The sequence below is a fragment of the Podarcis muralis genome, chromosome 5, assembly GCF_964188315.1.
Source record: "Podarcis muralis chromosome 5, rPodMur119.hap1.1, whole genome shotgun sequence".
In the NCBI taxonomy this organism is placed as follows: domain Eukaryota; kingdom Metazoa; phylum Chordata; class Lepidosauria; order Squamata; family Lacertidae; genus Podarcis; species Podarcis muralis.
In genome coordinates, this window is record NC_135659.1 from 98,804,576 (window position 1) to 98,924,472 (window position 119,897).

At 49.2% G+C, this 119,897-nt stretch overlaps 2 protein-coding genes and 1 long non-coding RNA gene across 4 annotated transcripts; 2 read left to right on the top strand and 1 right to left on the bottom strand.

Moving 5' to 3' along the window:
- Positions 1-17,202: 17,202 nt before the first annotated feature.
- Positions 17,203-19,906, bottom strand: LOC144327698 (uncharacterized). The gene is made up of 2 exons (XR_013392778.1): positions 18,801-19,906; positions 17,203-18,146 (listed from the first exon to the last, which is right to left on the bottom strand). It is a non-coding gene; the product is annotated as an uncharacterized LOC144327698 (long non-coding RNA).
- An 8,156-nt stretch (positions 19,907-28,062) lies between these two features.
- Positions 28,063-82,312, top strand: XKR7 (XK related 7). The gene is made up of 3 exons (XM_028735592.2): positions 28,063-28,845; positions 71,682-71,881; positions 74,056-82,312. The coding sequence occupies exons 1-3, from the start codon at positions 28,148-28,150 to the stop codon at positions 75,015-75,017; spliced, it is 1,860 nt and encodes a 619-aa protein (XP_028591425.2). The 5' UTR covers positions 28,063-28,147; the 3' UTR covers positions 75,018-82,312.
- A 3,563-nt stretch (positions 82,313-85,875) lies between these two features.
- Positions 85,876-107,416, top strand: CCM2L (CCM2 like scaffold protein). Of its 2 annotated transcripts, XM_077929458.1 has the most exons (11): positions 85,876-86,232; positions 87,975-88,141; positions 95,476-95,643; positions 96,390-96,473; positions 97,738-97,921; positions 101,169-101,677; positions 102,852-102,987; positions 104,579-104,642; positions 105,639-105,786; positions 106,537-106,675; positions 106,930-107,416. In XM_077929458.1, the coding sequence occupies exons 2-11, from the start codon at positions 88,112-88,114 to the stop codon at positions 107,241-107,243; spliced, it is 1,776 nt and encodes a 591-aa protein (XP_077785584.1). In that variant the 5' UTR covers positions 85,876-86,232; positions 87,975-88,111; the 3' UTR covers positions 107,244-107,416. The 2 variants fall into 2 exon arrangements, with proteins under 2 accessions (XP_077785584.1, XP_028591426.2); XM_028735593.2 differs by lacking the exon at positions 85,876-86,232 and having other exon boundaries at positions 87,597-88,141.
- The last annotated feature ends 12,481 nt before the right edge of the window (positions 107,417-119,897 follow it).

Consider the following 119,897-nt stretch of genomic DNA (forward strand, 5'->3'; position numbering starts at 1 on the left):
TGTTTTGCAAACAGCTCTGGCCATTTGACTGACGGGCGAAGTATTAATCTCTTAAACAAAGAACCACAGTAAATGCTTCTAAAATACACTGCTTTTATAAGTACGTTTTGCAGTTTAATCTTGAACAGACCCAAGAACAGGCCTTTGGACACTTTGGAGCATTTTATCATCCCCGCTGAAATCTTTGCACCTTGCCCATACTGAAATTTGAAATGGCACCTTGACTTAAGAAGTCATATTTCAAATCTGGTGGGGAAAATGCACATCACCACATGGCTGAAAGCTGTGGGAAACTAGCTCTGGATGAAATGGCAGTGGCCACACCAAGCATTAAAAAGCCGACACCCTTTAACTGGCTGGCAAGTCACACCCAAAATACGTAAAGCGATGTTGAGCACTGAAATGGCAGCATAACTTAATTGAAACTCGGAGGGGAAATGACAGAGAGGAAGAGCAGAGAGTGGAAATGGAAAGAGTTTGGAAATAAATGGCTATATGCCCTATGGTGTCCCCATGCACCGTCCAGCCCAATAAATAAATCAGGAGTAGAAATCCGGGGGAGATTGGAAGGGGGTTGGACTAGATGATCCTTGGGGTCCCTCCCACAGCTCTATAATTCTATGAGTCCATCCCCAGGAGACTGTTGAGTGAAGCCGTTAACAGCCGTTCTCCAGCTCTATAAGAAGAGCACGGCTGAATCAGACCAAAAGTCCATCCAGCTGAGCTACTTGTTTGCTGAAAATAAACAGCTGTTCCTCACTCTTTGCACCCCACCCCAAGCAAGCGGTGTTCAGAGATGCGCTGCTTCTGAACACTGAGGTTCCATTCCGCTGCGACTTATTGACAGATCTGTCCCATATGAGTATGTCTAACTAACCCCGCTTTAAAGCCGCCGCCGCCACATGTCGTGGTAGCAATTTCAGCTGTGTAACGCGAGAAACCATTTGTTGCAGGTCCACCTTTGGCAATGCAGTCCCACGGACATCTACTGTACTTAGACCTAAGTCCCGCTGCATCAAGTTAAGCGTGCGAAAGGTTGGCACCTGAAAGTTGTCCCTTTTGCACACACGCACGGATCCACACGCCTCTAAATAATGCATGCTTTGTCATACTCGATTCCCACTGCTTCGTTGCCACCACCTCCTGGGTGATGCACTCTCATGCTTGCTCTCTCTCTCGCTCTCGCTCTCGCTCTCTCTCTTTGTAACAATCCACCCATGTCAAACAGATGGGCTCATTACAAGAGAAGGGGGTTGCCTCCTTGCGTTCTGGCTTAGCAGTACATCGCTGAGAGACCACTGGAGAGAGCGGTGCAGCCAATGAGATCAGATTTCATTCTCTGGCCCAAGCACAGACTGCTCTTGCCTCTGCCGGCAGCCAAGGGAAAGTGGGATCTGTCTGCGAGAACAAAGGCAGGATTCTGCCAGCGACGTGTCACCCTTAGTAAAAGAAAAGGCTTGAGAACGGCTGCCGTAAAAGTAGAGCATTTGTTAGTGTTGGCCTTCTGCAGACAAGCAGCACCTGCCGCCCGCGCAGAATCTATTCTGAGGAAAGCAAGACAAGGTTCTCTGTCATTCAGGAACCAGGCTTCAGCATTCAGGGTCAAACTTCTCCCAGAGTGCCTGGAAACTAGCAGCAGGTACCTGGAAGACCAGAAATACACCTGGCCCCCAAAGGCTTCCCATCCCCACCTGCCCACCTCCCTCCCACGACAAACATAATAGCCCTGGGGCTAAGGACTCCCCACGGCAGCCTCAGATCTTCCAGCAGCAGCACCAAAATTTCCCCCAAGCCCTTGGTGCCGCTTGTGAAAACGAATTCTGTCCTAAAGAGACTTTTACCTGGACCCTTCCCCAACTCATGCTGGTTTTAGGATTACTTCACGACTAACCTGGCTACTCCCCTATAAGTACATGTTTTTGTGTGTGCCACCAATGAACCATGAATGCAACCCACGCATATTTGCTGTTGCTGGACTTGCACAAGCAGACTGGCTGGGGCTCACCGCTGATTGTCCACTACCCGGCAAACTCAGTTTGTTGCAACGCACTGTGTGAAGCATCCCTTCTTTACACACACACACCCCTTAGCTCGCGCTTTGCAGAGAGATGATGACAAATTGCTGCTTGTTTGTATTCAGCCGGCATGGACAATCCGCCAGTGGCCAGCCCTGTTGCTGTGCAGCTGTGCTCCCGCTAGGAATAGCAACCTAATCTTCCCTGACAGTTTGGCCACACCTGATCCTGCCACGACTCAGCTGGGCTGTCCTCCCAGATAGACGTCTGCCTGCAAGCCAGTTTTGCAGTCTTGACACACGGACTGACATTTGGAGCTAGGAAATTGGATCTGACCAAAGGGGTGTGTGTGTGTGTTTGTGGTGTTAGTGGACTCTTACATTGGAAATCCAGTGGGCTGGCAGCATGGGTTAAGAGAACTCATTTGGGGAGATGGTAAAGGAGAGGGCTCTCCACCGACGGTTCAAATCCCTTGTTCGAACATGTTTCTCCTGTGATGTCTTTGGCTTAACTCATGAAGTTAAGTTCACTGCAAGAAGTTACAGGGAACCAGGCAGAGGGCCTTCTTGGTGGTGGCGCCCTCCCTATGGAACGCCCTCCTAACAGATGTCAAGGAGATAAAGAACTACGCAACTTTTAGAAGACATCTGAAGGCAGCCCTCTATCAGTCAGGAGGTTTTTAATGTTTGATGTTCTGTTGTGTTTTTATATGTGTTGGAAGCCACCCAGAGTGCTTGGGACAACCCAGCCAGATGGGCAGGGTGTTGTTGTTGCTGTTCTTATGAGTCCTCCACACCCAGCGACGTTATTATTATCACAATTACCATCTTTCCGCCAAGGAACTCAAGGTGACGTGGCACACATGGTTCTCTTCCCTCTTTATTTTATCCTCTGAAATATACTCGGAGTCGAGAGTGGATTTCATACTCTTTATTCAGCTCATAGTGGTGAGGAGGAATGGAAGTTCCCCCAGAATGTCTGCTTTATATACATTATCTATACAATGGGCCCCACGTGATTGGCTAATTCCGGGATTCACCTGTAGGCCAATCAGGTTGCAGATTCACTTCCACCTGGAGCTGGATTGGGTGGCTCCTGTGGACCAATCAGACTGCTGCATTCTGGATACTATTGTTCTAGGACCAATCAGACTGTTGCATTCTGAATCCTATTTTAGGGCCAATCAGACTGCTGCATTCTGAATCCTATTCAACTCAGTACATAACATCCTCACAACAGCCTGTGAGGTAGGCTGGGCTGAGAGTGAACGACTGGCCCAAGATCACTCACTGAGCTTCATAGCTGAATGTGAACCCTGGTGTCCCAGGTCACAGTTCAACACTTAAAGCACTACATCACACTAGCTCCCTGCCAGGTGCCGGCCATGGACACAAGGTGACTTTCAAAGGGATTTGGCAAATTCATGGAGGAGAAGTCTATCAATGGCTTCAGGTCACAATGGTCATATACCGTCTCCAGGAAACAGAGGCAGGAGAGGACAATCGCCCTCATGGCCTGCTTCTGAGCTTCCCAGAGGCATCTTGGGAGTGGCTTTGGGCCACCGGGTGACGCACTAGAAAGTCTTTTGGTCTGACCCAGCAGAGCTCCTCTCACATGGTCACCATTAGCTCAGAGGGCTTTTAAGAAAGCGTTGCTAAAACAGGCGCATGGAGGTCTTTGCAATGGCTCTTTGCTGCAATAGCAAGAAGCGGAATGGATAGCACATCTTTGATTGCCCCCAAGTTGCACTGATGGCCAAGCCAACAGCAGCTCTATCCATTTTGCTGCTGCTTAAGAGTTTCCTGAGGGCAGCTGGCTGGCCTCCGTCAGAAACAGCGTAGACTCGATGGCTCCTTGGCCTGCCATCTTTCTCCTTTTCTCTTTAAAAATTGGCTGGGACAGGAGGCACGGGTGACAGAAGGGCAGGGGAATGGACGGTGACTCACGTCTCCTCTCTGCAGCCTTGGAAGTGTCGGAGGCAAAGCCGGTTGTCTCGGGTGTGCGATAAAAGGCTAATTTTTCACATCATGAGCTCGTTGCCATACAAGGGGGTGGCGTGAAGCCTTTGTTGCACGCTCACTTGGGATTTGAGAGAGGCACGCGATCTATAGAGCCTTCATGTCACTCCCTCGTGTGATGATCTTCTTGCCGTTCAGTGGGGCTCACACACCTCAAAGGGGTCTCCATGACTCCTCAGACAGGACGGGTGCTAATTTGTACATTAACTAACAGGAGGGGCTGTTTAAGCTCCAGCCTCCCAGCTGCTGCCCTGCTCAGTCCCATCAGCCTTTCTGTGGCTACTGGAGCTCAGGCCCTCATGCATTTTTAACAGAAAACACAATTAGATCATGATCGACAGGCGCTCACAAGTGCCGTATTAATGGCCAAGGAGGCTATTACACACTTCCTTTGTCCGGGACCGTAATATACTGGGCTAGTTAGCCTGTGATGCATTAGGGCTGTTCCCCTGGCCCTCGGGCTCACACTCCCAGCTTCTTCCCTTCCTGCCGGCATTTTTGGAGAGGCCTGACGGTGACAAATTGCTTCTTGTTTCCATTCATCCCTCATTGACAGCCTGCCAATGGTAAATCTGGCTGTTCTGCTGATGTTTCAAGGACTGGCTTGGCGCTGGCATTTTATCACTGCTGGAAGCGCCCTCCTCTCTCTCTCTCTCTCTCTCTCTCTCTCTCTCTCTCTCACACACACACACACACACACACACACACTTTGCTAGCTGCAGTTCGCAGCAAAGGGCTGGCGTACTTTTCCACTGGGCTGCCGAGAAGTCGTTTCGCAGAACCTGGGAAACCAGCATCAAGGGGACGGTATGCACAGATGGTTAGCCATGCAGACGGCTGCCCCAAACTGGTGGCGTGAGCTTCCAGAGGCAAAAGCCCTTAATGCTACAGTCAATGCGTAAAAGGAAGGGTGGTGTTGAATCTCTGCTGCAGTGCCTGGTGTCCAGTTCAAATCCCCCTGCCCGCTTCAGGAATGGGCATAGCTCAGTGATGAGAGCATCTACCTTGCAACCAGAAGGTCTCAGGTTTGATCTCCACTATAGTCCCATGGACTGCAAGAAGATCAAACGCATCCATTCTTAAGGAAATTAGCCCTGAGTGCTCCCTGGAAGGACAGATCCTGAAGCTGAGGCTCCAAGACTTTGGCCACCTCATGACAAGAGAAGACTCCCTGGAAAAGACCCTGATGTTGGGAAAGATGGAGGGCGCAAGGAGAAGGGGACGACAGAGGACGAGATGGTTGGACCATGTTCTCGAAGCTACCAGCATGAGTTTGACCAAACTGTGGGAGGCAGTGGAAGACAGGAGGGCCTGGCGTGCTCTGGTCCAGGGGGTCTCAAAGAGGCGGACACGACTAAACGACTAAACAACAACATAGCATCTCCCAAGTAGGGTTTAGAGAGATTCCTGCCTGAAATCCTGGAGAGCCGTTGCTTCCAGTCAGTGTAGGCAGTACTGAACAAGATGGAACAATGGTCTGACTAATCATAAGGCAGCTTCTTCAGTGTTCCTGTGTGCACAGCATAGGAGTGGCCGCTGAGACCATATAACACCGGTCCTGAAACACCTACACTGGCTCCCACTACGATTCTGAGCACAATTCAAAGTGTTGGTGCTGACCTTTAAATCCCTAAACGGCCTCAAAGGCCCAGTATCCCTGAATCCTATTCAACACCAGGTCCAGTACCGAGGGCCTTCTGGTGTAGGGTTACCGGATGTCCCCGGTTTCTGGGGACAGTCCCCAGATTTGCAAATCTGTCCCCAGACAAATTCCGTCCCCGTAATGTCCCCAGATTTGCAAATCTGTCCCTGGGAAACGTGGCAGGGGCAGCCTCAGCAGCCTGGAGCCAGCCTGGTAGTACAGTTGGCTCTGGCTGGCTTCAGGAGCGGCTCGCTGCCATGGCGCCCGCCATGTTTCCTCTCCGGAAGTCCCCATATGATGTGTCTTGTGTGCAACACATCATATGGGGACTTCCGGAGAGGAAAAATGGCGGACACCATGGCAGCAGGCAGCGAGCAGCTCCTGAAGCCAGCCAGAGCCAACTGCGCTACCAGGCTGGCTCCAGGCTGCTGACTGCCACTGCCAAAGGGGAACCGGGGACATCCGGCAGTACAGATCTCCTGCCCCCTTTGTTTTGACTGATTGGGGGAGGCTTGGGAGTTGCGGGTGGGCAGTACGCTGTTGCCCAGTTTTTTAAAAAAACTCTGTGCATTTATGTTTCACAGGGTGCGAAAGAAGGGCTTTGCACGTTTATACAATATGCATGTGTGCTTTGGCCCAGGGTCTTTTGCATCACCATCTCCACTACTGACTCCCTGTTGCTACTCAGCTTCAAAAAAAACTGTGCCCAGATTCAATGAAAAAAATCTGGTAACCATATTCTGGTGGTTTCCTCGCTATGAGAAGTGAGGTTACAGGGAACCAGGCAGAGGGCCTTCTCGGTGGTGGAACACCCTCCCATCAGATGTCAAGGAAATAAACAACTATCTGACTTTTTAGAAGACATCTGAAGTTTTTAATCTTTGATGCTGTATTGTGTTTTTAATATTCGGTTGGAAGCTTCCCAGAGTGGCTGGGGAAACCCAGCCAGATGGGGGGCAGGGTATAAATAATTTACTACTACTACTACTACTACTATTATTATTATTATTATTATTATTATTGTCAAGTGAAGTCATGTGCAAGAATGGAGGTGTCTCATTTGGAATAGGAACCCTCGATCGCCTCACTGATGCTACTCAGTCCTGCGATAATGTCGCCAGAGGAGATATGGGGACAGCCCCAGCTCTGACCCTAATCCTGCCGAGATTCACCCTTCAGCCCCCTGAATGATTTGGCAATTGGCCTCCCTGCACCACCAGGGAGCCATCAGATCGTGCTCTGTGTAACCAGGCCTGGCTCTCTCCCTCCCGCCCTGGATCCCCCTGAGCCATTCGTCCCCCTTCATCTCCCTTTTTAGCAGCTGTTGACTGCCATGCAATTTGTCAGAGGCAATTTAGCATTCCAGAAGTGCCTCGTGAGCCTTTCCCCCCACCCTTCATAAAGCTGCTACGGAGCAGTCATTATTATCCCCTTCCCCTGCCATTCCAGCCCTGCTTCTCCTGATTAAAATCATACCGTTCCACGTCACCCACAGATTTCCGAGGGTCAAGTGGGGACCAGAGGGGAAGGGGGAGGGAGAAGCAGCTGCATTTCAAGAAGGCTCCGTCCAGTCCTCTGTCATCAGCAGCGGAGGTAATGGGAAATAATTTTGGTCCGAAAAAAGGAAGTCTCAGCCATCAGTCTCTCCCCAGCTGCCGCTTGGCAAAGGCTGTTTGAAATCCTGAACCCTTCAAAATGGGAGACTTTCCAAGCAGTGGTGACATGGCATGAGAAAGTCGGGCTTTCGGTATTTTGGTCCCTTTAATGGACAATTCATTATTATCTATAGTATAAGGCATGCTCTGACAATCCATTATTTCAGATATAAGCTTAAGACTTAAAAATAAAACAAAACCCAAAGCCTCTTCTAGAAAGAACATTTTAATGGTTGTCTGTTGACCATTTCATAGTGTTTACCTGGCATTTTAACTCTATTTGCTTTGGCATATAATTTCTACCTTGTGCTTCGTTTTTTTGTGAACGGCTCGGCACTGTGGGCTAAACCACAGACCCTAGGACTTGCCGATCAGAAGGTCGGCGGTTCAAATCCCCGCGACGGGGTGAGCTCCCATTGCTCGGTCCCTGCTCCTGCCAACCTAGCAGTTCAAAAGCACATCAAAGTGCAAGTAGATAAAGAGGTACCACTCTGGCAGGAAAGTAAACTGTGTTTCCCTGAGCTGCTCTGGTTCGCCAGAAGCAGCTTAGTCATGCTGGCGACATGAACCAGAAGCTGTACGCCGGCTCCCTCAGCCAATAAAGCGAGATGAGCGCCGCAACCCCAGAGTCGGCCACGACTGGAGCTAATGGTCAGGGGTCCCTTTACCTTTACCTGGTATACAGAATGGTCTGTACATTTCATAAGACAAATAAAATAGAGGACCCGATGAAGCTCAACATCCCCCTTGAATACCTGGGGGAAGCATCCTCATTTTAGATGAACCAAGATTCCCCCCTGTTCCCTCTCTTAATTTCAGGGAACAACCTTTCATCATGACCCAATAAAATGGCATATACTCAGATGGTTCTGCGGTGCTCATGTGAGATCTCGCATGGCTATCTGGGTTCCTGCAAGATCTCACATGAGCATCCCAGAGGCTGGGTAACTCATCGTGCTTGGGTTCAACTTGCACAATTTCAACCAGCCTGCCTTCAACCGTGTATGGTTGAAATTTCGCAAGCTAAACATGCGTAAGATGTGATCGTCAGGGACGCGGACTTATAAAAAATATTGGGGGGGCCCGGGAAGGCTCATGAATAATAAATAAGCTCATGAATATGCAAATAAAGTGGCGCCGCCTCCTCGTGAGCGAATAGGGGAGAGCGTGCTGCGCCTATTAATCAGCTCCAAAGGAAATTGGGTGGAGCTTTTGCTCGGGAGGGAGGGCAGGAGGCATGCAGCCCGCCCCTCCCTGTGCATTTTGGGCTGGGGGAGGGGCGGCGATGGCGCTCTGCTGGAGGGGCGCCGGAGATTATTGGGGGGGCGGAGCCCCCCCAAACGAATTTTTGAGGGGGCTCGGGCCCCCTCAAGCCCCATGGAGTCGGCGCCTATGGTGATCGTATTGTACAGAATCATTTCCATTCCTTTCTGAGCAAGTAGTTCACCTGGTGTGCACCCATAGAACTCTAGGGTGCAGATTTTCCAGTTCATAGAGTGGATATTTCAACCTGAAAAGCTTTGGGCTCTGTTTGTGGGATGTCCAAGGCAAAGAGAAGAAGAAGAAGAAGAAGAAGAAGAAGAAGAAGAAGAAGAAGAAGAAGAAGAAGAGAAGAGTTTGGATTTGATATCCCGCCTTTCACTCCCCTTCAGGAGTCTCAAAGCGGCTCACATTCTCCTTTCCCTTCCTCCCCCACAACAAACACTCTGTGAGGTGAGTGGGGCTGAGAGACTTCAAAGAAGTGTGACTGGCCTAAGGTCACCCAGCAGCTGCATGTGGAGGAGCGGAGACGCGAACCCGGTTCCCCAGATTACGAGACTACCGCTCTTAACCACTACACCACACCAAGAGGCAATATGATGGACACCACTGTCTAGTTGGCTTTTAGAAACATAGGATTGTAGGGTTGAAAGGGACACAGAGGGTAATCTAGTCCAACACCTTCAGTGCTGGGTCCTTAATTTGAGAGGGCAAGTGAGCAAGAAGCAAAACACAGATGGGGAGGACAAGGAGAGATCAATTCTGGGAAGAAGGTGAGGCTCAAACAGGACTGTAAGGAACAAAGGACTAAAGTTTGGTTTGGAGGGACATGCATTTACTACTACCTAGGCCAAAGGGGTCAAACATTTCCCCGTGCACATTTCCCTTTATTTTATTTTAATAAAGTTTGAAAAGATATACAAAAGATAATACAAAAGTTAATATCCAATATCTTTTTAGGACATTAAAGATAAAATAATCTAGTTCTGGGCACCACAGTTCAAGAAGGACACTGACAAACTGGAACGTGTCCAGAGGAGGGCAACCAAAATGGTCAAAGGCCTGGAAACGATGCCTTATGAGGAACGGCTAAGGGAGCTGGGCATGTTTAGCCTGGAGAAGAGGAGGTTAAGGGGTGATATGATAGCCATGTTCAAATATATAAAAGGATGTCATATAGAGGAGGGAGAAAGGTTGTTTTCTGCTGCTCCAGAGAAGCGGACACGGAGCAAGGGATCCAAACTACAAGAAAGAAGATTCCACCTAAACATTAGGAAGAACTTCCTGACAGTAAGAGCTGTTCGACAGTGGAATTTGCTGCCAAGGAGTGTGGTGGAGTCTCCTTCTTTGGAGGGCTTTAAGCAGAGGCTTGACAACCATATGTCAGGAGTGCTCTGATGGTGTTTCCTGCTTGGCAGGGGGTTGGACTCGATGGCCCTTGTGGTCTCTTCCAACTCTATGATTCTAAATAAAAACCCAAACCAAAAAGAGGAAAAGAAAAAGAAAAAGAGAACATTTCTTTTTCTTTTTGTATAATCTCAGACCACCACCACCACTGTAACTTTTCCCATAAGGCTCCATGAGGTCTAGGAACTTACTTTGTTCAGAATAATCGCTGAGAGCCTGGAGAGGAGTTCCATTTCCCAGAACAAAGGCTGTTCACGTGTAGTGGTATCGTGCAATCACAAAAGATCGACGGGGCATGAATCATAAAACTGCCCACTGCCACGTTCACGTCTGATCTGGGCCAAGCCAAAAGGTCAAGGAGCCCTTCTGTTTCAACAAACCATCCTCTCGAAGGAAAGGCACAGGCCTCTCCTGCTAAATGAAGTTGTCTTCATCTATAAGGAAGAGAAGGTGCAGCACACAAGGATTCTCGAAGGCAGGTCCTTAACCACCAACCTGAAGAAAGCTTTTATCACTCATCCTGAGTGTCTCTAAGCATCAGCTGAAAAACTTATCATTCCTTCCTCTGGAGGAAATGGAAAAGGGAGACAAAGACTCTCTTTAGCTTTGCCAAAAGCCATCATTCTTCTACATTAAGGAGGCTGCAGTAGTCCTGAAGTTATGATCCTGGGGCAAACGCCATCTGAATTATAGGCAGAGCTGTGTGCATCAATAAACATTCTGAAGTGCGAGGAAAGGAAGGGAGCAAGGATATTCTGCAGCCTCAATGTGTGGGGGTTTTTTTGAATTTGCATAGCTTATTCTTCTATTTTGCATAATTTATTTGGCCTTGGGAAGGGGCAGAGAGCTCTGCGTGACCCTGAAGCTGCACATGCATCCCAGCCACTAGAAATCTCCTCCTCCTACCTCTTTGATCTCTGAGAAAAGAAAGTATTGGCCACTCACTTTCAAGCTCACCTTCATATCCATAAGGACTAGATACTTGAAAGTCATTTTAAAATCTTTTTGTAAACCACTTTGGGAGGCTGTGTACCTGAAAGGCACTACAAATCCCAAGAAGAAAACCAAAAGCTTAGAATTCCAGGCTTTTGCACCGGGCAGTCTTGAGGATCCCAATCCTACCTAGACTTCTCCTTAATTTCCTCCCAGCAATAAGAACTTTTTTAAAAATCTGGACTTTGCAAGACTCCTTCTGCCGTTTTCTAATTCCATCACAGTGGATTCACTGCCAGGCTTAGGCTACCCTTGTTCCTGAAAATACCTATCCATTATCCTTAACACGGGATGACAGCCAGCCAGGATATGTCCCCATTGCCCATCAAATAGCACAAGGCAACAGGTACTCCCAAAGCAGCAACAATACAGTAGTTTTGTTTGGATATAATCTCTTCTGAAAGATTACCTCTAAATTGGAAGATTATGGGTCATAATCACATAAGGCTATTTGTTCTAGTTAGCTAGAGATGCCACACTGACAAGCAACAGGATGTGCCAGCGAGACGGTGCTGCAAATGAGTGCTGTGCCCTGCAATTCCCAATGCTTAGGTTGCCCAAGGAATAGGCACACCAAGAATTCGCGGAGATTTCTTTCCCCATTTTCGTTGAGCAGTTCAGCACTCGGCAACCTGATCCAAAACATCCTTCATTGTTTGCTGGGGGTGAGAGCCTGATTTCTGGACCAGCTCGAAAGCAACATTTCACCCGTGGGACTGTGTAGTCAGTCCAGTGAATGAAGCCCTGGGCTTAGAAAAATTGAGTCCAAAACTAGCCTTCCTCATTAAGTGCTCATGCAAAGCATTGCAAACAAAGCTGAGTGTTCTCTGCACCAAGCCCTCCTCCTAATTCCGCACAAAGGGATGCTAATTCTGCAGTTTGAATAAATTATGCAGATGTGCACTGTCCTTTGCACAGTGCAGTCTGCTTCCGCTGGCTATTAAAGAGGAGCGAGGAGCTGCAGGAATCAATTCAGAGGGGGCAGTCAGTCTGCCTCTCCCCCCTCTGGCCTCCCAGATTTTACCAGGCTTTGTCCATATTTTCAAACTTCCAATTCAGATTGGAAGTGGAGATTCTTTGGTAGCTAGTGTTCTGATCCATATTTGGCGGAAGAGAATGAGAAAATTCCCACGGAATATGGTGGTTCTGAGTGGCATTCTTCGTAGGGTTCTCCCCTCACCCCCTTGTAAATACAGAAATGACAAAACATGTTCCAAAGAGCACATGCTGGGAGAGCAGGGAAGGGTCATGCAGAAGGGCAAGCCATGTTTGTGTATGTGTGTTGCCTTCATTCCCTGCTTGTAAGCTTTCCTGGAGCATTTGGGCAGCCAGTGCAAGAGACAAAATGCTAGTCCTTGTAGCTGTTTACTATGCCCTCAGAGAGACTGCGATCTACATCAATTGGTCATGGAACAGTTTTTCTCCCTCTCTCGCAACAATAGAGCTCATGGGCATCTAACATGGGAGCCCAGTACGTTTCCGAGCACAATTCAAGGTGTTGACCTTTAGAGCCCTAAACGGCCTCAGCCCAGTAGACCTGAAGGAGCGTTTCCACCCCCATCGTTCTACCCACACACTGAGGTCCAGCGCCGAGGGCCTTCTGGTGGTTCCCTCACTGCGAGAAGCAAAGCTACAGGGAACCAGGCAGAGGGCCTTCTCGGTAGTGGCACCCGCCCTGTGGAACGCCCTCCCATCAGATGTCAAAGAGAACAGCAACTACCAGACTTTTAGAAGACATCTGAAGGCAGCCCTGTTTAGGGAAGCTTTTAATGTTTGATGGATTACTGTATTTTAATATTCAGTTGGAAGCCACCCAGAGTGGCTGGAGAAACCCAGCCAGATGGGCGGGGTATAAATAAATTATTATTATTATTATTATTATTATTATTATTATTATTATTATTATTATTACTATTACTATTACTATTACTATTATTATTATATGTCTGGATTGCTTTGAATGGGAAAACTTTGATTTGGTTTTAAATCTTAAAACGTTGATGGTTTTATTGTGTATATTTGATGCTTTAACTATATATGTGTGCAAACCTCCCTGGGATATATCGCCTTGAAGGGAAGTTTGGAAATCATAGGAGACGACCGTTTTGTAAGGGTGAGTTGGACCCCTAAAGCTCTGGGAGGAGGATGTTGTAGTCCTTGAGTCTAAGTCCCTATGAAATAAAAGCATCCAGTGCTCTAAACTCTCTTCCCCCATCACCCCACAATTCTGTTGCATTGCTATTTTGACTGCCTGAGATAAAAGGGTCAGAGAGGGCCTGGTAAAATTGTTTTCTCAGGACACCATGTCCTGGCTTCATTAGGCCTGTCAGCAGATTCAAGATTGCAAAAACGGAATAAGTGCGTCCTCAGAGTTCAGCAACGCAGTTGGAAATGTGGTCCAGAGCTGACCACCTCTCCCCTCCGAGGGAGGAAGCAATGAACCAGTGAAGGCCCTGGAAAAAGATGGGATGACTCACAGCCGGCCTCAGACTGACTGTGCCCCACTTGAAAGTTCCTCTCATCTCCGTCAATGACACAATCAAGGAGATCTAGCAGGAAGGGACCACTCTTCTGAACGAGGCCGGGAAAGTGCCAACAGAAGTTCATTGGGGAGGACCAATCACGAAATGTTAAGAGAGAGTCTGTAGTGGAGCAGTGGTTAGAGTGTCGTACCAGTCAGACAAGCAGGATTCCAGCAGAACTGGCAGTGCAATGGGGACCAGACACTTGAGTTTGCGTAAACTTACCATCTCTCAATTGGGACGCGGGTGGCACTGTGGATTAAACCACAGAGCCTAGGACTTGCCGATCAGAAGGTCGGCGGTTCGAATCCCCGCGATGGGGTGAGCTCCCGTTGTTCAGTCCCTGCTCCTGCCAACCTAGCAGTTTGAAAGCACGTCCAAGTGCAAGTAGATAAATAGGTACCGCTCCGGCGGGAAGGTAATCGGCATTTCCGTGCGCTGCTCTGGTTCGCCAGAAGTGGCTTAGTCCTGCTGGCCACATGACCCGGAAGCTGTACGCCGGCTCCTTCGGCCAATAAAGCGAGGTGAGCACCGCAACCGCAGAGTCGTCCACAACTGGACCTAATGGTCAGGGGTCCCTTTACCTTTACTATAATCACTCAACATTTAGGACCTGGGAGACCAGGGTTCAGATCCCCACTCAGCCGTGAAACTCACGGGGTGACCTTGGGCCAGTGCAGTTGACTGGCTTCCTGCGGAGCATCCACAAGCTTCCACGTTCATGCCTTGCGCCACGCTCCCAGGCAGTCTGCTAAAGCTCCCAGCCCTTCCCTGATAACTTGCAACTTCATTGTTTCTCATCTGGGCCTTTTACTGATGAGGGTGAGTCAGCTTCCTAGGATGGGGTTACTGTGTTATTGGTGGTTTAAATATTTCAGCAGATGCATTGGGAAGTCATGAATAGGAAATGAGGGTCCTTATTCAAAACCAGCTCGGTGCTGCCACAGTTCATTGACGGCTGCAGGTCCAGAGGCCAAAGGAAATGCAACACACCCTCCCCATTCCTCAATAATCCCTTTCAGCATTGCAGGAGATGTTGGGGTGGGTAGGGGCTGCAGCTGTCAGATCGCATGCAAGCAGTGATGATGGGAATTGTAGTCCAAAGCATCTGGAGGGCACCAGGTTGGGGAAGGCAGCGTGGCCACTGCTTCTCCTCTGCAAAACAGCCATGGGAAGGTGCTTCTGGAAAACAGTGGATCTATTCCAACATGCTCCAAGATTAAGCCAAGACGTGGAAAACATAGGCAGTGGCTCAGCCTTGCTGCAGATTAAGCCCTGAACCCATCACCGAAGACAAACCATTATCTCTCCATTGCTGCCTTTCATGTGGGGACCTACCTCACAGGGCTGTTGCATGGATTGCTGAGATATTGTACATCAATCACTTTGCAAATGGCACCAAATGCGTTCTAAGGATTATTATAGAATCAGAGTTGGAAGGGACTCCGAGGGTCATCTAGTCCAACCCCCTGCAATTCAGGAATCTCATCTAAAGCATCCATGACAGATAACCATCCAACCTCTGCTTAAAAACCTCCAAGGGAGGAGAGTCCACAACCTCCCGAGGGAGACCGTTCCGCAGTCAAACAGTTCTTGCCATCAGAAAGTTTTTCCGTATGTTTAGTTGGAATCTTCTTTCTTGTAACTTGAAGCCATTGGTTTGAGTCCCACCCTCCAGAGAAGGAGAAAACAAGCTTGCTCCATCCTCCATGCGACAGTCCTTAAGATATTTGAAGAGGGCTATAATGTCCAGGCTAAATATGCCTAGCTTCTTCAACTGTTCCTCATAAGACTTAGTTTCCAGACCCTTGATCATCTTGGTCACCCTCCTCTGTACAACTTCCAGCTTGTCAACATCCTTCTTAAACTATGGTGCCCAAAATTGGACACGGTATTCCAGGTGTGGTCTGACACTGCACACACACCTAATACACACCACGCTGTGGGTTAAACCACAGAGTCTAGGTCTTGGGCCTTGAAGGTTGGTGGTTCAAATCCCCAAGAAAGGGTGAGCTCCCGTTGCTCGGTCCCAGCTCCTGCCACCCTAGCAGTTCGAAAGCACGTCAAAGTGCAAGTAGATAAATAGGTACCACTCCAGCAGGAAGGTAAACGGCATTTCCGTGTGCTGCTCTGGTTTGCCAGAAGTCGCTTAGTCATGCTGGCCACATGACCCGGAAGCAGTACGCCGGCTCCCTTGGCCAGTAAAGCAAGATGAGCGCCGCAACCCCAGAGTCTTCTGTGACTGGACCTAATGGTCAGGGGTCCCTTTACCTTTAATACAGTGGTACCTCGGGATGCGAACGGGATCCGTTCCGGAGCCCTGTTCACATCCTGAACATAGCGTAAGACATGTCTGCACCTGCACGGGTCGCGGGTCACATTTCGCCGCTTCCGTGCATGCGCATGACATCATTTTGGCCGTCTGTGCATGCATGAGCAGCGAAACCCGGAAGCAACGCACTCCATTACTTCCGGGTCGCCACGGAGAGCAACCCGAACGCGCTCAACCTGAAGCATATTTATCCAGAGGTATGACTGTACACAACAACTCATAAAAATTGGAGACTGCTTGTGGTTGTGGAGGAAGAAGTGGCACTCTTCTCATGCTTAGTGGCGCTCTTACCTTTATATTATCAGGTAACCCTTCTTAGCAAGCCCTGCAACCACCTAGCAAGCAAGCAAGGAATACCCACCTCTCCAGGTGGTTTGAGAAGGAAATTGCTTGCCAAATGATGGATGTGGAGCAGGATGAATGCTAGAGAGGCCTCAGAGGACCTCAAATGAAGGTTGTCAACTCCATTCCTTTAACAAGTTTTATCCAGCCTCCAGGAATCCTCAGAAAACAGCCACAACTCAGTGGCAGAGCATCTTCTTTGCATCTGAAGGTCCCAGGTTCAGAGAGACCTCTGCCTGAAACCAATGGCTTAACTCATAGGCGGCTCCTTATAATACCTGGGACCAGGTGGTCCTAGTCAAAGGACTTCTTGCCCTTGTCTCTACCAGGATGAATCACAGACTTACAGGGAGGGTTTTTGCATCCTGCAGAGTGCTTGCCATGGACTTCCACTGCCATCAGACTCATCTGCTTCCTTCGGTCTTTCTCTGCTTCGAAACTTCTGCCTCTCCATAGGTTTCCAAGGAGCTCCGCTGAGCCGACTGGCCAAATGTATTTGAAGGGTGAACTTGAAAGCACCCATTAATCAGTGGCTGTGCCTTCTTGCCAAGACCCACTGAGATAATTGAGTATTAATTGGTGGCAAGACTTTGCCCAGGAAGCTTCTCACTAAGAGCCTGGGGCCTTCAGCACACAAGATGCAGTTTCCACCGCTGAGCTGAGAGACCTCCACTTTGGGCAGCAAAGCGACTTGTGTCAGCTCGGCTTGCCATTCCTTCTCATACCCTACGTCTGTTTTCTTCTTTAAATGGATTGTGTGGCGGGTTAATCATGGGGGAAGCTCTTACACAGAGAGGGCTGCCTTCTCATCCCTTCAGGCCTTGGAGTCAGTGTGAAAAAAAGCACCCACCACTCTGTAAGATGCCATGGTCGCTTCTAGGAAGAGCGGTTTACCAAATATTCCAGCTGATTTGTTTGCAGAAGTTTGCAAGGAGGTGATAGAGGTGGCTGTTTACTGGATGTTTGTTCTGACTTGTTAATGGGGAGGATAATAATAATAATAATAATAATAATAATAATAATAATAATAATAATTTTTATTTATATCCCGCCCTCCCCAGCCGAAGCCGGGCTCAGGGTGGCTAACAACAATAAAATAGTACAACATTCTAAAATCATTTCATTATAAAATTAATTCAACTCAAATTGATGGCAACCATTAGGCTAAAGTTCTGTGAAGATTGCCAAAGGAGGGAGTCAGGCTGCGCCCTGACCAAAGGCCTGGTGGAACAGCTCTGTCTTGCAGGCCCTGCGGAAAGAAGTCAAATCCTGCAGAGCCCTAGTCTCTTGTGACAGAGCATTCCACCAGATTGGAGCCACAGCCGAAAAAGCCCTGGCTCTAGTTGAGGCCAGCCTAACCTCTCTGTGGCCTGGGACCTTCAGGATGTTTTTATTTGAAGACCGTAAGTTTCTCTGTGGGACATACCAGGAGAGGCGGTCCCGTAGGTACGAGGGTTCTAGGCCGTATAGGGCTTTAAAGGTGTTGTGCCAAGCAATTGTCAGCGCACACTTCCCAATCCGTTTCCCCCCTCACTTTCCTTCTTGCAAGAAGTCTGATTTTTCTTTCCTTACTTTGTATCTTTATATACTGCTTAATATTAAGGCAATTGCTGAGCAGTTTACAAAATAACAAATATCACAGAGAGAGAGAGGCAGCATATAAAACAACATAACAGTAAAATCCTCCCACCTGCACAACAAAGCAAAAATATAGCAGCACAATTTTGAAGTGGGTTCATTTCCCCTGAGTGCCAACACCACTTTAACTGCCCGATCTGAATGTGCTTGTATGCAGCTGAATCTCACCTGCGAAACCGTGACAGCCTGAAAGTGGCCAAGCACAGCCTTCGCCAACTTGCATGTTTCAGGCTGCCTCTCCCATCAGCCCCAAAGCCGGCATGCTTGGCTGGTGAACGCTGTCTGAGAGCATTTGCAACTGCAGGAACCTTCTTTCTGCCCACTTGGGAAGAAAGGGAACAGAATTGCCACACTTTGTACAGAAAGAGCAGCCAAGACACACAAGCCTGCCTTAAACTGAGTCAAACCAGGGTTTCATATCCCCTGGCAGTGTCTACTCCAACTAGTGGCAGTTCCCAAAGGGCCTCTATTATTACTATTATTATTATTATTATTATTATTACTACTACTACTACTACTACTACTACTACACTTATTAAATTTGTAGATCACAGTGCAGTTCACAGCATAAAAATACAAAACGAGGACACAAAAGACATGACAAAAAACAAACCTGTAACCTTCTCCAACAAACATATTTTATTAGTAGTAGTAGTAGTAGTAGTAATAATAATAATAATAATAATAATAATAAATTATATCCCGCCATCCCCAGCCAAAGCCGGGCTCAGGGCGGCTAACAACAGTAAAATAATACAGCATTCTAAAACCAATTCATTATAAAATCAGTTCAATAGTATTATTATTATTATTATTATTATTATTATTATTATTATTATTATTATTTCTCAAGCCTCTCTGCTGCTCCCTGAAATTCTTGAACTAATATGACTGCAGATGAAATCTGGGTCCTTCTAGATAATGTACAAAGCACGCGCTCCAAAGCAAAAGTCTTCTGCAAAAGTCTTCTGCACACCTCCTCCTGTGACATTCCATGTGCTCTTTTAGCACATAGGTGTTCAGAGTCAGGGGTGGGGAATCTTTGTATAGCTGCAGCTCATCTCTTCTCCCTTTTCTTATGGCGGCAGCTAGCTCTTTCTTCTCCCAGAAGTCTCTTTGCTCCCTGATCCTCTACCAGCTCCTGGCACCAGCTTCCAAGCTTGGCGCTGCTGCCCGGGCTGAACATTGGCCAAGAGAGCAACTCATCATGAGTCAGACAAGCACGCCTGCCTGCGAGCGCCTGATCTGACCGTTTCTGACAAAGTGCACCACCGGCGTCAGTGAAGCATTTCCATGAAAGGAAAACAACAAACAGGCAGGCAGGCAAACCCCAAAGTGCTAAATATAGACTTTGAAGCTGGCTCTGACCTGGCTGTCCCCTCACCTATGACTCCCACTGTGCACTGAGCAAATCATAGAACTGTAGAGTTGGAAGGGACCCCGAGGGTCATCTAGTCCAACCCCCTGCAATGCAGGAATCTCAGCTAAAGTATCCCTGACAGATGGCCATCCAACCTCTGCTTGAAAACCTCCAAGGAAGGAGAGCCCACAACCTCCCAAAGGAGGCAGTTCCACTGTCAAACAGCTCTTACTGTCAGAAACTTTTCCCTGGTGTTTAGTCGGAATCTCCTTTCTCGTAACTTGAAGTCATGGGTTCGAGTCCTACCTTCCGTGGGGTCTAGGAGGAACAGAGGGGCCGTGTGCCATGGACAGCAAGTGCGGAGGGCAACAAGCAAAAGAGCTTTGGAGGTGGAAGAACTGTGTGAGAAGGAGAGAGAACCAAGAGAGGGAAAGAAGACAAAGAGGTATAGGGCAGAGAGGGCTCTCTCTCTCTCTCTCTCTCTCTCTCTCTCTCTCTCTCTCTCTGTGTGTGTGTGTGTGTGTGCATGCCTGCATGCCTGCAATTCACACATTGATCACCAGTAAGCATAATACTGGGACGCGGGTGGCGCTGTGGGTAAAAGCCTCAGCGCCTAGGGCTTGCCGATCGAAAGGTCGGCGGTTCGAATCCCCGCGGCGGGGTGCGCTCCCATCGTTCGGTCCCAGCGCCTGCCAACCTAGCAGTTCGAAAGCACCCCCGGGTGCAAGTAGATAAATAGGGACCGCTTACTGGCGGGAAGGTAAACAGCGTTTCCATGTGCTGTGCTGGCTCGCCAGATGCAGCTTTGTCATGCTGGCCACGTGACCCGGAAGTGTCTTTGGACAGCGCTGGCCCCCGGCCTCTTGAGTGAGATGGGCGCACAACCCCAGAGTCTGTCAAGACTGGCCCGTACGGGCAGGGGTACCTTTACCTTTACCTTTAAGCATAATACAGTGGTACCTCGGGTTAAGAACTTAATTCGTTCCGGAGGTCTGTTCTTAACCTGAAACTGTTCTTAACCTGAAGGACCACTTTAGCTAATGGGGCCTCCTGCTGCTGCCATGCTGCCGAAGCCCAATTCCTGTTCTCATCCTGAAGCAAAGTTCTTAACCCGAGGTACTATTTCTGGGTTAGCGGAGTCTGTAACCTGAAGCGTCTGTAACCCGAGGTACCACTGTACTGGATTGCAGCTCTCAAGTTCTTCATCATTTCTTAGTTCAAACTGTTCCACGCCCCTTTTCTGAGGTTTCAGCGCCAGCGCTGGTCAATAAGCAACCAATCACGTGGAATATGGAAGGAACATTTCGGACTGAAGCCCTGGGGCAGATGACACAGTAGGGGACCAGTTAAAAAGCAGATTGCACGATGGGTGTTTAACTACGTTTATTAGGCATGTGGGGGTGGGGTTATTATTGTGATCCCGTTATTTATTTTGTGTTTTTATGCTGCAAACAGTCCTATTATCTTTGGCTGAAGGGCAGTATATAAAGGTCATACAACTATAATGGCAGTACCATTTAATGTGCGCTTAGGTCTCTGAGCCACGAGAGATTTCAGGGGCTCCTGCAAATACCTTTTGAATGAAGTCACGGAAGACTTAAAGCATTCTGTGATATATTTATTTATACATATCCATTGGTTGCACATAGGTGGAAATTCGCGGCATTAATGGCACATCAGATTTCTAAGAGGGCCCTTGGGTAGCGGTGTACACAACCTAACACCACAATCCATAGCTATCCAGTCATTATTATTTATTTTTTAGAAAAAGCTGGCTTTTGGTGTGCTTCCCAAAAACCTAGCATTGATCCAAACTGAGGGAAAGAATGACCTAGCTGCGTTTTAAGCCTCAGCGCAGATCCACCCCCAAAAGTCCTGGGAATTGTAATTCCCACCTCACAGTACTATAATTCCCAAGCGCCTTAACAAGATACAGCTGCTGGGATTCTCTGGGAGAAGTTATGTCCTTTAAATGTGTGTTGGCCCAAAAATGGAAGCAAGAAGAATTACCGACGATTGAAGAATGGAGAATGAAGTTAATGGACAATGCAGAACTAGATAAACTAACAGGAAGGATTCGAAACCGTCGGGACCAGAAATTCACGGAAGACTGGAGTGAATTTACGGACTACTTGGAAAGTATTTGTGAAGATCAGACATTTGTAGGTTTGCAAGAACTTTTGTGAGGAGTATTATTAGAAGTATTGCAAAAATGGAGAAGGGGAAGGATGATTTGTTAAGAGATGTAAAGGCAATATAAAGTTAAGAAATACATAAGAAGTGGTTAAAACGGTGGATCATCAGAGGTGCTGATGGAAGTCTAAAAAGATTGTATAAGTGATAAGTTTTGTGGTACATTTTATAATTTATATGTTAAAATCAATAAAAAAATAAAAAAATAAAAAAAAATGTGCGTTGGGTGTGCCTTAAATGTCTGGGGTGGATCTGCTGCCATTCTGCACATTGCAGAGAAGGTCAGCCCCCTTCCCCAAAGGCCCTGGCCAGGGACTGACCACAAGTGGCTCCAGTCTTCAGTCTTCTCTAGCCTCATCTTGGCTGAATGTAAACAGGGTCTGTGTTGTGTACTGAGTTGAATAGGATCCAAACTGCAGCAGTCTGATTGGTCCTAGAACAATAGGATTCAGAATGCAGCAGTCTGATTGGTCCTAGAACAAAGCAGCAGTATGATTGGTTGGCAGGAACTACCCAATCATGCTCCAGATAGAAGTGAATCCACAACCTGATTGGCTTACAGTAGAATTCCGGAATTAGCCAATCATGTGCAGCCCATTGTGTAAATAATGTATATAAAGCAGATACTTTGAGGAGACTTTCATTCATTCCTTCTCACCACTATGAGCTGAATAAAGAGCATGAAATCACTTTGCGACTCTGAGTATATTTCAGTCTGGCTGGAAATTATTGCCCCAGTTGCTGCCAGGACAGGGGTGGGAGCATCCCCCCCCCCTTATCACTGTCTAAACTGTCAAACAAACAGTGAACAATATACAGAGCAGCTGGAAGCGTGGGAGGAAGGCTAAACTAAGTAGATAAGTATTTAGGAATTTGGGAGAGAAGTCAGCAGAGGCTGGGTGTGGAGGAGGGAGGGAGAAAGTACACTTAAGAGAACATCAACGAGGTGGAAAAACATTATTTGGAACATGTGTTCCTTGGGTTGAGTCTGGGACAAGAAGAAATAGAACTTTTAGTGTCATTGGCCTGGTCCTGTGGAACTCTCTGTCACTAGAGAAACCGGACTGCAATATGTTGGGATACTGTCGGGGAGACGGGGGCATCAGGCAGGCCCCCAGCTGGCTCCGGACGATCACCGGTCTCCCGTGGAACAGCATCAGTCAGTCAGCGATATGAGCCTCAGATACGATTAGAAACCCATGCACACTAATTAGCAGAGTGAATAAATCTCCACAGTGAAAGTGGCAGACAGAGGCAGATGTAAGCATTATGTAAAGGTAAAGTAAAGGTAAAGGTACCCCTGCCCATACGGGCCAGTCTTGACAGACTCCGGGGTTGTGCGCTCATCTCACTCAAGAGGCCGGGGGCCAGCGCTGTCCGGAGACACTTCCGGGTCACGTGGCCAGTGTGACAAAGCTGCTCTGGCGAGCCAGAGCCGCACACGGAAACGCCGTTTACCTTCCCGCTATAAAGCGGTCCCTATTTATCTACTTGCACCCGGGGGTGCTTTCGAACTGCTAGGTTGGCAGGCGCTGGGACCGAGCAGCGGGAGTGCACCCCGCCACGGAGATTCGAACCGCCGACCTTCCGATCGGCAAGCCCTAGGCGCTGAGGCTTTTACCCACAGCACCACCCGCGTCCCCTAAGCATTATGTACAAGCGTTTTATTCAGCATAGCTCAGGAACAAAGGAAAACATGTCTGCTTGCCTTCGTGTCCTGCAAAACAGCAGTAACACAAAAGCTATCGGTATATACAAAGAGAAGTTCCCAGCGAGAGCTGGAAGTAAACAGGCATGTGACACACAATAGTCATGCCTGTAGCCTTTTAAGGTGGAAAGGAACTATATCCTAACACAATATCCAAAAGGACCACCTCTCTCCATGTGAACCTACCTGGACCATCATCTGAGGCCTTTCTTCATGTGCCTCCTCCACGCGAGGTCCAGAGGGAGCAACACAAGAATGGGCCTTTTCTGCAGTGGCTCCCCATTTGTGTGATGCGCCCCCCAGGGAGGATCACCTGTCACCTTCATTACACACTTTTGGGCACCAGGGGAAAATGTTCTTCTTCTGCCAGGCCTTTGGCTGATAAACACCCAATACACTTTAAAATGTGGCGTGGGTGGGGGGTTATTAGTTTGTTTTTTCTTCCTGTTTTCATTACATATTTTGTGTTCTTACCTGTGCATCTCTTCCTTGCTGCCAGACCACCACCCCTTTTGGTAGCCCCAGAAAGACCTGACCCGGCCCAGAGTGACCAGGGGCTGCCTCAGCTTGACCCAGCTACATCCCAGGCTGACCCAAATTCATCCAGATGGATTCTGGTACACAACGCTACTGCAAACCTTGAGGTTTCCCTCTCACTTTATGCTCTGGGGTGCCGATTTGGCTTCACAAACATCAGCACTCACAGCCTGAACATCAGATATAGAGTGGATGCTGCAAGCTAGCAGGTCGAGCAGCTGGGGCAAGCTAGTCAGATGGGCAGGGTAAAGGTAAAGGACCCCTGACAGTTAAGTCCAGTCGTGGGTGACTCTGGGGTTGCAGCGCTCATCTCGCATTACTGGCCGAGGGAGCCGACTTTTGTCTGCAGACAGTTTTTCTGGGTCATGTGGCCAGAATGACTAAGCCGCTTCTGGTGAAACCAGAGGAGCACACAGTAACGCCGTTTACCTTCCCACTGGAGCGGTACCTATTTATCTACTTGCACTTTGATGTGCTTTCGAACTGCTAGAAGAAGAAGAACAAGAAGAAGAGTTTGGATTTGATATCCCGCTTTATCACGACCCAAAGGAGTCTCAAAGCGGCTAACATTCTCCTTTCCCTTCCTCCCCCACAACAAACACTCTGTGAGGTGTGTGGGGCTGAGAGACTTCAGAGAAATGTGACTAGCCCAAGGTCACCCAGCAGCTGCATGTGGAGGAGCGGAGACGCGAACCCAGTTCACCAGATTACGAGACTACCGCTCTTAACCACTACACCACACTGGTAGGAGCTGGGACCAAACAACAGGAGCTCACCCCATCGCAGGGATTTGAACCGCTGACCTTCCAATCGGCAAGCCCTAGGCTCAGTGGTTTAGACCACAGCGTACAAGTAATGAATTATTATTATTAGGAAGTTAGAAGTCTGTGGGGTGGGGGTGTGGAACGGAGATGTCTTATCCAGCCTACTCTCTTTGTACCCATAACAGATCTTGGCAGGCAGGAATGAGCAGGGGGAGGGGGAGTTGTTGTTTTTTGCAGCATGGAATAAAAGCATGATCACCAGCAAATGCCTGCACATTGGACGTAAGTGTTCATCGAGGGACCATAACTCCATGGCAGAGCACATGCTCTGAATACAGAAGCGCAGTCTCTGGCAGCAGGTGGTGTGCATAGCCACCACCAGTCACAGCAGACAATAGTGGCCTGGTTGGACCAATAGTCTGACCCGATGTGAAGTACCTGCAATGCCCAGTGGGAAACTCAAGCCATCCTACTTCCCCACCCATCCCTTCAAGGGTTTTAACCATGCTCAGCTCTGCATTACTCTGTAGTCTCATGTAATAATATAAGAAAATGCAAAGAGGCTGCTGGATCAGGCCAGCGGCTCATCTCGTCCACCAGATGCCTGTGCAAAGCCCGCAAGCAGGATCTGAGCGCAAGAGCAGCTCTCCCCACCTGTGGTTTCCAACCACAGGTATTCAGAAGCATCGCTGCTTCCAGTTGTGCAGGCAGGGCCTAGCCATCATGGCTAGAAGTCATCACCAGCCCTCCCAAGCATGAATTTGTCTAATTTTAAGCCATCTCGGTCAGTGGCTGCCTCTGCCTCTTGTGGGAGTGAGTGGACATAGTTTAGCTGTGTGTCCGCTTTTCGAAATATACAGAAATGAGGGTGAGGTTGAAAAACACATCCTCCCTGCTCTGTTGACTTGCTCTGCTGTAAGTGCAACACAAAGGCTAGCTGGGTGGAAAGGGTCCTTGATAAGCGATGCCCCATGGCTGTCAGGGGCTAGTTAACCATGAGGGGCACAGTCCATGCTCTTGCGCAACGCCTGTTCCTTTCAGTGGGGCGTGAAGGGCCGTAGCATGCAGAAGGTCCCAGGTTCAAACCCTGAAGGCATCTCCAGGTACAGCTGGGGCAGACTCCAGAAAGCCTCTGCCAGTCTGTGTAGACAGTACTGAGGCAGATGGACCGATGATCTGACTCGCTATTAGGCAGCTTCCGATGTTCCTTGAGTAGGAGAACCCCACCCCATCAGGGATGGTGTCCTGAGAATTGCCTAGAGCCCCAGAACACCTGGTTAGGCTAGAAGAGCCTCTTTTCCTTGGCCTTAGCAATGTGCTGATCCAGGCCAAATATTTGTGAGCATTCACAACACCTGCGGCGCCATTCATGCGCTGCAGCTGTGGCACAATCTCGAAACTGCGAGTTGCTGGTGCCATTCCACAGCCCGCTCTCCCATCCTGCTGAAGAAGACACGACATCCTGCAGATCCAGCTTTTGCTTGAGAGCGAGAATGACAGACAGTTAATCAAATGCCCAATCTCATTCAAGCTGCTTCCCTTTAGCCCTTATCTCTCCTGTTCGGAGGCTTCAAGGCTTGCCCTTTTGCTAGGTTTTCTTCCTCTGGTTAGCAGAGAAAAAGCGTCTTTTTCTCCCTGCTTACGCTTAATTTCTTTTACATCCTGCAGGAAACTTGTAGAACCTATTGCCTATTGCATCCTTTCAGTTTCGGCTCAGGGGATCTGGGCAGCCTCTGGAGAGGACTAAAGATTACTGGAAAATTATTTTCCCATCATTTCTGCAAACCCCCTGGAGAATCCCCTTTGAAACCACTTCACGGTCCCTGAGAAGCAGGAGTGACATGACGAGGGAGGCCCCATTTGGGTTAGGGGGTCACACAGGCCTGCAATGATGACAAAGAAGAAAACAAAGGCAGAGGAGGAAAGTAAAAGAAGGCAATATTCTGTTCTCCTTTTATTTGATTTCTTGCTCTGCACTTTCCTAAGGCTCGGAGTGGGTTACAAAACGGCAGCATAACAAAGGCTGAAAATGCATCTTGTGTGTGTTTTAAAACACATCATCTTTATTAAGACACTGGGAGGACTGATCATCTGTCTCCTTGGTGTGCCAGAATTATTAAGGCTGCAATCCCATGCACACTTAACCTGGGAGTAAATTCTACTGAATACAATGGGATTTATTTCTGTGCAGAGAACACCCTGTAAGGGGCATATGTACGAGTTTGAAATCTGGCATTTGGCGGGCACATAAGGCAAGGCAGTCTAATTGCTAGTATTGTTTTTTTCAAAGGACATTTATGTATCTGTCGCTTGAAAAAGAAGGCGCATGATATGTTCCCACAAATGTTTAAAGGCCTTTCACACTAGCTAGGCAGCTGAAACACTGGAGGATTGGGTGGGACGGGATTCAGGCATAAGAACCTAAGAGGAGCTCTGCGGGATCAAGTCAATGGCCCATCTAGACCAGTATCCTGATCTCACAGTGGCCAACTAGATGTCTCTTTTGGGAAACCCACAAATAGGACTGGGGCACCAGAGCATTCTCCTCTCCTGCGATTGGGCACTCAGTAGCCTTAGAGGACAGCCATCATGAACTGTAGCCAGTTGGCTATCATCCCTGGACCAGTCCGTTCACTTTTAAGGCAACATGGAGGCAGGGTGGAAGTGGCTTGAGAAGATCTGTAGTCACCAATCAACAAAAGTACCTGACAGTAGCCAGGACAGGGAGGTCTCCTCAGAAAGATCATGCAAGTCGCAGGAACCCTAGACTGGAGGAAGTCCCATCTCCCACCGCCAAGCATTCTCTATAACATTGGCAAGAACTAACCTAACTACCTAACTACCCCCCTGTGTGTTGTAGCGCAATCATTGGGGTTGGCATTGATGACTCCAGACACCCTGCCGGCTCCCCAGGTTAAATGGCTAAATCCCCAATAACTGTTTTACCTCCGAGGAAAAACCCTCCCGGCTGATGCGATTTGCACAGCGCCGAGCACACGTGTGGCCAGGGCTACAGCAATCTGAACTGAACGGTCAAGGCAGCGGCAGGAGCCCCACCCAGGAGACTCTTAGCCTTTGTCAAGCCCCCCAACCTCCACACCTGCACGGGGAGATAGACCCCCCTTCCTTCAAATGATAGAAGAGTCCCCGAACCGGCATGAGGTGGGAGAGGCAGCCAGCAGAATCCTCCCAGCATCATGCATGCTCTAGATTGGGGGAGAGCCGTTGCCTCCCACCTTTGAAGAGGGGAGCAGGGGGTCCCCGGCAGGATTAGGCGAGGGGAGCAGGGAGGCGTGGCAGGCCGGCGGTGGGGAAGAGGAGGGAGAGCAGGGGCCGGTCTGGGACTCCTGCAAGGCGGAGAGGGAGAGGGTGGAGAGGGCGCCGCCCGAAGCAGCTCCGGAGGGAGCGCGTGTATGAGCCGTTAGAGGAATGAATGGGGGGCGGAGGGAGGCGGCTCTCGTGCTCCTCCAGACGCCCCCCTCTCCTGATCTAGGGAGGTGATCGAGAGAGGAGGGAGAGGGAGAAAGAGGGCGCTGCCTGCCTTCCTTCCTTCCTCCTTCCCTCCCTCCCTCCCTCCTTCCCTCCCCCACCTCCTCTCCTCCATCACCTCCTCCCCTTCCTCCCCCCACCCCAATCTGGCCACTCTCCTCCCTCTTTCCTCCCTCCCTCTCTCTCTCTCTCTCTCCATCCCTCTCTCCCTCTCTCCCTCCATCCGGAAGTCTCCGTCTCTCCCTCCTTTCTCCCTCCGCCTCTCCTCCAACATGGCCGCGAAGTCGGATGGAGGAGCGGCAGGCGCCGCCGCCGCCGCCTCCGCCTCGTCGTCGCTCGTGCGCCGGGAGGGATCCGGCGGCGGCGGCGGTGGAGGGAGCGGCGGCGGCGGAGGCAGCGGCGGCGGCGGCGGGAGCTGCAGCTCGAGCTTGGCCCGGGGGTCCCGTCGAGGAGGGCCGCCGCCCCCTCCGCTGCCCAACCCGGGCAGCCCCGCCGCCTCGGGCTCGGCCGCCGCCGCCGCCCCGCCGTCGCTGCTGCTGCCGGGCCGCGAGTACAGCCTGCTGGACTGCTGCTGGGTGCTGGGCGCCCTGCTCGTCTTCTTCTCGGACGGCGCCAGCGACCTGTGGCTGGCCGCGCACTACTACCTGCGCGGCGAGTACTCCTTCTTCGGGCTCACGCTGCTCTTCGTGCTGCTGCCCTCGCTGGTCGTGCAGCTGCTCAGCTTCAGGTGGTTCGTCTACGACTTCTCCGCGCCCAGCCGAGCCTCGCCGGGGCCGCCCGCCGCCGCCTTCAGCACCAAGGACAGCGCCAGCACCAAGGACAGCGCCCGGGCCGGCCTCCAGCCGCCGCCGCCGCCGCCCCAGCCGCCTTCTCCGCGGGCTTCCTCCGGCGGCGGCGGCGGCTGCTGCCGCCTCTGCGTCTGGATCCTCCAGTCCCTCATCCACCTCCTGCAACTCGGCCAGGTCTGGAGGTGAGCCCGGGGAGCTGCGAGGGGCTGCGAGCACAAAAGGCAGGCCGAGCGGTGGGCTCCCTGCATGTGCGCACCGGGGGAGCGGGGCGGGGCGGAGGCAGATCGGGCTGGGGTGGGTGGGAAGCCCTCCGGCTTATTTCCCCGGGCGCTACTCCCCACCAGGGGAAGTTTTAGGGTGGTGGGGGACCGCGCCTCGTGAACCTCGGGGAGCAGAGGAGACGCGGCCGGCCTGAAGGGGGGCGGGGGCTCCGAGCCAGAGGGAGGGGGGAACCGTCCCCGTGGCAGGAGGGAAAGAGAGCAGCCATGCAGCCCTCTGGCACGCCGGCAGTTCCTGGGCAAGCCGGCCGCCGCCTCCCTGCCTCTTTTCCCCTGCCCTGCCCAGCAGCACTCCCACCTCCTTCCCCTCTCCCCAAAAGAGCCTGATTCAGACCAGGGAACCTCGGTGCTCCGTCTGCCCATTCTCTTGTTCAAACCAGGTGGTAGGAACTGAGCCTTGTGCTTTCTTTAAGCTACGCTCCCTAAAAGGTGGGCTAGAAATCTAATGCATAATTCACTTTATTCTGCCAGGCCTCCCAGCTCTAATTTGTAGCCTGAGGCTTTAAGGGCTCCTGGACATAGAGAGACTTATCAGCCCTTTAGCCCTGCAAGGCAACAAATCTGAGGCATTTGCTGAACCATCTGGCTCCGAGCAGGGGCAGGGAGGTTAGCAGCACCTGGCTGGTCCCTATTATGTGCCTGAGGGACAAATCCCACTTCCAAGACCAGCTTCAAGGATGCTTAAAGGGGACTTGGCGCCCTCTTTCTCTTCAGGGCCAAGTCTTGGCTTGGTACCGGAGAGCAGCATCGATTTTGTTAAACGAATTCTCACCAATGGGGAAAGGAAGGCGACAGTGGAGTCACTCTGATTTGGTGCTCTGTGTGGAGATGTTTTAAGTGCTGTACTAAATATGATTTATCTAAGGTACTGCAATGTGTGGTGGGGAGGGGGAGGGGAGAGAGAAGGAGAGAGAAGGATTGCCATGACATAACTGGGTGTCTCTGCTGTTAAACTGTACCCGTGCATCTCATTGACCAGAGGGAACGGGACCCATGAAATGAAAGGTTGGAGGGCAAGACAATCACGGGTTCTTTCAAGGGGAGAAGGTGTCAGAAATAGAATTAGATTCTTCACCCCAGGAGACACGCGCGGGAGGGGGTGAGGAGAAGGTTAGAAGGTTATAGTGCATCCCAGTCATACTTCACCCTCATGACAGCCCTGTTAGGCAGGCATGGCAGAGGGAGGGAGGGGGCCAATGCAGCGTCCACCGTCCCATTCTGCTCCCCAGAGAAACATGAGAAGCGCTGCCTCCTCCTTTACTCCACGCCTCCGACTTTCTAAGAATCCACCAGAGTGTGCTGAGCTGTCCTGTTCATAACACGGTCCCCAACCCCTGGACGTTTGGAGGGCACTAGACTGAGGAAGGCTGATCCGAGACGTTGTTTGCTTCCTTTTGCTGGCACTGGTGGTGGTGGTGGGGGGGGAGTGGCATGCCTAACCCCCCCCCCCCCACACACACACACAACTGAGGCTAGCAGATCATTGCTACATGGGAGCTGCTCTCAGACAACCACAGCCTGGATTGTCACAGTGCCTGTGATTCCATTGAAATGAAAGGCCCTCTCCAGTTGGAGACGAGGGCAGAAGCTGTGCGCGTGTTTTCCAGCCAGAGCTCTCCTCTTCACCCTCCCACCCGTCCCGCCCTCCTCTTCTTCCCTGCGTTTTATCCACAGCCCCCCGCCGCCCCACTCCCCGAGACCACCTTCAAAGGATCTGAGGCCGGGGAGGAGCCAAGTAGGCCCCTGGGAGCCGGCTTGAGAGGGAGAGCGCAGATGGAGTAGGTGCGCTGAATGCCTCTCCAGCAACCACCTCCACTCCAGGGCTCTTAGATGATCATTTCCTGGCAGGTCTATTTCCTCAGGCCAGACTATTGAGCTGACCTTTCGCTCCCCCCACCCTCCCGCCCACTCCAGACAGCTCTCCTTTTCCTGAGCCTCAGAGCTCCCTCCCTCCACTCGGCACAACCGGTCTGTAATGGATCTTCCTGCAAGGGAAGTTGGAGCTGAGCTGGAGACAATGGTGAATTTCTGAAAGAGCCTGCTTAGCTATTCATCGATCGCTGCAAATTGGAGCTGCAGAAGGGAGTTCTCGCCCTTACGATCCAGTGTAAGGTGAGGTCTCGTCTGGCTCCCAGGGATGCCATGTGGTGGGTGTTTTCCCCGCTCCTGCTGCCCGTGGCCTTGCTCAGGAGAAGGGAGGAACGCAGAGCGCACATCCTTCATACGGTACAGAGCTCTGCCTCCTTGGCCGCTCCTCTCCCCATTCAAAAGAAGGCGAGCCACGTCCCCTCCCATTCATGATTCCAGCCCATTCTCATCGCAGCTGTTGACACGGGGAATTGACAAGGGAAAGCGGCAGAATGTGCTCTTCATGGAGAAATGCAGCCTCAGTGGATTTCATCGGTTTGCAACATCGCGCCAGTCTGAATTTTCCCTGACACTGGGGATTGCCACGTGTGGAGCTTGCAAAAGGCTCTGGCAGATTTCCTTTTGTGCAGCTCGCCATTGAAAGCTTTTTGTGGTTTTGCTCTGTGCTGCTTGGACGTTGAGGGGCCCCCCCACCCCACCCCCCACCATTATTCAGCTGCTGTAAGGACGGGCTCATGTTGTTGCAGATTCATGAAGTACAGCTTGTCGGTTATGAATGGAGGAAATTGCTGACTGCTAGCTGAAGAAAATTACTGGGGGGGGGAAAGCATGATGATTCAGTTTGGGCATGGAGATGTAGCTGGGCCTTGACTTGAGCTGCAGGACTTAACCCTGAGACCCCAAAGCATTTGTGATGCATTTGAGTGAGTTGCAATGAAGGTTGCTACAAGTGGTTCTAGCACAGAGAACTAGATATTTATTGAGAGGGGGCTGAAATCTCCCGAATTTCTTCTCTCTTGTGACTTAGTGGGTTCAATCTGCATACAGTGTACTGGCTTCAGAAAATCGTGTTGGTGCCCTTAGTCCCAGCTACTTCACACAGCCTGGCCTTGACCCCCTAATCTGTTTCACTGCCACACCTGTGGTGCAGGATGAGACCCCCTCGAAAGAATCAATGGCAGCCCAGTTGGCTTCCATACATGGAATAGGGAGTGGGAGGAATCTGGTCCTTTGCTTCAAGCAACAAAATGCCTTGGGCTGGTCCTGTGTGTGCCCTGGTGCAGGATCCAATCAGACCACTGCTTTGGCATGGGAGTGCTGGTCAGAAAATAAACAGAACGGTGTGTACCCTGACCATCTGCAGGGCACAGCATGTGATATTGGACACTGGATTCAGCTTCCTATCTCCACTGTATGTCCAAAATATCTTAGTGGCCGCAGAGCTATGCTAGAAAGTGGGCAAGCAATACCCACCGAAACTTCAAAAGCCAGAGGAGTGGCTGGATGAGACTCCCGTTTGCGGGGGGCAGAACTTCAGTGCCTTTCTACATCCCTTGACCCTTCCTACAAACTATCAAAGCTGGTTTGAATTGGGCCAAAGACAATAAACTGGACAAATCTGCCCACTATGTGCAGGTTGCATAATTCAGCTTGTCTTGGATTGCCCAGGCACAGGGCAATGTATTGTTTGTGTGGGTGACCCCCAGCCCTGAAAATAAGCAAGCAGGCATGGATTGGGTTTTAAGCCACTTGGGTCGATTATGTGGCATATTTACAATGCAGTCAAACCAAGAATGCATGCTTGCTAGATAGGCACATGGTAGCTGAAGCTCAGGGACCTGTAAATTTCTGAGAGACTCCTACTGTGTCCTGTTAGGGGGAAGGCATAGCCATACATATACTGTAGTCTCATCCCCTGGCCAGGCTGCTTCCTCTTTGCTCTTTGACCCCATTCCAGCAATCTGCATGTGCTCAGACACCCTCTTAAACTAGACTAAAGTATGTCTTTGTAACTGGATTACCATTTTAAGCCTGCCTGAACAAAGCTGCTGTTCTTTGTTACTCTTCAACAAGTATTTTGAGAGAGTAAATGTTATTTTTACCTGTCTGTGTGATTATTGTTTTAATGGGGGGGGGATACCAGGAGAATCCCTTCTGCTTTATAGCATCCTGGGTTACTTAAACTAAAATGCTAAAATTAGCCTATCAAAGCTTCCCTTTTAAACTGCAAAGGGATGGGACTCAGCTGAACTCAGGGTGAGGAAGGAAGGATAATATCAAATAAATATATCCTCTCCTAGCATCTATACACATCTCTACAAATAAACCCGCTGAACTGCTGGATTATAAACAGGCATGGCAATTGGTACGAAGTTCCCCTATTCTGTTCTCCAGCCTTGCCCTCTCTCCTCCCTGATCTGCTCCACCAGGCAGGGCATTAAGCCAATTAAAGCTGTCCCTCTCGGAGAGGCCCTCCTGGCCAGTGATGCTCTTGAGCTGTGTATCAGTCTCTTCCTAATCTTGGGATTTGTGGCACTTGCTCCACTGACCAGTTAAATGCGGTTTGCTAAACCCATTAGCGAGGCTGGATTTGGTGCAGGAAGTAGACAGTTGTTTCTAAGAAGTGATGAATTATTGCTAGATGAACTGTGCCCGGGAAGAGGAGAATGGGAGCCTGGGCTTCCTCACGACCCCTCCCCCTCCCCTTGCATCTCATAAGCTCCTTTATAGCACCGTTCTGGAGACGGCGCCTGTTGTGCGCAGCAGATATTAGGGCTGGTGCCACAGTTCTGTGACGAAAGGCATCCCTTGCACACCAGAGGTCCCAGGTTCAATAGCTGGCATCTGATCATAGGATCTTTGGCTTGCAAGGCTGTTGCCTGCCAGCATGCGTCGTGCTTGGCTCGATGGACCCATGCTTTGACTTGGTAGGAGGTGGCTTTGCTCAAACTCTCCCCAATTTCATCTCTGCAATTGCATGTGTGTGTGTGTGCACCTGTGTGCAAGGCCTGGCATCTTGCCCCTGAGCATAATTTTGCACCAAAACATTTTCCCTTCTTCAAAAAATCACAGAATCTGTTTCCATGCAAAACCAGCTATAGTGCTTGTGGTTTACTAGGTTGCTGAGAGGGTGCATTTGTGAGGAGCCTGCAATTCTGAAATGTATTTTCTTAGAGGCTAATGTTGAGCCTCCCTGGGCCAAGTCACGCCTTGCACAATTCCTCCGTGCAGTCATTGTAGACCAGTGGTTCCCAAAGTGGCCAGTGGTGCCCCCTGGTGGGAAGTGGAATTACCTAGCGGGGTGCTAAGAGAGAAAGGAGCAGCTGAGGGGTTCTGGAGGTGCAAATGACTATCAGAGTTTGAGAAGCTGGCATCACTGGATCAAGTTCATAAATTACAAGGAATTAACTAAACTAGTTTCAACTGGATTTTGAATAAATGTGCAATTAATTGTCACGCTTTGGAATATTATTGCGTTGTTATTTTCCTTAGCGGATCGTGAAAACTGATGTTCTGAATAATGCTTTTTATAGGGTAGGCGACCAAGGGGACAGTTGCCCCTTTACACTGGTGTAAAGACGATACTGAGCTAGAGGGGCTGACTCAATTCAAGACAGTTCCCTATGTTCCCGTATAGCTTGATTCATGTGTGACCTTCTGTGCAGACTGATCACTGAACAGGCAGGTTTTCTGTCCATGGTACCGCCTTGGAACAAAAAGTGATGTTGAACCATTGTCACATGCAATGATCCTCATAGAAGCTGCATGGAAATTCCTACAGGAAAGTGCCTTTGATGAAAGGAGGTGGTCTGCCTGCCTTGCCTTGCGTTCAGAAGCCTCTGTAGCACCAATGTGATGTACTTGTGAAGATATAATTAACCACCTTAACATGATGAGCCCGTCAGCATCTGTCTTGGGCTGATAAGATTTCCAAGGTGGGGAGATCCCTTGTGCCTTGTTACAAGAGGTCAAAGCCCTGTTCTCATCATGTACATTGTAGAACTGTCAAGAGGGAAACAAAGATCCTTCAGGCATAGTCGGATGTTGGGGGACAATTTTTGCACAGGTTTTCAGGTGCTTTTCACCTATCATGTATCCCCAGTACACACACACCCCGCCGCCAATACTCAGTTGCTCAGGGAACTAGAAGGTTTGCAATCCAACTTCTGTGAGGGAAGCAAACATTGTCATCCTAGCTGGAATTAGATCTCACACTGGGGTTGGCCATGGGGTGGGAATAGGTTAATGTTACAGAACCCCAGCTGCCACCCCTTGGAAAATCACACACACACAGAGAGAGAGAGAGATAGAGCGCAATTTGAATTAGAAAAAGGGTCCCATTTAGAGGAATAGGGGTTTTCTTTGTAAGCCAAATTGCTGTGCAAGGGTGATTTGAAGGGGAAACTGCAGCATGCAAGGAGCACTATCCTTCTCTAGGTGTCACCAGCCCCCAAACTACATGCTCCTGCAGCAATTAGGCTGGAGGGGGGAAGCTCCCATTTGCATGAATGGGAGCTAAGCCTAATTGCTGTGTGTGAGCAGGGCTAAAGAGGGGAGGCCCCGCCAGAACTAGACGCATCATGGTCCCTTCATTGCCACTCCAAATTTAAATAGATGGGGGGAGAAAATTTTCCCTGGGGGAGCTTTCTTGCCAACATAAAATAAAGCAGAGAACTACAATTTTGGATATCTTATTAAACAGTGAAGGTGCCTGAATGATGACAATAGGCAGGGAGTTCCAGAGTACAGTTGTACCTCGGGTTAAGTACTTACTTCATTCTGGAGGTCCGTTCTTAACCTGAAATTGTTCTTAACCTGAAGCACCACTTTGGCTAATGGGGCCTCCTGCTGCTACCGCGCCGCCGGAGCACAATTTCTGTTCTCATCCTGAAGCAAAGTTCTTAACCTGAAGCACTATTTCTGGGTTAGCGGAGTCTGTAACCTGAAGTGTATGTAACCTGAGGTACCACTGTATAGGTGCTGCCCCACTAAAAGATCCAGTTTTTTACAAATGCAGAATAGCTGTTATGTGGCAGTATTGACTCTGGATTCGGATTAGTGCTATTGCTCTGAAATTTTGTGGGTTGTGTGTATTGACCTTTTTGATTGTGACCGCGAGTTTAGATTGCATATGTATCATTTTAGAATGACACCTATCTTGTAAGGGCACTGCTAGGCAGCAGAGCGTACCTTGAAATAATACAAAAAGGAGAGTAGATCCAGGTTGCAGCCGTACGGGAGTCTCTATCCAGTTCAAGAGCTCTTGAAACTTTGCGGGCCCAGCTGGAACAAATGGGCCACAAGCAAGAATCCACTATGGGCCATACGAAGCAACCACAGAGGACCCCTGGGATGCCAAAGCGCCTTGTGGCAGCAGCCCTGAGCAAATCTGAAGGGTTTGTCAATCTGTGTGCAGTTGCACAGATCAAGCGTCTCTGAATTGTTTTCCCCAGACATGCATTTCATGGTGGGAACAAGCACCCCGTGTCCACATACATGAGAGATCCGTGTGAGAGTTCATAAGGGTTGCTTTGAGCTGTGGCCCTTGGTTGTCAAAGACTTGGAAACTTAATGGGGGCTTGCAGGCTGCAGTCCTGTGCACACTTCCTAGGGGGTGAGGCCCAATGAGATCAATAAACCTGCCTGGGACTGTGCTGTAGGAAGAGCTTCCACAAAATAAATAAATGAGTATTTTGCACAGCTTGCTACCTTTCCCTTCCAGTCCTTATCTGCTTTTTCATGCTATCCTTTGTGCGTGCACGCATGCACACACACACACACACACACACACACACACACACACACCCTCTCCTTCTCCTTCCTTCCTTCCTTCCTTCCTTCCTTCCTTCCTTCCTTCCTTCCTTCCTAGTTTACATTTCTGCAAAACCCAAACAGTAGATCTTGCAAATAATGATGCACATTTATGCAGCAAAGGATGGCTGCACAGCTAATTGTGACTTCACATGGCTACTAAGAGTGTATTAACTTATGGTCTGTGTGTGTGGTTTGGGAGCTGCACGGTCAGGGAAAAACCAATGCTGTCCAGGGTTGTAAAGACTGCGGAGAGAAGAATTAGGTGCACTCTTCCCACCTTGGATCAAATCTATGCTTCCAGGTGCCATAAGAAAGCTGCAGAGATAGCGCAGGATAGTGTACACCCCGGAAATGATCTCTTTCAGCTTCTGCCTTCTGGAAGAAGGTCCAGGGTTATAAAGACTAGGACTAGCTGCCTGAGAAACAGTTTCTATCCAAATGCGATTTTGGTTTTAAACGCAGTGTAAGGAGTCTGTATGGGAGTACAGTGGTACCTTGGGTTAAGTACTTAATTTGTTCCGGATGTCCGTTCTTAACCTGAAACTGTTCTTAACCTGAAGCACCGCTTTAGCTTAATGGGGCCTCCTGCTGCTGCCACGCCGCCAGAGCACGATTTCTATTCTCATCCTGAAGCAAAGTTCTTAACCCGAGGTACTATTTCTGGGTTAGCAGAGTCTGTTACCTGAAGCAAATGTAACCTGAAGCATATGTAACCCGAGGCACTACTGTATATTGTATTGAAAAATGGGGTATCAGGGTTTTTAGGGGGCTAACCAGGCTGGGATAGCTGGGATAGCAGGCTTGTTGGGTTTTGAATGTCTTATGTAGATTTTTCAATTTCGTTGTTCTGTGTGGGACAATGACAATAAAGATTATTGTATCGTAAGATAAAATCATGGAATTGTAGAGTTGGAAGGGATCAAACCTGCAACCTTGGTGTCATCAGCCCCACACTCTAGCCTACTGAGCTATCCAGGCTGATAGCCAAAATGGCTACCATCTCCCTCCACAGCTGGAGGCAAAATACCACTGAATACCAATTGCAAGGGAGGAGAGAGGCTGCTGCAGTGCCCAGGTCTTGCTTGTGGGATCCCCATTGGGGCCTCACGTTGGTCCTTGTGAGAATAAGACGCTGGACTAGATGGGTCCTTGGGTCTGATGCAGTAGGATCTTCTTGTGCTCTTCTGTCCATAAGGTGCCAAGATGCAACAGAGGACAGGACTCCCCACAGTTGTTCTGTACAGAAGAGGAAATTTCATTGAGTGTGGCTTACAATGAAAGTTGCACCTGCTGAGAGTCCCTCTTCTGCTCAGCTGTTAAAGGTCCAGACGTCCTGTTGTCTTCTGCATGCGTGGCAACTCTTTGGTGTTCAGGGTCTGATTGTAGTGGTGCAGGAGCTAAACTTCTGCCAGTGCTTTGAGCACCTGCTGTGCCTCTGCCTCCCACCTGGGTAGGGCAAGAGTAGAACTGAGTAGAACTCATTCTATATAGCAGGTGAGAGTGAGCAGAACAGTTGTGGAATGAGGCATCAGCTGAATAAGTACACTACTACCTGGGGTTATTTTAAAAGGCAACAAGGAACTTCAGGTGAGGATCTGGCAAACCTAAGCACCTTTACTTTCCAACAACTTTGTACCCAAGGCAGCCAATTTTGTGCACCACAAAAGGCAGCAAATTGTGAGTTATTTAAAGTATAATAATAATTTTAATAATAATAATAATAATAATAATAATAATAATAATAATAATAATAATAATAATTTATTATTTGTACCCCCCCCCATCTGGCTGAGTTTCCCCAGCCACTCTGGGCGGTTTCCAACAAAGATTAAAAATACAGTGGTACCTCTGGATGTGAACGGGATCCGTTCCAGAGCCCCGTTCGCATCCTGAGTAGAACGTAACATGTGACTGTGCATCTGTGCATGCGCGGGTCGTTTTTTGCCGCTTCCGCACATGCGTGTGACATCATTTTGAACGTCTGCGCATGCGCGAGCGTTGAAACCCGGAAGTAACGTGTTCCGTTACTTCCAGGTCGCCGCGGAGAGTAACCTGAAAACGCTCAACCTGAAGCCTATTTAACCCGAGGTATGACTGTACATTAAAATGTCACACATTGTGTTATTGTTGGGTGAGGACAATTTGGGTTTTCTATCTCATCTCCCAAAGGGCGCCATATGCAAATCGTCCAAATTTCTATCTCCTACTGCAGGCTTCCTCAACCTCGGCCCTCCAGATGTTTTTGGCCTACAACTCCCATGATCCCTAGCTAGCAGGACCAGTGGTCAGGGATGATGGGAATTGTAGTCTCAAAACATCTGGAGGGCCGAGACTGAGGAAGCCTGTCCCACTCAGTTCACAGTTTCTCAAGTGAGAGGTGTTGGGACTTAGACCTGTTCGCAGATCAGACCTTGCATTTCCACAGGCCCTGTGCCTTTAAGAAGGTGTGCAGCAGACAGAAATTCAACAGGTGCAATCTAGCTTCCTGCACCCCCTCCAAATTGGGAAAGGCTTGACCTGTTGAATTTCTGCCTGATGTGCAGTTGTTAAAGGCATAGGACAGGAAACCCGCTAGGTGGGGGAATGGTGGCAACCTCAGTCATGCCATGGAAGCATTTATCTCTAACCCCATGACATTTGGCAGACTGGTTGTGATCACAGGGTGGTAAGGGAAAAGCTCTCTGCACATGCACTGATAATGCCCTGTGCCTGCTCCTTTACACTGCAAAAAAGAGGGCAAATTGCAGGGCACGTGTGAAAGAGGGCAAAGCTCTTGCATCCTTAACAGCTGTGCAGAAGAGGGTGTTTCAGAAGGCATGGGTTGGCATACAAGCTATTTGGCAGAGAGGTAGCATAGAAATAAACTACGACCTAATGATATGCATCCTGGTGATATCCTGGCTCAAATTAAGCTCTGCCACTGCTGCCATCTGAAAGGAAGTGCCACTTCCTTGCTTTTGCATGGAAATCGTACTGCTAGCCTGTTATTATGCTTGCCCTGAGTTTCCCACAAGGTGAGAAGTTGGAGGCTGCCCAAACACAGCGCTTGTGTGGGTTTGTTTTCTTTTTCCAGATCACTGGAAGCTCGTGGTGTTTTGTAATATTTTATTAGCAAGCGTTATATGCAGGCAAAGGTGAAGTTGCAGCTTCATTCGCCAACAGATAGCTGACTTCATTGTTGCACATCAGATCTCCAGAGCGAGACACAACCCTATATCTCCCAATCCTCTCTTTCTCCCCCAAACTACTGCTGCCTGTCTCCTTTCGTCTCCTTTTCAGCTGTATCACAGACTGAGGTCACTTCAGAACTAACTGTTTATTGAACATTCATCCTGACTTGTTGCACAAAGTTTGCAGGGAGGTTGTACAATGCCTGCTGTTGACTGATAATTCATTTTGATTGGGTTGCAAAGAGGTTATGTACACACCCTCACATCAATTGCTGTCTCATATTTGCATTGCATTTCCCCTTTGCTTACAGCAAAATCCCCCCCCCCCTTTTTTTTTAGGGAGGGAGGCAGGCTTGAGGCACAAGAGTGCCAGATCCGCTGTGTAACTTGAATTTGCCATTATGCAATTGAATCCATCTGCAAAAGAGTGGGAATCTGGAAGCAGTCTACAGATTACATCATTCTTAGCTGGGATGAGGGGAAGAAGACTGCATAAGACCCTTTAGGGCCTCCAGGGATTTCCTAGCCATTTAGAAAGCACCCACTCCCCGTTTAAAGCTCGCAGTCTCCCTAACAAAAGATGCTCTGCAACTTTGCCACCATCTAGTAAGGAAGTTTCAGCAATGCCTCTGGCCCCATTAACCCTCTCCTGTACAATGGCCCCTATCTCCAACACAATACACTGGTTTGAAAGCCTGAAAATTATAGTATTTGGAAGGCAGATCTGTATGGTGCACAGGAAAATATATAGATTTGGAGCAACTAAAATGTTTAAAAATGCATTTGCTAGGTGGGTAGTAAGGAGATCCTTACCCTCTAACCATACGTGCCGAATGGCTACAGTGCCTATTTTCTCACAGGGTGCTGGAGTGAACTGAATTTGTTCCGAAAAATGGGACTCACCTGCCAAGCGTTGCTGTTTGATCTCAGATACGTATCATTCTGTATTGAGCTGATATACTGAAAAGTGTAGTATTTGGGAATCATGGAATTATAGTTGGAAGGGACCCCGAGGGTCATCGAGTCCAACCCCCTACACTGCAAGGCAGACCGTTTCACTGTTGAACAGCTCTTACTGTCAGAAAGTTTTTCCTGATGTTTAGTTGGAAGTGAGAGATTGCAGTATATGAAGCTTAACTGACTTCCTCTCAGGCTGCCATTTTCATTGTGTATTGAGAATGATTTGTGTACATGATGGTTTCAGGACAGAATAGGTTTGACCCTGCTTTCAATACAGTCATACGTTCGAAGTCGAACGGAATCTGTTCCAGAAGTCTGTTAGACTTCCAAAAAGTTCAGAAAACAAAGCACAGAACCTACGTCGGACGTTCGGGTTGCAAAAGAACGTTCGAAAACCAGGACACTCACTTCCGGGTTTCGATTGTTCAGGAGCCAAATTGTTTGGGAGTCAAGGCGTTTGAGGTCCAAGGTACAGCTGTAATGTTTCGCTCCTGCAGAGGTTTTAGGGAGGGCATAGTACTTCATTTCCACATAGCTCACGTCCCACAACTTCCTGCTTGTAACTTTTCCTACCACAAATATTCTGGGTTTTGCTTCTTGCACTATAACAGAGGTGGATTTGTTGTTGTTGTTTAGTTGTTTAGTCATGTCCTATTCTTCGTGACCCCATGGACCAGAGCATGCCAGGCACTCCTGTTTTCCACTGCCTCCTGCAGTTTGGTCAGACTCATGCTGGTAGCTTCGAGAACACTGTCCAACCATCTCACAATCTTTCCCAACATCAGGGTCTTTTCCAGGGGGTCTTCTCTTCTCATGAGGTGGCCAAAGTATTGGAGCCTCAACTTCAGGATCTGTCCTTCCAGTGAGCACTCAGGGCTGATTTCCTTCAGAATGGATAGGCTTGATCTTCTTGCAGTCCATGGGACTCTCAAGAGTCTCCTCCAGCACCAGAATTCAAAAGAATCAATTCTTCGGCGATCAGCCTTCTTTATGGTCCAGCTCTCACTTCCATACATCACTACTGGGAAAACCATAGCTTTAACTATATGGACCTTTGTCGGCAAGGTGATGTCTCTGCTTTTTAAGATGCTGTCTAGGTTTGCCATCGCCTTTCTCCCAAGGAGCAGCCATCTTTTAATTTCGTGGCTGCTGTCACCATCTGCAGTGATCATGGAGCCCAAGAAAGTAAAATCTCTCACTGCCTCCATTTCTTCCCCTTCTATTTGCCAGGAGGTGATGGGCCCAGTGGCCATGATCTTCGTTTTTTTGATGTTGAGCTTCAGACCATATTTTGCACTCTCCTCTTTCACCCTCATTAAAAGGTTCTTTAGGTGGATTTAGGGCAGCGCAACTGTTTCCCCTGCACTAGGTGCCAAGCTAAGTGGGAGACACCCTAGGGTGCTGCATCTATGACACAGCATGAGCGGAACAGAAGATAAGAAGCAGGGGCATGCCAGATTTTGGCTCCGTGCAGGACAACTGCTGAAATTTGAAAAACCAAAGTCTGCCCCTGCACCATAGCACAAGGCAATAGCAAACCATAGCAAATGGCAATAATGAGGTAACATTGGGGAAGCGTTGCAGAACAATTGCCAAATTGGAATGTTGTGTAGACGGTCCAGTACAAATCCACCACTATTATTGTGTGCAGAATGTCGTTTTGCAGAATACACCCACAAAAAAATGAGCAACCGCTTGTGAGCTGAGGATTTATTTGCTTTTCACAAGCTTGGCAAACTTAACATCTCTGTATTCTGCTCTAACGTATCTGGAACGCAGAAGTGAAATGTTACGGGATAATGCACATGGCTGTCTAAAGTGTGTGTGTGTGTGTGTGTGTGTGTGTGTGGCTAAGACCGTGAAGTCCAGGGCCCATAATTACCCAGCTGCACCATGGCTGGCTGAGGCTGATGAGAAATGTCGTCTGAAGCATGTGAAGGGCACCAGGTTGGGGGAGGCTGTTTTAACATCTGCACATTATGCTTCCACATGATGGGCTCACCCACATTTCTTCTTGTCCTGGTCCTAAGAAGCATGAGTCTGAGCGGTTTTCCACTTCCCCTGTGTTTTCTAGGCACGGGTCCAAGCTGTTTTCTGTTTGCCTCACTGCCTCCCCAGGGAAAACCTGCTCTTTACTGCTGAATCGGAGCAAACATCAGTCCGTGGAAAACCCGATAGACATTGGCTCCGATCCAGCGGTAAAGATCAGGTTTTCCTCGGGGAAAGCAGTGGGACTGGCAGAAGTCAAGATGAGCCCTAAGAACTGTAATACAAGCTGCCGCTCGTCTCCGGTCAGAGACGGGCAGTAATTTTGGTTTTGTCATCGTGCCAGGGAATAACCGTCAACCAGCTCAGCAGTGGGACTTCCGAGAATGATTAGAGGTTATAGTGGACAGCAAACTGAAACTGAGTCAACAGTGTGGCTTCAAAGAAGGGGTGAGACAACCTCGGGGAGAGGGCTGGGAGTCTGTTAACTCTTCCTAGCCATGACAGCTAAATTGAACCTGTATGGTCAGAGACAATGTAGCTCTCTCTGTGTAGCGGATGCTGGAGAGAAGCAAGAGATTCACATTCATCACATTCAGGCTTTCTTGAGAGATTCCTGAGGAATCTGGTTGGCTGACCTTGGAAAGAGAAGGGTGGACTAGATGGGCCTTTGATCTGTTCCATCAGGACCCTCCTCCTGCCATTGTTTTCACATTCGAATAATGGGAAAGGGCAACCAAGCACAAAGTATAATGCCTGCAGGTTCCGTAGAGTGCTTGCCCACTCACTCCTTGCTTGGACACCTCCAAACAACTTGTCTTCCTGATTTGTTTGCAGGGAGATTAGACATTGCCGGCTATTCAATTAGCACTCACTCTGATTTGTTTGCAGAGAGCCTGCATGGCACTTGCATCCAAGTAAGGGCTATCTTGTACTTCCCCGTCTCTTTCCTAATTGCAAAAAGGCTGATCCTTTGAGGAAGTAGGCGTGTTGCGCAAACTATAAATTGTGGAGCCTCAACTTGCTGGCATGTGACTGATTCCCACCCTGAAGTCTGCAAGTGTGCCTCTTGGCTGTTGACACTTGCTCCCACAAGATATAAAGGTCCCCTGACCATTAGGTCCAGTCGTGGCCGACTCTGGGGTTGCGGCGCTCATCTTGCTTTATTGGCCGAGGGAGCTGGCGTACAGCTTCCGGGTCATGTGGCCAGCATGACTAAGCTGCTTCTGGCAAACCAGAGCAGCGCACGGAAATGCCATTTACCTTCCCGCCGGAGTGGTACCTATTTATCTACTTGCACTTTGACGTGCTTTCAAACTGCTAGGTGGGCAGGAGCAGGGACCGAGCAACAGGAGCTCACCCCGTCACAGGGATTCGAACCGCCGACCTTCTGATCGGCAAGTCCTAGGCTCTGTGGTTTAAACCACAGCACCACCCGCGAGGAGGAGACAAATTCATGGGGGAGGAGGCGGCTGTTGCAGGCTGCATAGAGCTGCTCGACGTTGATGGAAGTTGTAGTCTAAAACATCTGGAGGGCACCAGGTTGGCAAAGACTGCTCCTAACCGTGTGCAGTGACATTTCAGGTGCCTGAGCCTTTTGCTGCCTCTCCACAGTTCAGAAAGGTATCGCTATTTTCTTTCTACGAATATAGCGTGCTGAAGCTCATTGTCACTTGTCTGTCCCTGCAGCCATGTGGTGTTCAGCAGTGTGGACAGAACACAAGAGGGATGAGCATATTAAAAAAAATATGCCATGCCCCATGAAGTGTGTGAAAAGAGCCTGAAATTCCTCACGTAGCTTACAGTGGTAGAGCAAGGAGCGTGTCTGCGAGGGGGGCGTTCAAAGCTGCGAGGCTGGAAGCATCATGAGCAAAAAAGAAAAGCTTGCAGAATTAGGCCAAAGGACCATTTTGTCCAGGACCCTATCCTTACCAGGTGCCTATGGGAAGCCTAGAATCAGGCCCTGAGCGCAGCAGACCTTTCCCTGCTTATGATTCCCTGATGATGATGCTGATGATGATTTATTGTTATTATTTATACCCCCGCCCATCTGGCTGGGCTTCCCCAGCCACTCTGGGTGGCTTCTAGCAAAATATTTAAATACCGTAATGCATCAAACATTAAAAGCTTCCCTAAACAGGGCTGCCTTCAGATGTCTTCTAAAAGTCTGGTAGTTGTTTATCTCTTTGACATCTGGTGGGAGGGCGTTCCACAGGGTGGGTGCCACTACCGAGAAGGCCCTCTGCCTGCTTCACTGTAACTTGGCTTCTCTCAATGAGGGAACCGCCAGAAGGCCCTCGGCGCTGGACCTCAGTGTCCGGGCAGAACGATGGAGGTGGAGACGCTCCTTCAGGTATACTGGACCGAGGCCGTTTGGGGCTTTAAAGGTCAGTGCCAACACTTTGAATTGTGCTCAGAAACACTTCAACCGCATGCTGCCTCCAACCTTGGACATAGTCTTTGTGGCTGGTAGCCTTTGATAGCCTCATCCAACTCCATGAATTCAGGGCCGTCCCATGGAAGAGGGAGCAAGCTTGTTTTCTCCCACTCTGGAGGGTAGGACTCGAACCCACAGCTTCAAGTTACAAGAAAGGAGATTCCAACTAAACATCAGGGGAAACTTTCTGACGGCAAGAGCTGTTTGACAGTGGAACAGCCTCCCTCGGGAGGTTGTGGAATCTTCATCCATGGAGGTTTTTAAACAGAGGTTGGATGGTTTTACAACAATGGCCCTTTGTCGTGGATGCTTTAGTTGAGCATTGCAAGGGATTGGACTAGATGGCACTTGGGAGCACCTTGCAGCTCTACAATCCTACAATTCCACATTTCTATGAATTTCTCCAATCCTCTATTAAAACCGTCTTAGGTCCAAGGCCATCACAGTTGGAGGCAGCAATGCTTCTGAAAGCCAGTGAGATAAATAAATTAAGGTCTTATATATACCAAACAAACACGTACATAAATATGTGAACCACATGTCTGAAGCAGCGCAGGAGGGCAGCCCTGGATCCATTTTGGCTCCCAAACTGACCAAATGTTTTCTCTGCAAGGACAAAGGGAAATGGAAAAGCCTCCCCATTGTCTTTTCATTCACAAAACCTGTCTTGAGGGTATATCTGTGTATGAATGGGGTGAGCCTTTAGCCTGGCTCAGGAACTGGGTATTTGTCAGTACAAAAGACTGGCCAGGCTCCCCCAGGGTATCCAATCAAGTGAGCATTAACAGGTAACCTGCCAGACACGAGATAAACAACGGCAGGAGATAAACAACGCACTCTGATTTCTGCTGTAGACCGCCCTTTCTGTGATGTAGGTATGATGTGTCTGGGGGTGGTCTTGGACTCCAGGGCGGGCAATTTAAAATGTCTATTTCACACCTTTGTTCTGGGTCCTCCTCCTCCTTCTGCGTGTGAGGGGAGCACCCTATTGCAACAGTTCAATAAAGATCAGGCTTACGAGCTGCTTTGCTTCTCAATATTCTCTGGTTGGCCTCTGTTGTTTTCTCCTACCGATGGAGAACCTACAAAGGACTCTATAAGGGCTCTTGTGTCCCCCATAAGGGAATAAGGGCAGATTTTCGTTTATGACACCAGTTGCTGGAAACCACAGGAGGTGGGAGTTGCTCTTGTGATCAGCTCCTGATTGCAGGTTTCCCATAATGGGCATCTAGTTGGCCCTGTGAGAACAGGATGCTGGCTAGATGGGCCATTGGCCTGATCCAGAACTGTTATTTGTATGCTCTTAATCTGAATGAATAACCATCACTTCTGCCTCAGCACCCTCCATTTGCCACAAAGCAGACAGTCGCGGGCTTTGAATGTGTGGGGTGTTTTTTTAATATATATATATTGCCACAAGCACTTCTCACTTTACCCCAAGTGCCATTTTAAACGTCGCATTCCGGAATAGACCTGTTGAAAAAACAAAAACGTTTCGTATTCCAGCCGCTGCCTGGAGATGAGCCGCACAGCGAGTGGCCAGTTAAAGACCCTCATTATTAACCTTCTTCAGAGCGATATAAATAATCCAAACCAATCCGGGCATCTCTCTCCACAGCCAGCCACGCTCTTAAGTTGTTCCAATTACAACCACCCATTTCTGAGTGTCGGGAAGAAGAAAAGCAAGCCCCCCCTTGTAACTAAATTCATTAATCATCATCTAGGATTCCCTCTCCCCCAACTTCTTCTGTTAAAAAAGAGAGAGAGAGAGAGAGAGAGAGAGAGAGAGAAAAGGTGGTGGAGGGAGAGATAAAAACCCGCAGATCTAAACCTAATTGATACGGAGTAGAATTTTTCCAAAAAAGTAATTTGGCGATATTAGTCTATAATCCTTTATTTAGAACAAGGAGAGGAAAAATGGCCTTTGGGAGGGGGGTGGGCTGCAGCCGTTTAAATCCATTATGCATCGTGCGAAGTCAGATAATTAGACAGGCCTCCAAGTGGCAAGTCAGTCTGAATGATGTCACGTCAAAGAGCATTGATTAAAGGCTTAGACACACCCCCCCCACTTGTCTCTCCCCCACCAACACCATCATAAAACAGGCAGCTGTGGGTTTGTTAGATCACACTTGTCAGCATGCAGACCAGAAGGGAAGGTGATGGGTTCAGTGCTAGATTTAGGGTGGTGCAGGTGGTCCCCCCCCCCAGGGCTTTGAGCAAAATAATATTATTATTTATGGCGAAAATAAGAAATATTTGGCGGTTCCAAATTTTGTGCAAAGTACCAAAGTCCACCCCTGAGGGGCTGCTGGGGTGGGGAGAGCAGGATTAAGTGGCCAAATCCTTGGAGGGTCTTGTTTTGTTATTCTACTGTTATTTATTTTCTTTTTGCTTTGATGTCCAACCTTTCCTTCAAAAAAACTCAGCATGGCACAGATGGGTCTAATCTCCCAAATCCATCCTCACAACCTTGTAAATTAGGTTCAGCTAAGGGAGACAGCATCTTAAAAAGCAGAGACATCACCTTGCCAACAAAGGTCCGTATAGTTAAAGCTATGGTTTTCCCAGTAGTGATGTATGGAAGTGAGAGCTGGACCATAAAGAAGGCTGATCGCCAAAGACTTGATGCTTTTGAATTGTGGTGCTGGAGGAGACTCTTGAGAGTCCCATGGACTGCAAGAAGATCAAACCTATCCTTTCTGAAGGAAATCAACCCTGAGTGCTCACTGGAAGGACAGATCCGGAAGCTGAGGCTCCTGTACTTTGGCCACCTCATGAGAAGAGAAGACTCCCTGGAAAAGACCCTGATGTTGGGAAGGATGGAGGGTACAAGGAGAAGGGGACGGCAGAGGACGAGATGGTGGGACAGTGTTCTCGAAGCTATCAGCATGAGTGCGGGAGGCAGTGGAAGAGAGTGCCTGGCGTGCTCTGGTCCAGGGGGTCACGAAGAGTCGGACATGACTAAATGACTAAACAACAACAACAACAACAAAGAATTGTAAAGCTGCAAGCTATACCTCAGGGTCAGTCTAGTCCAACCCCTCATAATGCAGAAAATGAGCTTGCTCCATCTTCCATGTGACAGCCCTTCAGATATTTGAACATGGCTGTCATATCCCACCCACTACTTAGTCTCCTCTTGTCCGGGCTAAACATACCCAATTCCCTCAACTGTTCCTCATCAGGCTTGGTTTCCAGACCCTTCATCAAGGGTCTGGTCAAGGATCAGGAAACCAAGACATATGAGGAACAGTTGAAGGAGCTGGGTATGTTTAGCCTAGAAAAGAGGAGACTGAGAGGGGATAAAAAAAAAAAAGGTAAAGGACCCCTGACCATTAGGTCCAGTCGCGGACAACTTTGGGATTGGATTGCAGTGCTCATCTCGCTTTACTGGTTGAGGGAGCCGACGTTTGTCCACAGAGTTTTTCCGGGTCATGTGGCCAGCATAACTAAGCCGCTTCTGGAAACAGAAGTTTTCAGAGCACTGCATGGAAACACCGTTTACCTTCCCGCTGGAGTGGTACCTATTTATCTACTTGCACTTGGACGTGCTTTCAAACTGCTAGGCTGGCAGGAGCAGGGACCGAGCAACGGGAGCTCACCCCTTCGCGGGGATTCAAACCGCCGACCTTCTGATCGGCAAGCCCAAGGCCAGGGGTCAGCAAACGTTTTCAGCAGGGGGCCGGTCCACTGTCACTCAGACCTTGTGGGGGGACAGACTATATTTTTTTGGGGGGGGGATGAACGAATTCCTATGCACCACAAATAATCCAGAGATGCATTTTAAATAAAAGGACACATTCTACTCATGTAAAAACACAATGATTCCTGGACCGTCTGCGGGCCGGATTTAGAAGGCGATTGGGCCGGATCCGGCCTCCGGCCTTAGTTTGCCTACCCATGCCCTAGGCTCAGTGGTTTAGACCACAGCACCACCCACATCCAGGGGGATATAATAGCCATCTTCAAATTTTGTTGTGAACTGCCCTGTGATCTACTGAGGAAAAGTATAATAATAATAATAATAATAATAATAATAATAATATCTAAAGAGCTGCCACATGGAAGATGGAGCAAGTTTATATATACACCCACACACCCACACACAGATATATAGACATTTTTATTACATTTTTTTAACATATCATTTCCAACAATCATATAACATAACTTCTTATCTTATACAATATTTTAGACTTCCGTCAACACCTCTGAAGATTTCCGGTTTTTACTTCCCTCACAGCAGTTCAGTTTTAAATTCAGGAGCATTGCACCAGCAAAGAAGTCATAAGCTAGCTAAGGCCGCAGTGGCTAAGCCAACAAGCAACAGTGGTCACCAGCGCTGCAATTTTTTTAAAAGAACCAGCGTCTGATGACCCCACTGTTTATTCCAGGGAAAGCGTTCGCCTTATCTGTATTATACCTTCAGCCTTTATGTTAATTGTTATAATTAAGCTCCTTAGCCTCTGCCACCCCAACCACCATCCTTAATATGGAGGCAGCAATTAGTGGCAAGGGTCTTCTCTGTGGGATTCTGTTTGATCATCAGCTTTGGAGAATTAAATACTTTTTAAAGGGTTTCTTTTTGTTTGTTTTTGAGAGAGAGAGAGAAAGAGAATGCATTTGATTCCTTATTGTTCATGGAGCTGAAGCGGCCTTCATCCATCTACTGTTGCCCTGTCAGCTTATAATTATTATTATTTAGGGAAGCTTTTAATGTTTGATTCATTACTGTATTTTAATATTTTGTTGGAAGCTGCCCAGAGTGGCTGGGGAAGCCCAGCCAGATGGGCAGGGTATAAATAATAAATTATTATTATTATTATTATTATTATTATTATTATTATTATTATTGCTGGTGGTGGGGGTGGCAGTATTGTTTTGGATTGAAATGCAAACCGTGGGATCAAACACATAGCAAAATAGGGATCTGCTACCCTTTCTGGTGAGCTGATGGGAGATGAAATCTTCTTCAGATGCAAGCTGGGCACCTGAAAGAGAGAAGATTTGTGCCCTGCAATGAAAACAGAATTGGGGTGGGGAAGGAGAGAGAGAGACAGGGAGCTAGCTACCTGTTAGATCTGTGATGTGTCAGAGACAGAACTGAGAGACCACATGCAGATTTTACCTAGGGGCTCAGGATGAATAAAATAAAGTCCTTCTTCATAAACTGTGGAACTCACCTCCACAGGAGGCAGGGATGGTCTCCAGCATTAAAAGATTAGCCAAATTCATTGAGGGATGGCTATTGATGGCTACTAGCTAGCATGCCTGTTGTCTTTGTCCATGGAGTTTTCTGGGCAGAGATACTGGAGAGGCTTGCTGGTTCCTGCTCCAGGTGGATCACGTTTGGTCAAAACTCTCCACTATGACCTGTCCATCTTGGGTAGCCCTGCACGGCAGAGCTCATAGCTTCTCTGAGTTGTTCAAGCCCCTTCGCCACGGCAAGGCAGTGATCCATGAAGGATCACTATGAAACCTAGACAGCATCTTAAAAAGCAGAGACATCACCTTGCCAACAAAGGTCCGTATTGTTAAAGCTATGGTTTTCCCAGTAGTGATGTATGGAAGTGAGAGCTGGACCATAAAGAAGGCTGATCGCTGAAGAATTGATGCTTTTGAATTCTGGTGCTGGAGGAGACTCTTGAGAGTCCCATGGACTGCAAGAAGATCAAACCTCTCCATTCTGAAGGAAATCAGCCCTGAGTGCTCACTGGAAGGACAGATCCGGAAGCTGAGGCTCCTGTACTTTGGCCACCTCATGAGAAGAGAAGACTCCCTGGAAAAGACCCTGATGTTGGGGGAAATGGAGGGCACAAGGAGAAGGGGACGACAGAGGATGTGATGGTTGGACAGTGTTCTTGAAGCTACAAACATGAGTTTGACCAAACTGCGGGAGGCAGTGGAAGACAGGAGTGCCTGGCGTGCTCTGGTCCATGGGGTCACGAAGAGTTGGACATGACTAAACAACTAAACAACAACAACAACAAAGCTAGCATGACTAAGCTCTGCCTCCACAACTGGAAACTTGTGCTGGAAACTACAGGAGGGGAGAGGGCTCTTGAGCTCAGTTAGACCTTCTTGAGGGGCTACCACAGGCACCTGGAGGGCACCAGGTTGGCGAAGAAGAAGAAGAAGAAGAGTTTGGATTTGATATCCCGCCTTTCACTCCCTTTAAGGAGTCTCAAAGCGGCTAACATTCTCCTTTCCCTTCCTCCCCCACAACAAACACTCTGTGAGGTGAGTGGGGCTGAGAGACTTCAAGGAAGTGTGACTGGCCCAAGGTCACCCAGCAGCTGCAAGTGGAGGAGCGGAGACGCGAACCCGGTTCCCCAGATTAGCAGACTACCGCTCTTAACCACTACACCACACTGGCTGGTCTAGGGTCCAGATATTTTCCCTTGCAGGCTATCTGATCCTGTAAGATGTTGGCGAGTCAGTACAGTGCAACAGTTAGTGGATCGGTCTAGGACCTGGGAGGTACCAGGGTTTGAATTCCCACTGGGCCTTGAAGTTTCTCTGGAGGGCCCTGGCCAGTCACAGTCTCACAGTCTAACCTACCTCACAGGGTTGTTGTGAAGGTGAAAGGGAGGGCAAGCCCATGTGTGCCATCTTAAGCTTCTGTCTTGCTAAATGCAAGGTGGTTCTTTTAAAATTAGATTCAGAAGCAATACAAATGCAAGTGGATGAGAAGATTACAGGTTTTATTCTGAACAGCAAGTAAAATATACAGGTGAAACTCGGAAAATTAGAATATCGTGGAAAAGTTCATTTATTTCAATAATTCAACTTAAAAGGTGAAACTAATATATGAGATAGACTCATGACATGTGATGATCATGGTGTACAGCTGATGAAAACCCAAATTAACAATCTCAGAAAATTAGAATATTATATGAACTCAGCAAAACAAGGATTGCAAATAGAGCAATATTGGACCTCTGAGAAGTAGAAGCATGCATATGTACTCAGTACTTGGTTTGGGCCCCTTTTGCATCAATTACTGGCTCAATGCGGCATGGCATGGATGCTATCAGCCTGTGGCACTACTTCTCAGAGGTCCAATATTGCTCTATTTGCAGTCCTTGTGTGGCTGATTTCATTTAATATTCTAATTTTCTGAGATTGTTAATTTGGGGTTTTCATCAGCTGTGCGCTATAATATCACAATTATAACAAATAAAGGCTTGACATATCTTGCTTTGCATGCCATGAGTCTATCTCATATATTAGTTTCACCTTTTAAGTTGAATTACTGAAATAAATGAACTTTTCCATGATATTCTAATTTTTCGAGTTTCACCTGTACATTACCAAGCAGCGCTTCAATCTGCCACTGAGTTGCCCTAGAGAAGTGGCAAAGTGACCCCCAGTCAGCCTTCGATGCACAGCACTGCGGCCAACAGTCTGTGTTGAACTTCTGACTGCAGTGCCCCCAAACTGGATATTTTATAGATCTGTGTCGTTAGGGCCAGTACAGGTTCAGCTACGAGCGGCCATACATCAAAGGCTTTTACTGACCAATGCTATTTACCAACAGACTACACATCAAAGACCTTTTTACAAGGGATATAGAAAGTAATAAAACATAGATCCAGGAAGAGTTAGGTAGATAACCTTCTGTCTGGAAAGTGTGGTCTGTGTCCCTGTTCTGCATGCACACACACAACGCAAACCTATCCCATTTTTAAGACTCTCCACCACCTGCTGTATCACTGGGTCCACTTAATCTGCAAGAACCGAACTTGCGCTGGCTTCTGAAAGCAGCTGTGTCGACAAAGGGACCATTCCCCCTTTTTTAAATAAAAAAGTCCACTCTTAAGAATGTTTCATCTCGTAGCAGACATTGTTGTCCTTCTTACTGAATAGCCGTGACTCATGAGCTGATTCGGCAACATTTATTATCTGAATAGGCACATATGAAGTAGTATGGAAGCCAGAGCAGAATCCTTGCGCATTCACAAAATGGGCTTTGTATACATGAAGGAATGGGTTTCCCAAACCCAAAACTGACTGTGCAGGCAGTTTGAAACTGCACCAAAATCCCTATTTTTCCTTAGCTAAAATCCATTAACTTGAGCTCTGAGTCAATGTATAAACAAAAACCTGGCTGTGCTCAGAGCCCTCTCCTTTATCAGTTTGTGACAGCAGGGATGGCCCTGACTGCACCAGTAGAACAGAGAAGACACATCAGTGCCTTATCTTATGTCCCGACCACAAAAGACGCACAGACCTAAGTCCGGGAACAATGCCAGAAGCATGTTCTCAGAGATGATGACCTCTTCCTCCAAGATAAGAGTAGGAAGAGGAAGATCCTTTTATGGTCAGAAGTACAGGAAGGAATTCCCTTTTATGGTTAAGAATACCAAAGCAAGAACATATGTGATGTCAACCTGCGTACATAGGCTGATGTGGTTGGATTCCTGGGGAAGGAGGGAGAGAGTGCCTGGAGGATATATATGTTGCATGAAACTTCTCATTTCTTTGGACTTGCTGTGGACTCACCATGCAAGTGCCTTCTGCTATCCGGAGAGCAGAATAAACTCTTTCTTGGAATCAACCTCGGTGTCATTTGACTTCCTTCCTCCTGTCCCGGAGCAACGCAGACCCAATCGGTGAACTCCGATAAGGCTACAGTCCCTTTCCACTCTCCCCTGAGTGGTGATATGACAGCCATCTTCAAATATCTCAAGGGCTGGTGATCTTTGCTTCATCCAGTACACTGATACGAGTTCGCCTGTCTTCCCAAGTGATGCGTAAGATTTTTCCAAGACACTGTTGATGAAATCTTTCGAGAAGCTGGAGATGGCATTTGTAAGTGGAGACTCAGCCTGATCCACTCCAAACCTGAGCAGCATCACCTTTTAAAAAACACTTCTGTGTCATTTGGACTCTCACTTGCAGTCTCGGTGATCTTAGGTCAGCATTCTCCAACCTGATGCCTGCCAGATTTTTTGAACCAACAACTCCTGTCTGCAAGTGACCGAATCGAGGGCTGCCATACGTCCAGATTTTCCCAGACATTACCGGGATTTCAAAGGTGGAATTGACATCCAGGGAGAATTTTCTGGAAGGCAGCATTATGTCCTGGATCGATCCAAAAAAAGCTGGAAAACTTTCAGCTTTTCCAAACAAAACACCTCAACAAATGCTACCCGAAAATCACAACAGTCTGGAAGTGGCCTAGATAGGAGAGGCTGCCTGTGGTTAGGAAGATGTGCTCTGTGCATGATTCCAGGCTCTTTATTAATATTTCACATGCTCCAGGGCATAGCTTGGGCATTGAAAGGTCACATGAAGCTGCAGGTTACACCAGCTGCTAAATTTAGCAGCTTGAGCCAAACTCTGTATTAAATCTTAAGAGTTGGTTCCCCCACCCGCTACAACCTATCTGCTGAAGCCAGAAAAACTGGCCACTGGGTTTCCAGACCTCCACATGGCAGTAATTGGGACATAATGACGCTGGAAATGTGACTATTAAAATCACATTATTTGCTGACAAGACGGGCCCTGTTCACTTGTCAACACTCGCTGGGCCCTTTCGCGACTCCCAGCAGGAGAGACTTGAAACCATCTCAGGAAAAGAGAGAAAGGGGTGGGACTGAAAGTTGGCTTATTAAAGCGGGGAGGGGGAAGTCAAAGGGGTTATTATGGGCTGCTTGCAAGGCGTCCTTTTTGTGCTTGGGGAGAAAACACCTTTCGCTTGCTGCACGAATCTCTTGCTAGAAGCCATTCTGAAGCCGGAAGAAAAGGCTGGAGTCATGTGTGAGAAAGAGCTGGAGAGGGAGAAATATCTGGCAGAGTTTGCACAGAATACTCTGCAGTTGTTGTTGCTGTTATTGTTGTTTAGTCGTGTCCAACTCTTTGTGACCCCATGGACCAGAGCACGCCAGGCACCTCTGTCCTCCACTGCCTCCCGCAGTTTGGTCAAACTCATGCTGGTCGCTTCAAGAACACTATCCAACCATCTCATCCTCTGTTGTCCCCTTCTCCTTGTGCCCTCCATCTTTCCCAACATCAGGGTCTTTTCCAGGGAGTCTTCTCTTCTCATGAGGTGGCCAAACTATTGGAGCTTCAGCTTCACGATCTGGCCTTCCAGTGAGCACTCAGGGCTGATTTCCTTCAGAATGGAGAGGTTTGATCTTCTTGCAGTCCATAGGACTCTCAAGAGTCTCCTCCAGCACCAGAATTCAAAAGCATCAATTCTTCGGCGATCAGCCTTCTTTATGGTCCAGCTCTCACTTCCATACATCACTACTGGGAAAACCATAGCTTGCAGTGCTTTCTAAGGCCCATTTGACTTCACTCTCCAGGATGTCTGGCTCAAGGTCAGCAACCACACTACCTGGGGTATACAAGCCATCCATATCTTTCTGGTATAATTCCTCTGTGTATTCTTGCCACCTCTTCTTGATGTCTTCTGCTTCTGTTAGGTACTCTGCAGTTAGCACATGCCATTATACGGCTCTGCAGATCAGAGCCCAGTGTCATAGTTTCCCTTAAGGCCATGCCTCTTCTTTTTCAATTTGTTCCTGGGTTTTCCAGGCCATGTTTTCCTGTTCGTTCCTCCTATAATCAATAGGACGGCACTTTTCTTGCTGTCTCCACCTTCAGTCCTGCCCACTCAAGACAGGGAGCCAGAGAATCAGAAAACCGGATAATCAGAAAACTGGATGAACAGACAATCGTTTGACAAATACAAAAGGAGCTGGGACCTTTCCAAAGCGTATTATTAAAGGCAGAAAATAAAGCTGTGATTGGAGCCATCACAACCAATCAAAACAAATGAGTGACACACACACAAACACACACACACACACACACACACACACACACACACACACACACACATTTAGCTCCTATATCGTTGAATTGTAATTTTTATACGAGTGCCAAACAGAAGAAAGCAAAATAAGCACACAGAGAAAGCCGGAAGTGCACTGCTTGGAGCTGGAGAGCCAACTGGGAAAATTATTATGCAGGGGTAGGTAAGCAAAGGAACAAAAGAACTTTGAGTGGACCATCCACAACACAGTTCCTGGGAAAGCAAAGCCTGTTCAGGAGCTATTTTAGGACTGGTTCAGAAGGGGGACAAATTTTCCTTTTGGTTTTCTGTGGATTGACATTTGTTCCAATTAAGCAGTAAGCAGTCAGACCCCACCTGGAGGCCTGTGTCCAGTTCTGGGCAGCACAATTTAAGAAGGATACTGATAACCTGGAAGGTGTGCAGAGGAGGGCGACCAAGATGATCAAGCGTCTGGAAACCAAGCCTGATGAGGAGCAGTTGAGGGAGTTGGGGATGTTTAGCCTGGAGAAGAGGAGGCTGGGAGGAGATAATTATGTTGTTGTTGTTGTTGTTGTTTAGTCGTTTAGTCGTGTCTGACTCTTTGTGACCCTCTGGACCAGAGCATGCGAGGCACTCCTGTCTTCCACTGCAGTTTGGTCAAACTCATGCTGGTAGCTTCAAGAACACTATCCAACCATCTCCTCCTCTGTCATCCCCTTCTCCTTGTGCCCTCCATCTTTCCCAACATCAGGGTCTTTTCCAGGGAGTCTTCTCTTCTCATGAGTTGGCCAAAGTCTTGGAGCCTCAGCTTCAGGATCTGTCCTTCCAGTGAGCACTCAGGGCTGATTTCCTTCAGAATGGAGAGGTTTGATCTTCTTGCAGTCCATGGGACTCTCAAGGTTAGCTACTGAGCCCAAATCAAAGGGATGACGAATGCCTGGAAAGTCCTGTCTGAACTTTGCAGGCTTGCAGGAACAAGCCACCTCTTCCTCTGAGGTTTGGTACAGAGGTCCTTCCTGCCGTTGTGGGGGTTCATGCCTTTATGGGGGTGAGATGGGGAGCTTATAAGGGGGGCTCGGCCTTTATAGGACTCAGCTCCAGCTCTAGATGACCCCCTTGCAGACTAGAAGGCCCGCCTGGGATGGAGGGAGGCTGCCTGCTCCCCAAGTCATTACCTCTGTTGCTTCCCCAACGTAACCTGCGCCTTGAAAAGCAGCTGTTGAGCTTGGCATCTTCCTTGGTGGCGACGGGCATGCCCTTGGCGCATCTCATCCAGCTGCTTCCTAGAGCATTGCGCTGCTGCAGCATTCTGGACATATTTGAATGCCTGGGAAACTGTCCAAAGCCCATTAAATCCTCAATCTCTCCCCCCCCCCAACCTTTTCTCTCTGAATATTTGAAGTCTGGGATTAACAGTGTCTGTCACATGTCAGTGTCCTTGGTAATGCAGCCGTCCAGAGCACCGGCTGACAGCTCAAGATCAGGGCTTGCAGGCTGCCTCGGCCGCTCTTGACCCCGCGGCGGTTTTGAACCTGCCTTGCTGGTCCTTTTCTGCGCCCTGACTCTAGGGGGGAGGCTCCCCCCCCTCTGCCTTTTGCTGCCTCCCCTTTCCACTCCCCTTTCCACTCCAGCTGCTAAGGGGCTCTTCTGTTGCTGAGATGTATCACCTGGGTGAGATGTCCTCAGTTGGGTGAGATGTCATGCAAGGACATGCAAGGACCATTTTTCTATCGGATGCTCAGGAGTCACAATGGGAAGTAGATGATTGTCAGGAAAGAGAAAAGGACCTAGCAATACAGTGAAAGGCAGTGTGGTATAATGGTTAGAGTGTTGGACTAGGAGCTGGGAGGTCAGGGTTCAAATCCCAACTCACTGGGGGTGACCTTGAGGGCCAGTGACAGCCTTTCAGCCTAACCAACCTCATGGGGTTGTTTTGCAGATTAAATGGGAAGAGAACCACACGCCCCCCTTGAGCTTGTTGGAGGGGAAAAGGTGGGCTATAATTTCCATAAATAACACGTCTTTTTTAGCATTCCTGACATCGATTCTGCTTCTATCGCCCTTTGCCAACCTGATACCCTCCACTTCTATGATCCTTGACAGTGATGTAGAGTGGGTAGAGCTCTGTTGGAGCAGAGTGTGCGAAAGTACCTGTTCCGAAACTCCACCTTAAACGTGCTTTGGGATCTCGTAGGATCCAATGTAAAATAGGAGTGGAAATGGACCAAGAGGAGTTTGAAAGGATTTGCTTGAAAGGTAATATAGGTGATCTGGGGGTCTTCCGAGGCCTCCCCTCTGTCTCCTGTGAAAGGTGCAAAATATGTTCATTTATGGGAGAATGGCGGGAGAACGGGCATTTTTTTACCATGTCAATCATTAGATCGTCAACTCGTACCTCTTTTTGCTTGAAGAAGACGCATTCTTAAAGGGGGAGAAAATGATGGATTTTGTGCCCTTTCTTATTGGGGGGTCAGTTATCTCTGAAGCCAGGATGTCAGCTCTTAGGTTCCCAGAGTCACGAGTGATTTCGAGGTTACAGGGGGCCTGTTTCCCACAATGCAGTGCAACACGAGCAAGACAAGTCCGCTCTCATGAACCAGAGAAAAAAGTCAGGTCACTACACCATCCTGAGGACAGGGGGAAACCAGTCTTTAAAAATGTAGCAGCAGCAGCTGTTATACTAGGAACATGGCCTCATCTGTGGTGGCACCCTTGCAGGTGAAATGCTCTCCTGCAGAGAGGCCTGTCTGACACCTTACCTGGGTGCTACTCGGGTGCCACATGAAGATATTTTTAGCCTGTTACTCCTTTTAATCTAAGCAGTTTTGTCGCCATGAGATATTTACAGGGTTTTTTTTTAAAAGATTCTTTTAATCTATTCTAGTGTTTTCATTGTTCCTGGGACACCCTGAGAATGTATTTGAAGGGTGGGATATAAATCCCTGTATTTAATTAGTTGTATGGGAGGAGATGACTGGTACAACAATGACAGATAGCTTTCCTTCAAGCCTTCCTCCTCTAGTTCTTATTTCAGTTCTAGTTCCTAACAGGCACACACACACAAAACTAATAGCAAATTAAGCCTCTCTGTTTATCGCCTTGTTTCTTTGATCCTTTTGGATACGCAGATTACGATATGCATCTTTTCAGATTAAAATTTGCAACTCAAGTGTGTGCCTACTTTTTTGGAAGAAAGTATCACTTACTCTCTGGTAGGGCTGCAGATCCGTGCTTATGCCTTGAAAAAAAGGTAAAGGACCCCTGACAGTTAAGTCCAGTCGTGAATGACTCTGGGATTGCAGTGCTCATCTCGTTTTACTGGCCGAGGGAGCCAACGTTTGTCCGCAGACAGTTTTTCCAGGTCATGTGGCCAGCATGACTAAGCTGCTTCTGGCGAACCAGAGCAGAGCACGGAAACGCCATTTACCTTCCCTCCAGAGTGGTACCTATTTATCTACTTGCACTTTGACTTGCTTTCGTACTGCTAGGTTGGCAGGAGCAGGGACCGAGCAACGGGAGCTCACCCCGTCGCGGGGATTCGAACCGCCGACCTTCTGATCGGCAAGTCCTAGTCTGAGTAAAACAAAAATGTGTTGGTCAGCCAGATGCAGCCAAAACCAAACTTTAGTCGTGTGTGAGTTGAATCCCACATGTAGATTGTTGTGTGCGACAACCCTCCATGCGTGTAAAATTGCTGCATAAACACGCAGCAATTTATATGCATAATTGCTACTTAATTTCCCTCGAGGATAACTCTGGCGGAGGGGATTTGTCATGCTCGGGATCTGTCTGCTTATTTAAGGTACTTATATCCCACCTTTTATGGTATAAGCCTCACAAGGCAGCTTATAGCAAGTAATAAATACTATGTTTATCGAACGCTCAAAACAAACGGATGAATTAAAAACTAAAATAAGAAAGTAGCATAAAACCATCAGTCAATCCCTCGCGACGTTTAAAAAACAGGTTTTTAAATGCACATGCCACACAACTTGCATGAGAGTCATGTGTGAGACATGTCAGCATGTTGCATGACGCCGGCCTCCTCAATCGTGGGGACAAGCTGTTGTGCCTGGACTGTAGAGACCAATAGGGGAGAGACATGTTTTGTTGCAGCCAGGGCAGATGAAGGTGTCCAGTTGTTCTGACGCAGATGCACTTTGGCGTTTCTTTTCTCTGTGGTCATTCCAGTGGTCATGCCTCCTCAGGTCACTGCTATGGATGCACGACCTGCCTGACTCCAGGCACAGCAGTCTTCTGACGTTCTTATGTTACATTAAAAGCGAATATGACAAACCTAGACGGCATCTTAAAAAACATCACCTTGCCAAGAAAGGTCCGTATAGTTAAAGCTATGGTTTTCCCAGTAGTGATGTATGGAAGTGAGAGCTGGACCATAAAGAAGGCTGATGGCCGAAGAATTGATGCTTTTGAATTATGGTGCTGGAGGAGACTCTTGAGAGTCCCATGGACTGCAAGAAGATCAAACGCATCCATTCTTAAGGAAATCAGCCCTGAGTGCTCACTGGAAGGACAGATCCTGAAGCTGAGGCTCCAGTACTTTGGCCACCTCATGAGAAGAGAAGACTCCCTGGAAAAGACCCTGATGTTGGGAAAGATGGAGGGCACAAGGAGAAGGGGATGACAAAGGACAAGATGGTTGGACAGTGTTCTCGAAGCTACCAGCATGAGTTTGACCAAACTGCGGGAGGCAGTGGCGTGCTCTGGTCCAGGGGGTCACGAAGAGTCGGACACGACTAAACAACAACAACAACAAAAGAGAATATATGAATATATAAATCTGGCAAGACTCACAGCATTTATAAGGGGACAATCGGACCAGAAATTAGTAAAAATGGGGATGTGCTAAAGAGTATATGAAAAAACATTGTTCTGGAGTAAGCATATCGATATGTAATGAATGATGCTTTGCAGGGTTAAAGAAAAAGAAAAATGGTGTAAAAAGTATAAATCTAATCTACATTAGACACAACAATTTAGAAAGAGTAAAATTTTTGAGGTCTTAGAACAAAGGAAGGAAGTCGATATGTGTTTATGTATGTAATGACTAGATTAGAAGGAAGATATGGTTTTATTTAAGGGACGCGGGTGGCGCTGTGGGTTAAACCACAGAGCCTAGGATTTGCCGATCAAAAGGTTGGTGGTTCAAATACCCGCGACGGGGTGAGCTTCTGTTGCTAGGTCCCAGCTCCTGCCAACTTAGCAGTTCGAAAGCACGTCAAAGTGCAAGTAGATAAATAGGTACCGCTCCGGCGGGAAGGGAAACGGCGTTTCCGTGCGCTGCTCTGGTTCGCCAGAAGCAGCTTTGGCATGCTGCCCACATGACCCGGAAGCTGTACGCCGGCTCCCTCGGCCAAGAAAGCGAGATGAGTGCCGCAACCCCAGAGTCGGCCACAACTGGACCTAACGATCAGGGTTCCCTTTACCTTTACCTATGGCTTTATTTGTAGATGTGTGCTTTTCTGTGTTTTCTTGTTTTCTTTCTTTTGAGTTCTGTTTTCCCTTCTTGTTTGTATAGTTTTATTTTGGATTCAATGTTTGTAATTTTTGTTGTAATTTTGCATTGAAAATAAAATTTATATATATATATATAAAGCGGGGGGACATAGGATCCTTGTCACGAACAGATGGTCAGGTCCAAAGATTCCCCTTTTGTCCAGTGACAGACAGACCGCGTTCCCAGTCCCTGGGGGGTGCTATCTGCCCATCCCCTGGTGCCTCCCACAACAAGCCTCACTGAAGACTGTCTCAGACTCCATTCAAGCCTTCCATCGAGCGAGTCAGGCTTACCACCCCCAAGTCACACCGACTAAGGAGCCTTGACTTATGGTGGCAGGCGGGAAAATGATCCCAGCTGACTCCTGTCTTGCCGGAGGCATCCAGACCCTCTTGCGGAGAAGGCCGTTTGGCAGGCCCCCTTGGTGCCTTGGAGCTGTGGGGCTGACAAGCTCCTGCAGCCCTCTTTAGAGCTGATGTATGGGGCGAAAGTGCTGGAATAAGGTTTTTCTCCTGGCCCTCGGTGGCTAATGGAGTCGACCGGGAGCGTTTTATGGATCCGATATAAAAGCCATCCGTTTGGGTGACAGGTTTACTAGGTCAGGAGGGAGCTTTATAGCCCCTGTACCTCTTGCTTAATCCTTCTCCTTTCGCAGTCATCATCTCTCCCCTTTCACAAAGGCAGGAATCCCGTTCGGTGCAGAAGGGGCGCAGGAAACAAGGCTCTCTTTCCCTCTCCTCCTCCTCCTCCTCCTCCTCCCCTCTCTCTCTCTGCTTCACAAAGTGCAGAGTGAAACAATTCAGCTCGCTCTCCCAAGGGGCATTGAAGGCCACCAACCTGGCTGGCTTTAAAAGAGGAGGAGACAAATTCATGAAGGAGGAGAGGGCGATTGATCGATGGCTTCGGCCTCGGTCCAATATACCTGAAGGAGCGTCTCCATCTCCATTCTTCTACCCGGACACTGAGGTCCAGCGCCGAGGGTCTTCTGGCGGTTCCCTCACTGTGAGAAGCCAAGTTACAGGGAACCAGGCAGAGGGCCTTCTCGGTGGTGGCAGCCGCCCTGTGGAACTCCCTCCCACCAGATGTCAAGGAGAAGAACCAGACTTTTAGAAGACATCTGAAGGCAGCCCTGTTTAGGGAAGCTTTTAATGTTTGATGCATTACTGTATTTTAATATTTTGTTGGAGGCCGCCCAGAGTGGTGGGGTATAAATAATATATTATTATTATTATTATTATTATTATTATTATTATTATTACTATTACTACAACCTGGAACCTTCCTTACACCGAGAAAGAGAGAGAGAGAGACTGTTTGTATGTACAATGGTACCTCGGGTTGCATATGCTTCAGGTTACAGACTCCGCTAACCCAGAAATAGTACCTCGGGTTAAGAACTTTGCTTCAGGATGAGAACAGAAATCAGATGGCGGTGTTGCTGCGGCAGCAGGAGGCCCCATTAGCCAAAGTGCTACTTCAGGTTAAGAACAGTTTCAGGTTAAGAACGCACCTCCAGAACGAATTAAGTTCTTAACCTGAGGTACCACTGTATTATGTGATGCTGGACTGTGCAAGCATAGGACTGGGTTCCTAGTGGCTTTGGTGGGTAGCTAAAAGTTCCCAGGCCAGAGGCATTCAAATTTATATGCATATGTGCAAATTTACAAAGAATCGGTAGAATTTACATTTCATGGCGTGCAAACACATTGATTCCCCCTCCAAATCACACTAGATACATTTTCCGAATCATTTGCACCGCTTCCCAGATCACGCAGAATCAGTTCAATTTATTTAACCATTACTCCCAATTAATTCCCCACGCGGATGATCTGGATCCTGCTCCGCAATCAATTTCTCTTCATTTGCCCCCCGTTTGTGAATATTGCATCATTACCCCTCCCCCTAATTAAATTAAAGTCACAACAAATCGGGTGCTCACTGAGATTTCCTGCAAGCGGTGGAGGGGTTTTGTTTTATTATTATTTTACTCTGAGACAAGGTGGCCGGTGGTGGCCTTTCTTCTTTGATAATAAAAATGACTTAAACCAGAGGGCAAGCCAGGCCACCACCATTGCTTTTCCCGTGCACTTGCGGTTTTAGCGCTGCATAGCACACGACAACGACAGCTCAGCAGCGCACTTGCCTTTGCTGAAGAGTTTAAAAGAAGAAGAGGTGTTTTCACCGCACAGCTGATGTGTGCTGCTAGCAATTGGCTCACACACAGAGAGAGAGTCACTGACAACAGGATTTAGGCAAGAGACCCAAAAGACCCAGGGCATAGATTACAAGGAAGTTGGCTTGTTGTTTGGTTGGTTGGTTGCATTTATATATCACCTTGCTGTGGGTTAAACCACAGAGACTAGGGCTTGCCGATCAGGTGGTCGGCGGTTCGAATCCCTGCGACGGAGTGAGCTCCCGTTGCTCGGTCCCTGCTCATGCCAACCTAGCCGTTCGAAAGCACGTCAAAGTGCAAGTAGATAAATAGGTCCCGCTCCGGCGGGAAGGTAAACGGCGTTTCCGTGCGCTGCTCTGGTTCGCCAGAAGCGGCTTAGTCATGCTGGCCACATGACCCGGAAGCTGTACGCCAGCTCCCTCGGCCAATAAAGCGAGATGAGCGCTGCAACCCCAGAGTCGGCCACGGCTGGACCTAATGGTCAGGCGTACCTTTACCTTTATCTTCCAAGGTGGTCATTCTCCTCCCCCCCCATCTCATCCTCACAACAACCCTGTGAGGAAGGACAGGCTGAGAGATGGTGACTGGACCAAGGTCACCCAGTGAGCTTCATTGCTGAGTGGGGATTTGAACCCTGCATCTCACTCAATATTGTCTACACTGACCAGCAGTGGCAATTCAGGATTTCTGGCAGGAGTCTCTTACAGACCTAATCGTCATCAGCGATTGAACCTGGAGCCTTTGGCTTGCAAGACTCATCGTCCACCACTAAGCCATGGCGCCCAGCCCTCCTTTAATAACACCCTTGCATGAAGTCCTTGCTCATGCACACCTCTCCTTTTCGTAGCCAGACAAGTTTAGTGTCAACTAAATAATTCAAGAGCTGCTGTTTGCCAGGAGCTCCTTGGCTGTCCAGCATGGAGAGCTAGAATGGAAATTCTAGCTGGGATTGCCCCGCAGAGAGGGAATGAGGACTCTGTTGGCCACAACACCCCATTGGGTTGAGTGACCTTGGGTCAAGCTTTAAAAACCCTCTCTTGCATAGCTATGAGAGGACAGACTGGAGAGGAATGGAATACGGTGGTACCTCAGGTTAAGAATTAATTCATTCCAGAGGTCCATTCTTAACCTGAAGCTGTTCTTAACCTGAAGCATCACTTTAGCTAACGGGGCCTCCCGCTGCTGCTGTGCGATTTCTGTTCTCATCCTGAAGCAAAGTTCTTCACCCGAGGTACTATTTCTGAATTAGCGGTGTCTGTAACCTGAAGCGTCTGTAACCTGAAGCGTCTGTAACCCGAGGTACCACGGTACAGTGGACACTTGGGTTGCGAACGTGATCCATGTGGGATGTACGTGCGCAACCCACAGCGTTCGCAACCTGCGTCTGTGCACGCGCGGGTTGCGATTCAGCACTTCCGCACATGTGCAAAGCACAATTTAGTGCTTCTGCGCATGTGCAACCACCAAAACCCGGAAGTAACCCGTTCCAGTACTTCCAGGATTCGACGGTCCGTAACCTGGAAAAACGCAACCTGAAGTGGCTGTAACCCGAGGTATGACTGTAAAGTCCTTCTTAAACTATGGAATTCCATTGTTAGACTATGAAACTCCCTTCTGGGTGGCTTTAAAAGAGGATTAGATAAATTCATGGAGGAGGAGAGGACTATTGATGGCTACTAGCCAGGATGTCTATGCTCTGCCACCACATTTGGAGGCAGGAGTGCCAACTTGGCCCCACGACTGTGGGTACCCGGGGCTATGGGTGCCATGCAGCGTGCACAGCCCTGGCACCAAATATTTGTGGGTGCCTGGCCCCTTCATGGGGAATGTGGTGGGTGCTTTGGCCCCAGAGAGTTGGCACCTATGGTTGGAGGCAGCGATGCTTCTGAATGCCAGCTGATGGAAACCACAAGAGGGGAGAGTTGCTCTTGTGCTCGGATCCTGCTCCGATCCTCCTTTCCCACAGGCACCAGGGTTGGCCATTGTGAGAACAGAATGCTGGACTCGGTGAGCAATTGGCCTCATCCAGCAGGCCCTTCTTATGTTCTTAGTTCATGTACAGCCTTGGTGTTTTATGGCAAGAATTGGGGAGTCGGGGGTCCTGCTAAACTGGTGAAGCAACATGGAGAAGTCAGCTCTCTCCGGCAGAAAAACTGTTAAGAGGATGAGGCTATCAGGAAGGGAAAAAAACTTGAATCCGTTCCAAACATGCCCTGGAACAAAACCTCCCCCAGTGTTCTCATTTGGAAATGTACCTTAGCTCAATCAAAACATGGTTTAATATTCACAGGACGAAAATAGTTCCTTGCTGGAGCGTAAATAGAAAGTTCAACCTGTTTGAAAATGCTCCCCTTCCCCCTTCATATGTGCTGCAATCCACGCTTCGCTGAAGTCAAGAGCAAAACCCACACTGGTTTTTAATTACAGTTTTCTGACGGCTTTTGTTTGTCTGTCCGTCCTCCCCCCGTCCTGCAGTCTGAAATGTTCCATTGTGTGTCCATCATGACAATTTAGAAAATCTGCCCACCCCATCTTCTCCACCCCAGTCGTTCCTCTTTTCTCTTATGCTGGCATAGAATTCCGATTAATTTCTTGGAGAGAGGGGGGGGGGAGAGAGTCTTCTAGTGGCACCTTAAAAACTTTCAAAGTTATTATGGGATGAGCCTTTCTGGATTACAGCCTGCTTCATCAAAAGCATGCAGTGCTGTCCTGCAGTACAAATATCTGTGTCTGGGTGGGGCAGAGGATGATAAACCATGAGGTCGGGGGGGGGGGTGCGCCAAAAAGTACAGACAATTACAGCATCCCTGAAATCATGCATATATGTGCTTGCAAGCCGGGATAGAATTTAATGCATCTGGTGAAGTGGACTGCAGTCCCTGAAGTCTTATGCCATTATCATAGAATCATAGAGCTGGAAGGGATCAACAAGGGCTGTCTGACCCAACCCCCTGCAATGCAGGAATCTCAACTAGATCATACATGACAGGTGGCCATCTAACCTCTGCTTGAATCACAACCTCCCAAGATAGTCCTTTCCACTGTCAAATAGCTCTTAGTCTCAGGAATGTCTGCCTGGTGTTTAGTCAGAATCTCCTTTCTTGTCACTTGAATCTGTTGATTTGGGTCCTACCCTGCAGAGCAGGAGAAAACAAGCTTTTTCCATCCTCCACATGACGATCCTTTTGATAGTTGAAGATGGCTATCATATCTCCGAAGAATTGATCCTTTGAATTATGGTGCTGGAGGAGACTCTTGAGAGTCCCATGGATTGCAAGAAGAACAAACAACATCATATCTCCTCTCAGTACTCTTGAGTACTAAACAAACTCAATTCCTCAAGCAATCCTCCTCATAAAGCTTGGTTTTCCAGGCCCTTGGTCATCCTAGTTGCCCTCCTCTGCCCATGTTCCAGCTTGTCAACATTCTTTCTAATATGTGATGCCCACTTCTGTGGGTGCAGCCTAGGATAGCATTAGCTTTTTTTGCTGCTACATCACAGTGCTCCCCTAAAGACCTTAGAGCCGGGGCAGATTTGTATGGGAGGTTTGGGATAATACGGTCCTTCAGATCTCTCTCCCTGCACTGCACTGGGCTCCAGGATCAGGTATAAATCTCACTTCTCTTTTTCTTTTTGTGGGAGAAATCTGCTGTTTAGAATGTTGTTGTTTAGTCATTTAGTCATGTCCGACTCTTCATGACCCCCTGGACCAGAGCACGCCAGGCACTCCTGTCTTCCACAGCCTCCGGCGTTCGGGTTCCAAAACGTTCGTCAACAGAGACGTTCAAGAACCGAGGTTCCACTGTACTAGCTGTCATGGACTGGCTGGACACGGAGGAGGAGTGGAAGGCAGCAGCTGGGGAACCCCCAAGGGAAGAAAACTCAGAGCCAGGGGGTTGGGGGTGGGATGGTGATGAGTGGTCAAAGGGAGAAGCGGGAGAAGACTGAGAGGAAGAGATTTCAGCAGCATTTGGTGAGCTTTTCTTGGACACTGTACTTCTGCTGATGCAGCCTAGAATTGTTGTTGTTGTTTAGTCGTTTAGTCGTGTCCGACTCTTCGTGACCCCCTGGACCAGAGCACGCCAGGCACTCCTGTCTTCCACTGCCTCCCACAGTTTGGTCAAACTCATGCTGGTAGCTTCGAGAACACTGTCCAACCATCTCGTCCTCTGTCCTCCCCTTCTCCTTGTGCCCTCCATCTTTCCCAGCATCAGGGTCTTTTCCAGGGAGTCTCCTCTTCTCCTGAGGTGGCCAAAGTCTTGGATCCTCAGCTTCAGGATCTGTCCTTCCAGGGAGCACTCAGGGCTGATTCCCTTCAGAATGGAGAGGTTGGATCTTCTTGCAGTCCATGGGACTCTCAAGAGTCTCCTCCAGCACCAGAATTCACCATTTAGAATAGCCTGGGCCTAAGCCCTACATACATGAAATGGTGTTCACCCCATCAGCTGTCACGGCACCCCAAACAGTGACTTACAACATGCAGATGGAGCAATATGTCGCTTGCAGAGAGCGTGCTGCTGAACTGGCCTGAGAATCTTTAGCACTGTGACGACGACGACAGAATATTTGCACTTGACTCTGTGGAACCTTTTCGGGTTCGGGGAACCTTTCAGAAAGATGGGGTGCAGGGAAAGCGTGGCAGCAGAGGTGCGGTGGAAGCAGGGACGAGTGTGTCAGTATTTGCAATAAACACCTAAAAGAAAAGCCTTTTTTGGGTAGCAGCAGAACTACGTCTCCCCCAAACACCTACACGAAGTGCAGATTGACGGGCAGATGGTCGACACAGTCTTCGGCAGCAGGAGCCAAGGATCTTGTCGTCATCCGGCCCTGCGAGGAGTACACTGCTACAGCTCCATGTGGCTCTGGGAGACCAGCTGTTCCTGCCTCCTTCTCTGGCACATTTGATCAGTGCAATGAGCTGTCTATAAAATCTCCTCCCCATCACAGCACCCATTTGATGGGCGTTTCACTAGAAGTCGGGTGAAGGTTGGTTCTGGAGCTGGCAGACCTAGAGGGAGACAGACAAACGTTCTACAGACGTCCTTCCTTCTCCACGCAAACTAATTTTCCGCCTACAGCTGGCCTGAGGGAGGATCTCCCTGCAACAGGTATGAGTGCCGCTGGAGGACAGGAGACAGCCGTGCAAAGGAAGTGCAGGATGACCAACAGACACAAGCCTGCTCTGTTGGTAGCAAGTGATCGGAGCTGCCTCTTTCACCTGGCATGGCTCTTGGGCTTTTAAACATGGCGGACTCTCCTTCACTGGAGGTTTGTAAACAGATGGTCACCTGGCAGGGAAACTTTAGTCACGATTTCTGCATCACAGGAGGTTGGGCTAGATGACCTTTGGGGACATTTCCAACTCTATGATTTTATGATTCATTCATTCATTCATTTCATTCATTCATTTATTTACGGCTATTAGCCCATAAAATATGTACATTTTATGATTCTAAAAGTGAAAGGGATGGTGAAAAAAACCACTCCTGCTTGTTGATTTTCTTAAGGAGAAATGGAAACTGTATCCCTGCCCTTCTGCCACCCCTGTTGAAGCATCCTTTACCTAGGTTGTGTTGCGGCTGTGGGAAGTGGTGGCAGTTTGGGGTGAGATCTTGTGAGATTTGGGGGTGACCTCATGAGATCTCACTGGAAATCATAGGAGGAAACTCCTAGGAGCCAAAGTTCCTTCACGCCACCACCACAAAAAAACCACAAGGTTTACTCACATCAAAAGTCTTGTTAGGATGCATATACATATACAGTGATGAAAATCAGGTAGGCAATAATCCCAAAATGTTACAAATATCCATAGTCCAGCTCAAAATGGCAATTGCTCTCTGGAGGAGAACAAAGATACTGTCTTCATCCATTGCAAATAGAAAAAAGTGTGTGAGTTGCAGGTAGGAATTAACCCATTGTACAGTGGAACCTCTGGTTAAGTACTTAATTCATTCCAGAGGTCTGTACTTAACCTGAAACTGTTCTTAACCTGAAGCACCACTTTAGCTAATGGGGCCTCCTGCTGCTGCCATGCCGCCGGAGCATGATTTCTGTTCTCATCCTCAAGCAAAGTTCTTAACCTGAAGCACTATTTCTGGGTTAGCGGAGTCTGTAACCTGAAGCGTATGTAACCTGAAGCGTATGTAACTTGAAGCGTATGTAACCTGAGGTACCACTGTATTTTCCCCCACCACCAGGTTTGGAAGTATGATGTCATAGAGGTTCTGCCATTTAGGTTCTGAAACAGCAGGCTACCTTCGTCCCGGTTTGCAATTGTCTAGCAATCATGCCTTTGTGATTTTGTCTGCACATCCTCCCACAGGGAGTTCGAGTCGGTGTCAGCAGTACGGAGCCAGACAAATCAGTGTCCTGTCTCATCATAAGACACCTCTGTTGGTGCTGCTTCTTGTGGGAATGTTCAGGGATGCAGGAGAGGATATATTGTCTGAGAATAGCCTTTCCAACTTGTGTTAACAAGTTCGCAATTTAGCAGAGTAACATCCCCCTTTTTAAACTCACAGCGGAATGCTTTTGCTCAGGCTCGCTAAAGCCTCTATAATAACTGTTCTGGTATTTCCCCCTTTTCTCCTCATAAAAGATAAGACACGACACCATCTTCTATAAAAGTATAAAAAGGTTTACTCACACATCATTCTGTTCACAATCGGATCCCAGAAGGCAGACTTCGCTTAGAAAAGTAACATACACCTGGAAACTATCTCATAAGGAGACAGAGAGCCTCTTTGGCTAAGCAGATGTTGCTTCTTTGATGCATGTAGTCAAAGAGAGAGATGGCTGCCCTGCCCTGTGCTTTTGTCGTTACCTGCACAGGTGAGGCCACGCCCACCTCTAGTCACATGCAGAGGAAGTCTGTCCCAGCCCAGAAGGAAACAGGATGTTTTCCAGCTTGCTGGACAAACATTCCTCCCCATGTGTAAACATGTTCAATCTAGGAATGTTGTACTTGACTGCTCTTGTGTTTCACATCCAACTCAACCAGGATGCAGCTTCAGTACCTGAGAAGGCATTGGCTCACATTAACCCTTTGTTCCCTGGGCACTTCCCCTTCCTCTTCTCTTCTTAGTAAACTCCTAGGGCAAGGACCCAGTCTACTTGCTTATGGGATTCACATAGTGGTGCTGTATGAACAATTGTGCAATCACCATCCCAAGTATAAATTGTTGCTATCTTGTGAGGGCTTTGTGTGACCATAGAACAGCAGGATGTGCATTTACTTATTTATTTGAACCAAGCTGAGCAGAAGCAGGACCCCACCCACTTAGAAGCCAAGCTGGAGGTTCTCAGACAGCCTGGCAGAGCACAGGTGAGGAACCTGAGACCCTCCTGTCCTTGCTGGATTACAACGTCAATCTTCCCTGACCATTGTCCCATGCTGACTGCAGGGGCTGATGGGAGCTGGAGTCCAATGGCACCTGAGTGTTGCAGGTTCCCCACCTTTGCAGCAGACTTTCAAGGAGGATTCCAACTAGACGGATCAGAGCTTCTTGCTCGAATTGAGCAACCAAACAGCAGTGGTAGAGGAAACCTCTCTGGCACCCGGGGCAGGGCAAACCTCCTGGCGGCGCATGCGCAATGCCCATACAGATGGTGCATGCGCGGTGCCCGAATGGACGATGCTCAAGCGGCAGCCTGTATGGACAACGCATGCGCAGTGTGCCCTCGGTTGCTCTACAGCAGGGGGGGGCAGTGGGCCATCTTGCCCGCCCCGCCCCCTTCATACGCCCCTGCCAAGCAGGAGCCAGCAGTTATACGAGGCCAAATGCAACCATATTGGCTTAGTGTAATCACCTGATCTTTGCTGGGATGCAAACTGCGCTATACTTTCCGGCCAGCTGCAGCGGTGGCGCTCTGTGGCCCTGGACATCAGGCCAGCAGCTCCCTCTAAAGGGGCAAGGAAAAAGACTCCTGATCCCATTTCAATAATCTGCAGTTTGGTCCCCGCAGGCTTTTGGATCTCCAGTCTTCACCTGCTGTCTTCCACATGCCCCCTCTCTCTTCTGCGCAGGTACCTGCGGACCCTGTACCTGGGTCTCCAGAGCCGCTGGCAGTCGGAGAATCGCCGGCGGCACTTCTACTGGAGGATGATGTTTGAAAGCGCCGACATCAGCATGTTGCGGCTCCTGGAGACCTTCCTCAAGAGTGCCCCGCAGCTGGTGCTGCAGCTCAGCATCATGGTGCAGCAGAACAGGATTGATCCTTTGCAGGGTGAGTGGAGCCTGCGGAGAAGCCCCCTCAAAGCCCATCTAAGGGCAGCAGCCCTCACCAAACCGGTGGTGATTTAAGTTGCTTGCACCTAAGTACAGGGATGCCTGCACAGCTGATTTGGAGGCCTTGTACTGCCAGCCCACTTCTCCAAAAGATGCGGTGTTTTTTGTTTTGTGATAAGGAAATTAGAAAATGCACTAGGAAAATGAAATATACTTGGAGTCGAGAGTGGATTTCATGCTCTTTATTCAGCTCATAGTGGTGAGGAGGAATGGAAGTTCCCCCAGAATGTCTGCTTTATATACATTATTTACACAATGGGCCCCACGTGATTGGCTGATTCCAGGATTCACCTGTAGGCCAATCAGGTTGCGGATTCACTTCCACCTGGAGCTGGATTGGGTGGCTCCTGTGGACCAATCAGAATCCTATTGTTCTAGGACCAATCAGACTGCTGCATTCTGGACCCTATTGTTCTAGGACCAATCAGACTGCTGCATTCTGAATCCTATTGTTCTAGGACCAATCAGACTGCTACATTCTGGATCCTATTCAACCTAGTACATAACAGAAAGTTTGGGATGATGCTGGCTTTGATGCAACCTCATCTAACCTCCCTAAAAACAAATCAGAACAAACACTCTGTGAGCAACTTGTCTGTTGCTCCCGTCAATAAATTCTCGACCAGGTGATGGGAGGAGGATTTGATTCAGTAACTGGGGAGCACAGCATCACTTTTGCCTTTCCATAACTATCATAGGAACTGAGCATGCTGAGGCTTACTTCTGAGCAAACATGGCTAGAATTCTACTCTTTCCCCCCAGAGGCCTTTGCACAAATCCAGCTATCGTTTTTGGGCAGGTGATGCGTGACTGTAACAGCATTTGCACCTGAGATTTGATATTAACAATCAAGTCAATGCTGCGATTATTTCATTTCACCCCAAGTATTTCCGTATTTTTTAAAAAGAAAGAAAGAGGTAAAAAAAATGTTATATTTTCCACACCTTCAAAATTTTCAGAAATGTTGTATCTCTTCCTGTCCCTCAATCCTTTACCCTGTAGTGCTCACTTTCTCCACCTTGCTGTTGCTTCCTGATGTACACCTGCAATTTTACCTCTTTCTTTCCATTTTCAGGCTGTCACCTTCTTTCTGTTCTCTCTCCATCTTCCCCGCACCCTCTACTCATGCTTCCTGTTTCCACAATAAAAATGACTATGCTGGGCCAGAGCATAGAATAATAGTTAGTTTTAGGAAATGGGAAGTCCTGTGCAGTGCAAATGCACCTCTAGTGGGGTTTTTTAAGAGGAGGCAAAACACAATGCTCTCTCCATACTTCCACAAATCTCTCCTGTGCCTCTCAGCTCCTCCGCCCCTCACCCTAAGCAGGTCAAATGCTTCATAAGGAACAGATTCCTTCTCCCAGCATCACTGGGAGAGAGGGGGGCATGATGCTGAAGGTGACAAAGAGGATCTCCTGCCAGCGTGTTTGCACTGCGCTGGCCTCCTGATCGTTACAGGGTGTCCCCCTCTTTTCTTTCCAAACTGCTCCACCCTCCTACAGCTCGTCTCTCTCTGTGTGCTATATATTTCCTTGAGGTGGGCATGACCAGCATTACAGACGCGGCCACAAAGTTGTGACCCAATCCCCTCTTATCTATTGATTTCCTTGCATCCCATGTTTTCTCAAAGGAGCTCAGGGTGCACAGACAATTCTCCCCCTCTCCGTTTGATCCTCAACATCAACCCTGTGAGGCAGTTTAGGCTGGGAAGCAAGGACTGGCATCCAAGGTCACTCCCAGTGAGTTTCATGGCCAACAAGTGGGGATCTGAACCCCAGCCTCCCATAAACCCTAGTCCAACGCTCTAACCACCACACCACGATTGGCTCCTGTTCTTGACATTTCCTCAACCACGACTCCGTTCTTCCTGCCTGTGTGCCTTTCTCACATGCACACAGGGTCAGGCTAGTACCAGCATCCTCCTGCTCATCCTTCCATCGCTCCAGTCTTTCTCCACGACCTCTGTCTCCTGTCCTCCTCTTGGACACCAGCCTTCCTGCCTCCACCTCCCTCTCTCTCTCCTCCTGCGATCCCTCAGTAAGACCGTTACTCTTCCCCCTAATTCCCGGCTTTCCCTTTCTCTCTCTCTCTCTCTCTCTCTCACCTGGGCAGGTCTCTCGGCTTCCGCCTCGCTGGTGTCCCTGGCCTGGACGCTGGCTTCTTACCAAAAGGTGCTGCGGGACTCCCGGGAAGACAAGATGCCCATGTCCTACAAGGGGGCGGTGACGCAAATCCTCTGGCACCTCTTCACCATCGCCGCCCGGGCCATCGCCTTCGCCCTCTTCGCCTCGGTGTTCCACCTCTACTTTGGGATCTTCATCGTCACCCACTGGTGCATCATGACCTTCTGGATCATCCAAGGCGAGACGGATTTCTGCATGTCCAAGTGGGAGGAGATCATCTACAACATGGTGGTGGGCATCATCTACATCTTCTGCTGGTTCAACGTCAAGGAAGGCCGCAGCCGCTGCCGCATGTCCATCTACTACGTCATCATCCTGTCGGAGAACGCCGCCATGACGGGCCTCTGGTACTGGTTCAGGGACCAGAGCGGGGTCCCCGAGTCCAACGCCTTAATTGTCGTCTGCGTGGTCACCTCCAGTTTCGCCTTAGGGGTCTTCTTCATGTTCATCTACTACTGCCTCTTGCACCCCAACGGAACCATTTTCGGGCCGCGCGGCGGGGGCTGCGTGTGCGGCGAGGAGCCCACTGCGGTCCCTTGCGGGGCGGGGCCCCCGGCCGACGTCGTCACCAGCCCCCCGCGCTCCTTGCCGAGGACTACAGGGGCCGAGAGGGAGGGCGTGCCGGGGGACAGAGACAGCTGCGTGCCGGTCTTCCAGGTGAGGCCCAGTGTCCCCCCCACGCCCGTCGCCCGGGCCCCACGGACAGAGGGGCCCGTCATCCGCATCGACTTGCCCCGCAAGAAATACCCTGCCTGGGATGCCCACTTCATCGACAGGCGCCTCCGAAAGACCATCCTGGCGTTGGAGTACACCTCGCCCGCTACTCCGCGCCTGCAGTACCGCACGGTGGGGGTCTCTCAGGAGCTGCTGGAGTACGAGACCACGGTGTAAAGCGGAGCCCCCCCCTCCCGTGGGGGCCTGGAGCCACACTGCAGGGGCCCTTCCCAACCCTGAGGGCCACGCCTGGCTCCTCAGCAGCCAGAGCGAGCTGGCCTTCTGGTCCTCTCCCCGCCATCTTTAAGGCGAGGCGACGGAGGCCCAGAAAGCAGCGTCTTGACCCCAATGTCTCGTCAGCAACTTTGATTTGGTCTTTCTTTCTGTCCCCCCAACTCACACACACACAGCACTGACGACTCCTGGTCCCCAACTCCTCCAGAGACAGGGGCGAGCTGGATTGAGGCCAATTGGTGCTATCTCTCCTCCGCAGTCTTGCTGCCCGGCCGTAAGGTTTCTCATCCCCCTCCCCATGCCTCAGGCAGGGTGTGCTGTTTCTCCTCCTGCCTTGAATGGGGGGGATGCCACCCACCCCCTAGATGCACCCCTGTGAAGGAGGCCCTGTGGTCTCTCCCAAAATACCTCACCTGTTCACCTGAGCCCAGGTAGCTAAGGCCTCTCGAGTCCGTGGGTTATTTGCTGACCTCTGGTTGTTGGGCAATGGGGAGAATAGGCCGCCTAAGAGTGGCTGGGCAGTGATGATGGGGGTCAAAGTCAACCTGTGGGCAGGTGGCGGCGTTGATTCTGGGGATGCTAAGGGGTGCTGGAGAGTCAAAAGATGGCTTCTGGGAGGGAGATAGGAGTGGCTCATAGGGGCTGGCGATGGGCCTTCAGGGGCTGTGTGATACCTGCTGGCATCCGTGTGGGTTTGATGTGAGGGTCCGGTGCCACCTTCCCTTCCCTGGTGCCTTCCAGAAGTTTTGGGCTACAACTCCCATCAGCCCAAACACCTGGAGGGTACCAGAGAAGGCTGGTCTGGGGCACATTGGTAATATAAACAGACCCTTCTGTAAACAGACCATGGGGCTGAAACGAGAGCAGATTTAGCCCTCAAAAACATGACCGCCCGTCTCGTTCCTCGTCCATCTCCATTGGGTGTCCGTTTTCTCACGACACGCGTTCCCTCATTTAAATATATGTAGATTTGACATTGACAAGGAGGGCTTCCAGGAATGAATGGGTCTTCTTCCAAGCCCTGCGGGCATAAAAGATGGGGCACGCACCATTAATACGCCAAGCCAAGGAGCCGGTCTCTAAGGACATGTTACCTACATTGCAGCCCTATCTTGGTTTCTATACCTCTTCTTGAAGCTTTCCCCTCCCCAAAGATCCCTGGGGATTGTAGTCGGCTCAAGGTCACCGACAGTGTTCTGCTAAAGGGAGCCCCCCCCTCACAGAACTACAGTTCCCAGGGTTCCTTGGGGGAGGGGGCGTGGCCATTGCACCACTTTAGTCTGTAGTGTAGATATATATGCCTTAAAGGAGGTGCTGTGAGTGTTCTAGCCAGGATCAAGTGGGCTGTCGTCCCCGGTCCCCCCTGCTCAGCCCACTGAGGAAAGAGCTTCTCAGCCGAGTGTGTTGGTGGCAGCAGCCGCTGCTTCGTGGCTTCCCAGATGATATATTTTTTCCCAACTGCCCGACAAAAAGCTCTGTTCAGGCCGATCGCAGCAGTGTTGGCCCTGCGGCTTGAGCGACCCAGAACAGAAGTTTATGCAGTAGGTGGGTATTCATCTCCATAGCGCTATCAGTATACATTGGTGCTTTTTTTGGAATGACATGTAGAAAAGAAGCAGCGTCTATCTGTCATGGATGCTGTAGCTGGGACTCCTGCACTGCAAGGGGTTGGACTAGATGAACCACGGGGTCCCTTCCGACTCTACCATTTCGTGATTCTAAGGGAAAGCTAGCAGCCATGTGGTTACAGAATAATGTGTGCACGACTTGATCGGGCTGGATGGTAAGCAGATAATGACACACAGAGTCCCACTGGCCCGTCAAGTCCAGCACCCTGTTTTCAAAGCAGCCAACTAGATGGGAAACTGGCAATCAGGATTTGAACCCAAGACCCCTCTCCCTTCCTGTGGTTTTCAGCAGCTGGTATGCAGGAGCATTGCCGTCTCCAACTGTGGAGTCAGAGCAGAGCCATCATGGCTTAATAATAATAATAATAATAATAATAATAATAATAATTTATTATTTGTACCCTGCCCATCTTGCTGGGTTTCCCCAGCCACTCCGGGCGGCTTCCAACAAAGACCAAAAATACACTCAAATGTTACACATTTAAAACTTCCCTGAACAGGGCTGCCTTCAGATGTCTTCTGAATGTCAGGTAGTTGTTTATCTCTCTGACATCTGGTGGAAGGGTGTTCCACAGGGCGGGCGCCACCACCGAGAAGGCCCTCTGCCTGGTTCCCTGTAACTTGGCTTCTTGCAGTGAAGGAACTGCCAGAAGGCCCTTGGCGCTGGACCTCAGTGTCCGGGCAGAACAATGGGGATGGAGACGCTCCTTCAGGTATACTGGACCGAGGCTATTTAGGGCTTTAAAGGTCAGCACCAACACTTTGAATTGTGCTCGGAAACGTACTGGGAGCCAATGTAGGTCTTTTAAGATGGGTGTTATGTGGTCTCGACGGCCGCTCCCAGTCACCAGTCTAGCTGCTGCATTCTGGATGTTTGTCCTGATGGAAGATCCAGTTCTCCTCTGGGCCCTGGGCTTTTCGTGCCTGCCTGACTTGTGCTGACACCTCCAGTACAGTTGATATAAGCCACTTAGGAGATCACTCAGCTAAGCTAGGCCAAACAGCACAGCAAAGGCTAAGGCTGAGGCAGGTTCTTTCCCTCTGAGAAAGGATAAGGGCCATAGCTCAGATGCAGAACTCTTGCTTTTCATGCAGGAAGTCCCCAGCATTGCCAGGTAGGTCTGGGAAAGTCCTCAGGCTGAAGCCCTGCAGAGCCAGCCCAACGCTGAGCTGGATGGACCAATAATCTGGTTCACCAGAAAGCAGCTTCCCATCTCACTGAGTTCCATGGTGCCAGTTGGCAGCGTCCTGAAAAAGCTAACCCAGCTGGAGTTTGTGACGGGGCCGGTGGCTTCCTCGCCACCACGGAATCATAGAATGGTCAAGTTGGAAGGGGCCCTCCAAAAGCCATCTAGTCCAACCCCCTACAATGTAGGAATCACAGTGAAAGGATCCCTGGCAGATGCCCACCTGACCTCTGCTCTGAATCTTCCATTGAGGGAAAGCTCACTTCCATCCATGCGAATGGTACACCACCAAGCAGATGTGGGTATTTAAACCAAACTGGTTGTCAAAGGGCTTACAGTTTTAACCGAGGTGTGGAGGAAACAAACTGCTGGATGGAGCTGGTGTGAGCTGTAGGGCGAAACATCTGGAGGGCACCATGTTGGCAAAGGAGCTTGCTTGGCCGTGTCTTTGGCAGCTTGGTAGTGGTTTCATTGGCAGCTGCCATTGCTGTTCTCCAGGCGTCCAGACGTCTTAGAACTTCTGGGTGCAGCCCATGTGAACCAGCTTCCCCTGGTTCAGTCTGAAGAAGGAAGGCTAAAGTCATTGGCTAATCCTCTTGTGTGTGAAACAAAATTTAAAAAATCCTTCCAGTAGCACCTTAGAGACCAACTAAGTTTATTATTGGTATGAGCTTTCGTGTGCATGCACACTTGGCATCTGAAAAAGTGTGCATGCACACGAAAGCTCATACCAATAACAAACGTAAAGGACCCCTGACCATTAGGGCCAGTCGTGGCCAACTCTGGGGTTACGGTGTTCATCTCGCTTTATTGGCCAAGGGAGCCGGCGTACAGCTTCCAGGTCATGTGGCCAGCATGACTAAGCCGCTTCTGGCGAACCAGAGCAGCGCACGGAAATGCCGTTTACCTTCCCGCCAGAGTGGTACCTATTTATCTACTTGCACTTTGATGTGCTTTCAAACTGCTAGGTTGGCAGGAGCAGGGACCGAGCAACGGGAGCTCACCCCATCGCAGGGATTCAAACCGATCAGCAAATCCTAGGCTCTGCGGTTTAACCCACAGCGCCATCTGTGTCCCCTATAACAAACTTAGTTGGTCTCTAAGGTGCTACTGGAAGGAATTTTTAAATTTTGTTTTGACTACAGCAGACCAACACGGCTATCTACCTGTAACTAGAACCTCTTGTGTGTGTTAAGGGGCGGGCAGGGGGCTTGTTATGGTTACACAGTTATTGGGAAAGGGATTTGGCATAGGATTTGGCACAGGATCCTGGGAGCTCTCCAACGCTTTGTCCAAGGGCTGAAACCTAGCGCTGAAAACGAGGTCCCTAGCATAGCTCTGAATCGGATCACAGCTGCCTCCCTGCACCTTCCTTGGCAGCTGAGCTTGATTTTGCTCCCTAGGAACCGAGACTCTATTGGGAGAGCAAGAAGGAAGCAATATCGGGCCATGTAGTCATAAAGGCAATTGAGACCTGCAGTATGGGGTGGTCCCATTCACTGTGCCAGCCAGCCAGCTGTGCCCTCCTGCGGATGACTCCATTCCATTCCTTTTCCCTCCTGGTTTTCTGTCCCTCCACCCCACCTGCAAGTATCAGTGAGCACTCCATAGCTACTCGGCCCTCAATGGGCTGTTTTCGGAGGTTCCTCCACTCCTCCATATTCCTTCCCCGGCCCCCAGATGATTTTTTGTACCTTAGCATTCCTCTGAAGCTGCTGATTCCTGCAGTTCATATCCTGTTGATCCAAAGAAGTCCCTAAAAGGCCATCTGGCAGCATCTATCAGAACTGCTTCCTCTGCAGGGCTGGTGCAAACCATCATTGTCTCCTGCCTGGTGAACTGGACCAGCTCTTGATGGTCTGTTCTTTTGCCTGGGATGTGCAGTTGTTGGTCTGAGGTCTTGCCACGGGTCCAATTCGAAAGGGCAGAATTCTGCACTCTTTCTGAGGAGGGGAAGTAGCTCAGCTGCAGAGCATCTGCACCCGAATGCAGAAGGTCTCTGGGTCAGGCGCCATTGGCATCCCTATGTGGGGCAGGGAGAGAGTCCACCTGGAGAGCCATTGCTGACAGTACTGAGCTAGAAAGACCATTGCTCCAACTTAGTTCAAGGCAACTTCCTGTGTTCCTGGAGTTTCCAGTACAAAAAAGACAGTCACGGACCCGAGAAATTGCACAAAACAAATGAAATACCGGTATTTCATTTGTTTTGTGCAATTTCCTGGAGTTTCAGCTTCTGTCTGCAGCCTTATGGTTGAAAAGACATGACACAAAAGGGAAAAGGAACAGGGAGGGAAGAGGAAAAATAGCAAACTCGGGCGCCAGTCCTTTAAGTAAATAGTAGCCATTCTAAGCACTTGGGATGCTTACGCAGCCAGGTATGCAGCAGATGTGAAGTCCCTGCAATGCTACTTGTTCTGTTGAGGGGATGGTTTTGGACGGGCAAATAATCATCTCCTTCATCACCACCACTACCAGAAATTTAGGAGGGCTGAAGCGGAAAGAACAAACCAAGGCAGCTTTGGGTATCTGGTGCTACATGCCCTCGTCACCCAAACCAAAGGCACCATTTCCCCCGGTGACACATCTCTTGGGTGCCCAGCTGCCCCCCTCCCCACAATGGTTATGGGTTTTGATAGGGACTGAAGCTTCTGCCTGCTGGGCCTTTCTGGGAAGGGGAACATGAAGGACTGGACAGTCCTGAGCATGAGTGTGCGCGTGTTTTGCTCCCTCTCCTTGTGGGGAAAACGGCACGATTAGCAATGACCTTGAAACGCCCTTCTGTGGGTCTTTCAGAAGGGCTGGGGGAGCCTCCGAGAGCTGAGCAAAGCCATTCTTTTGAGATGTGCAGCATCTCTGCAGCATCCTCTACATGAGGAGCTCTTGCTGGGGGAGGGGGAGATCCTGCTGGCAAAAGGAGGGGGGGTCTACTCTCTATGCACTCTCGCCACGGTCTTCTCAGCCTCTGGGCTGCGAGCTCTCTCAACCTTTGCAATAATCTCAGAGTAGATCCCAAGCAGACACTCCTGCAGCCGGCCAGCGTCTTCTCTCCCCCTGGTGATGTGTACAGGTGCGTGAGTTTGGTGTGGGTGCCAGCACATGTCTCTGCATGCAAAAGGCAGCGATGGAAGGGAGATTAAAAGGAGAACACAATAGCATCCACCCTCTCTCCCCAGACTGAGGGGGTCCCCTTCTGAGTTTCTGTAGCTCTGCCATACAGCTCTCCTTGACCTGGGACAGGGCGATGGAGCTCTGCAGATGGACTGGAGCAACCCAGGCGGATGGGCGGGGTATAAATAATAAAATTATTATTGCCATGTTGGAACATCCATCTGAGATTACGGGGTGCAGCTGGGGAATCAGTGGGGATCATGGGTGGCCAAGGAGCTTTGGAGTGAGAGAGAAAACAAAACTCCCATTATTCACAACTTTTTCTGTTGCTGTTTTCGGTGTTTCATGGAAGCTGAAAATAGGGCTGACTTAACAAAACGGCGAGTGAAACCTTTGAAAAATGTATGCTTTGCTGTTACCTGGATCCTGAACGAAGGATGCCACAATTCCCACAAGAGTGCATCGTATCCATGAGGAAATCTATTTTGAAAACCAGACCTTGTATTGCTTCACTCTTAAGCCGTCTCTCCCCAGTTAAAGACCACCGTGCAACCCAGAAACGAGGATTTCCGGCCCAGGTTGAAGGCCCACGTGCCGAATTTTGAACCTGGGTGCAAGATTTAGGTCTCCCTGGGATGGTGGCGCGTGTGGAAGGGGGGAGTGGCTTTGCTTTTTAAGAGAAACACTGGTTTGGGGGTGAGGGGCAGGGCAGGTGTGTCTTCAGAGGTGCTACACACACACACACACACACACACACACACACACTCTTTTCAAAATGAGGATGCTGAACTCCTGGCTTACCCTGGTGCAAATTAGAAGCAGGACTGCCAGGTCCGACTTTCCAAAAAGAGGAAAGGGAGGACGAGGATGCTCTGTGGCTGTGATGTTCTGAGATAAGAGCCATTCAGTATCTTCTGTGGAGTTATGATGCTCAAGGAAAAGCTGTTTTAGAATCCAGAGCCCTGTTTAGGCTTTTTTGGCGGGGCCACTCTGATCTATGCTAGGCCAAGGAACTGGCTGACGTGGGCCAGCCGCTGACCATGGAGGAAGGGGCGGAGGACCCCACATGGACACATTCTCCCCTCCCCATCCGTGCCTCCCTCCCCTTCTCCCTCCGCCTTCCTGGGATCTGGTCCTCTCCACCACGTTCTGTACATACATCAAACGCCTCTTTCTTCTCTTGACTCTCCCACGCAGACACATGTTGGTGGGCGGGAGGAGCCGAGGATCTGTACTGAGACTCTTTTGTATACCACAAACTTTTTGTATATTTTTAATTCTGCTGCAACATGATATTAAAATTCATTTCAATAAAGCCTGCCGGGGTGAGGCTCTTTCTTCTCCTTCCTCCTGCCTGCTTTCTCTTCTCCTCTGCAGGCAAACCACGCTTCTAATTGCCATTGAGGAATAGCATGCAATTCACCTGTGGAACTCATTGACACAGGATATGATGAGGATCACTCGCTTAGATGGTTTAAAAACAGATCAGGCTCAGCGGGGGTGGGGCCCTCTGGACAACCTCTTTATTGACAATTCACCCAGATTTGTTTGCAGAAAACTTGCAGGAAGATTATACTCTTTTTTTGTTTAGTTGTTTAGTAATGTCCGCCTCTTCATGACCCCCTGGACCAGAGCACGCCAGGCATTCCTGTCTTCCACTGCCTCCCGCAGTTTGGTCAAACTCATGCTGGTAGCTTCAAGAACACTGTCCAACCATCTCCTCCTCTGTCATCCCCTTCTCCTTGTGCCCTTTCCCAACATCAGGGTCTTTTCCAGGGAGTCTTCTCTTCTCATGAGGTGGCCAAAGTATTGGAGCCTCAGCTTCAGGATCTGGCCTTCCAGTGAGCACTCAGATTATACTCTACCCAGTGTTTATTGAGTGTTTATTCTGATTTGTTTGTGGGGAGGTCCTACTACAACAGCACCTTAAGACAGCATCTTAAAAAGCAGAGACATCACCTTGCCAACAAAGGTCCATCTAGTTAAAGCTACGGTTTTCCCAGCAGTGATGTATGGAAGTGAGAGCTGGACCATAAAGAAGGCTGATCACCAAAGAACTGATGCTTCTGAATTCTGGTGCTGGAGGAGACTCTTGAGAGTCCCATGGACTGCAAGAAGATCAAACCTCTCCATTCTGAAGGAAATCAGCCCTGAGTGCTCACTGGAAGGACAGATCCTGAAGCTGAGGCTCCAAGACTTTGGCCACCTCATGAGAAGAGAAGACTCCCTGGAAAAGACCCTGATGTTGGGAAAGATGGAGGGCACAAGGAGAACAGAGGACGAGATGGTTGGACAGTGTTCTCGAAGAGACCAGCATGAGTTTGACCAAACTGTGGGAGGCAGTGGAAGACAGGAGTGCCCGGCGTGCTCTGGTCCATGGGGTCACGAAGAGTCGGACATGACTAAACGACTAAACAACAACAACAACAACATACTACAATGAGCATTTCTCCTGGTGCAACTTCTTGTTGATCATTCATTCATCCCACACTTTTCAGTGCATCTTGGCATCTCTTTCCTCACTCCAAGAAGCCCTTTTTGGGAACAGAGGGCTTGCTTGTTTTAAAGTGGATATATTTTGCTAAAGTGCTTCAATCCATTTTAATTGCACAAAGCTAAATTTTTGGTATGCACGTGACCCTGATGGCTGAGAGCCACAATGGCTAAAGGTGAACCTCAGTGGTCCTAAGCAGTGTATCTGAGGGCAGGTTGACACGCGCAAGCAGGATCCTAAATACAGTCCGCAGCTCCACAAGCCAAACAGCCAATTCAATGTTGCTTCTTTAAAGGCCTAAGAAACCCAAACAGCTGCTTGCAGGGGCATTCAGAGTTTCAAGGTGGTCCAAAGTTTTAACATGCGCAAGCATTATTTGGTCATGCGCAAGCATTATTTGTGCATGCACAAGCATTATTTGCACATGCATAAGCGTTATTTCCAGTGCACATCCGGGTCAGATGAGGCCCGTGCACATGCGCACAAGCTATTTCCAGTGCTCCTCCGACCCGGAAGTGCGCCGCAAATAGCGTGTGCGCACGTGTATGGGCACGCGCTCCCCTGCCCTCTGGCCCGCCGTGCGATTGGCGCTGGAGACACCGGCCCGAGGCATGTTAAGTTTGCTGACCCCTGGTGTAGATCTTTCTGGTGCCACCATAACTGAAGAGAATGCAAGGGGGGGGGAGTACATCAAAACGTAAGAGGCTGCTGGATCCGGCCAATGGCCCATCCAGTCTAGCATCCTGTTCTCAAATGCGACAGCTGCATGCCTGTAGGAAACTGCAAGCAGGATGCGACCACAAGCGCCCTCTCTCCTTCTGGGCTTTCCAGCAACTGGCCTTCGGAATCATTGCTGCCAACATGACTAGCAGCCTTCGAAAGCCCTCTCTCCTGTACCCTCCTCCTATGCAAATGAGTTCTATATGTATGTACTTCATGAAAAGGTAGAATAATAATAATAATAATAATAATAATAATAATAATAATAATAATAATTATTATTATTATTATTATTATTATTATTATTATTTATACCCCGCCCTTCCTGGTTCAAAAACCGGGCTCAGGGTGGCTAACAACAAATTTAAAACACTTAATTGTATTAACAATTCTGTCATAAGACAAACAAGCGGGACTGCAATGGCAAAAATTAAAATTTCCAATTTAACCAGGTGCCTGGGTTAAAAAAGCACAGAACACTTTCAAATAGATTGAACAACTAATGGTTTTAGCAGCAGCTCCCATGTCATTTTTCACTTTACAGTATGCAGCTAGGCAGATTTGCCTCGGGTTTTCCTTTGGGGGGCAAATCCAAAGTCACTAGACAAAAAAAATGTGAGATTGGTTCTGGCTGAGGGCAACATCAATGAGAATGATGCCCAGAGATCTTGGAATCAAATCACCTCTGCAACTTACGGTCAAGCCCAGTTTCGACAAGTCCCTCTGACTCCCAGCTGCCGGAAACTCCATTGCCTTTACGTCCTGCTTGTGGGAAGCGATGTGCTCTTTAAACAGTCATGGCTTCCCCCAGAGAATTCTGGGAGCTGTGGTTAGTTAAGGGCACTGAGGGTTGTTAGGAGACCTACAATTCCCAGAATTCCCTGAGAAGATGGCTTGATTGTTAAACCACTCTGGGAATGGTAGCACCCGGCAGGAAATAGGAGGGACCCTAATTACTCTTTGGTGAGACGCGAGTGGCGCTGTGGGTTAAACCACAGAGCCTAGGACTTGCCGATCAGAAGGTCGGCGGTTTGAATCCCCGTGACGGGGCGAGCTCCCGATGCTCAGTCCCTGCTCCTGCCAACCTAGCAGTTCGAAAGCACGTCAAAGTGCAAGTAGATAAATAGGTACTGCTCCGGTGGGAAGGTAAACGGTGTTTCCGAGCGCTGCTCTGGTTCGCCAGAAGCGGCTTAGTCATGCTGGCCACATGACCCGGAAGCTGGACGCCGGCTCCCTCAGCCAATAAAGTGAGATGAGCGCTGAAACCCCAGAGTCAGCCACGACTGGACCTAATGCTCAGGGGTCCCTTTATCTTTTAATTACTGCACCTTTAACAAACTACTGCTCCTAGAATTCTTTGGGGTAGCCGCGGCTGTTCAAAGTGGTATCATGGTACTTTAAATGCATGGTATGGCTTCAGCCAGAGCCGACAGGGCTGTTTTTATGGTCTTCCTTCTTAGGGGTCATTTGCAAGGTCGCAGGCCTTTATTCCAGATTAATGGAAAGATCAGATGCCTGCGACGCAGGAGAGGTCTCTTGGTGGCTACTAGCCATGATTACGCTTGTCATCTGACCGGCTCTTGGCCGGCACGCCGTCGTTTCTCATGTCCAGGCTTCCTGCCATTTCACGCAATTAAAAAGAGAGCGAGAGATAAGTTACCAGCTGCGTTCGGAGCTGTTGCCATTTCTGGACAAAGGGACAGCGCCGATCTGTTGCAGGAGGGCAGAGGAGGTGCCGATTCCCAACATTTCTCCCCAAGGCAGAGAAAAACAAAATCATCTGTTGTTGTAGGGTGGGGAGGCGAGTGCTCAGTGCCTTCTCGCATTCTGCCTCAGCGCTGTGAAAGAAGTCCCTGAATGATATCCGAATGCGCTCTTCACATTGTCACAGCGCTGGCTCTTTGGCAGGGAGGGAGAGCAGAGTAGGGCCGTAGCTCAGGAGGAAAGGCTTTGCAAGCAGAACATCTCCTTCCTGCACTCCTGGTCCCTTCCTGGTACTGCTGCTCAAAAAAAGAGTTCAGGTAAGAAGACAGGGAGCCATTGCCAGCCGGAGTCGACAGCACACCAAGCTCATTTTTGTTTGGGACCTTTATAATAATAAAGAAAGAATAATTTTTTATTTATATCCTGCCCTTCCCGGTTCAGAAAACCAGGCTCAGTGCAGCTAACAACAAATTTAAAACACTTAATTGATGCAACAAAAAACAGCATAAAACGTGAATAACGATCAATTCAGAATTCAAAAATCAATTTAGGGGGGAAATCCATCCAATAAACATTAGATGATCACCAGGGCTAGCTGGCTAAGTTACTGCTATTTGGGCCAGCGAGGAGACCAGGGGGAAATTAGATGTGGGATCCCAGAGCAGGTAATCTTCATAAAAAGGGGAGGGGGAGGGAAGGAAGGAAGGGGAATAAAAGATCCGGCTAAGTTCAAATTGAAAGCCAGGCGGAATAGCTCTGTCTTACAGTCCCTGCGGAAGGAAGTGAAAACCTGCAGGGCCCTGGTCTCCTGGGACAGAGCATTCCACCAGGTCGGAGCCATCACTGAGAAGGCCCTGGCCCTGGTGGAGGATAGTCTGACTTCCTTAGGGCCCGGGACCTCTAAACTATGATCACTGCCTTCCCACCACATGCACGAAATCAAGGTGTGCAAGGCAGCTTATAATGTATCAAATCACAACAAGGGAAATAAGGGGAGATAGGCGTAGCTTAGTGCAGCATTCGCCAACTTGGTGCCCTCCAGCTGTTCTGGACTACAGTCCCCATCAGCCCCAACCAGCAGAGTGGATTCCCGTGTACCTCCCACACCCAGGAGATTCCATTCTTCCTGAATTTTGCATTGCAGGAGGGTTGGACTAGATGACCCTCAGAACCCTTTCCAGCTCTATAGTTCTATGACTCTATGACTTGCCCGGTGTTCTGATCCCACTGGAAAACTTGTCTTTCTTGTTTCCAGGCTCGTCCTCACTTCCACCCATCCCATACCTAGAAAGCATGGGTCCAAGCAGTTTTGCTTTCTCCTGGAAAGCCCATTCTTTGGCACTAAACGGTAAAGGTAAAGGGACCCATGACCATTAGGTCAAGTCGTGACCGACTCTGGGGTTGCGGTGCTCATCTCGCTTTATTGGCCGAGGGAGCCGGTGTACAGCTTCCGGGTCATGTGGCCAGCATGACTAAGCCGCTTCTGGCGAGCCAGAGCAGCGCACGGAAACGCCGTTTACCTTCCCGCCGGAGCGGTACTTATTTATCTACTTGCACTTTGACGTGCTTTCGAACTGCTAGGTTGGCAGGAGCAGGGACCAAGCAACGGGAGCTCACCCTGTCACGGGGATTCAAACCTCCGACCTTCTGATCAGCAAGCCCAAGGCTCTGTGGTTTAATCCACAGCGCCACCCGCGTCCCTCTTTAGCACTAAATCAGAGCAAATGTCAATCTGGATAAAACATAGTTGCTGTGATTCAGCAGTAAACAGTGGGTTTACCCTGGGGGGAAGTGCCAGGGCAAGAGGAATTGTGGATGAACCCAGAAACTTGACCCTGCCTTGTTAGTCCACCCCCCCCCAAACTGAGGTTTTTGGACAGAGGTTGGGTGGCAACCTAGGAGGGATTCTTTAGCTGTGGTTCCTTCATTGCTGAGGGTTGGTATGGATGACCTTTGGGGGTCCCTCTCAATTCTACACTTCGATCCTTCTCTGACATCCAAAAGCCCCTCCGAGCCCCTTGCTGTTCCACAGCAGCTCCCATCTGCTTATCAATCCCAGGAGGGGCAGGAACTTGGCGACTTGACATCAGGGCCGGTCGCTTGGTGGAGTTTCCGACACAGGATGGAGGAAACAAAGGATGGCTGGCGTAAAGGAAAAGCCGCCTTCCTGGGGCAGGAGCAGAGCGAGGACGAGGCATGGAGCACGAAGCAAAGAAAGGCAAGAAGGTGAGTGCAGGGGGGGGGGCAAATGCCGTATGGGGTTGCTTTTCTGTGAATGGGGGTGTTGGGTGCTTTATGGGGTGAAGGGACGACACAACATCAGTTTCCACCTCTTCAACCTGACCTGATGAGGAAGGCTGAGTTGTGTTTCTGGATCTCTTAAGGGAGCCGGCAACAGCCAAGGTTATGGGTAGGCAATTAAGGCCCAGGGGCCGGATGCGGCCCAATCGCCTTCTCAATCTGGCCTGCGGACAGTCCGGGAATCAGCGCATTTTTACATGAGTAGAATGTGTACTTTTATTTAAAATGCACCTCTGGGTTATTTGTCGGGCATAGGAATTTGTGCATTTCCCCCCCCCCCAAAAAAAATACAGTCCAGCCCCCCACAAGGTCTGAGGGACAGTGGACTGGCCCCCTGCTGAAAAAGTTTGCTGCCCCCCAGTCCAGGTGTTTCAGACTAAAATTCCCATGTGTTGTAGTCCAAAACATCCGTCAGGCACCAGGCTGGCATGGGCTGTGTAAGGTGTTCGGGGAACCCCAACTGCCCTATGCAAACGCCACACAGCCTTTTTCCTAAGCCACAAAAAGGATTCGGCCCTTAGAAAAGGGGAGGAGCCAGCAAACAATGGGGCCTCCACTGTCAGCATGCCGTGAAACGAGACAGCCGTGCACCACAGAATCTATTTTGGAACAGCCGTTTCCATCACTGTTTTCTGCCCGTCCCCAGCCCCATGTCGCTATCCGGCGACTCCCAGAGCTTTGATTGAGCTGGCCCCAGAATTCCATCCTGCAAGCTGAGTGCCAGGGTTTGCAAAAATAAGTGCAATGCATCAGAGCAAACTGAGTAATTACCTGTGACTTTAATCAGGGGCATAGGAGGGGGGGCGGAGGAGGCGGTCAACCCCAGGTGCCACTCTAAGGGGGTGACAAGATGGCCCCTGCCTCCCCCCGGCTGTAGAGTGGCCGAGGGCGCACACAGTCCATATGGGCGCCACTCACACGTCATCCGTACAGGCTGCCGCTCTCGCGCGCTGTCCATATGGACGTCTGTACGGGCTACCGTGCATGCGCACTCCATACGGGATGCCGCAAATGCGCAATCCGTACGGGATGCTGCTCGCACAGCAGTCTGTACAGCAGCCGCGCGTGAGCAGCAGCCCGTACGGAGTGCGCATGTGCGGCATTCCGTACGGACTGTGCATATGCAGTATTCCATATGGAGTGTGCACGCATGGGATGCCGCACATGTGCAGTCCGTATGGGATGCTGCTTGCAAAGCAGTCTGTACAGCAGCCGCGCATGAGGGGCAGGCCGTACGGACTGTGCATATGCAGTATTCCATATGGAGTGTGCACGCATGGGATGCTGCACATGCGCAGTCCAGATGGGATGCCACCCATGTGGGTCCAGTCAGAGGAGGGGCCATATGGGCCACTTGGCCCGGCCCTCCGATTCCAAAGGGGGCCTCGGTCAGCATATTCACAATCGCAGGGGGTGCACTGGGGCGAACACGGAGGCGCAAAGGTGGTGGTGGGCGGATTCCCTGGGGCCTTGGCTGGCAGCGCGAGAGAAAAGCTTCCCTGGTGTATAAGACTTCAGTTATCCCCAGGGTAAAAAGGGGGGCACATTATCTACCTGGCCCGGGCCTCTGCCTGGCTCTGCAAGGACCTGCGCACATGTGCACTCAGTACGGGCTGCCCCGTCCCAGGTGCCAGAAAGGGTTCCTCCGCCACTGACTTTAATCAATCTTGGGTTAGGTGACAGGGCTCTGCTGCTGGGATTGGTTTCCAACACTTTCACATTTTAGAAACAAACTGTTACACATCAGAATGTAGGAATCTGCCTTGGACTGAATCAGATCGTTGGGCCATCTCTCCCAGTACTGCTCACACTGGCTGGCAGCAGCTTTCCAGGGCTTCAGACAGCCTATATTCCCAGCCCGACCTTGGGAAGTAATAGTCCTACTCTATTCTGCCTTGGTCAGACCACACCTGGAGTCCTGTATCCAGTTCTGGGCACCACAATTTAAGAGGGATATTCACAAGCTGGAAGGTGTGCAGAGGAGAGCGACCGAGATGGTCAAGGGTCTGGAAACCAAGCCTGATGAGGAATGGTTGAGGGAGCTGGGTATGTTTAGCCTGGGAAAGAGGAGACAGGATAACCATCTTTAAGTATCTGAAGGGCGGTCACACAGAAGATGGAGCAAACTAGCTTTCTCCTGGTCCAGAGGGGGCAACCGAACCAATGGCTTCAAGTTACAAGAAAGGTGATTCCGACCAAACCTGAGGAAGACCTTTCTCATGGAAAGAACTGCTCAGCAGTGGAACAGACTTTCTTGCACTCTCCTTAAAAACTGGAGGTTTTTAAACAGAGGTTTGGGGGGGATCTGTGAAGGGGTTGAAAGGAGAGAGAGAGAGAGAGAGAGAGAGAGAGAGAGAGAGAGAGAGAGAGAGAGAGAGATGGGAATTATGTTCTTACATTTTATTGCATAGTGTTTGTGCAGGTAATTCTATTTCAGAATCACCTGAAAGCTGTTCATGCCTCTTACTTACCTGGCATTGACACTTTGTCACTCACCGCAACTGAGATGCCTTCAAGGTAGAGGAGCGCTGGAAGGGGTGGGCGGATGTGCTCTCTGTACATGATCAGAGGAGCTCCCCAAATAATAATAATTAATAATTTTTTATTTATATCCCACCTTTCCCGGTTCAGAAAACCAGGCTCAGGGCGGCTAACAACAAATTTCATCGTTTAGTCGTGTCCGACTCTTCGTGACCCCCTGGACCAGAGCACACCAGGCCCTCCTGTCTTCCACTGCCTCCTGCAGTTTGGTCAAACTCATGCTGGTAGCTTCGAGAACACTGTCCAACCATCTCGTCCTCTGTCGTCCCCTTCTCCTTGTGCCCTCCATCTTTCCCAACATCAGGGTCTTTTCCAGGGAATCTTCTCTTCTCATGAGGCGGCCAAAGTCTTGGAGCCTCAGCTTCAGGATCTGTCCTTCCAGTGAGCACTCAGGGCTGATTTCCTTCAGAATGGATCGGTTTGATCTTCTTGCAGTCCATGGGACTCTCAAGAGTCTCCTCCAGCACCAGAATTCAAAAGCATCCATTCTTTGGCGATCAGCCTTCTTTATGGTCCAGGTCTCGCTTCCATACATCACTACTGGGAAAACCATGGCTTTAACTAGATGGACCTTTGTCGGCAAGGTGATGTCTCTGCTTTTTAAGATGCTGTCTAGGTTTGTCATTGCTTTTCTAAAACACTTAATTGATGCAACAAAAAACAGCATAAAATACAGTATAAAATGTGAATAACAATAAATTCAGAATTCAAAAATCAATTAGGGGGGAAATCCGTCCAATAAACATTAGATGATCACCAGGGCTAGCTGGCTAAATTAGTCCTACTTGGGCCAGCGAGGGGACCAGGGGAGAATTACGGTAGCAGTGGGATCCCAGAGCGCGTGATCCTCATAAAAAGGGGAGAGGAAGGGAACTGAGGCGAACAGGTATTGTACTGGCCCAGCAAGTCCCAGGACTCAGCCCAGGCTCATCTCAAGCCTTGCACAATCTTTTCAAGAGAAGCGAATGTGTTTGCCGCTCTTGGTTTAGCTTTGGGAATTGGGGGGGGGGGGGCAATGATGTCTTCTCCCCCGCCCTGCCCCCATCCTGAGCAGATGGGCCTGGGTGGCCTTTCCCCACCCTGTCGCAGTTCCAGCACCATCCGAAGCCTCTGGGGATACATTTCCCCTCCAGCTGCCCAAGGCGAAGCCCAGCTGTCAGCCTGGGCTCCTGGCCGAAAAAACAGCAGCAGACGATCCCAAGACCAGCATGTTAAATTGGTTTGCTTGGGCATCACCCATGGGGCAAAGAGAAGGCAGTTGTTGGGTGCCTGAAGCAGGTGGTCCCAATGTCTCCCCTGCCTCCACTCTAACTGTCTAGAGCAGGGGTCCCCATACTAAGGCCCATGGGCCAGATAAGGCCCAAGGGACTCGTTTATCCGGCCCACAGCTACCCCCGCCACCCGCTCTTACCCACGCTGCGCGACTGCCCACTTCTGGGTCGGAGGAGCACCGGAAATTGCTTGTGCACATGTGCAAGCATTATTTGCGCATGCACAAGTGTTATTTGCACATGTGCAAGTGTTATTTGCGCATGCACAAGTGTTATTTGCACATGTGAAAGCGTTATTTGCACATGCACAAGCATTATTTGCGGTGCACATCTGGGTCAGAGGAGGCCCGTGCACATGCGTACAAGCTATTTCCGATGCTCCTATGACCCAGAAGTGTGCTGGAAATAGCGTATGTGCAAGCGTATGGGCATGCACTCCCCTGCCCTCCGGCCCACTGTGTGATCGGCGCTGGAGACACCGGCCCGAGGCGCGGTAAGTTTGCTGACCCCTGGTTTAGAGGCCTCCTGATCCATCATAAGGTTTTCCAGTTCAAGCCCCACAGAAGTGAACGGGAGCTGCAAAAGATCCTACATCAGTGAGATTTTTGCACAGGGAAATTTCCCCAGGGGTGTGTGTCATATCTGCAAACCCCTGCACCTGAAGGATCCATCCACCTCACTTTGTGGCCAGGTGACCTGTTGATGGAGAATTCATCCTGATTTGTTGGCAGGGAGTTTGGGTAACACCGGCTGTTTAATGAACGTGCATTGCAATTTGTTTGCGATGATTATCTTAATGCAGTGGTTCCTGAACTTTTTTGAGCTGCCTTCCTCTTGGATCCATAAATGCCGTGGACCCCGGTGCCCTCTATCCTATAGAAAGCATCATCCAGAATAGTGGTTTGCATGTTATAATAATAATAATTTATTATTTATACCATGCCCATCCGGCTGGGTTTCCCCAACCACTCTGGGCAGCTTCTAACAAAGTATTAAAATACAGTTGTCTGTCAAACATTAAAAGCTTCCCTAAACAGGGCTGCCTTCAGATGTCTTTTAAAAGTCTGGTAGTAGCTGTTCTCTTTCACACCTGATGGGAGGGCATTCCACAGGGTGGGTGCCACTACCGAGAAGGCCCTCTGCCTGGTTCCCTGTAACCTCACTTCTCGCAATGAGGGAACCGCCAGAAGGCACTCGGAGCTGGACCTCAGTGTCTGGGCAGAACGATGGGGGTGGAGACGCTCCTTCAGGTATACTGGACCGAGGCCCTTTAGGGCTTTCAAGGTCAGCACCAACACTTTGAATTGTGCTCGGAAACGTACTGAGAGCCAATGCAGATCTCTCAGGACCGGTGTTATGTGGTCCCGGCAGCCGCTCCCAGTCACCAGTCTAGCTGCCGCATTCTGGATTAGTTGTAGTTTCCGGGTCACCTTCAGAGGTAGCCCCACTAAGGAAAATAATAACACAGTAAAATTCAAAGCAGCGACAATTAATTGCACAAAATCCAATTAAAACGATTAAATTCAATTAAAACTGATGATTTCGAAGTCTGATAGTCATTGACCTCTCATGCCCCCTACCTCTTAGTGTCCCCCACTGCCCCCCCAGGAGTCGCTACTACCCACCTGAGGAAACCACGGGCTCTTTTTAAGGAAAGGGCTGGTGCCTTGACGCTTTTATGATGATATGTATGTTTCAATAGATTATAGATAAATTCTATTGATGTTTAATTGGTGCCTGGAAAGCATGGGGCGAAAGGTCAATGTGGATGAGCCCTTAACGTGTGGAACTGGATGAGATTAGCTGGAAACTGAGGCAAAACTTCTGGAGAGAGGAAGGGGCTACCTAGTTGCTTTCTGGGAATGTGAGAGAAGGGTCTGTGCGGAGTGACAGAGGCTGGGTTTCCTTGCCCGGTGTCATCTCTTCTTCCTTCCTGTTGATTGCTGTAGCAGGAGCAAAGATAAATAATGCAAAATAGCAATGATATGCAAATTGCATTCAATTAGGCTGCAGGCTTTTTATTTCCTTGATACAGAACTTAATTTGGCCTTCTGGCAGAGAGCGCGCTCAGAGCCATATGCATTCATCACCGAGTCTGGACGAAGCCATGGAATCATAGAATTGTGGGGTTGGGAGGGACTCCCAAAGGTCATCTATTCCAACCCCATGCAGTGCAGGAATTTCAGCTAAAGCATCCCTGACAGATGGCCATCCAACCTCTGCTTGAAAACCTCCACCACCTTCTGAGGGAATCTGCTCCACAATCCACAGTCAAACCGCTCCTAGTGTCAGAAAGTTATTCTTAATGTTTAGTCAAAATCTCCTTTCTCGTCATTTGAATCCATTGATTCAAGCCTTACTGTGCTGGTCCCGTGGGTCAACCGAGAGGCGAGGTCCGAGTCCAGTCCAAGGTCGAAGGAGCAATATGGAGGCAGTCCGTAAAAGCTGAAGGTGGGTGCAGGGCAGGGAGTCTGGTGAGGTCAGGAGCTCAGGCAGGAAAGCAGGACAGGGTTCAGGCAGGAACAGGCAACCTAAAAAGTTGCTCCTGCAACTTGGTACTGGGGCTGGCCGGCTTTTATCTGCCCTTAGGCATAGGGCGGCCCCGATCCTCAGGTGGCTCGCCTCTCCTGGCCTGGAGGCAGGCACTCCTCCTGCGGGAACTTAGTTCCCTCCGCCTCTCTGCCCTGAGCCTCTGCAGCTCAGGAGAGGCTGGAGGGTCACCGGACCCAGAGGCAACCTCAGCTTCCCCTGACGGGGCTGAGAGTGGAGCAGCTACAGGCAATGGGTCCTCCATCACCTCAGGAGCCAGAGCAGATTCAGCTGATGCCTGCACCTGAGGATCCAGCACAGGTGAGGATCCTTCAGGCTCAAGCCCCAGCCCCGGCTCAGCTGGTTCTGGAGGCGGGGAATCCTGCGCAGGCTGGGATTCCTCAGGTTCAGCATCCGAGTCCGAATCCCAGGCCATGACATTTACCTTCTGCAGCAGCAGCAGCAGAAAACAAGCTTGCCCTATTTTCCATGTGATTGCCCTTCAAATATTTGAAGACGGCTACGTCTCCTCTTCTCCAGGCTAGCCATACCTTGATCATCTCGGTCGCCCTCCTCTGCACACCTTCCAGCTTGATCTAGACCAGGGTTCCCCAAACATGGGTCTCCAACAGTTTTGGGACTACAGTTCCCATCACCCCTGGTCCACTGGTCCTGCTAGCTAGGGATGATGGGAGTTGTAGTCGAACAACAGCTGGAGACCCAACTTTGGGGAATCCTGGACTTCTGTTTATGCAGCCTGGGATTGCATCGGCTTATTTTGCTGCTGCATCGCACTGTTGGCTCATGTTTGCAACGAGGGCATCTGCCGGCATCTGGACCGCCTGCAGCCCATTCTCCATCACCCTCCTGTTGCGACTTTACTGATGGGGCCTCTGCTTCTGCCTGCTTCCCCAACAGGGCTTCGTGTCACCAATCAAGAGGCTTGTCTTCCCAAAGGCAGCCCGAAGGCAGGCCCTCAAGAGCAGCCTCTGCCGCCGCCCTCTTCACTCTGTCCCGCTCTACCCTCCGGACTATCTCATTGACCCTCAGATCCTCCTGCACGACTACGTGGAAAAGGAAGTGAAGGTGAGGGTGCCCAAGGGGCAGAGTGCAGAACTTGCTGGTATCAACGCAGCAACTGAGGACCACGTGATACATTTTCTGCCGGTGTGGATTTTGAGAGGAGGGTTTTCCCCTTGGTTATGCATTTGTGAGAACTCAAGCTTTTAGTGTGCTATACCTTACGTTCCTAGGGACGCGGGTGGCGCTGTGGGTTAAACCACAGAGCCTAGGACTTACCGTACTTGCCAATCAGGAGGTCGGAGGTTCAAATCCCTGTGATGGGGTGAGCTCCCGTTGCTCGGTCCCTGCTCCTGCCAACCTAGCAGTTCAAAAATTATGTCAAAGTGCAAGTAGATAAATAGGTACCGCTCCAGCGGGAAGGTAAACGGCGTTTCCATGCACTGCTCTGGTTTGCCAGAAGTGGCTTAGTCCTGCTGGCCACATGACCCGGAAGCTGCACGCTGGCTCCCTCGGCCAATAAAGCGAGATGAGCGCCGCAACCCCAGAGTCAGTCACGACTGGATCTAATGATCAGGGGACCCTTTACCTTTACCTTATGTTCCTATGCAATTAAAACTTCCAAACTATTTGACAGCCTAAATTACGAAAACATCCCAAAATGATGCAAAGTGTGTTCTGGTTCTGCGCAATCTGTCCTCCTCACCATAGATCCATCCAGATAGACCCTTCTGCTTTCAGCATAGAAACATCACTTAGGAGATTCCTGCCTTAGCTCTGTCCCACTTATAACCTTATCTCTTTATCTCCAGTTTTTAGGTCACCTGACTTGGGTAACGACTTCCTTGAATCCCTCCAGCCGCGACGAGCTGTTGCAGCTACTGGACACCGCAAGGGTAATAATAATAATAATAATAATAATAATAATAATAATAATACCCCGCCCATCTGGCTGAGTTTCCCCAGCCACTCTGGGCGGCTCCCAATCGAGTGTTAAAAACAATACAGCATTAAATATTAAAAACTTCCCTATACAGGGCTGCCTTTAGATGTCTTTTAAAGATAAGATAGCTGCTTATTTCCTTCACATCTGAAGGGAGGGCATTCCACAGGGCAGGTGCCACCACCGAGAAGGCCCTCTATCTGGTTCCCTGTAACCTCACTTCTCGCAGTGAGGGAACCACCAGAAGGCCCTCTGCGCTGGATCTCAGTGTCTGGGCTGAACGATGGGGGTGGAGACGCTCCTTCAGGTATACAGGACAGAGGCCGTTTAGGGCTTTAAAGGTCAGCACCAACACTTTGAATTGTGCTCGGAAATGTACTGGGAGAGAATGCAGATCTCTCAGGACTGGTGTTATGTGGTCGTGGCGGCCGCTCCCAGTCACCAGTCTAGCTGCCGCATTCTGGATTAATTGCAGTTTCCGGGTCACCTTCAAAGGTAGCCCCACGTAGAACGCATTGCAGTAGTCCAAGCAGGAGATAACTAGAGCATGCACCACTCTGGCAAGACAGTCCGCAGGCAGGTACCTTCCAATGTACTTCAATGCGCTTTGGTGTTGTTCAATTAACAGTCCTATGCTTGGAACGGAAACTGCCCGCTTGGATGGTCGCGAAGGGATGCAGAGGTGCTGAAGAGACTTGTGACAGGCGCCACTAGGGAGAACCACTAGGATGAAGAAGTTATGTCGCCATGTCTCGGCTGCCAAAAAAACTGGGATGCTATATATCCCAGGTGCTCCAGCCCAGGTGACAAAGCATCTTGGGCCAATCCTTCTAATCCTTTTCTGAAGCTACCTATCTGGTGGTCATCAGCAGCAGCACATCATGTGGCAGTGAAGCATGTACGTTTAGGCACAGAGACTATTCTGCCTTTCGCTGTGGTGTTTAGCTTGGCTGACTTGCCTGAGTCAATATCATAGAAGTGTTAAGTTGGGAGGAACCCCAAGGCTCATCTAGTCTAACCCCCTGTGCTTTTCTGCATTGATGGGATGGCCTCATAGTCCAGATTCCCCCAACTTGGAGTCCCCCAGGGGCTGATGGGAGTTGTGGTCCAGAGCAGCTGTCCTGGAGGACTACAGCTTGGGGAAGTCCTTCCCAGGGATGCAAAACTGGGCACCATTTAACGGGTTCCCACCCCTTTTTGCTCCACCTTTCCTGCAGCAACTGAAGGAGCTTCCTCTGAAGACAACCCCGGAGCAGGATAGCATCTTGAGCCTTTCGGCCCGCTGCCTGCTTCTTACCTGGAGGGACAACGAGGAGCTCATCCTGAGGATCCCCACCCACGAAATTGCAGCTGCCTCCTACCTGCGGGACGATGCCTTGCACCTCCTGGTGCTCAAAACAGGTGTGGGTCGGTTCAGGTAACCTGGAGGATTCCCGACTAGAGAATTCCCACCTGGTTGAAAATGGATCAGGCCACTTCCAAGCCATGGGGCTCAGGGCAGAATGCGTGTTTCTGCATGTGCTGGCTCAGTTGGTACACACTATTAGCAATATCTTTCTCCTTTTCTCTTGCAATAATTTTTTTTTTATACCTTATATACATTTTTATTTAAAAAATTTAACATATCACTTCCAACAGTCATACAACATAACTTCTCATCTTATACAGTATTTTGGACTTCCATCAACACCTCTGATGAGTTTCCGTTTTTATCACTTATTCCACATTTCTTACATATAATTATCCTTAACTAATAATAATAATAATAATAATAATAATAATAATAATAAATTTTATTTATATCCCGCCCTCCCCAGCCGAAGCCGGGCTTAGGGCGGCTAACAACAATCAAATAATGCAACCCTCTTAAAACATTTCATTATAAAAATTAATTAAAATCAAATTGATGGCAACCGTTAAGCAAAAATTCTATGCAGATTGCCAAAGGAGGTTCTCTTCTTGCAATATTTCAAATAATCCACCTTACAAAACTTCTTTTCTCTTGCAATAATTTTTATTGGGTTTTTTACGGAATTGATACAAAGAAGTACCAAGAACAAGTCAAAACATTTCCCTCTAATTTCTCCTGAGTTCAGGTGTTTGGCCAGGATAACCAGCTCTCCTCGGCTGTAATGTGTGAACGCGCAGGATTTGCTCACCTGGTTACTTATAGCAGCATGGGTCTTCCATTCCCAAAACACAGCCTTATTTTGCAACGAGTTGTTGCCAACTTGGAAGCAAATGACCATTGCTATCTCCCAGCCTAACCTGCTTCACAAGGTTGTTCTGAGGTTAGACCAAGAGAAATCCATTCACTATTATCCTGACAGGTTAGAGATAAGCAAATACAGCTTCTTCTCCATTGGAGTTCCCTAAGCGCCACCGCTTGTCGTGCATAAAATCAGAAAATTGCAGAGGCAGAAGAGACCCAGGGGGTCATCTAGATCAACCCCCCTGCAATGCAGGAAAACTTAAAAACCTCTGCTATAAAACTTCCAGAGGAAAGAGAGTCCACCACCTTCCGAGGGAGTCTGTGTTAGAGTTGTTCCCTGATCTGAACCTTGCGTACGAATGGTGTGTCTCCACTGCAGTAAAGGGCTTCAAAGTTTTACTGCGGTTCAATAAACTTTCCTCGCTCTGGTCCCAAAGGGAAATCCCAAGCTTGTTCTTCCTTGCAGAACTTCTCTGCAATGAGCTGCTGCTGCTACAGTGGAACTTCAGTTTTCGAACGTAATCCGTTCCGGAAGACCGTTCGACATCTGAAATGTTCAAAAACCGAGGCACAGAGGGCTGTTGGCAAATTGAATTGAGTTAGCAAAATTGACGGATTTAATAAGGCATAAACCCAAAACTATGGCACAGAAACAATGGGAATGTTTAAATGAATATTTACACAAGCAGGGCTCAAATGCAAAAGTTGTGCTTAGACTAACCTTGTGAAGAATATAAAGAATACAAAGATTTGATGGATTATGAAAGAACTAATATTTTAACTAGGATTTATATATTGTAATGTTTAAAGTATAAATTTGGTATTATTGATTATGAAAAATATTTCTTTTCCTTTTCTTTTATCTTTTTCCTTTTTTTCTTTTCTAGTCTGCATTTTTGAAAATACGTAGACAAATGTGTTTACAATGTTATGTATGGACTTTTGTTTCGATTTCCTTTTTCTACTTATTTTCTTGTAATATATAATAAATAAATAAATAAATTTAAAAAGAGAGAGAAAACTGAAAAACACACAGCGGAAGCCATTCGACTTCCGAGGCGCGTTCGGAAGCGGAAGCATTTACTTCCGGGTTTTAGGCGTTCAGGTTCCGAAACGTTCGTCAACAGAGACGTTCAAGAACCGAGGTTCCACTGTACTAGCTGTCATGGACTGGCTGGACACGGAGGAGGAGTGGAAGGCAGCAGCTGGGGAGCCCCCAAGGGAAGAAAACTCAGAGCCAGGGGGTTGGGGGTGGGATGGTGATGAGTGGTCAAAGGGAGAAACGGGAGAAGACTGAGAGGAGGAGAAGGTTTCAGCAGCATTTAGTGAGCTTTTCTTAGACACTGTACTTCTGCAGATGCAGCCTAGAATTGTTGTTGTTTAGTCATTTAGTCGTGTCCGACTCTTCGTGACCCCCTGGACCAGAGCATGCCAGGCACTCCTGTCTTCCACTGCCTCCCACAGTTTGGTCAAACTCATGCTGGTAGCTTCGAGAACACTGTTCAACCACCTCGTCCTCTGTCGTCCCCTTCTCCTTGTGGCCTCCATCTTTCCCAGCATCAGGGTCTTTTCCAGGGAGTCTTCTCTTCTCATGAGGTGGCCAAAGTCTTGGAGCCTCAGCTTCACAATCTGTCCTTCCAGTGAGCGCACAGGGCTGATTTCCTTCAGAACGGAGAGGTTTTGTTATGTACTGAGTTGAATAGGATCCAAAATGCAGCAGTCTGATTGGTCCTAGAACAATAGGATTTAGAATGCAGCAGTCTGATTGGTCCTGGAACAATGCAGCAGTATGATTGGTCCGCAGGAGCCACCCAAACCAGCTCCAGGTGGAAGTGAATCCACAACCTGATTGGCCTACAGGAGAATCCCAGAATTAGCCAATCACGTGCAGCCCATTGTATAAATAATGTATACAAAGCAGATATTTTGGGGAAACATTCATTCCTCACTACTATGAGCTGAATAAGGTAAAGGTAAAGGTAAAGGTACCCCTGCCCGTACGGGCCAGTCTTGACAGACTCTAGGGTTGTGCGCCCATCTCACTCAAGAGGCCGGGGGCCAGCGCTGTCCGGAGACACTTCCGGGTCACGTGGCCAGCGTGACATCGCTGCTCTGGTGAGCCAGAGCCGCACATGGAAACGCCGTTTACCTTCCCGCTAGTAAGCGGTCCCTATTTATCTACTTGCACCCGGGGGTGCTTTCGAACTGCTAGGTTGGCAGGCGCTGGGACCGAGCAACGGGAGTGCACCGCACTGCGGGGATTTGAACCGCCGACCTTTCAATCGGCAAGCCCTAGGCGCTGAGGCTTTTACCCACAGCGCCACCCGCGTCCCACTCTGAGCTGAATTATGGTCCAGCTCATGGGCCTTTTTTGCTGCTGCATCACAGTGTTGGCTCACTTGGTTAAGCTTGTGTTGTTGTTCTTATTTTTTCCAGGCTTGGGAGTGGACCCAGTCCCTGCAGGAGGTAGCTCGGATGTTTACCTTGGAAGCAGCCAGGAGAAGAGATTTCCTGGAGGGCCAAATGAGAAGAGACCGGCAGAACCCCGGCAGCTGGGGGGCACGATGGAGCGACGCCACACCATCTGCAGCCTGGACTGGAAGATGGCCCGGGGCGGGCCGGAGGGCAGGCCCAGCGGAGGGGGCAGCCTGGAGCGGAAGCAGGGCACGGGCAGCTGGGAGAAGAGGCAGGGTCCCACAGGCGGCAGGCCCTTTGGGAGCTGGGAGCGCAGGCAGACCTATAGTGGCAGCTGGGAGCGCCGCCCCACAGGCAAAGCTGGGGGCAGCTGGGAGAGGAGGCGACAGGCCTACAGCGGCAGCTGGGAGAGGGGCAAGACCTGGGGCAGCTGGGAGCGCCGGTGGCACACGGGGAACAACCCCCTGGACCCCAAAGAACCCAGCCCCGAAGCCTACTGCAATCTCATCATCCTGGCTGTGGCTAACAGGGTGAGTGGCCAGAAACCGGGTCTCGTCCTCTCTTCAAAATAGACAATCTCTCTCTCTCTTTCATATTTTTAAAAGCTGTTTTTATGAATCAACAAGATAAAAAAAATGATCTATAAAAACAAAAGCAGAAAAAGAAGGGGGGAGCATGTGTATGAAAACAAAAAAGGGGAAGAAAAAGAAAAAGGCAACCCTAGATAGGGAAGTTTTAAAATGTTTTATTACGTTTTTATATATGTTAGAAGCCACCCAGAGTGGCTGGGGCAGCCCAGCCAGGTGTGCGGGTTAATAATAATAATAATGGAATAGGATGCCCCTATTTTCATCGGAAGGGATGCGGGTGGCGCTGTGGGTGAAACCACAGAGCCTAGGGCTTGCGAATCAGAAGGTCGGCGGTTCGAATCCCCGCGACGGGGTGAGCTCCCATTGCTCGGTCCCTGCTCCTATCAGCCTAGCAGTTCGAAAGCACATCAAAGTGCAAGTAGATAAATAGGTACCGCTCTGGCGGGAAAGTAAACGGCGTTTCCATGCGTTGCTCTGTTCGCCAGAAGCAGCTTAGTCATGCTGGCCACATGACCCGGAAGCTGTACGCCGGCTCCCTCGGCCAATAAAGCGAGATGAGCGCCGCAACCCCAGAGTCGGTCACGACTGGACCTAATGGTCAGGGGTCCCTTTAGGTAAAGGTAAAGGTACCCCTGCCCATACGGGCCAGTCTTGCCAGACTCTAGGGTTGTGCGCTCATCTCACTCTATAGGCCGGGAGCCAGCGCTGTCCGGAGACACTTCCGGGTCACGTGGCCAGCGTGACAAAGCTGCATCTGGCGAGCCAGCGCAGCACACGGAAACACCGTTTGCCTTCCCGCTAGTAAGCGGTCGCTATTTATCTACTTGCACCTGGGGGTGCTTTCGAACTGCTAGGTTGGCAGGCGCTGGGACCGAACAACGGGAGCGCATCCCGCCGCGGGGATTCGAACCGCCGACCTTTCGATCGGCAAGCCCTAGGCGCTGAGGCTTTTACCCACAGCGCCACCCGCGTCCCCTACCTTTTACCTATTTTCATCAGAGGAATGCTGGAGGGTATGATATACCACCTAAATAACCACGTCCTCTAGACTGGTCACAAATGATGAAGCAACTCTGGAATGTGGATCTGACTGCCCTTTCTCCCTCGGGTGCAGGACATGGCAGAAGAATCGTGTGCTCTCATCTGCCAGGTTTTCCAGATAATCTACGGGGACCAAACCATTGAGTGTGTGGACCGGGCTGGCTATCACTACACATCCACCATGAAGCGTCCTTGGCTATCTAGCCGGAGTGAGTACATTTAGGGAAGCTTTTAATGTTTGATGCATTACTGTATTTTAATATTTTGTTGGAAGCCGCCCAGAGTGGCCGGGAAAGCCCAGCCAGATGGGCGGGGTATAAATAATAAATAATAATAATAATAATAACAACAACAACAACAACAACATACACAACCGCCTTAGACAGAGTCAGCTCATTCATTTATTTGAACAATTTATATACTGCTTAGCTGCAAGCGTCTCTAAGCAAATTAAAAAGGTAAAGGTACCCCTGCCCGTACGGGCCAGTCTTGACAGACTCTAGGGCCCATCTCACTCAAGAGGCCGGGGGCCAGCGCTGTCCGCAGACACTTCCGGGTCACGTGGCCAGCGTGACATTGCTGCTCTGGCGAGCCAGCGCAGCACACGGAAACGCCGTTTACCTTCCCGCTAGTAAGCGGTCCCTATTTATCTACTTGCACCCGGGAGTGCTTTCGAACTGCTAGGTTGGCAGGCGCTGGGACCGAGCAACGGGAGCGCACCCCGCTGTGGGGATTCGAACCGCCGACCTGACAATCAGCAAGTCCTAGGCGCTGAGGTTTTACCCACAGCGCCACCCGCGTCCCTAAGCAAATTACAAAGTTGCAATGGGGGGGGGGGGAATCAGTTGAAACTATTCAGACAAATATAAATGCATGCTGGAATGAAGAACTTGAGTACAGAGGGACATGTCTCACCTCAACTGGAAAGGAGCTCCATTAAATTGGTTGCATGATACTTTTGCTTTTTCTTTCTTTGCGATCCCTCGCAGCCGAGTAAGATTGTCTTCCGTGAACACGGTCTTAATGGTGTGTCCATAGGTGACTGTGGAGGCCAATTCTGGATCCACACGTCCTTCCACAGTGGGGACATTGGTTCCCGGGTGGGAGTTGATCACGGTGTGGGTTTGCCAAGCATGCCTTCCTCTTAGCACGTTTCTCCCTTTTGTCTTGAGTTCGAGTGGCACCTTTGGTAAAGGCTGTTCTCCAATTGGAGCGCTTGCATACCAGTGTTTCCCAGTTGTCGGAGTTTATACTACATTTTTTTAAGATTTGCCTTGAGAGAGTCATTGAACCTCTTTTGTTGACAACCGGCATTACGCTTTCCATTTTGAAGTTCGGAATAGAGTAGTTGCTTTGGAAGGCATCTGAAGAACATGACCAGTTCAACAAAGTTGAAGAATCAATACCACCCCAGTATTGTCTGTTGTGACTGAACTGTTGTGCCCAAAACTTAGGTATGGGTCTTCAGATGAGTAGAACAGTGCCACTGGTTCCTGAATCTCATTGCAAGCAAACATTTTTTAGCATTGCAAACACCCTTTGGTTAGTGATTAAAAAAAACTGGTGGAAATAGTTTTATGGGTGTCTTCCATATGCTTTAGGCTATGACTTGCCTCAACCCTGACCATTGGGCTTGGCTGACTGTGGACAATGGGATTTGTAGTCCAAAAAATCTGCCAAGTACTGCATGGGCTGTCCCTGGGCCACCTGGTGGGTGCAAAGGATGGAGGGTTGAAGTCTTTCAGCGCAGAAACCTGTTTTCCTATACCCCGTTTAACCCCTTGTGCTGTCTGCTTCCAGGTGAGAGCTGTCGGACGGATGGGACGTACGGCTATGATGCTGATTTCAGCTGCTGTAGCTCTTTGTGAGTCCTGCCCCCCCACACACACACACTGGTAACAAGCGGGATGTCTGGCTGGGGCTGATGGGAGTTGTAGTCCAAAGTGGCTGCACCAACTGGGGCTGATGGGAGTTGACATCGGAACAGTACCTGGTTGTCGAAGGCTGACCTGATTTGTCATTTAATTGGTTATGTTAACCAACTAAGCACCTTTTCATCTGCTAAAAAGGTACCCTATGGGATTCTTTAATAAATCATTTCTAAAACTTGTGGAGATAAGATAGCAGGTACCATTTGGGACGCGGGTGGCGCTGTGGGTTAAACCACTGAGCCTTTTGGGCTTGCCAATCAGAAGGTCGGCGGTTCGAATCCCTGCAACGGGGTGAGCTCCTGTTGCTCGGACCCAGCTCCTACCAACCTAGCAGTTTGAAAGCACGTCAAAGTGCAATTAGATAAATAGGTACCGCTCTGGTGGGAAGGTAAACGGCGTTTCCGTGTGCTGCTCTGGTTCGCCAGAAGCGGCTTAGTCATGCTGGCCACATGACCCGGAAGCTGTACGCCGGCTCCCTGGGCCAATAAAGCGAGATGAGCGCCGCAACCCCAGAGTCGGCCATGACTGGACCTAATGGTCAGGGGTCCCTTTAGCTTTACCTGGTTATGGTAACCAATTAAGCACCTTTTCATCTGCTAAAAAGGTAAAGGAGTTGTAGTCCACTGCACTGGCAATGGGGGCTGATGGGAGTTGTAGTCCAAAATGTCTGCTCCGGCTGGGGACTGCCGGGAGTCGTAGTCCAGAATAGCTGCACTGGCAGTAGGGGCTGATGGGAGTCGTAGTCCACAATGGCTATGCTGGCTGCAGGGGCTGATGGGAGTTGTAGTCCCAGGCCACAATGGGGAAGGCTGACCTAGTCCAACACCACCTCTGCAATTGGGGAGTGGGGAGGAGTGGGGAGGAGGAGACCTTCTTGACAACAGGAGATGGGAAGGGTTACTGATCCACTTGCTTGCTTCCTCCCTCAGCGACGGTTCCCACGACACCTTTGAGGCCTGTTGCAGCGACACTTCGTCCCCCTCCTTCCACCAGTCCCATCACAGCCTGGCCACGGCCTGCAGTGGCAGTGACCAGAGCAACGCTGGCCTGGAGCAACTACAGGACTACATGATCACAGTGCGTGGGGTTTGCGGGGGTGGCCTGGGGGGAGATGCACTTTGGGTGCCCTGAATCCACGAGCCTTGCAATCACTGGGTGCTTCTAAAACCTCCTCCTGGGAGCTGTCCATTCGCATTATTATTGCAAAATTCAAAATCACTACAAAACTATTTAACCTATAAATGTAAACGTAGGCAGCATGATAGACATTTATAGCACTACATAGGCATAGAGCAAGTAGATAGAAGAAAGATATGCACGCATGCACACACACACAGTGCTTTTGGGTGGGACGCAGGGGAACACATACCCCTAAACATTTTGTGAATCTAAGTTTGGCCTTGTTGAGGGGCTGTATTTCAATATGAGTAGGAAAATGAGAGTACCCCTAAACTTTTTTTTTAGAAAAAAAAGCAGTGTGTGTGTGTGTGTATTACTAAATTTTCTGTTTTACAATTTACAATACTCATTTTACATCCTTAAGATATCAATGACTTTCTTTATTCTCTTTCCGTGGTCCATTTTACATATCATAAATCCCTGCATATTTTGGAAAAGCTATACCAATCAGTATTCTATTATTGCATCCATCAAAACTTATTTACACCGTTTTCAGGTGTACACAATTATTTTCCCTATTTTCAATAAACGTTTTCCAACCGTTTCCCGAAAGAGGTGCAAGACGTCTGTTTTTACAGTTCCCTCCTTGCAAATGATAAATGTTTGTCCTTTGGCGTGAATGTCCTGCCTCTTTGCCTCGCCCCACAGCTCAGGAACAAGCTGACGCCACAGGAGATCCAACAGTTTGCCTTCTTGCTGAGAGAATACCGGATGGGTCTGGCGGTGGAGGGATACTGTGCAGGCCTCCTCCAGCTCTACGGAGAAAAGCGGAAGTTCCTGCTGCTGGGTAAATGAAAAATATCTGCTTTTAGTGGGGCAGAAGAGGGAAGAGATGGGAAAATCGCCACTGGGGGAGGTCAAGTCACTTCCATACATCACGTCTGGGAAATCCATGGCTTTAACTATACAGGCCTTTGTTGGCAAGGTGATCGGGTGATGTCTGCCCTTTGGGGGATTGCAGGGCCAGGCTCCTGGTGACCTGGTGGGCCAAGGAGCCTTCGCCCAATCTCCCTGACACCTTTCTCTGTTCCACCTCCGCAGGGATGCGCCCTTTCATCCCTGACCAGGACATCGGCTACTTCGAGAGCTTCCTGGAGAACATCGGCATCCGCGAAGGAGGGATCTTGACGGACAGCTTTGGGCGCATCAAGAAGAGCATGAGCAACACCTCGGCCTCTGCCGTGCGCAGCTACGACAGCTGGTCCTTGCGCTCGGAGTCGGAGTCCTTCAACCGCATGATCACGGACATCACCCACGACATTGAAGCCCTGGCGAGGGATGAGGACGAAGAGGAGGAAGACGGCGAAGACGACAATGGCAGCGGTGGCAATGATGATGAAGACAACTACCTGTGAGGAGGGGAGACCACCTGGGCCTGAAAGGCAGAGGGGAGCCAGGAACACTGAAAGCTCTCTAATGTGAAGTCAGACAATTGGTCCATCAGGCTCAATATGGTCTATACTGACTGACAGCAGCCTTTTAGGGTGGGTATCTCCAATGAGCCTCTTGGGCTTGCAGATCAGAAGTTCGGCGGTTCGAATCCCCGCGACGGGGTGAGCTCCCGTTGCTCAGTCCCTGCTCCTGCCTGCCTAGCAGTTCGAAAGCACGTCAAAGTACAAGTAGATAAATACAGCAGGAAGGTAAACAGCATTTCCGTGCGCTGCTCTGGTTCACCAGAAGCGGCTTAGTCCTGCTGGCCACATGACCCGGAAGCTGTACGCCGGCTCCCTCGGCCAATAAAGCGAGATGAGCGCCGCAACCCCAGAGTCGGTCTCGACTGGACCTAATGGTCAGGGGTCCCTTTACCTTTTTACTCAATTAATATCTGGATCATGCACACCCTCCAAGTGTCCCTATTTTCCAGGGACAGTCCCAGATTTACAGAAGCCATCCTGGTTTCAGATTTGATCCCAGAATGTCCTGCTTAGCCTTAGGATGTCCCTATTTTCATCAGAGAAATGGAGAATAAGTACCGAACCAAAGAGATAAGTCACTATACAGCCTTTAGAAGACATTTGAAGGCAGCCCTGTATAGGGAAGTTTTTTAATGTTTTATGTTTTTATATATATTGGAAGCCTCACAGAGTGGCTGGGGCAGCCCCGTGTGATGGACAGGGTATAAATATTATTACTATTACTATTATTATTATTATTGAATAAGACATCCCTATTTTCATCGGAGAAATGTTGGAGGGCACGGATCCTGGCTGGCAAAGGTGAGCCACCCCTTTCTCTCCCCACCTGCTCTCTAGTTGTGAAACTGATCTGCGTTGGAACATCCATCAGGCAGTCTACCATTCAATATCATTTGCTGAGCGGTGGGGTTGGGAGAAGCCTGTGGAGCTCATGTCCTGCCTTCGTATATCCCAGAAGGATCTGGTTGCGCAATGTGAGAAGCAGGACGCTGGACTAGATGGACTTCTGGCCTGATCCACCAGAGATCCTAGAATTGTAGAGTTGGGACCCCGAGGGTCATCTAGTCCAACCCCCTGCAATGCAGGAATTCTGCCTATGTTCTTGCACCTGTCCCACCCCATGGCTTGCTCTCTGCAGCTCAAGTTCGCCCTGCTGGTCTGCTGGGTTCAGGAGAGTCCCCTTCGGATGGACTTCCGATGTCTTCTCCTCTTGGCTTCTGCCTTCTGAAGTTGGTCAAGCGCCAAGCAATTTTTAATAGAGCAAGACTGCCCTCTGCTGGTCTCTTGGAGAACCTATGCAGTGAGCTTATAACGTGATAACCAAGACAGGTATCACATTGCAGCCTCGTTTGCAAGTTCTCTTTCGAGACTCAAGCTTTTACAATCGGTGCAACGGCAGGGTTTTTATTTTGTTTTTGAAATGAGGTTAGAACCTCTTTTAGGAATTGCAATATTTATTTGTTTTCATACTAGCAGAAGCTTTTCTGGACTGGTTTCCAGCCCTATGCAACAGCCCTCCCACAATAAAATCATTAACAACTTAGGCGGAACCCAACACTTCTGCAAGTGGACCTCCACTCATGCAATGGGACTTCATCCAGCCTGTCCTTCCCCATTGCCCTACCTCAAACGCAGAGAGGGGAAACTGGGGGTCCCTGAAACATTGCTACACTCCAAATCCCATCGCCCCTGCCCACTGGGCCATTCTGGCAGGGGCAGATGGGAGATGGAGTACGACAACATCTGGAACGCCCTGGGCTCACCATTCCTGAGATCTCTGCAATGGCTGCTTTGCAGCTCTGCAGACAGTCCTTGGTTGATCAAGAGATTCCTCTAGGCCAGAGTTCTTTGATCTTGGATCTCCTGGCGTTGTTGGACTACATCTCCCATCATCCTAAACCAGCTAGTTGGGGGTGGTGGGAGTTGTAGCGGCCCAACAAAACCTGGGGACCAAAGGTTTTCTCTGACCTGCAGCAAAGCAGAGCAAGGGTCAGTAGGAGTCCGTTTGGTGGTGCTTTGAGAAACCACGAGAGGGTGCTGTCCTCTCTTCGTAACGCCCTTCCCTTTTAAGGTTTGTGTAAGGCAGAATGGTTTGCCCCTCATGGAGCTACAATTCCCAGCACCCTTAGCAAACTACAACTCCCGGGATTTTTTGCTGGGTAAGTCATGTTCTTTCAGTGAGTGGCTTGTGAACTACCTGTGTTTCTTGGCTCAGCAGTGGCCCTTACAACTCGTGGAAATCATTCCCGTAAGGTGTTTTCCACATCAAGGTCTGTCCCTGGAAAATGTGAGGGGCAGGAGAAAAGCCCTGCGGCTGGATCAGGCCCAAGGGGGTCCACCTCGTCCAGCACGCATGCTGGAGGAAACCATGAGCTCTGATGGCTAAGTACTTTCCCTCTGTCTCCTTCTTCCTCAATTCTCAGTTGACTGAGCAGCAAAAGAAAGATTCGTGGGTTGCATCAAAGTGTAAACATGGAGCAATTTGCATTTCAGAAAAGGAAGTTCCCCCTCTTGCAATTTCCGAGAAGAAGCCCAGGCCTCCTGCCAGCTGGGTGGGGCTAAGGTTGGTTCTCGTTTGGTACCTGCTGGCCCCGCAGATGCCCCTGACCAGGCTGGAGGGTGAGTCACCAGAAGGACGCGGTTGTGACATCATTTCGGAATCTGCACCAACTTCCTCTCACCGTTTCGGGCAAAGCTTTGCATTTTTGCAACGTGGTAAAAACCACGCTTTGCAGGGAAACTCCGTAGAAATGCTTAACAAAATATTAGTAAAAGTCCCAGGTCTTGAACTCCAATTCCATTGGAGCACCACCCCACTGTCTACTCCCCTGACAAAAGTCTTAAATCCCCCTTTTAAATCTATACTGTTTTTAAAAAAGCCTGAATTGCTCAGGCAGTAGAGCTATTAATCTAAAAGTCATGGGTTCAAGCCCCACGTCAGGTGAAAGGATCCTACATTGCAGAGCATTGGACTAAGGTGACCCTCATGTTCCCTTCCAACTCTGTGATTCTGTGAAATTCTAGGTCAAACTGGTCTGGCTAAGCCTAGCCCGGCAGATCTCCTTTGTGAGTTGATCCCTGGCTTTTTGAGTGTTTTGGGGTGGCTAAGATAAGGTTACCAGATTTTTTTTCCAGAGAATCTGGGGACACTTTTTTAAAAAAGAGAGGGGGGGAGATATTAAAAAAAGTTATTTTTAAAAAATTAAGAAGTAATATCTTCTCTTCTGTGGTCTCTGCCACACAGCCTTCCTCTGGGCCCCAGCCTCCTCTCTTGGAGCTCACGACTAGCCATCGTGGAGTAGGCTCGGGCCAGCCTGGACTTGGCCACGTGTCCTTGCCCTCCTGGTGCTCTCCTACCTCTGCGCCTGAGCGGCAGCAGTGGCGTGGCAAGGTCGAGGCTCCACTCTTTTTTCTCCTTCCTCTTTCTCTCTCTTCCTTCTCCTTCTCCTCTCCTCCTTCTCCCTGTGTCGGCTCTGGGGTTTTCCTGGCCCCGGAGTGCCGCTGGGCAGTTGGCCGGGCACTCTCGTGCCCGGCTCAATTTGGGTTGTGGGGGGGGTCAGTGGTTCCCCCTCAGCAGTGGTTGCGGCAGTGGCAGTCTCAGCAGCCCGGAGCCAGCCTGGTAGCGCAGTTGGCTCTGGCTGGCTTCAGGAGCTGCTCACTGCCGTGGCGCCTGCCATTTTGCCTCGCCGGAAGTCCCCACATGATGTGTCTTGTGCCGTTGAACCAATCACGCAACATTCATTCCCTACTAATAAATCTACAACACTTAAAATATAAATCTGGTGACATTAAATGAAATCTGGAGACATTCTGGGGACAGATTTGTAAATCCGGGGACTGTCCCCAGGGAACGGGGACGTCTGGTAACCATAGGCTAAGAGACCATTCATCCACACTGATTCCCAGACGAAGGCATCTGTAAATCCCAGTGTCTGTGGAAAAGAATTGCAGACCAGCAGTTTTGAGTCAGAAATTGAGGACCAGGACATAGCTGAGTTCTTGAGCTCTGCAAACAGAGTTGGAGGTGCTGGCCGGTCCTGTCAAGCAGGGGCGGGAAGCTTGCTTGCCTCCATCAGATGTTGCTGGACTCCAGCTCCCATAAACCCCAGCTTGCATGGCCAATAGTCAGGAAAGATGGGAGTTGTAGTCCTGCAGCCCCTGCCCTAGAAGACCTGATATCGGACCAGTGGACTTCAGGTGTCTGTTGAGTTCTTCGGCCATGTTCCTCCAACTACACTCAACCTATTAGAATTCCTGCTCCATGATTGCAGTCATGGGATTGTTGTCTTTCACATGATGGTGTATGTTTTGACTCCACAGAGTGGGAAGTGACGGAGACAGGATGTTTGTGTTACTGTGTTCCGTGAAGTGGGACTATTGTCCTTTGTTCTTTCTCTCTTTGCTGTCTGATGCTAGAGACAGAGGGAGCCATGTTGCAGTGCTCCGTGTGTGTGTTTATATGTAAATAAAGTAGATTGGCCAAAATGCTGAGTTGCTGAGGTCTGTTACGCATGATGCGCAAACCCTGCGGATCCCTAAGTGTGCCGGTGTCGGTTGGCATCGGTCGCTGTGATGTTCGGGCTGAAGAAAGCGTTTGAAGCTCCTGAACAAAAGACCAGGAGGGAGAGAACATGCCAGTCGGGCATGTGTCTCTGCCAGGGTCCTACTCGAGTGTTAGACGAGCTCCTGACACAACCTGTGCGCTTGTAAATTAAAGGCAATGTTGCAAGCAAAACAGCAGTAAGCCTCCAGTGACCTCCTCCCAAAGGAAAGAAAAGTTAGGTGAGCGATGCACTCCTGTAACTTTTCACAGGAGAAGTGGGCCGTGCAAAACGGCACATTAGGTCAACGGTGCATGTGGGTGTAGCGTTCAGTGAAGAGAGAAAAATCCACCACCTCATTTTCTGCAGAAGAGCAAAGACTTTCTGTTTAAACCTTGCATTCAGAGCCTTTACTAGTTCCTTCTTTTAAACTGAAGAAGGTGTGGGTACGTGTGTGTGGGGGGGGTGTATTTATATAAGCAGTCCATGAAAATAATAACCAGATTTCAGCAAGAAGGGCTAGACAGGGCTTCTCTCGCAGTGGGGAAGTGGACATGGTTTGCATGGCACCAACCTCAGCTGAGTTCTTGCAGGGAACTGATGATGATGATGATCATCATCATCATTTATTATTTATACCCCGTCCATCTGGCTGGGCTTTCCCGGCCACTCTGGGCGGCTTCCAACAAAATATTAAAATACAATAGTCTGTCAAACATTAAAAGCTTCCCAAAACAGGGCTGCCTTCAGATGTCTTCTAAAAGTCTGGTAGTTGTTCTCTTTGACATCTGGTGGGAGGGTGTTCCACAGGGCAGGTGCCACTACTGAGAAGGCCCTCTGCCTGGTTCCCTGTAACTTGGCTTCTCGCAGTGAGGGAACCGCCAGAAGGCCCTCGGCGCTGGACCTCAGTAGATCGATGGGGGTGGAGACGCTCCTTTGGGTATACTGAACCGATGGCCTCCTCTTGTTGGAGCGCAGGCAGGAAGGTGTCAGGCACAAGGGATGGAGAAGAAATCTGGCTCACTTCACATTTAAAGACAAACTAACCTCGTTCACACTTTCTGAAACAATATGCAAACCAGTGCAAACCCTTCAAAATGCACACTTCTCTGGGTTTTGCAGCACAGCTCTCCAACAAAGTTGAGTTGAGTTAACCTCTGTCTGCCTTCGGAGACAATCGAGTGCACCTTCTGGCATGAAGTGAAACTGCTGTGTTAGCAAACATCCCCAGGGCATGAACACAACACCAAGCCAAACCCCATGTGAAAGGTTACTGCTACTTCTTTGGTGATCACTCGTAGCCAAGTAAGATTGTCTTCCATGAACATGGTCTTAACAGTGACTGTGGAGGCCAATTCTGGATCCACACGTCCTTCCACAGTGGGGACACTGGTTTCCAGGTGGGAGTTGATCATGGTGAGGGATTGCCAAGAGTGCCTTCCTCTTAGCACGTTTCTCCCTTGCGTCCTGAGTTCGAGCGTCTTCAAAGCCCACGACACCTTTGGTAAAGGCTGTTCTTCAACTGGAGCGCTTGCAGGCCAGTGTTTCCCAATTGTCAGTGTTTATACGACAATTTTTAATATTTGCCCTGAAAGAGTCTTTGAACCTCTTTTGTTGACCACCAGCATTACGCTTTCCATTTTTAAGTTTGGAATAGAGTAATTGCTTTGGAAAGGTGATAATCAGGCATCCACACAACATGACCAGTCCAACGAAGTTGACGTTGAAGAATCATTGCTTCAACACTGGTGATCTTTGCTTCTTCCAGTACACTGACATTAGTTCGCCTGTCTTCCCAAGTGATATGTAAACATTTTTGAAGACACCGGTGATGGAAACTTTTGGGAATTGGAGCTGACATTTAAAAGTGGTCCATGTTTCACAAAGGTTACTACCACTTAAGAGCTATGCCTTGCCGATAAGGGTCTGTATAGTTAAAGCTATGGTTTTCCCAGTAGTGATGTACGGAAGTGAGAGCTGGACCATAAAGAAGGCTGATTGCCAAAGAATGGATGCTTTTGAATTCTGGTGCTGGAGGAGACTCTTGAGAGTCCCATGGACCGCAAGAAGATCAAACCTCTCCATTCTGAAGGAAATCAGCCCTGAGTGCTCACTGGAAGGATAGATCCTGAACCTGAGGCTGCAAGACTTTGGCCACCTCATGAGAAGAGAAGACTCCCTGGGAAAGACCCTGATGTTGGGAAAGATGGAGGGCACAAGGAGAAGGGGGCGACAGAGGACGAGATGGTGGGACAGTGTTCTCAAAGCTACTAGCATGAGTTTGACTAAACTGCGGGAGGTAGTGGAAGACAGGAGTGCCTGGCGTGCTCTGGTCCAGGGGGATCACGAAGAGTTGGACAGGACTAAACGACTAAACAACAGCAACAAGAGCTATGCAATGTTTGCAGGTTGAAGAGAATTGGACAACATTCCAAAACTGCTAATAAAAATATGGCCCTGAGTTTGTCCCACGGCATAATTGAGATGAGATTGAGTAGAGTTGATTTAATATTTGCATTCCTCTTTCCCAAGTGGCTGACAAGAACCCTAGAATTGTAGAGTTGGAAGAACACTGCGATCACTTTAATATCAAACACAATATCATATAAAGCAGACAACAACACCTTCATCAACACAATCAGTACAATTCAATAAAGTCAAAGTAACTGATAGTATTGCCAGGATACCTCCCCCAGAACAACAAAGAAGTGGACTAGCTGTTGGTTATCAGACGCATTCACTGTACATGAATTATAGACACTTACAAAGAATTATGGGGATGCGGGTGGCGCTGTGGTTTAAACCACAGAGCCTAGGACTTGCCGATCAGAAGGTCGGCGGTTCAAATCCCCGCGATGGGGTGAGCTCCCGTTGCTCAGTCCCTGCTCCTGCCAACCTAGCAGTTCGAAAGCACGTCAAAGTGCAAGTAGATAAATAGGTACCGCTCCGGCGGGAAGGTAAACGGCATTTCTGTGCGCTGCTCTGGTTCGCCAGAAGTGGCTTAGTCATGCTGGCCACATGACCCGGAAGCTGTATGCCGGCTTCCTTGGCCAATAAAGCGAGATGAGCGCCGCAACCCCAGAGTCGGCCACGACTGGACCTAATGGTCAGGGCTCCCTTTACCTTTACCTTTCTACAAAGAACTATAGATTTAAAGAAACATTTCAGGTGGGGGGGGGGGGCAAATTCATTGAATCCATGGAGGCTTGTCAGCTTCAGATGTGTTTGTAGGGAAAGGATTACAGTATTCTGGACCTATTTCAGCCTGGTTTGCCCATGTAGCAACATGGTAGAGATCTCAAGGAAGCACCACATGGACTGAGCTTTCACTGAGAAACCTTGAACCAGTTGCAATTTTTAAAGGTAAAATGGGTCAGGGTGGAGAATTGTGTGTGCTACTCAGAGGAAAAGAGGAATATAAATTATAAATTTATAAATTATATATATATTTTTAAAGATATTTATTAAAGTTTTAAACAATAAAACACACTTCACATTCAAAACAGGATAGGAAAAAAAGAAAAAAACACCATCACAATCAATCAAAAAAACAGAAAAACACAATAGAAAACCCACCATAAAAAGTAAAAGAAAAAAGACATAAAAAACCAATTTCTTAGATATTGTTCTCATAACCCTCCTTCCAGACTCCCTCACATCTCCCTTTTCTGTGTTCCCTTTTACACAATCTTATTCAGCAATGCCTCACCTTCTTTCAAATCTTATTTTATATTATACATTTCAACTATTATGCCTCCAAATTTTCCCTTTATTATCATTTTATTTAAGTTTGACATAATATTATTCTGACTTCACCTTTGTTCTTATAAACCATTTTTTACATACTCCTTTCAACTATATCACTAATACCATATTATCTTTATATCCTGCATCATTCTAACATTCATACAATTTGCAATGCTTTTGCAAGTAGTCTTTAAATTTCTTCCAGTCCTCTTCCACTAGCTCTTCTCCTATAAATTTATAAATTATAAATTGACGTAGAAGTCCAAGTCAGTTTCTTAACCTTTTGCAATGCCAGGAGCCTCAGCTCCGTTATCTGAAGTAATAATCAAGTGCGCGCCTCTGAGCATGTGCGAAATGCCTTTCCCTCACCTCCAAGCAGCCACAAACAATTGTGTGTGATTTGCAGACAGCCTCTTCAGCGACTTCCCTTCTAGGAATCGAGGCGATGGCTCTGGTCCAACGGGACTGGCTCTCAATTTTTAAGGCAAACTCAAGAGCTAAAGGCAGCCCTGTTTAGGGAAGCTTTTAATGTTTGATATTTTATTGTGCTTTTAATAATCTGTTGGGAGTCGGACTGGATGATCTCTGAGGGTCCCTTCCAACTCTACCATTCTACGATTGTAAAGAAAAATACTTGTGGCCAGTGGGCAGTTACTTCACATCAGCGAAGTGGCACAGTTTGTGTTGGGAACCTTCTTCAGCTCGTCGTAATCAGGGCAGTGCCCACACAGAGGCATGGAGGGACTGAGAAAATAACAAAATTGGAGAAGTGCCTTCTTTTTCATGCCAGTGCCTTGTCAAGAGGGGGAAATGACTCATGGTGCTCTCAGACGATGACCCCCATACCGTCCTGTTATGAAGTGTGGGAACTTGAAATAATAGAATCCCAAACTCATCTCTCACACAGTGCCCCTTACCTGTTTATTCAAAATTCAATTTACACCATACCCTCCAACATTTCTCTGATGAAAATAGGGGCATCCTATTCAAAATAATGGGACGCGGGTGGCGCTGTGGGTTAAAGCCTCAGCACCTAGGGCTTGCCGATCGAAAGGTCAGCGGTTCGAATCCCCATGGCGGGGTGCGCTCCCGTTGCTCGGTCCCAGCACCTGCCAACCTAGCAGTTCGAAAGCACCTTCGGGTGCAAGTAGATAAATAGGGACCGCTTACCTGCGGGAAGGTAAATGGCGTTCCGTGTGCTGCGCTGGCTCGCCAGTTGCAGCTTTGTCACGCTGGCCACGTGACCCGGAAGTGTCTCCGGACAGCGCTGGCCCCCGGCCTCTTGAGTGAGATGGGCGCACAACCCTAGAGTCTGTCAAGACTGGCCCGTATGGGCAGGGGTACCTTTACCTTTACCTATTCAAAATAATAATAATAATAATAATAATAATAATAATAATAATAATAATAATAATAAATAACAACAACCCATCCATCTGACTGGGTTTGCCCCAGCCACTCTTGGCACCTTCCAACATATATGAAAACATAACATTAAACATTAAAAACTTCCCTATACAGGGCTACCTTCGGATGTCTTCTAAAGTTTACATGGTTACTTATCTCCTTGGTTCACGGGTCACATAACTCCATACCTTCCAAAATTTCTCTGATTAAAATAGGGATGTCCTAAGGAAAATAGGGACACGGGTGGCACTGTAGCCTAGGGCTTGCCGATCAGAAGGTCGGTGGTTTGAATCCCCACGACGGGGTGAGCTCCCGTTGCTCGGTCCCTGCTCCTGCCAACCTAGCAGTTCGAAAGCACGTCAAAGTGCAAGTAGATAAATAGGTACCGATCTGGCGGGAAGGTAAACGGCGTTTCCGTGCGCTGCTCTGGTTCGCCAGAAGTGGCTTAGTCCTGCTGGCCACATGACCCGGAAGCCGTACGCCGGCTCCCTCGGCCAATAAAGCGAGAAGAGTGCTGTAAACCCGGAGTCAGCCACGACGGGACCTAATGGTCAGGGGTCCCTTTACCTTTTTAAGGAAAAGAGGGACATTCCATGATCAAATCAGAAAACGGAAAGACTTATGTAAATCTGGGGCTGACCTTGGAAAATAGGGACACTTGGAGGCAGGGCCGTCTTACCCATAGGTGCTAGGGGTGCGGGGCAGCCAGGCACCGGGCTTTCAGGGGCACCAAGCCGAGTCTGGGGCCGAGATTTGGAGTCCAGGTATTGGGAAGAGCCAGCAGTTGCTGCCAAGCAAAGTAGAGCCCTCAGAGCGCTGCAGCTCTTCTGCTGCAAGCGAGCGAGGCGCTGAGGCAGCCGGCCAACTTGTTGGGATTGGAACTTAACAGGTTAAGTTATTCCCATGGTGCCACCATTCTGACGTCAGTTTTCGAAGGTGGGAGGAGTTTGGGAGGAGTTTGTCAGTCTCACTCTGTGTTGTGAGGGGAAAAGAGCAGTTTTGTAATGGCTGCAAGCAGTCCTGGATTTTTCTGAGGAAATGATGAAATAAACGGCTGTAAATAGACAAACCTGTGCTCTGTGTGTTCGTCTGCAAGCTGAGCCGAGAAACATGACAGTTTTACACCGCTGTGTGAAACCCTGCTGAGACGTGACTGAGAGCTCCGTGCGGAAGTGTGCCGGGCGGCCATAAATCGCTAATCGAGGATCGCAAATCAATTAGCGGGAGGCACGTGAGATTAAACAGTCCAATAGGTTATGGGTAACCTAAATCACCGATCGTAAAACTGTCATTGGTGGCTGCCGAAAGCTTTGATCTGCGGTGTAAAGCAGAGAAGCACGGCAGGAGAACGGGAGGCCGGAATCTGAAGCAAGCAAGCAAGCTGGAAAAACGCAGAGATTTGCCTGTGTTGCTGAATGCTGTGGAGCCAAGGAGCTGAGAGCAGCTGGAAAATCGTTTCTCCGGACGGGTGCTGGATACGCTGTGAGTAAGCTTGGGGCCCCTTGGGAGAACGGGAAAAGATGGCGGACGGCCATGATTCATTCTCCGTGCCTTTTGAAAAACTAAACGGCAAGAATTGGGCAGAATGGAGTCGAAAGCTGAAGGCCTGGCTGGTAGCCAAGGGTCTGTGGGAGGCGGTCTTGAGGCCTCCACTGCCTCAACCAGCCGCCGGAGCTGCAGCTGCAGCAATTGCAGATGCGCATGCCTCGCAGAGGAGAAATCAGAAAGCCCTGGGAGCTATAGTGCTCAGTTTGGAGGGTTCAGAGTTGCCCCATGTGGAGGGGTTGGACACTGCGCATGAAGCTTATGCTGCTCTTGAAAGAGTGCACCACAGGACCACGGCTGGTGCAAAAATCCACACCACCAGGCGTTTGTTTGAGATGAAGCTGCGTCCAGGTGGGGACATAAGACAGCATGTTACAGAGATGCTCTCTGTGTTTAATGAACTGCGGCTGTTGCAGGTGAACTTTACAGATGAGCTGAAGGTTTATATTTTGCTCAGCTCTCTGGACAAAAGTTATGACAATCTATGTCTAACTTTGGAGTCTATGAGTCCGCAGGATTTGACTCTGGCGTACGTCACGGGACGCTTGACTGACGAACAGGAGAGACGCCTAAGGGAGGGCAAGTCTGGCGCAGGCAGCTCCGCCGGAAGCAAGGGGGGGGGCCAGGCCAGATGAGAGCTCTGTTCAGGCTTTTTCCATTCGTCGGTGTTATACGTGTGGGTCCAACAGCCATCTTAAAAGAGACTGCCCACAAAGAGCGAGGACAGCTGCACAGGAAGGCTTCAAGGTCAATCAACTGAACTCTCATGGGAACCAGTCGGGTTTCCATGGCAACAGGCCTGGGAAGACAGGCAGGCGTGGAACTGAGGCTGGTGGACGTGCCAGGAGCCAGGAGGAGACTTATCAGATAACAGCTAGTCTGGCTTTGTCTGAAGACAGCTGTGGGACAGAGCTAAATTTTGTTATTGACTCTGCAGCTAACTGCAATTTGATTCCAGAGACACCAGCTGTCGAGAGGTGGAATTGCAAGGCAATTCCGGCTGGGAAAACTGTACTTTTTGCGAATGGACAGAGAGGGAATGTCAATAATTATGTAAATGTGCATGTGCTTGCTTTACAGGAGACGATGGAGTTTTGTACCGTTCCTGGGATGCACCACTGTCTTTTATCTGTGCCTTATTTACTGAAAAAGGGATTTAAGGTTTGTTTTCAGGATGATGTGTGCACAATCTCCAAAGGAGGGAGGATGCTTGCCAAGGTTAAAAAGGGGCAGAATGATCTCTTCATTCTTAAAACGCCTCTGGAGGGTGATGGGAAGGTTGAGAAAGCACAAGCACTGCGTGCTACAATTCCCAATCATGATTCATGTGTCCATGCTTGGCATACACGAACAG

Bases quoted from the DNA above. Each gene is read 5' to 3' on its own strand.
- CCM2L (XM_077929458.1), top strand. From the start codon at position 88,112: ATGGAGCACGAAGCAAAGAAAGGCAAGAAG. The intron at 96,474-97,737 runs GTAATAATAATA...CCTTTCCTGCAG, and splicing joins AGCTACTGGACACCGCAAGG to CAACTGAAGGAGCTTCCTCT. The intron at 102,988-104,578 runs GTGAGTACATTT...GTCTGCTTCCAG, and splicing joins TCCTTGGCTATCTAGCCGGA to GTGAGAGCTGTCGGACGGAT.
- XKR7 (XM_028735592.2), top strand. From the start codon at position 28,148: ATGGCCGCGAAGTCGGATGGAGGAGCGGCAGGCGCCGCCGCCGCCGCC. The intron at 28,846-71,681 runs GTGAGCCCGGGG...TCTTCTGCGCAG, and splicing joins CAACTCGGCCAGGTCTGGAG to GTACCTGCGGACCCTGTACC. The intron at 71,882-74,055 runs GTGAGTGGAGCC...TCACCTGGGCAG, and splicing joins CAGGATTGATCCTTTGCAGG to GTCTCTCGGCTTCCGCCTCG.